At 46.1% G+C, this 144,179-nt stretch overlaps 1 protein-coding gene across 9 annotated transcripts; it reads left to right on the forward strand.

Moving 5' to 3' along the window:
- The first annotated feature begins 31,084 nt into the window (after positions 1–31,084).
- On the forward strand, positions 31,085–86,182 carry POLD3 (DNA polymerase delta 3, accessory subunit). Of its 9 annotated transcripts, none has more exons than XR_012157568.2 (13): positions 31,086–31,273; positions 34,080–34,135; positions 35,776–35,878; positions 38,623–38,662; positions 40,260–40,392; positions 43,398–43,662; positions 48,923–48,995; positions 51,186–51,348; positions 52,705–52,814; positions 61,838–61,932; positions 62,169–62,247; positions 78,436–85,180; positions 85,837–86,182. XR_012157568.2 is itself a non-coding variant. In XM_073334118.2 (13 exons), exons 1-12 carry the CDS (start codon positions 31,214–31,216, stop codon positions 75,575–75,577), a joined length of 1,191 nt encoding a protein of 396 aa, XP_073190219.1. In that variant the 5' UTR covers positions 31,087–31,213; the 3' UTR covers positions 75,578–75,620; positions 78,436–78,508. The 9 variants fall into 9 exon arrangements, 8 of the variants coding, with proteins under 8 accessions (XP_073190237.1, XP_073190203.2, XP_073190219.1 ...); XM_073334118.2 differs by lacking the exon at positions 85,837–86,182 and adding an exon at positions 75,564–75,620 and having other exon boundaries at positions 31,087–31,273; positions 78,436–78,508; XM_073334108.2 differs by lacking the exons at positions 78,436–85,180; positions 85,837–86,182 and adding exons at positions 75,564–75,620; positions 78,240–78,327 and having other exon boundaries at positions 31,087–31,273.
- Positions 86,183–144,179: the final 57,997 nt, after the last annotated feature.

Below are 144,179 nucleotides of genomic sequence, written 5' to 3' on the forward strand. Positions count from 1 at the left end.
TCATACACTGTGGTGCATTTCCTGTCTCCAAACTCAGGAACTGGTCACAGTGTGATGGCCTGTGAAGTCTCAGCATAATGGCACTTCAGAATGGTTAAGGACCCCATCTCCATTCATGGAGAGACTGAAGATGCTGACCACTAGTTCCAAACACTGCATGGAAAATTCATATTTTTCTCTATAGATTTAGGCCCAGCTCCACAAAGGTTAAATACCTCTGTGGATTAGTGCTTAGCAAATATTTAACTACCTACGGCAATTAGAAATAACCATCTGGACTGAAAGCATAGAACACCTTAAGGATCCTGGTGAGTTGTGATTAGAGCCAAAACCATTCTTGCTCCCCCTGTACAGTATATTCATTGACCCAAAAATACATTCCTGAGGCTGAGGGAAGCAAAGAAACACAAGGAAATCCACATTTAAGGCTGACCTCCAGTCCACACGCACAGCAGGGTGTATTAAGGAAGTAGTTAAGGAAATTCCCTGCTGTGGCTGGGGATTGGAAGTCAGCCTGTGGAGTGAATTTCCTTATTTTTCTCTGCTGCCGTCATCACCACCACAGCAGACTTTTGATTCAATTAGGGCCAAATCCAGCAAGCTGCTGAGCTGCCTTAAATCACTTTAATGTCAATGGGGTCTGAGGACAGTCAGCATCTGACAGGCACAGGCTTTTTGTGAATTTCATTCCGTGCAGGCGTAAGGTTCACTGCCTTGGAGACTGAAGCATCCGATGAAGTGAGCTGTAGCTCACGAAAGCTCATGCTCAAATAAATTGGTTAGTCTCTAAGGTGCCACAAGTCCTCCTTTTCTTTTTGCGAATACAGACTAACACGGCTGTTACTCTGAAACCTGTCATTATGCAAGGCGCTGCATTTAGCCGTATGGAGTGGAAATCTATCAACTGCATGAAAAAACTTGTACAGATACAGACAGACAGGCATCCGATGAAGTGAGCTGTAGCTCACGAAAGCTCATGCTCAAATAAATTGGTTAGTCTCTAAGGTGCCACAAGTACTCCTTTTCTTTTTGCGAATACAGACTAACACGGCTGCTATTCTGAAACCTGAAGTAATCTCTTTATTCACCAAACAGACGGATGAACTTCAAAGAGTAAGCCCCCCTCCCCCTCCAGCCCTGTTAATGTGCCTCAACAATGACCAAGAGTCACCTGCTGTGGGGTCAGAGGAGACTTCACTCTCCATATCCAAAAGCCGTCCAGGGTACTGATTAATGCTAACTGTGGTGGTGTTTTTGTGATAGGTGCACCTGTCTGCATGGAACTAGGGTGAGACGCACCAAACTAATTTCCCGTGTGCCACACTACAGACCAGAGTGAGGTTCAGATCCAGCACCTGGAGGTGAAAGGCTCTGTATCCCATTACCAATTCCCTGAGCTTTCCCTTCCCACACACATTTGCACTATATGACATGTAGCGTAGCTTTTAAAAATGACTTTTCCCAATGTAATTAACTAGGTCTATTCCGGTCTTTGGGCTGGGGGTTTGTTATTTTTACTCAATGTTTTTATATAGCACCATAACTGGGGATAGTGCTTTATAAAGAGACTAAATATCTCCCCCATATTTCTCTGCACTTACAATCTAAGATCCTGATGCTTCCAAAGCAATGCCCATTGGAAAACATAATCCCAACTATACTTACAAAATGATAGGGTCTAAATGAGCTGTTACCACTCAAGAAAGAGATCTTGGAGTCATTGTGGAGAGTTCTCTGAAAACATCCACTCAGTGTGCAGCGAACAGAATGTTAGGAACCATTAGAAAAGGGATAGATAATAAGTCAGAAAATATCATAATGCTACCATATAAATCTATGGTATGCCCATACCTTGAATACTGCATGCAGTTTTGGTTGCCACTTCTCAAAAAAGATATATTAGAATTGGAAAAGGTACAGAGAAGGGCAACAAAAATGATTAAGGGTATGACAGTTTCCACATGAGGAGAGATTTAAAAGACCGGGACTGTCCAGCTTGGAAAAGAGACAACTCGGGGGATATGATAGAGGTCTATAAAATCATGAATGTTGTGAAGAAAGTGAATAGGGAAGTGTTATTTACCCCTTCACATAACACATAAACTAGGGGCCACCACTAACACGGCTGCTACTCTGAAACCAGTGAAATTAAGAGGCAGCAGGTTTAAAACAGACAAAAGGGAGTACTTCTTGACACAACGCACAGCGCAGCTGTGGAACTTGTTGCCAGGGGATGTTGTGAAGCCCAAAAGCATAGCTGGGTTCAAAAAAGAATTAGATAAGTTCCTGGAGGATAGGTCCATCAATGGCTGTTAATCAAGATGGTCAGGGATGCAACCTCATGCTCTGGGTGTCCCTAAACTTCTGACTGCCAGAGGCTGGAACTGGATGACAGGGAGTGGATCACTCAGTAAATTGCCCTGTTTTGTTCACTCCCTCTAAAGCATCTGGCACCGTCCATTGTCAGAAGACAGGATGCTGGGCTAGATGGACCATAGGTTTGACCCAGTATGGCCATTCTTATGTCCCCCCCCCACCCCGCCATTGACTGTAATGCAGTCCAGTTGCAAGATCAGGTCTTAAAAGTGCAAGTATCTTCTCTGCACTGTGGAGGCTGTTAGTCTAGAGCTGGTGGTCTCCCTCCAAAGACAGACCCCTGTGTAGGTATTTCAGTTGTTCCCTTTCACTCAGTGCTCATTAAGTGGAATTCAGATAAGGAGCGGTTCAAACTAGGCAGGTGTTCACTTACCTCTGCTTTAGATGCAGAATGACTACAGAGTATCAGCTGTAGCAGGCAGATATCATTGTGAGCTGGATCCAAAGCCCATTGGAGTCACAGATGCATCAAGTTTAAGGCCACAGGGGACCATTGTCAATGGGAGTCTCAATGGACTATAGATCTAGCCTTACTTTACCCTCTAGTACCGATAACCTTTCTCTGTCACAGCAGGTAACTTGTATCTTGGCCACCTGACTTGAATATCTCAGTAGAATCAGACTTCTCTGAGCCAAGCTGCAAACTATTCTCAAATTATAAATCTCCAATGTACTTTTCCCATGACCGCAGACTCAAGAGAGACAAGCACAGAAGGATTTGAGACAAGTTATTCAGCTAAGTGCTTACGTAACTCTAACATCCTGAATTAAGACTTGCCCATAACTAGGGAGGGTTCCTTACAGACTCCTCTTTTTGGGCAACTGCCCCAAAGTTTTGGTGACTTTTTTCTGTGCCTTTCAGATCCCAGAGGAGTTGGCAGTTTGACTGGTAAATGGAGCCAATTTGATCTGAAGTTTGGACTCTGTACAGTTAGGAATAGAAGGGTGGAAAGAGCACATGTGCCATACTAATAATACTTAGGATTTTCATCAGCAGATCTCAAAGTGCTTTACAATGGAGGTCAGTGTCATTATCCCCATTTTCAGATGGGGAAACTGAGGCAAGAGGAGGGAAGTGCCTTGTCCAAAGTCACCCAGCAGCCCATGGGTAGAGCCAGGAATAGAACTCCACTCTCTTGTCTAGTGCTCCATCCAGCAGGCCACACTACTCTCCTGATCACAGTGCAGAGGCTCACGTCTTACATTTTTATTAGGGTGTCAGTAGGATTATTGACATGAGTAAGGCTTGCTAGGGCTGGGTGCTACTGTCACGATCATGTAAATGTGCATGTAAGTGACTTTACTTACATGAGTAGTGCCATGATAATCAGTGAGATGAGTTCCATGAGTAAAGTTACGCACATGTGCATTTATAGGACCCATATAGCTATTATGTACATATCTATTTTCTATCCATTATTATTTGTACTTATTATTTTATTTATCATTTGTATTACAGTAGGTCCAAAGAGCCCCAGCCATGGATCGGGACTCCGTTGCACTAAGTGCTGTATAAACCCACAACAAAAAGACAGTCCCTGCCCCAAGGAGCTGAAAATTTAAGTATAAGACAAACCAACAGATGGATACAGACAGGTGGGAGAGAACAAGGAAACGATGCAACAATATTGATCAGTATGATAGGCAGTGGTATCTAATCCATATTACTCATCGAATTATGTGTCTGAAGTGTCTGTCACTGCGTTGTGTAAGCCCTCGATCCTATATTGAGATCCATGTGAGAGGACTCTTGTGCCTCCCTGGAGTCAGTCCCATTGACAAGTGTATCCCTATGCAGGACTGGAGCCCAAGCCGTGGCATGCACCAAGCTGGTTACTGCATGCACGGAGGGTGAAATGTCCCCAGCCCTATCCTTGAAGTAGGTTGACATGGTGCATAAGCTTTGTGCTGGCCCGCTGCATGAGGGTGAATGTCACCCACTGTGCAGTTCATGTGCCTAGCTGCCTGTTTGTAGACAGGAAGCTGTCTGCTTGAATGTGCAAATCTGAAAATGTAAAGTCCATGTCATTGATCCCAGCGCTCCTCTTGCATGAGAACTTCCACTTGCACATTACTGTTATGGGCATGGACTGGACCAGTCACCCAAACATGACTGACGTACAGACTGTTTACCATGGGGCAGCAAAGTAAGCAATGGGGTCCTGTTGGAGGCACTGTTGTAAATTTCTTAGTTTCAGGATGATCACACAGTCCGGCGATCCTCACTCCATGGACTGTATCACTTCTAATCGTCCTGTCAAAGCACAAGCCAGGATAGATTAGAGCTGTGCAAATTTTGGACCTAGTCCTGCAGTGTGCTGAGAACCGCTGGGCTGTGAGTCAGGGAACCAGGGCTTTAGTTTTGGGCCTGCCACTGAATCCTTGTGTGGCTTTAGCAAGTCATTTAACTTTTTGTGCTGCAGTTTCCCCATCTGTGAAGCGGGGATAATTCTGCCTGCCTTCTTTTGTGAAGTGCTTTGAGATCCTTAGATGAAAAGTGCCTTAGAAATGCTAATTGTGGGGCACTTGGTACCTTGTAAGATCAGGTCCTTGTCCTAAATCCACTTCAAGAATTCCCACCCACCCCTTTTTAACCTCACTAGAGACTTTATTCTTCTTTCATTCACACTGGTACAAATCAGAGGTAACTTCACTGGAGTCACTGGAGCTATCCCAATGTAAAAGTGGTGTAATTGGGCCCTGTTCCTGCGTCTACTCCTTTCCTGATCGTTTTGTAAAAGAAGTGTTCAGCAAAATGACTTTAAACAAGTTCGTTCCTGCCTTGAAAATCATTTGCAAAACCAAGAAAAACACTGCACAATGCATTAGGTGTAGAAGCAGCTTTGCACCTACCAGGTCAGGAAATCATCCACGAGGCCCAGAACAGGCCATTTAAAGGAGGAAAAAACAATGAAAAAAGAGGCCATAAAAAAACGATGAGCAACACGTTAAGATCCGAGGATTCCTTCCGTAAACCAAGCTCCTGCATCAAGCCAAGAGCAACATTTCTTGATGCAAGAATAACTCCAATATGGTATATAAAAAAAAAAAGAGCAAGAGCAAGAGAAAGGCAGTGGTAGGAAGAGGATGTATACAATTTTATTACCAGCAAAACAAGCATGATGCACAGCTAAGTAATGCAATTGCTGTGACCACCAAAAAGAAGAAACATTCTCCAGCATACCATGGGGTCATGTGCGTCATGTGAGTTTATTTTTAAATCCGGCCAAACTTCTGTAATTTCCTTCCCTGCCTCACTAGGTAAAAAAAATGACGCATTCATGCTAGAGCTCCGCATCCTCTTTGAATTCTCATGGAGTGACATTCACCCCTGTGCAGAGTGCATCACATCTGAATATGGCCTGGTTGCCGGTCAGGTTTCCTTTATGAGTCCTCTCCTGACATTTTTAATCTTTTTAAGCTTTGCTTGTTTTAGAGTTATGCAAAATAATCAGTGAAGTGTGGGGGCAACTCACCAAGGACAATGACTATCTGCTCCTTTTCGAAAGAGCGGGGGGGGGGGGGAACTAACAGCATCTAGACAGGTTTCAGAGGGGAAGCCATGTCAGTCTGTATCAGCAAAAACAACAAGGAGTCCTTGTAGCACCTTAAAGACTAACAAATTTATTTGGGCATAAGCTTTCGTGGGCTAGAACCCACTTCATCAGATGCATGGAGTGGAAAATACAGGAGCAGGTATAAATATACAGCACATGAAAAGATGGGACTTGCCTTACCAAGTGGGAGGTCAGTCTAATGAGACAATTAAATTAACAGTAGTACACCAAGGGAGGAAAAATTTCTTTTGTAGTGGTAATGAGAGTGGCCCATTTCAAACAGTTGACAAGAAGGTGTGAGTAATGGTAGGGGTAAATTAGGTTTTGTAATGACCCAACCACCCCAAAACAGACTCCAACGTGAAACTGCAGAACTGGAATTAATTTGCAAACTGGACACCATCAAATTAGGCCTGAATAAAGATCTTCTTCCAAAGGAGCATCGAGTCTGGGGTTGAGTGCCTTACGTCACGGATTCACAGGGTTTCGTCTAGGTCCCAGCCTGCTTGGGAGTGACTCCTTAGTGTGCCAGACCCCAAGAGTCCACAGTTCCACCGGGACAGGGCCGCAGGCTCCATGACTCCGAACCTGGGCCTTTTGGTGCCAGGTATCCCTGTCTCTCTGGGTCCCTGCAACGAATCCAACCTGAGTCAGACTCGGGCTGGAGGCTCTCAGTAACCATTTGCAGTGAGACTATGCAGTCTTTTCAAGACAAGGTAACAATTTATTAGTCACCTGGCCTGCAGAATCTGCAAGGCCTTCAGTTAGCACAGAAAGTAAAGGTTAATACAGGTTCAGACTGGCGAGAGCCATGGCTGTCTCTGCCCCATTTAGACAGACAAGGTGGGGGAGGTAATATCTTTTATTGACCAACTTCCATTCATGAGAGAGACAAGCTCTCGAGCTCCACAGAGCTCTTCTTCAGGTCTGGGAAAGGTCCTCAGAGTGTCACAGATTGTTTAGCATAAGTAGCTACCTTGTATTCTAAGGGACCATTCCAGGAGAAGTGGCCCGTTAACACCCCTGCAGTCATAGGACAAAAAAGGGGGGTTAGTGGGTTACAAATTGTTGTAATAAGCCATAAATCCAGTGTCCTTATTAAGACCATGATTTTAAGTGTCTAGCAGAGTTATGAATTTAAACTCCCAGGCTTGCCTTGGTGTTGTGCAGGTTTTCTTTGAGGATGAGGACTGAGAGGGTCAGCTATGGAGTGATCGTTTTGTGAAAAGTCTTCTATCCTTTTTGTCTGCCAGTCCCAGGGAGAGCCCTGTGTCTCTGAGCTCTGAACACAGCCACCTGACACCTCTTGTCTGTTCTCCTCCCACAGCCAGGCTGCGCCCATATCTTCAGCTGCCTCTGCAGCTAGGTGTTAATCTTCGTCCTTGGGGTTCCCAGTGTCTCTGTAGAGCAGTGGTCCCCAAACTGTGGGGCATGCCCCCCTACGGGGGTGCAGAGGAAGGTCTGGAGGAGCGTAGTCGTGCTCGGGTAGGGAGGGAGCGCCACCTAGCTCCACTCTGACCCCAGTTCCGCTCCGGCCACACTCCCGGCCGCTGCTCCCAGTCTCCAGCACCCACTCTCGGCAGCCAAGTCCCCCTCTTGGCCCCCGGCCCCTGTTCTTGGTTCCCGGCCATGGCTCCATTCCCAGTCCGTGGTCAGGCCACAACTCCGCTTCCAGTGGGGTGTGTGTGTAGACACATTGCGTTATTGGTAAGGGGGGGTCACGGGAGGAAAAGTTTGAGCACCACTGCTGTAGTGTCTTCCATTCCAATGGGCTGCTTCCATTCCAGCCCAGATACTCCTCCAGTATGTCTGCATTACAATTAGACACCCGCGGCTGGCACATGCCAGCTGACTCAGGCTTGTGGGGCTTGGGCGAAGGGGCCATTTAACTGCAGCGTAGACAGTTTGGGCTTGGGCTGCAGCCTGAACTTTGGGACGCCCCCACCTCCCCGGGTCCTAGAGCCCGGGCTCCAGCCTGAGCCTGAATCTCTCCACCATGGTTAAACAGCCCCTGCTAACCAGGACACAGTGATAGGTGCAGAGTCATGCAGATAGCTCGTAAAACCATTACCGAAAAAGAAAAGGAGGACTTGTGGCACCTTAGAGACTAACCAATTTATTTGAGCATAAGCTTTTGTGAGCTACAGCTCACTTCATCGGATGCATACGGTGGAAAGTGTAGAAGATCTTTTATACACACAAAGCATGAAAAAATACCTCCCCCCACCCCACTCTCCTGCTGGCAATAGCTTATCTAAAGTGACCACTCTCCTTACAATGTGTATGATAATCAAGGTGGTCCATTTCCAGCACAAATCCAGGGTTTAACAAGAACGTCTGAGGGGGGATCCACATTGGTGGATGTGCAGGTGAACGAGCCTCTGATAATGTGGCTAGCCGTCACCTTCAGCCCCCAACTAAAACCCCTCCAATGCATTATTAAGGATCTACAGCCTATCCTGAAGGATGACCCAACACTCTCACAAATCCTGGGAGACAGGCCAGTCCTTGCCTACAGACAGCCCCCCAACCTGAAGCAAATACTCACCAGCAACCACATACCACACAACAGAACCACTAACCCAGGAACCTATCCTTGCAACAAAGCCCGTTGCCAACTGTGCCCACATATCTATTCAGGGGACACCATCATAGGGCCTAATCACATCAGCCACACTATCAGAGGCTCGTTCACCTGCACACCCACCAATGTGACATATGCCATCATGTGCCAGCAATGCCCCTCTGCCATGTACATTGGTCAAACTGGACAGTATCTACTTAAAAGAATAAATGGACACAAATCAGATGTCAAGAATTATAACATTCATAAACCAGTCGGAGAACACTTCAATCTCTCTGGTCACGCGATTACAGACATGAAAGTTGCAATTCTTCAACAGAAAAACTTCAAATCCAGACTCCAGCGAGAAACTGTTGAATTGGAATTCATTTGCAAATTGGATACAATTAACTTAGGCTTGAATAGAGACTGGGAGAGGCTAAGTCATTATGCAAGGTAACCTGTTTCCCCTTGTTTTTTCCTAACCCCCACCCCTCCCCCAGACGTTCTTGTTAAACTCTGGATTTGTGCTGGAAATGGCCCACCTTGGTTATCATACACATTGTAAGGAGAGTTTTCAGAGTAGCAGCCGTGTTAGTCTGTATTTGCAAAAAGAAAAGGAGGACTTGTGGCACCTTAGAGACTAACCAATTTATTAGAGCATAAGCTTTCGTGAGCTAATGCATCCGATGAAGTGAGCTGTAGCTCAGGAAAGCTTATGCTCAAATAAATTGGTTAGTCTCTAAGGTGCCACAAGTACTCCTTTTCTTTTTGCAAATACAGACTAACACGGCTGGTACTCTGAAACCTGTCATTACAGAAAATTCCTTCATTCGTCTCACCTCAGGCCCCTTTGAAATCCCAGCCCTACACAGGACTAGCTAAAGATGATGTTTATATAACACCTTTCTTCCTGGAAGATCTCAGAGGAGAGGCAACCGGCCTACTACTGAAATGCAGCCACTTCTGCGGAGCAACAAAGTGGTCATTTAACAGCCTGCGAGTTTGAAGTGAAGCAGGACAACAATGATCTCCCCTGCTATTACAATAAGTGGCCGCAGCCTTTTAGCAACCACAGGTATAACTGGCAGGCAGGCAGCACAGTATTATATACTGCCACCTGCTGACCGTGAGAGGTATTACATTAGAGCCTGATATTTTGGTGGGGAGATGGCCAGAACGGACTGCCATGTCTTCCGCAGCGTTACTGGTTCTTGTTGCCATTGGCCCTGTGTGATTGGGTTCTTTCCCCCACAGAGCTATGAATCTGCTGTTTCCCAGGTTGGATCTCAGTAGGAGCTAAATTCTGGCGGCTTGTGATGCCTGTCCACACAAGGGTGTAAGCGAAAGAGCCCCTGCTTGGGCTACCCAGACCTAGGGTCTAGGTGCGCCAGAGAGAGTACATATCATTTGCCCACTATTCCCTTCCCCAGCCAGAGCAAGGAGTAGCTGGAGCCTTGCTTCTGTCCCCCTGCACACACAATGGAGTTGATGGGGAGGAAGTTGGAATTTGCTGCTGATACAGTATAGGCCAGCGGCAAACTGCTATCCCCCCAGAACAAGGAGGAAACAGGGAGGGAATTGTGCTTCTCCAAGGCATGACTCCTTCCCTGCAATGCTCCTGGGATAGCATAGCTATAGCTGCCCTGATTCTGCTTTCCCAAGGATTTCCTTCCCTTTATCAATAGTTATTTTTATGAGCTTTTCATTAATTCAAAGTTGTTCAAACTTCTTTTCTTTATTTTTCTTGTTGGAGCTAGATTTTAGAATGGAGTTCAGGATCTTTGACTTATTGTTGATTCCACCTTCTACTAGCCTTGCTCCTGGTGTGTGGTCCCACTAATTCCAACAGGACTCCTTGTGGAGTAAGGTTCTGCTCCCGTTTGGTACTTTGCCTCTTCCAGCTCTTGTTTAAAAGCTTGTCTCCCCAGGGAAATTAACCAGAATAACAATTGTGGAACGAGCCATTTTTACCTTTTTATAAGCTATTCATTAATTATAATAATGCAGTTATAATTATATTATAATTGCAAGTAGAATCATAAAAATGTAGGAGTGGAAGTGACCTCGATAGGTCATCTAATTCAGTCCCCTGTGCTGAGGCAGGACTAAATATTATCTGGACCCTCCCTAACAGGTGTTTGTCTAACCCGCTGTTCAAAATCTCCAATGATGGAGATTCCACAAGCTCCCTAGGCAATTTATTCCAGAGCGTAACCACTCTGACCATTAGGAATTTTTTCGTAATGTCCAAGCTAAATCTCCCTTGCTGCAATTTCAGCCCATTGCTTCTTGTCCTGTCCTCAGAGGTTAATGAGAACAATTTTTCACCCGCTTTATAACAACCTTTTACATACTTGAAAACTGTTATCATGTCCTATCCCCTCAGTCTTCTCGTCTCCAGACTAAAACCCAATTTTTTCAATCTTCTGTCATGGGTCATGTTTTTTAGACCTTTAATCATTTTTGTTGCTCTTCTCTGGACTTTCTCCAATTTGTCCCCATCTTTCCTGACACGTGGTGCCCAGAACTGGACACTACTCCTCCAGCTGAGGCCTTATCAGTGCTGTGTAGAGTAGAAGAATTACTTCTCATGTCTTGCTTACAACACTCTTGCTAATACATCTCAGAATATAACCCCCAGATCCTTTTCTGCAGCAGTCCTTCCTAGGCAGTCATTTCCCATTTGTATTTGTGCAAATATTATTCCTTCCTAAGTGGATTTGCATTTGTCCATATTGAATTTCATCCTATTTCCTTCAGACCTTTTCTCCAGTTTGTCAAGTTCATTTGGAATTCTAACACTGTCCTTTAATGCACTTGAAACCCCTCCCAGTGTGGCATCATCCACAGACTTTATAAGTGTATCTCTATGTCATTATACAAATCATTTATGAAGACATTGAATAGAATTATTGAAGTAATATAAATGTTATTTATACTTATTTATAATTAACATATACTTAATCCTCCCTCAGTGTGGAGGGGTGGACTAGATGACCTCTTGAGGTCCCTTCCAGCCCTAGCTATTTTGGAAGCACACTGATTAATCTGGAATAGAGTGATTTTTATACTGGCATAGTGGCTCTATGTGGGGAGTTATTGCAAAATAGCTCATTCCACAATAGTTATTCTGTTCAGTTTCCCCATGAAGACAAGCCCTAAGGCCATGTTCAAAATGTAGCAGACGTCTGTTCTGATTCGGTCTGTTGCAAACCGGGAGGCATATCAATTTCTGTGGTGTAAGTAAAAGTGACTGATGGTAACGCCTCCAGCTTGTTTGTTGCTCATTCTGTGCATTTGGGAGGAAGGAGGCTAAGGACCTGATTCATAGAATCATAGAATCATAGAATATCAGGGTTGGAAGGGACCCCAGAAGGTCATCTAGTCCAACCCCCTGCTCAAAGCAGGACCAATTCCCAGTTAAATCATCCCAGCCAGGGCTTTGTCAAGCCTGACCTTAAAAACCTCTAAGGAAGGAGATTCTACCACCTCCCTAGGTAACGCATTCCAGTGTTTCACCACCCTCTTAGTGAAAAAGTTTTTCCTAATATCCAATCTAAACCTCCCCCACTGCAACTTGAGACCATTACTCCTCGTTCTGTCATCTGCTACCATTGAGAACAGTCTAGAGCCATCCTCTTTGGAACCCCCTTTCAGGTAGTTGAAAGCAGCTATCAAATCCCCCCTCATTCTTCTCTTCTGCAGGCTAAACAATCCCAGCTCCCTCAGCCTCTCCTCATAACTCATGTGTTCCAGTCCCCTAATCATTTTTGTTGCCCTTCGCTGGACTCTCTCCAATTTATCCACATCCTTCTTGAAGTGTGGGGCCCAAAACTGGACACAGTACTCCAGATGAGGCCTCACCAATGTCGAATAGAGGGGAACGATCACGTCCCTCGATCTGCTCGCTATGCCCCTACTTATACATCCCAAAATGCCATTGGCCTTCTTGGCAACAAGGGCACACTGCTGACTCATATCCAGCTTCTCGTCCACTGTCACCCCTAGGTCCTTTTCTGCAGAACTGCTGCCTAGCCATTCGGTCCCTAGTCTGTAGCTGTGCATTGGGTTCTTCCGTCCTAAGTGCAGGACCCTGCACTTATCCTTATTGAACCTCATCAGATTCCTTTTGGCCCAATCTTCCAATTGGTCTAGGTCCTTCTGTAGCCTATCCCTCCCCTCCAGCGTATCTACCACTCCTCCCAGTTTAGTATCATCCGCAAATTTGCTGAGAGTGCAATCCACACCATCCTCCAGATCATTTATGAAGATATTGAATAAAACCGGCCCCAGGACCGACCCCTGGGGCACTCCACTTGATACCGGCTGCCAACTAGACATGGAGCCATTGATCACTACCCGTTGAGCCCGACAATTTAGCCAGCTTTCTACCCACCTTATGGTGCATTCATCCAGCCCATACTTCCTTAACTTGCTGACAAGAATACTATGGGAGACCGTGTCAAAAGCTTTGCTAAAGTCAAGAAACAATACATCCACTGCTTTCCCTTCATCCACAGAACCAGTAATCTCATCATAGAAGGTGATTAGATTAGTCAGGCATGACCTTTCCTTGGTGAATCCATGCTGACTGTTCCTGATCACTTTCCTCTTGTGTAAGTGCTTCAGGATTGATTCCTTGAGGACCTGCTCCATGATTTTTCCGGGGACTGAGGTGAGGCTGACTGGCCTGTAGTTCCCAGGATCCTCCTTCTTCCCTTTTTTAAAGATGGCACTACATTAGCCTTTTTCCAGTCATCCGGGACTTCCCCGGTTCGCCACGAGTTTTCAAAGATAATGGCCAGTGGCTCTGCAATCACAGCCGCCAATTCCTTCAGCACTCTCGGATGCAACTCGTCCGGCCCCATGGACTTGTGCACGTCCAGCTTTTCTAAATAGTCCCTAACCGCCTCTATCTCCACAGAGGGCTGGCCATCTCTTCCGCATTTCTTATTTCTTATTCTTATTTCACTTACACGAAACCAGTGTTAAACCAGTATGAAACCAATACTGGAAGGTCTCCATTTACCTCCATGGAATTTCTCCTGATTTACACTGGCATAGGTGGGAGGAGAATCAGGCCCGGTGTCTCTATTTGTACATCAATCCTGTGAGTTTCATTTGGTAATTGAAATCCATGCCTGTTAGTCAGGTGGAACATATTTCCCCCAGAACACTGGTTCTCTTCAGCAGCCTCTAATAGATGTCTCATGATAAGGTCCAGGAAGAGGCGATTCTTCAGTACCAATAATTAGATCAGCTCTGGGCAGATTTAATTAGCTGGGCTTTGAAACTGGGGTGTCTCCTCCCATGCCCTTCCTTCATTCTGCCCAGACACTGCTAAATGTCTTAGGAAATCTCACAATGGAATATTAATCAGAACGTTAATAGAACCCAGCTAAATAGACTCCTCCCCAGGGTGCTCTTTTCCAGCTGCTGTATATAACAAGGCTCCACTTTGCTAATCTTCAGGGAAGTATCCATGACATGGCTGTCACCATGATGAGTCCTCGGGTTTTGCTTCTGCTGATGGCTCTGAGCATCTGTAAGTACCGTGTTATCATGACTTTATAGGTGACGATTGGAAGAAAATTGTCTAGTGATTAGAGCAAAGGCTGGGGCTTCCTCAGTCTCTCCCGTGGAAGCTGTTCCACTCTGCATAAACATTTAAATCCTCATTGGGCACGAGAGTGAGACGGACTCGGTAGTCCAGTGGTGAGGGCACCCACTTGGGACACACAGTCCGCATGCTTCAATTGCTCTTTCAATAGTTATCCAGAGGGGCACAGCTTCAATGGGCAAGACTGAGAGTGCTCAGCATCAGAATATGCCATAGCTCAGTGGTTATAGCATACTCTGGGAGGTGGGAAACCCCTGTTCAAATCTCTTTTCCCCTTGCAGCAGAGCTGGGACTGAACCTTGGTGTCCCACATCCCAGATGAGTGCGCTGATCCCGAGGCTAAAAATTACAAGCTGAGCTGCAGCACCTCTGCCTCTGGCTGCTTTTCTGTGGAGCGAGGTAGATGCCTAACTCACTCCTGCAAGAGGCAGTGTAGGTGCCTAAGCCCCCTGGCTGCAGGAGATGGGTTCCCATTCCCGTATTGCAAAGTGTGTGTCTCTGCTTGTGAGCCACAAATGGGAACCCATCCCCTGGAGTCAGGCAGTTTAGACGTCTATAGCCTGGTTTAGGTGATCCCCCACTGAGCATGCTGGCTTTTGTGGATTACACTGTAAGGTGCCTATCACTCCCCATTCGTTGTATAGCAGCCTAGGTGCCTAACTCAGGCTTTGTGGATCACAGCGTGTTCCTGTGATTTTTCTAAGGGCCTAAAAGTTATGGGCTGTGGTGCTGAGCATTGCACTGCCTAAGGCCTTTTCTACATGAACATTTAGTTGGCAGGAAGCTGGGGTCTGAGTCTACCTTGCACTAGCCTGCTGCCAACTAACGGCCCAGGTGGACTCTGCTGATGCACAGTAACAGTTTGTTAATGTGCTTTGATCTAGTCCTCTTGGAAACAGGACAGTTAACCTGCCTCAGCAAGGTCCATGTCGACAGTTCAGCCTGATCTACACTAGGAAATTAGGTTAGTTATAACTACGTTGCTCAGGGGTGTGAAAAAACAACCTAACCCCCTGTGTAGAAAGCACTAGGTTGATGGGAGAATTTTCCTGTTAATCTAGGTACTGCCTCTTGGGGAGATGGATTACCTACACCCATCGGAGAACCTCTCCCGTTGGCGTAGGTAGCATCCTCACTGATGCGCTGCAGCATTTTAAGTGTAGACAAGCCCTTTGTCCATGGCAGGCTAATGCAGCATCGACTCATGCCCCAGCTTGCTGCAAGCTAAATGTTCATGTAGACAAGCCCTAAGTCCCTTTGTGGAGCCAGATCTTCATGCCTCAGTTAACTCATCCATAAAATAGGGATAATACTCATGTGTTTCTCAGGGCTTTTGTGTCAAGTGGTTAGCTAACATTTGTAAAGTGTTCTCCCATTCTTAAAGTATCACAGCAAAACCTGCACAAGAGACCACCCTCCTGGGCAACTGAAGAGAACGCCCCCCCCTTCCCAAATGTATACTCTGAATTTGCCAGGAAACAACTCTGTTATACCACCAATTGTTGTCAGTCCCTTGAGTGGTCTCTTAAGACTGGTTTTACTGTATCCATGTGAGCTCATCGCTTTTTCTCCTCACTGGATGTGGCTTACCTCTGAGAAAGATTTTTAACAATTTGAGTTCTCATTCAGAGAAAATATTGGGGATTATTGTGGGAGCCTGTGATATGCTTGCTCCTAGGGCGCCTCCTCCTGGCTGCTCTGGGGATTAGCTCCATCCAGGAACAACGCCTCCTTCTGTCACCCACTCATTCGCCCTGCTGCCTCTCTCTGCAACTCAGGGTGCTCTCTCTTCATGGCTTGGCCCTCTGGCCAGGTCACTATAGTCCTCCCCTTCCAGGGTAGCAAAATCCTATCAGACAAAGTCCCGGGCAGCCTCCTGCTCCACTCTCCACTTCCCCAGTGGCTGGCAGGGAACCCGGGCCCACTCTCTACTTTGCGTTCCAGTCCAGGGATCCTAGGCCTGCTTTCTCCCAGACCCTGTTGCTCTTTCCCCAGATGCCTTCCTACATCTTCTGGCTCCCCCCTCTCTGGGTTTTCCAGCCCAAACTCCCTGACTACTTAACTCCATAGCCCCAAACATACCTCCCTGCTCCTAGGGAATGACTACAGACTTCCCCCCTGCAACCCCTTTGTGCTGCTGACTTCCTGTCTTTATACCAGCCCCACCCATTCTTTCTCTGCTGGGCTCAGTCTTCAATCAACCTTTCAAACCCTGGCTCTCCCCCAGGTGCAGCCTATCAGGTTAATTAACCTAATTTAACTTGCTCTGCACTGTGTGGGATGAACACCCCATCACAGAGCCGTATAGGAAACATGATTTTTTCCATCATCAATCACATCAGGTATAGATAGGCATCTCATTTCAAATGATTGTGGGACGGTACTATCACTATGTGGGGATGTGTAATCTAGTAGTTAGCACAGAGGCCTAGGACCTAGGACTCCTGGGTTCTGTTCCTGGTTCTGCTATTGACTTTCTTCTATGAGCTTTGGCAAGTCATTTAACCTCACTTTGCCGCAATTTCCCTATATGAAAAGTGGGGACAAAAGCACTGACTTCACAGGGATGTTGTCATACTTAAATAGTACAGGATTAAAAAAAGAATTAGATCAGTTCCTGGAGGATAGGTCCATCAATGGCTTTTAGCCAAGATGGTCAGGGACGCGAGCCCATGCTCTGGGTGTCCCTAGCCTCCGATTGCCAGAAGCTGGATGAGTGGATGATGGGATGGATCACTTGCTTATTGCCTATTCTGTTCATTCCCTCTGAAGCATCTGATCCTGTATGGCCATTCGTATGTTTATGGTCTTAACTGATATTTGTGAAGTTGCCTTATATAGTGGAAATAACCCAAAAGTGTGCATTCCCCATAGAGCGCTTTGGAGACCAGAGCTGCCAAATCCTTAGTCCCGTGCTAAATTTACAGTGGGACAGATGAAGAAATGTGACAAATCCTCCCCCCTCACACACTCTCGTCAATGTTAACTTCTGCTCTTGCTTCATCCTGCAAGGTGATGGATTCTGCGCTATAAGACTCTGGCCTCATGCATGGGACATTTTTATGCAAGAGTAGAATGTAGGCATGGTGATAGGATGGTGGAGTGGTATTTTTTGCACGCAACCCCACAATGTGATCACCTCAGCCCATCTCTAATAGATTCTGTATTGTCTCTTTGAGGACCAGACCTGCCATTGAAGTCAATGCTCAAACTCCCCTCAATTTCAGTGGAGCAGAAGCAGGTCAATGAAGCTATGCTGATTTACACCGGTGTATAAAAGATTCCCCCCCACAGGCCCAATGTTGCACTATTTACTCCCACGAAAAGCCCCACTGAAATTAATGAACCCATTGCAACAGGATCTCACCAGGCCCAGTGGGACTAACCTATGAATAAGGGTTGCCACCTCAGACCCTAAAATAGCAAGTAGATTTATGAGGGGATGGTTTGTATTTTTGTGTCAGTTGCAAGGAAATGGTTAAATGCCTGTTTTTTATTTTTCCAGGTCTGGGTGTCAGCACTGGAAACTGGGGCTGTGCCAATTACCAGGGTTACTGCCGGGCTGCCTGCTTTCCCCAGGAGAATTCTCTGGGCCCCAAGGACTGTGCTGAAGGGTTTGTGTACGTCCCCATTGATACAGCTCTCACCTCTGTACCCTTCTTGTTCCGGACTTCCACAGAAATGGAGAGCCTAAAATGTTGAGGGTAGGCCAGGGTCCCCACAAACACTGGCAATGCACTGAGTCCTGAGGCTATATCTGATTATGATCAAATGCAGCAGATTGCCACTAACCTCAATTTTAACATTATTGGTAACTGGACCCCTGAAGCTCCGCCCCCCTGCTCCACCTCTTCCCCCAAGGCTCTGCTTCTGTGCCACATCTTCTCTGGAGGCCCCACCCCCTCCACCTCTTCTCAGAGGCCACGCCCCTTCTCCACCTATTCCCCTAAGGCCCCCCCATTGCTTGCTCCTCTGCTGCCCTCCCCCTATCACTCCACCTCCCTCTTCCCGAAAGTGGGGCTCCCTCTGCTCCAGGGCTGGGACGGGAGCTGCTGCAGCCTGACAAGGAGCCTGCCTGAGGTAGGAGGTGGCCCCGGCTGAGCAGGGACTGGCGTGGGTTAGGGTTAATGACCAGGCACCTCCCTCCACCCACAGTAACCAGACTTTTGGTGTCAGTACATCTGACGGGACACTGCCAGGTCCCCTTTTCGACCAGACTTTCCGGGGAAAAACCGGGCATCTGGGAACCCTCAGTGGCACCTGGACACAGAAGCCAAAACCCGGAGGGGCGGCAACGTATGTTATGGGCTGTGATAGTTTTAGGGTCAGCCACTTATGGGAAACATGATGAGACACAGTAATCCAATGCATTACATACTCCTCTGTGAGAAAAGCTTATCCGGAGGCTATGTCTACACTCCGACAGCACAACTGTGGCGACATAGACACATAGTGGTGTAGACACTTCCCACAGGGTTGGAATGGGTTTTTCTGTCACTGCAGGAACGCCACTTACCCGAGAGACGGTAGCTAGGTCAGTGGAAGCATTCTTCCACTGACCTACCTGCGTCTACATGAGGGGTTAGGTCATCATAATTATGAATTTTTTACATCCCTGAGTGCCATAACTATGTACAGCTTTTATGTTTGAGTATCTGAGATCCACAGGTGTTGAAGTCCCACTTAGGATGCCATTTTGTAACAAGCCCTGCTGATGACTATACCATTTGTGTGGGAGCCAGTGTGGCCCGGAGACTAGCACTCAGGGCCAGGCATCAAGAGACCTTGGCTCTAGTCCTGACTTTGCTACTGACCTGCTGTATGACCTTGAGTAACTCACTTAAACTACTGATGCCTTATTTTCCCCATCTCTACACGGCTATACCAGAGGTCTCACTGGTGCTACCAGTAACTCGCTTTCACCATGTGTCTTGATTTTAGTCAGGCCGTTGGCACAATCCCCCAGGACATTCTCATGCGCACACTAGGGAAATGTCATTTGGATGGAATTATTATATGGTGGGTGCCCAACTGGTTGAAAGACCATATTCAAAAAGGAATTATCAATGGTTTGCTGTCAAACTGGGAGGCCGTATCTAGTGGGGTCCCACAGGATTCAGTCCTGGGTCCAATATTATTCAATATTTTCATTAATGATTTGTATAATGGAGTGGAGAGTATGTTTATAAAATATGCAGAAGACACCAAGAAGGGAGGAGTTGCAAGCGCTTTGGACGACAGGATTAGAATCCAAAATGACCTTGACAAACTGGAGAATTGGTCTGAAATCAACAGATGAAATTCAGTAAAGATAAGTGTGAAGTACTTCACTTAGGAAGGAAAAAGCAAACACACAACTACAAAATAGAGAATAACTGGCTAGGTGGTAGTCCTGAAAAGGATCTGGGGGTTATAATGGATCCCACAGTTATTGTGGATCACAAATTGAATATGAGTCAGCAATGTGATGCAGCTGAGAAAAAGGCTAATATCCTTCTGGAGTGTATTAACAGGAGTGCCATATGCAAGACAAAGGAGGTAACTGTCCTGCTCTACTGAGCACTGGTGAGGCTTTAGTATAAGTACTGTGTCCAGTTCTGTGTCCAGTCCAGTTTAGGAAAGACATGGACAAATTGGAGAGAGTCTGGAGGAAAGCAACAAAAATAATCAAAAGTTCAGAAAACCTGACCTGTGAGGAAAAGTTTTTTAAAAAGGGCACATTTAGAGTTCAGAAAAGAAGACTTGGGGGGGGACGACCTTCAAATATGTTAAAGGCTGTTATCAAGAGGACTTGGATCAATTGTTCTCCATATCCACTGAAGGTAGGACAAGAAGTAATGGGCTTAATCTGCAAAAGGGAGATTTAGGTTAGATATTAGGAAACCCTTGCTAACTATGGACCAGGCATTCCAGGGAAGTTGTGGAATCCCTGCCAATGGAGATTTTTTGGGAACAAGTTAGATAAACACTTCTCAGGGATGGCCTAGGTTTACTTGACCCTGCCTCAGCACAGGGCGCTGGACTAGATGAGCTCTCCATGTCCCTTCCAGCTCTACATGTCTATGATTCTATGATCAACCTTTCATTTTACTATATCTTCTAAAAGATTTAAAAGAAGGAAATTAGTAGCAAATCATTTCCTTTTCTTTTGGTTGCAAATTGTAATTTTTATTGATTTTTTTTTTTTTTAATCAGCTGCTGTGTGTCAAGTGCTTTTGGATAAGAGTGGCTTAGCCCGAGAAGTCGATGGTACATGAGATGAAGCCCCACGGGGACTTTGCTGGCATTGGGAAGAACACAAGATGCTAATGTCAATGCACAATAATTATCAGCAAGAACTGGAACCTGCACAAAACCTTCACTGTTTCATTACAATGAATAGGGTGTGGCTAATTTTGGTCTTGATCCTTCCCATTGAAATCAATGGGAAAATCCCTATTGACTTCAATGGGAGAAGGATGGGGCTGTTTCTCTGCCTTCTGTAATTACATTTATCCAGTGCAGCAGCATAAGTACCAGATTTGGCTTTATGATTTTGGGAACCTTCAGTCAGATTATAACCTGCAGGGGGCACACCCATCTCTGCTCTCTCTTCTCATTTCCTACCCGCAATCTATCCGTCCTCCCTTTTCTCTGCCAAATGGACACATAGGATATAGAGTACCGATCAATGTGCTCAAAGATGAAACAGACTCAAAGTCCCCAAGTTCGTTGTGGGTCTGGCACACTGGGATGGCCCGCAAGTTTCACATATTCCTAAAACCAACCCAGATGTTCTGTGACAGGCCATGTTTCTTTCGTTTAGGGATCGAGCCACTACAATGCTTGACTGATATTTCAGTGATCGCTACAGACCCTGCAACAGAGAGGCTCGTTTCTGAAAAATGAGGTTCATGGTTGTGCTTTAGATTTCTAACAAATCTCGTCAGGGTGGGCTGAGGGCTCATATACGGTGGTGATGGGTGCCCCTGTAAGAACACAGATAGCTAGATTAGATAGAGAAAGGTTTCTGCAAGGGATTAACTAAAAAATCAGCAAATATCTGATTTCAGGACATAATGCAAGAAAATGTTATTCTGCCTTTGACGATGCACCACATACAACTTGTTATTATGTGAGTTCAATACCATAGACCCACAATGACTGGCAGACTATATGGGATACAATCTTTCACCAGTTCAAATCCAACCCCGGGTCAATATAACCATATAAGGACTCTCCAGTACCTGATGTGAAATGCATTGGTGGGTCTCAGTACAGCTCTTATTGGAAAGGTATCTGGATCACAAATGCCTCCCAAACTGGCACAAACTTATTCCCTTCTCTGCAATATCAGCAAAAAGACCAAGGTTTGGACAATTAGTGAGACAAGGTGGGTGAGGTAATATATTTTATTGAACCAAATTCTGAAAGCTTGTCTCTCTCTCACCAACAAATAAACAATGTTACCTCACTCACCTTATCTCCCTAATATCCTGGGACCAGCACGGCCAAAAGTGCACAGCATACAAGGTTTCAGTAGACATGAAGACTGAAGTCACCCCTGGAAGTGGTCTTTCTGAACTCCCTTCTGACTCTTAGAAGTGTCTTCTCCAGCTCAGGGATGAGGCATATTTGAAAAGGAAACTCACACGGATGCTGCCGGGATAGCAGCAGATACCACACTGATAGGCACTGTATAAAAACCTGAATAGAACAGATTAGTTCCGTAGACTAACAGAAGTGTTCAGGGTCCAGGAACTCATTTCTCCTACCACTGCGTACAAGTAACTCCCAGTGAAATCAAGTCGTTATTTGTATCCAGTTGCAAAAGAATTGGGCTCCAACATTGTCAGTTTGTGGGCCCTTCACCAGTACTACATTTTCTTAGAGAAGAGCAGTCTATTCGCTCATCATGTCCATCTCTCTGGCTGATGCAGGATTGCTCTCCACAGTACCGTATATACTTGAGCACACAATCAATGAATGACCCAACTTGTAGGTGACACCTTTTCATTGGACTTACTGGAAGGCAAAAAAAAGTCAAGTGTGTGATTCTTGACAACTGCTGATTTATTATTTCTAGTTAAGACCATAGCTGGATATTGTTGGCTACAATAATGGGATGGGGAGAGGGAGTTATTTTTTGACAGTGTAATCAATTGTATTTGTTACAGAGCAGTAAAAACCTTGCTTGAGAATGTCTCTGCAGTGTTTCTGGTGGGTGCAGGTTAAAAATATCTGAAATAACATATCTCTTCTCTTCTCAGATTAATTGAATTGCATTGTATTGTTCAGGACAAATAAAGGTTGTTTAACTGGAAACTGGCACCATATATCACTGAAGTGTTCGTGTAAGAGCAAAAAGAAAAGGAGTACTTGTGGCACCTTAGAGACTAACCAATTTATTTGAGCATAAGTTTTCGTGAGCTACAGCTCACTTCATCGGATGCATACTGTGGAAAGTGTAGAAGATCTTTTTATATACACACAAAGCATGAAAAAATACCTCCTCCCACCCCACTCTCCTGCTGGTAATAGCTTATCTAAAGTGATCACTCTCCTTACAATGTGTATGATAATCAAGTTGGGCCATTTCCAGCACAAATCCAGGTTTTCTCACCCCCCCCCCCCCTCTCCACACACATACAAACCCACACTCCTGCTGGTAATAGCTTATCTAAAGTGACCACTCTCCTTACAATGTGTATGATAATCAAGGTGGTCCATTTCCAGCACAAATCCAGGGTTTAACAAGAATGTCTGGGGTAGGAAAAAACAAGGGGAAATAGGTTACCTTGCATAATGATTTAGCCACTCCCAGTCTCTATTCAAGCCTAAGTTAATTGTATCCAATTTGCAAATGAATTCCAATTCAACAGTTTCTCTCTGGAGTCTGGATTTGAAGTTTTTTTGTTGTAATATCGCAACTTTCATGTCTGTAATCGCGTGACCAGAGAGATTGAAGTGTTCTCCGACTGGTTTATGAATATTATAATTCTTGACATCTGATTTGTGTCCATTTATTCTTTTACATAGAGACTGTCCAGTTTGACCAATGTACATGGCAGAGGGGCATTGCTGGCACATGATGGCATATATCGCATTGGTGGATGTGCAGGTGAACGAGCCTCTGATAGTGTGGCTGATGTTATTAGGCCTGTGATTGTGTCCCCTGAATAGATATGTGGGCACAGTTGGCAACGGGCTTTGTTGCAAGGATAGGTTCCTGGGTTAGTGGTTCTGTTGTGTGGTATGTGGTTGCTGGTGAGTATTTGCTTCAGGTTGGGGGGGCTGTCTGTAGGTAAGGACTGGCCTGTCTCCCAAGATTTGTGAGAGTGTTGGGTCATCCTTCAGGATAGGTTGTAGATCCTTAATAATGCGTTGGAGGGGTTTTAGTTGGGGGCTGAAGGTGACGGCTAGTGGCATTCTGTTATTTTCTTTGTTAGGCCTGTCCTGTAGTAGGTGACTTCTGGGAACTCTTCTGGCTCTATCAATCTGTTTCTTCACTTCCGCAGGTGGGTATTGTAGTTGTAAGAATGCTTGATAGAGATCTTGTAGGTGTTTGTCTCTGTCTGAGGAGTTGGAGCAAATGTGGTTGTATCGCAGAGCTCGGCTGTAGACGATGGATCGTGTGGTGTGGTCAGGGTGAAAGCTGGAGGCATATAGGTAGGAATAGCGGTAAGAGCAGTTCACCACTTAATTGCAGTGTTGGCTGGAGACATAACTCCTCTAGTTCATATCCAATTTAGGGTTAATCGTGTTAAAAATTGTTCTTTTCAAAACTGTACTTGTTTTGGATGTACTGGGGACATGATGATGTATCTTATGCTGAATGAACTGATCTACGAAACTGATGTGTCAGAATCAGACCTGTGTAACTGGATGATGGGTCTTTCTGCTTTAGCTCAAGTAGCAAAGATGTGGGCTTCTGGAGCAGGAAGATCTGCGTTCTCTCTCAGCTGTTGCTGTGTAGTTCCTAGGTGCAGGATCCCAACAACCGTGAAGTCCTAGATGGCCACAGTTTTGCTACAAATCCTTTCCTGCCACGCCAACCCATCATCCTTCTTGAATCTCTTCACTAGCTTCCTATTTCCTTCCGCATTACATTCAAATACCTTGTTTTCACTTTCAAGGATAGTCTTTGCTCTTGTCTAAATCGTTGGTTTCATCTCATCCTCCGTTCCCTCCAGCTAAGGCCAGTGACACACAACAAAGAAGAGCTTGTTCCATTCAGTACCTATACACACTAGCCAGTTCATTACAGTACCGGTAAAATGCCCCCAATCCTATTGTGATGACAGGAATGTTCTGAATGCATATTCACTTCCAAATCTTTGCTTTCTACTCTGCAACTTTACATCTGCTTATGAAAATTATGGATTACAATGGACCATCTGTCACTACTGATGAGAGTTAGAAGAGGCCAGAGCAGTTTAGTTCTAGGACTAAATAGATGGTGCTGTGAACAGTAGCCCACTACATTAAGCACACCAAAAATCAGAAAACACCAACAATAAACACTTCAGAATTGATATCATGTTGTAACTATTCATATGGCACCCTCAAGCATGTAAGGTGCTTTATAGACATGTTATCCCCTCTTCTTTCTTAATCTTATTGAGATTGCAGGAGCAGCTAAAGTCTCCAATCAGGGATCAGGGCCCTATGGTCCAATGCTCTGTAAAATGAGTAAAATAAAGACAGTTTCAGATTTGGGGCTCATAGGCCATTTTAGTCCATTGTAGTCAATAGGAGTTTTGCCCTTGATTTCAACAAGAACAGGGGTAGGATCCAGAGAACTTACGTTCTAGGATTATGACAAGCCACAACAGGGTGTTAGGCAAACAGGGGTGGGATGGAGGACAAGTAACAGTGCAGATGGGCATGTGAGTATACATTAATAGACTGAGTGCTCAAAGCAGTCACTGGTAGCCACCAGCCTAACCTTGTTTAATCCTATCTGATCTCTCTTCTATTACTAACCTTTTCCTGTTATCTAATGTTTCTGATCTTTCTTTGTTTTTTTTCTTTATTTTATTTTATTCAGACAGAATTGGTGTTCTGTGTTTCCCTGGTCATATTTTTTTTTTGTCGTTTTCAAATTTGCCTGTTTTGTACTTTTGCACCTCCATAACTTGCCATGCATAATGTCAACAAACCCAAATTGACAAAAGCATTGTTTTGAATGCGTTTAAACTTCCTAGAGTTTCTATGTTGCATGTATATCAGTCATTTTATAAACTTTAATATTTTGTTGTCTTCCAAGGGAAGAATTGTAGTTGTTAATTACTGTAGATGGTATGCTTCTTAGGGAAGAAACCAGGTTTCTTTGGAAATAGAGTTGAACACTCTAAGGTTAGTAAAAAAAACAACGCCCCAAAAGTCCATAGGCCTCAACTTTGAAGGAGCTTAAGTATGAAGTGACTGATGGCTAACAGAAGTATAAAATCTCCCATTAAAAACATCCACCATTCCAGAGGTTTGGAGGGCAGCAAATGTATCTATATTTAAAAAATGCTCTAGGACTGGTCTGGAAAATTATAAACCAGTAAACTTTACATCTGTTCCTGGTAAACTGGCTGAAATGATAAACAGCATAACCAAAAACCTGGAAGATCAGATGATGTGGTCTAACCAGCAAGGTTTCTGCAAAACAAAATTGTCGGTGTCTTATGTCTTAGAATTCTTTGACTGTGTCACTCACCTAAGGAATAAGGAACCGGTTGATATATTTAGATTTCCATAGGAGTTTTGACAAAGTCCTGCACAAGTGGGCTACTCATAGAGCTAAGTAGTCATGGCATGAAAGGAAAGTATTGGCTTGGATCCAAATCGGCAATGAGAGAGAAAGTAAAGGGTAGGATTAAATGGTCAATTTTCCTTAAGGAATAAGGTTAACAGCAGGCATCTCAAGGTTCTGTACTAAGTCCCATGTTGCTTAATAGATTTGTGAATGATCTGGAAAGGGGGTAAGGTGAGCAGTGAGGTAGCAAAATTTGCAGATGACACACTCAGTTATTTGCAAAAAGAAAAGGAGGGCTTGTGGCACCTTAGAGACTAACTAATTTATTTGAGCATAAGCTTTCGTGAGCTACAGCTCACTTCATCGGATGCATTTATTAGTCTCTAAGGTGCCACAAGTCCTCCTTTTCTTTCAGCGAATACAGATTAACACGGCTGCTACTCTGAAACAGTTAGTTATCTCAGTCAGGACCACATTGGTCAGCAAGGAACCTAAGAGAGACCTAAACAAGCTTGGTGACTAGGAAACACAAGGGCAAATTAAATCAGTGTAATCTACATTAGAGAGAAAAAAATTAAACTACTAATATATTTTACGGGGTTCTAAATTAACTGAATCAGATCATGAAACAGATCTGGGTCTCACTGTGGGCAGCTCAATGGGAACCTTGGCTCCGTGTGTGGGTGCGGTCAACAAAGCAAACAATGTTCTGATGCATATTGTGAATAATACAGAGAATATTCTAATGTCTTTATTTAAGTCAATGGTGCAGCTTCATTTGGATACTGTGTGCCGTACTGGTGACCCCTTCTCAAAAAGGACACTGCAGAGTTAGAAGGGGTTCAGAGGAAGGCGGTGAGAGTGATCCAAGGCCTGGAAACACTCTCCTACGAAGAGAAGTTGGAAACATTAGAATTGGTATGTTAGAAAGGAGACGAATAAAAGGGTCATGATACAAATATATACAATAATAAATGGTTTAGAGAAGGGAGATGGGGAATTTCTGTTCTGTCTCATAGTACCTGTCTGTGACATTCAAAGACATTAAAATGTGGGAAATTCAAAACTGCCAAAGGGAAAAACTTTTTCACACATCTAATTAGGTTGTGGAACCCATTGCCACAGGAAGGTTAACAATATTTAAAAGGGAATTGGACATTTATATAGATATCCAGTTATCATAACTAACAATAACAAAATGTTGGGAAGGGCAATTAAACCTCATGCCTCCTGGTGGGTGGAATGGGGTTGGGCAGGGAGGAGAGGGGCTGGGATCATGAGGGTTAGGTGGGTGGATTTGGGGGAGGTTAGGGGGCTCGGGACTGGGATCACTAGGGATACTGCCATGGTGGTTTACAGGCCTTGCAAGAGGCTGGGTTGGGGGGGCTGAAGGCAGCGGGGGGTGCTCAGAGCTGGGATAACTGTAGGTAGGCAGGGGGATGTTTGGGGCTAGGATCACTGGGGGTATTGCTATGGTGGCTTGGGGCCCTGCAAGATGCCATGGCTGGGAGTCTTTAGGGGGGCAAGGCTCAGGAAGGGGGTGCTGGGATAATTGGGGTTAGGAAGGTGCGGGGACTGGGATCGTTGGGGGTGGGTGTGCTGGGGGCTCTGAGCAGGGCGACTCGGGGTGGGGGCCTCAGAGCTGGGGTCACTGGGGGGTTTGGGGTGGGGGTCACTGGGGGACTTGGACCAGGGGGCTCAGGACAGGGGTCACTGGGGGGCTTGGGATGGGCGTCACTCAGGGGCTCAGACCAGGAGGCTCAGGACTGTGGTCACTGGGGGCTCGGGGCAGGGGTCACTGGGGGGCTCAAACTGAGAGGCTCAGGGCGAGGGTCATTGGGGAGCTCGGGGGGGGGGCAGCGGGAGCTCAGAGCTGGGGTCATTGGGGGGCTCGGGGTGGAAGGCTCAGGTTGGGGGGCTCAGAGCTGGGGTCACCGGGGGCTTGGGGCGGGGGTCAGCGGGGGCTCAGGGCAGGGGGCTCAGAGCTGGGGTCATTGGGGGGCTCAGGGCGGGGCTGAGAGCTGGGGTCACTGGGAGGCTTGGGGTGGGAGGCTCAGAGCTGGGGTCAGCAAGGGGCTCGGGGTGGGAGGCTAGAGGCGGGGGTCACTGGGGGCTCAGGGCGGGGGGCTCAGAACTGGGGTCACTGGGATGCTCGGGGTGGGGGTCAGAGTGGGGGGCTCAGGTCACTGGGGGCTCGGGGTGGGGGTCAGCGGGGGGCTCTGGGAGGGAGGCTCGGGGCGGGGTTCAGCAGGGGGCTCGAGGCGGGGGGCTCAGAGCGGGGGTTGTCGGGGGGCTCAGAGGTGGGGTCACTGGGGGCTCGGGGCGGGGGTCAGAGCGGGGGGCTCGGGGCGTGGGTCACTGGGGGGCTCGGGCCGGGGGTCACTGGGGGCTCTGGGCGGGAGGCTCAGGCCTGCGGTCACTGCGGGGCTCGGGTCAGAGCGGGGGGCTCGGGGCTGGGGTCACTGGAGGCTCGGGGTGGGGGTCAGCGGGGGGCTCGGGGCGGGGGTCAGAGCGGGGGGCTCGGGGCGTGGGTCACTGGGGGGCTCGGGGCAGGGGTCAGAGCGGGGGACTCGGGGCGGGGGTCACTGGGGGCTCTGGGCGGGGGTCAGAGCGGGGGGCTCGGGGCGCAGGTCACTGGGGGCTCTGGGCAGGAGGCTCAGGCCTGCGGTCACTGCGGGGCTCGGGGCGGGGGTCAGAGCGGGGGGCTCGGGGCGTGGGTCACTGGGGGGCTCGGGTCAGAGCGGGGGACTCGGGGCGGGGGTCACTGGGGGCTCTGGGCGGGGGTCAGAGCGGGGGGCTCGGGGCGCAGGTCACTGGGGGCTCTGGGCGGGAGGCTCAGGCCTGCGGTCACTGCGGGGCTCGGGGCGGGGGTCAGAGCGGGGGGCTCGGGGCGTGGGTCACTGGGGGGCTCGGGGCAGGGGTCAGAACGGGGGACTCGGGGCGGGGGTCACTGGGGGCTCTGGGCGGGGGTCAGAGCGGGGGGCTCGGGGCGCAGGTCACTGGGGGCTCTGGGCGGGAGGCTCAGGCCTGCGGTCACTGCGGGGCTCGGGGCGGGGGTCAGAGCGGGGGGCTCGGGGCGCAGGTCACTGGGGGCTCTGGGCGGGGGTCAGAGCGGGGGGCTCGGGGCGCAGGTCACTGGGGGCTCTGGGCGGGAGGCTCAGGCCTGCGGTCACTGCGGGGCTCGGGGCGGGGGTCAGAGCGGGGGACTCGGGGCGGGGGTCACTGGGGGCTCTGGGCGGGGGTCAGAGCGGGGGGCTCGGGGCGCAGGTCACTGGGGGCTCTGGGCGGGAGGCTCAGGCCTGCGGTCACTGCGGGGCTCGGGGCGGGGGTCAGAGCGGGGGGCTCGGGGCGTGGGTCACTGGGGGGCTCGGGGCGGGGGTCAGAGCGGGGGACTCGGGGCGGGGGTCACTGGGGGCTCTGGGCGGGGGTCAGAGCGGGGGGCTCGGGGCGCAGGTCACTGGGGGCTCTGGGCGGGAGGCTCAGGCCTGCGGTCACTGCGGGGCTCGGGGCTGGGGTCACTGGGGGCTCGGGGCGGGGGTCAGAGCGGGGGGCTCGGGGTGGGGGTCAGCGGGGGGCTCGGGGCGTGGGTCACTGGGGGGCTCGGGGCGGGGGTCAGAGCGGGGGACTCGGGGCGGGGGTCACTGGGGGCTCTGGGCGGGGGTCAGAGCGGGAGGCTCGGGGCGGGGGTCACTGGGGGGCTCGAGGCGGGGGGCTCAGAGCGGGGGTTGTCGGGGGGCTCGGGTCACTGGGGGCTCGGGGCGGGGGTCAGAGCGGGGGGCTCGGGTCACTGGGGGCTCGGGGCGGGGGTCAGAGCGGGGGACTCGGGGCGGGGGTCACTGGGGGCTCTGGGCGGGGGTCAGAGCGGGGGGCTCGGGGCGCAGGTCACTGGGGGCTCTGGGCGGGAGGCTCAGGCCTGCGGTCACTGCGGGGCTCGGGGCGGGGGTCAGAGCGGGGGGCTCGGGGCGTGGGTCACTGGGGGGCTCGGGGCGGGGGTCAGAGCGGGGGACTCGGGGCGGGGGTCACTGGGGGCTCTGGGCGGGGGTCAGAGCGGGGGGCTCGGGGCGCAGGTCACTGGGGGCTCTGGGCGGGAGGCTCAGGCCTGCGGTCACTGCGGGGCTCGGGGCTGGGGTCACTGGGGGCTCGGGTCAGAGCGGGGGGCTCGGGGTGGGGGTCAGCGGGGGGCTCGGGGCGTGGGTCACTGGGGGGCTCGGGGCGGGGGTCACTGGGGGGCTCGGGGCGGGGGTCAGAGCGGGGGACTCGGGGCGGGGGTCACTGGGGGCTCTGGGCGGGGGTCAGAGCGGGAGGCTCGGGGCGGGGGTCACTGGGGGGCTCGAGGCGGGGGGCTCAGAGCGGGGGTTGTCGGGGGGCTCGGGTCACTGGGGGCTCGGGGCGGGGGTCAGAGCGGGGGGCTCGGGTCACTGGGGGCTCGGGGCGGGGGTCAGAGCGGGGGACTCGGGGCGGGGGTCACTGGGGGCTCTGGGCGGGGGTCAGAGCGGGGGGCTCGGGGCGCAGGTCACTGGGGGCTCTGGGCGGGAGGCTCAGGCCTGCGGTCACTGCGGGGCTCGGGGTGGGGGTCAGAGCGGGGGGCTCGGGGCGTGGGTCACTGGGGGCTCGGGGTGGGGGTCAGCGGGGGGCTCGGGGCGTGGGTCACTGGGGGGCTCGGGGCGGGGGTCAGAGCGGGGGACTCGGGGCGGGGGTCACTGGGGGCTCTGGGCGGGGGTCAGAGCGGGGGGCTCGGGGCGGGGGTCACTGGGGGGCTCGAGGCGGGGGGCTCAGAGCGGGGGTTGTCGGGGGGCTCGGGTCACTGGGGGCTCTGGGCGGGGGTCAGAGCGGGGGGCTCGGGGCGCAGGTCACTGGGGGCTCTGGGCGGGAGGCTCAGGCCTGCGGTCACTGCGGGGCTCGGGGCGGGGGTCAGAGCGGGGGGCTCGGGTCACTGGGGGCTCTGGGCGGGAGGCTCAGGCCTGCGGTCACTGCGGGGCTCGGGGCGGGGGTCAGAGCGGGGGGCTCGGGTCACTGGGGGCTCTGGGCGGGAGGCTCAGGCCTGCGGTCACTGCGGGGCTCGGGGCGGGGATCAGCGGGGGGCTCGGGGCGTGAGGCTCGGGAGGGGGGGGGGGTCACTGGTTCCCGGCCCCGCGCACGAGCAGACAGCGGAGCGGAAAGGGCCGCGCGGCCGCCGTAAAAAACGGGCGGGCCGGAAGGCAGGGGGCGGGTCCAGCGCGTGTGACGTCAGCCTCACGACACTAGCACGGCGAATTCTGTCCCTGCGCGGCCGCCGTAGCACGCCCCGGAGGTTGCTATGGCGGCGGCGGGGCCTTGCTTTGCCTGGCGCTGATCCGCGCGGGAAGCGGCGCGGCTGGCGCCTCGGCACCATGGAGGACGAGCTCTACCTGGAGAACATCGACGAGTTCGTCACCGACCAGAACCGCATCGTGAGAGACGGGGCGGGGCTGGGGCTGGGATTCAGGAAGCTGGGGTAGGAGGAGGAACTGGGAGGCGTTGAGGGGATGAGCATGGTGCGGGAGGGGAGTTGGGGGATGGGGACACGGGGATGGGGACACGGGCGGGGGAATGGGAAGGGTGAGACGGGGTGGGGATGGGCAGGGGGGGTGCGGGAGGGGAGTTGGGGGATGGGGACACGGGCGGGGGATGGGGGCGGGGGAAGGGGAAGGGTGAGACGGGGTGGGGATGGGCAGGGGGGGTGCGGGAGGGGAGTTGGGGGATGGGGACACGGGGATGGGGACACGGGCGGGGGAATGGGAAGGGTGAGACGGGGTGGGGATGGGCAGGGGGTGGTGGGGGAGGGGAGTTGGGGAATGGGGATGGGGGCGGGGGAAGGGGAAGGGTGAGACGGGGTGGGGATGGGCAGGGGGGGTGGGGGAGGGGAGTTGGGGGATGGGGACACGGGCGGGGGGTGGCGGGGGATGGGGGCGGGGGAAGGGTGAGACGGGGTGGGGATGGGCAGGGGGTGGTGGGGGAGGGGAGTTGGGGGATGGGGACACGGGCGGGGGATGGGGCGGGGGAAGGGGAAGGGTGAGACGGGGTGGGGATGGGCAGGGGGGTTGGGGGAGGGGAGTTGGGGGATGGGGACACGGGGATGGGGACACGGGCGGGGGGTGGCGGGGGATGGGGGCGGGGGAAGGGTGAGACGGGGTGGGGATGGGCAGGGGGTGGTGGGGGAGGGGAGTTGGGGGATGGGGACACGGGATGGGGGTGGGGGAAGGGGAAGGGTGAGACGGGGTGGGGATGGGCAGGGGGGTTGGGGGAGGGGAGTTGGGGGATGGGGACACGGGCGGGGGGTGGCGGGGGATGGGGGCGGGGGAAGGGTGAGATGGGGTGGGGATGGGCAGGGGGTGGTGGGGGAGGGGAGTTGAGGGGTGGGGGAGGCACTGGAGGGGGGCGGGGAGGAGGTGGCAGTGCAGCGGGCGGGATTCCATGACTCCTAGAAGCAGCAGCGCTGGGCTCGAGAGCCCCGTTAGGACAAGCTCATAGCACCCAGGCTCTCCCCCACGCCACCTCCCCGTGTTAGACCAGCTCTGTGGCAAGCTCCATCTCTGTCATATTTAGGAAGGAACAGCACAACTGCAACCTAGCGGTATGGGAATGTAGGTGGGGCAGGACTCTGACTGACCCTGCGTCCCTTTTGAACATGGGGAACATTTTACCTGCTGAACAGCATTTCCTGCAGCGCTTGCATGACCCCCGCATAATGCAGAAACCTTGGACAGGGCAGGGCATTCCTTGGCGCTACAACCTTGGTGTCATCTTAGATAAAAATATACTGCCGCTTGTGCAGCACTTAACTTTCAAGGCACACAACTCGGTCAAATCAATACCAGTTTTATTGGAATAATTAAAAGAGGGCACTTCTTCGGGAGAGCTACCGTCATGCAGTTTTCTAGTCAACTATTTTGACTGTAGAGAACTGTTGTAACATTAATTTTGTTATAAAGTATTTTTTCCAATTTTTCTTGTCCTCCCCAGTAGATGAACTGTTTTTGCTAAAATCATGTTCCTAAAATCACCATAGGTCAGAGACAAATGAGGAAAAACTTCAATCCAAAAGGTGAAAGTTACAAGTGACTGAAATCAGATTTAGAATGGAAACAGTTATACAACCTTAACTCGTACTCCAACTAGTCCTACAGCTGATGAGTATGGCTATTATAATTTCCTTGTATTACAAAAATACTTAAGCCCTATTATGGTTGGCACTGTACAGAAACGCAGTAAGGACTTGTCTACACACAGATTTTGTACCAATTTAACTATATTGTTTTAGAAATAGATGTAGTTAAACTGGTGCATCCCCATAGTGTGGACACAGTTATACTGTTATGAAGGTGCTTATATAATTTACAGCTTATTTCAGTAAACTTAAGCATCTAAACTGATACTTAAATTAAACCTGTATAAAAACAGATGTACACCAGCCCCCAATGTCAGGCCCTGCCCTGAGTACATTAGTCTTAATAGACAGGAGGGAGGGAAAACAGACACAAGCAGATGATTTATCCGGGGTCACATAACAGTTCAGTGGTAGAGCCAGTGAGCAGAAGCCATGAAGTTGCCATGCTATGCCGCAGCACCTGTAACATAACTGGAGTTTGTCCTGTGCATGAGACCCAAAGAGAGCCATGGCAATCTTTGCCATAGATTCCAAGGCCAGAAGGGACCACTGTGATCATCCAGTCTGACCTGTATAACCCAGGCCCTGGAATACCCCATCCCTACCCCCCCATAATTGCTGTTTGAACTAGAGCTTATGTTTTGTTTTGTTTTTTTTTTTAAGTCCCAGTCTTGATTTAATGTGCCAGTTATGGTGAATCCATCACACCCTTGGAGTGTCCTTGATAGCAGTGTTGCGTGAACAGCAGCCACTTTTCACAGTTATATATTGGGGTTTGTTTTATTTTCTTCTCTCCTTTGGAAACGTCAACTCAGCAATGTCCATGTGTTGCTTTCTGAACGTCATTGGCTATATCACTGCCATTCTTAGAGGTTTCAAAACAACATTCACAAATATGCACCATTTAGGTAGAGGTAGCTTCTTAAATATTTTTTAAGCACTACTAGTGTGCTCAGCATGGTACAACACACTTAGGCAAATTGCTTCCTCTCTCCATTTCTTAGTCTCCTCAAAGGCTGGTGGGATTTAGTGCGTCACTGAATGGGGTTTTGTGTGCGTCATGAATTCAGATTGAAAGCCACTGACCTGTGCAATTTTTTTTGTTACAGGTTACATACAAATGGCTGAGCTTCACCCTGGGGGTTCATGTCAACCAGGCTAAGCAGTGAGTATCTGTGTATACCACAAGCCTTTTATTCAGTGGCAATGCCTAATTAGTTGGTGGTTTTGATTAAAAAATTAAATCCAATCTTTTCCAGAAAGATGTAAAGTCCTGTGTTTTCTTTCAGATACTTATTTAGGATTGTATTTAACATGCCTTATTCATGCCTCACTTAAGCAAGTATTGCTTTAGAAAGAGATCTTAAGTAGGCCCTTTTTATAGCTTTATATAATAGGTGTGAATGTTATGTAGGAAATGATAATCTTAGAATTGTATTAGTGTAGGAATGTGTATAGGTCCTCTCTTGCTGAAAGGTCTCAAAGCGTTTTACAAGCTATGGCCCAGTCCTGCAATTGGATCTGTGCAGATGTAAGAGGCTGCCTCTGCATATCTAATCTCAGGATTGTGGTCCCCTGTATTATGCAGCATTAAGGTGGAAATATAAAATACAGTCAGGAAATACAAAAAGTCACTGACAGCAACTATAACTGACCCATTCTACAAATAAATATTTGCAATCACTATCCGGGGGGTTAAATGCACACTTCACTGTATACTTACACGTAACAGCCTAGATATAACCAAAGCTAAATATTTGCAATATGGACAAGTTAACTTTACTATCAGAACCTTTTGGCATTTCCAGACTTCACTGTAAATTTTCAGCCTTAACATTGTAGTAACATAGCTCTTTGTACTTCATTTTCTAGGAGTGTGAAAATAACTTACATTCCTTGAAGTACATAATTGTCCATTAAAGTCATTGGTGTGGTACTTACAGGAGCCATATGATTCCTCTAGGAAGTTTGTTGGGAAGTGGTCTGTACATCGACTTCTCAGGGTAGGCTATAAGTGGCCAGTGAGAGTCCTAGGTTCCTGCTTCCCACCATGGAGGGGGAGGGCCAAGGAATGGCCCAGAGACCCATTCCTAATCTTGGATGAATACGGTCTTGAGGATGGACAGAGGACCCCATTTGAGTATTTAGATGTTCTGGGGGCTGGGCTGTGTTCTACGGTGAATGAAAAAAGTACTCCTTGGGATGAGATAGGAAGATTAAGGTGAAGAGGAGCTAGTTAGATAAAACATAAATGGGAGATGTTTCGATTCCATCTTATATGGATTCCATCACTTTGGTATCCATAAGTATCCCAATAAATACAAATACACACAGAGCAATTCACTGTATGTATGTATATATATATAATATAAAAATCAGACAGACGCACACACACACAAATTTGTCTAAACCCGGTTTTGTGACGTGAGGTGAGGGCATACAAAACAGGAACTGGTAGTTCAGTATGTGTATTATGTGAACAGAGCCTTTAATATCCTAATGATAGGCAAGGTATAAATGCCTAGATAGAACTATGGAGTGTTGTAGCTGTGTCAGTCCCAGGATATTAGGGAGACAGTGCGGGTGAGGTAATGTCTTTTATTGGACCAACTTCTGTTGGTGAGAGAGACAAGTTTTTGAGCTACACAGAGCTCTTCAGAAGAAGTAAACATGTTTAGTGAGTTCAGAACATTTTACTGTTATCAATCCCATGAATATCACATAAATCAGTGGGAATTGGTAGATGATAGGGTGAAGAGTTCTTTTCCTTCCAGGTGGTTAACATTCGTTTCTCTTGTTGTACAGGATGCTGTATGACTATGTAGAAAGGAAGCGAAAGGAGAATTCAGGAGCTCAACTGCATGTCACCTATTTAGTGGCAGGAAATCTCATTCAAAATGGACACATTGTGAGTACTCAACTCCCTCAATTGTGTGTGCCTTGTTTCTCTGTGTCCTGCCTTGTTCTGTAATCTTTGGCGCAACAACTCTATTACTGCTTTTACTGTTGTTTATTTCTGGTGGTGCCCACAATGTGCTAGATTTATATGACCATAAAAGAAGGTGCAGTCTCTGTCCAATGAGCTTGCAATCTGACAGACAAAACGACAGACTGGGGAAGGAATTATATTGACCATGTTTTGATAATACCTTGATAACAAAACAGGGTTTTATTCTGTTGATATTACACTGTCAATTAAAATGCACAAAACCAGTGTTTTCTTTTTCCTTTTTTTAAACTGGTTATATAAAATTACCTTAAATGTGCTGGATACATAAGGTGGAAAAAAATAAGCTTAACGAGACATGTTTTGCATTTAAAACTCACTAATATTTATTAAACAAAGGAATTATTAACTGTAGTTAGTGAATTGCAGAGTTGTCTGGTCACGCTGGGCCAGATTTGCAAAAGTAAGCACCTAAAGATGCAGACAGTGACTCCCACGAGGCACCTAAGTAGGTTAAGTGCCTATCTCCCATTGAAACTAATGGGGGTTAGGAGCCTAAATTGCTTAGTTGCTTTTGAAAATCCCACTTTAGATGCCTAAATACATTTGAAAATCTGATCCCATGTCCTTCATGTTTTTAAAATTAGTAGATCTCGTCCTCACCCCACAGGTTTATCCATAGATTAGAAGAGGGAAAAAAAGCTTTGCTGCTTTTTGAACTTCTAACCAGTTCCTCAACTTTGAACGAGCTCGACCAAATGAAGAAAATATTAGTTCTGTGCCTGCTCGCTAAACTGAAACCCAAAGTAATTCGGGCCAAAGCTTTTCTGTGCAGCAAAAATTGAAACTACTTGCATTTGAAAAAAAAGTAATACCAGGATTTGTTCTATTGTAAAGACTAAATACTACAGATATTTACTAATGCTGTACGTAACCTTTTGACATAGTTATAAAGCTTAAGATGACCTTGGAAGTTAAAGATAGGTTTTCCCCGTGTCTGTATATAACGAATAAAACAGAATACGTTAATTCATAAATTTGGGGAGGGCTCATTGATGCAGCATTTTTTTTATTCATTTACGTGATTTGAATAGATTACAGTAAATGTACATCTTACCATAGATTGTAGGCTGTCATAATGTCAAATTTAGTTTTAAACAAGTTTATTTTTTAAAATTAAAATGTATTTAATTTAAATATAGAACATCCATTTATAATTTAAAAAAATATTTTTATCCATTCTGGGAAATATTATAACATGCAATTAGAGTGACACGCAAAGAAGATAATACTTAGGAGCAGCATTTTGTAAGTGCTGCACGGGGGGGAAAATAACAAGTTTTGAGAGAAGCCCAGAGAGGAGCTGTAGGAATTTAAAGAGAAGGCCTGGTCTTGGAAGAAATGATAGGTTTTGGAATAGATGAGGCTTTATCTGACACAAGGTTATTTAATGTGGAGGAGACTAATGAGCTTGTGTCATGGCATTTTACATTAAACATTGTTTCTTAATTTGAGAGTTCCTGATGATCTTGCAATACTGACTCCTCTCAGGAGGGGCTGCTGCAGGGCTGTAGATTTAACACTGCAAGAATTACTTGAGTGGAGAGATGGAAATTGAATACCTCATAGATCTCTCTTCATAGTATCCTATTTTATTCACTACATGCTCCTTTTACTGTTATCACACTGCTCACTACCTTTTCCAACCCTCAAGGGATGGCTCAGACTGCTGCTTTTCTATCCTTGGCTCTTAGACTGTTCCCAGATTTCTCTTTCCTCCCACTTCGACTGTCTGTTTGTGGGTATTGAATGAACACACAATTGGTTAATGTTGTCCGACCCATGAATTCTGATATTCTTTGCATGGATTGCAATCATCTTTACATGGTAATCCAGCTGTACACAATAATAATACTTGGCTCTTACACAGAGTTTTTCATCAGTGGATCTCAAATCAGGAATTACATGCACATTGTGGAATACGTTTCCCTGGATCTGTGTCTCTGGCTGTTGGATGAATGCTCAATTTCTCATTGTATAAGACCTTGTCTGCGCTAACCATGTTAACTGTAATGTGTCCATCATCTTAAATGTTTACAACTAACATGGGTCAATGCATCAGATTTGTTCCTGGCACAGCCATATGTCTGCTACCTTAGCTTGTGCACACGTACCGTGCTGCACAATTGTTCTTTAATGCATTTGGGCAGCTGTTCCGTTACTGCTTCATCTGCTGCCGCCAGAGATGGAGGATTGGGTGTTTCTCCAATGTTGTAGTGATTTGGGGGATATTGCCCCAGGAAAGTAGGCCTACAAGGCCCCAAAAGACTATTATGACAGAGCCACGATCAAGTTTTGTGCTACTATAAAGCCGCATTGAATATCCATTGACCATGTATTTTGTTTTCTTTAAATTTCAAGACCTTGGTTCCTCATTGTGATAAATTATCATTTCTTTACAAAAAGAAAAGGAGTGCTTGTGGCACCTTAGAGACTAACCAATTTATTTGAGCATAAGCTTTCGTGAGCTACAGCTCACTTCATCGGATGCATACTGTGGGTGCATCCGATGAAGTGAGCTGTAGCTCACGAAAGCTTATGCTCAAATAAATTGGTTAGTCTCTAAGGTGCCACAAGTACTCCTTTTCTTTTTGTGAATACAGACTAACACGGCTGTTACTCTGAAACCTGTCATTTCTTTACAGTGCCACAAGGTTGCAGTAGTGAGAGAGGATAAACTGGAAGGTAGGTGATTTCGGGAATTATGATTTTTATAACTTTTTTTTTCTCTGAAGGAATAATGTCAACAAAAACATTGCCCATCTGTACACGCTGTCTTCGGGTATTTTAATCAAATTATTGGATTCAGGTGTATTCGCTTTTTCCCAGAACCTTTAGAATCTGAGCCCATATCAGCACAACTTCTCAAACTTGTAGCTTAGTAACTGATTTTTAGGTAGCACTTCTTTTATGGAGCAAGGGATCACTTCACCTGTCACTGAGGCAGCTGCCACTAGGCTGGAATGTAGCAGTACTGGAACTGTGCACAGCAACACCTCACAACATGTTAGGATGGCAAGGGAAGAATACTGAATCTGACTGTGAAACTATAAGGGGAGCTTAGGCCGAATCAGAACACTGGGGCCAACAGCCCTACTTTCTGGGAAGTGCAGTGGGGATCTTCATTAGCCACAAGTGTCTTAATGTCCCATAACCCCATGCAGGGAAGTTTGATTCAGTGCTGAATGGGAAGTGCTACTTACTAAACTGCTAACATCGCTTTCTGAAGCAGCTATAGTAATTTGCTGACAGTTTTTCATCCAACTGTCTGAACCTAACCCTGCCTGTGAGATCTGATGAATCTCAGCCTAAATGCTTAGGACTACAGGCCATTATTAATTTCCATCTGATGACTTTGGCATCAGATAATATACCACTATTTTCATTGTTCAGTTGAGTCTGCAAATGCCTCAGTACTAACATTCCAGCTTCACTAGTCAGGCTTTTGTCATTTCACTGTTGAAAACCAAAACTTAACAAGTCTAACATGGGATTTTTCATAACTATGCCATTCTTGTAATCTGAACGCCTTCTAGTAGTACATTGCCACTTGTTTTGTTCTCTCATCCTCTCTCCAGGGAGAGAGTTGTGTGTATGGTGGAGCGTGTTGTTTTGATAGGGTTTTTTCTGTAGTTGTTGTCTTTATGTGCATGTTGCTATGCATTTATATTAGACTTCAAAGCCAGATGGGACCATCGTGATCATGCAGTCTGACCTCCTGCACATCCCAGGCCACAGAATCTCGCACATATGCTCCTAAAATAGACCCATGTTAAAGAAGGCAGATCAAAAATATGCGTTGAACTTGGAGTGGAAGGTGTTGAGGTTTATGATGGTCCATAATTCTAATGAGAGTTCATTTCACAGCCCGGGAATAGCCTCCATGACAGCTCTGTCTCCCACTCAGATAAACTTTACCCTTAAGATAGAAAGTTCCATTGTGCAAGAGGAGAGTTGTCAACCACAGCCTTCAGCCCAGCGCTTTAGGCAGTCTCTTAGATATCCTGGATCCAGGCCACGGAGCACCTGGAAGATTAGGATGGAGACTTTGGAATTTACTTAGTATTCCGTGAGAAGCCACTGTAGAGTGGAGAACAGGTTTGATGTGCTTGTGGAAGCCTGAATTCTGAGTCAGTGGGTAGGTTAAAAATGGGTGGTACTAAGATCCAAGAATGCTTTCTCAAAGTTAGAACCGGGTATCAAACACACCGCTCTTCAGCTTTTCTGTCATCTTCGATTGAGGCTGGCTGTGCTAATGAAGGGCTTTCCTGTTGATTTTCAGCAATGAAGTCTAAGCTAGCCATGATTGCTAGTGTGCATGTCTACAGCATTCAGAAAGCCATGCTGAAGGACAGCGGGCCCCTCTACAATACAGACTATGATATCGTCAAGACAAACCTGCAGAACTGCAGCAAGTGAGTTAAGCAGTGCTATCATATGAACATTCTTCTTGGACCCCCTTTTCCTTTTAAAATTGTTTGAATGTGGGGCTGATGAGTTGCATTTATATAGCACTCTTCATCAGTAGAACTCAGTGTTTTACAAAAACGAGTCTGCGTTGTTACTCTGTCTGTCAGAAAGGCAAATTGAAACTGATGTCCAGAAACGTGCAGTGACGTGCCTATTAGGTTGCCTATTAAGTCAAGGGCAAAGTCTCAGATAGAACCCAGGTCTCTTGACTCCCACTCCTGTGCTCTGTCGTCTGGAGCATGCTGCCTCCTAAAAAGGTGCCCTGGAAAATGATGTCCTTTTGTACAGAACAGATAGTCTGGGCAAAGGCAGTGCAAGCCTTCCCCATACCTGATTGGGAAAGGGATCACCCCTGAATTTAAGGGGAATTCTGTCTCCATGGCTGGTTAATCCTTTTTCCTTTCTGAGATTGATAGCAGGGGGCCAAGTAATGCCAGTTGTGAAGGTGATTTCTGTCAGGTCGGCAAGGGACTGGATTGAGGCCACCAAAGTAACTTTAAATAGGCCTCCAGACAGCTATTAGATAATGACTCCACATTTGAGCCTCTTGTGGAATTACTATCTCCGTTGTATTTATGCACCTCTGTTTTACAAACACCTGTTGTATACTTTTTTCTTTGTACACCTGGGCAAATTAGAGTGAATTTAGTTTCCATAGTGATAGCTGATCGTGCCATGAAATCCACTAGGGACTTTCCTATGGCCAATCTATTTCATGTGGAAGGCACTCCGCTACCAAAGTGATGGGCAGCAGTACAAATCCTAAAATAGATAGGCATTTGCAAAGCAGCTACCTACAAGAGAATGTTTACTATCCCAGCCAATGTTCTGTAGCTCAGGGGGGCGCAGGCAGAGTTGTTTTTCCTGAGTAGATGATAGCAAGCACCATAGTAAATGATAGAAAATTATGGTCCAATTAAAATGTACAAAGTTTGGCCATAGTTGCCATACTTTGATATTAATGTATCCTCGGGCAGTGCTACTCAAAGTGGTGGTCCGGTCCGCGAGCCATCGGCTGCTGGTCTGTGCGCACATTGGGGGGAAAAAAATCGCCGGTCCCCCACATCAGATAGCTTGAGAAGCACTGTCCTAGGGCACCCTCTGCAGTGAAATCTGTATCTTGGTGTAAATCCATGTTTCTGACTTAAAAATTGCTAAGGTTTAGGCCATATAGAACTTTAAAATAACTCTCTCTAAAACTTGTTTTTAAATCCATGCGGTGTCTTGGTGCTGAATTTTCTAGCTGAATTTAAAACACGTAGCCTGTAATTCAGAGATGACTTACACTGCAGGCAATACTTGTTGTTATGAGCTGAACTGGTTGGGCATAGCAGAGGAATAAGATATTCTTCTCCATTTTATCATTGTAGCTTGTTAATTTGTGAGCTAATTAGAATAAATTTAGACTGATGTGTTTCCTCTTTCTGAAAATTGTATTAATGTAGTAGTCAGCTATTAGGTTTTAACGCACACACAAAAAGCAAAAAAATCTTACAGCTGGTTTTCAACATGAAAACAGTCCTGTGGACTTTGGGCCTGATCCAAAGGCCATTGAAGTCAGTGGGTAATGGGTTTTAATTTGGGGTAATCGCACTGCTCCTCATTAAGGTGTAGTGCAGATGCAAAACCTTAACAGTGACCTCTGCAGTGTTAAGGCAGATTAACTTCCCAAATATATGGAATTTGTGATGGTCAGATATGCTGACCCATTGATATAATTGATGTAAGTGAATGAGAGTTGACTGTTAAAGTTTTGCATTTTGCTGTGAAATTGATGAAGTTGGGGTATGTATTACTTATGGGTGTCTGGAGATGGCATCTAAAGTGAAAGCTTTATGGGGTGTTGGAGTGTGTTATTGTTAGTTTTGAAGGCAAATGAAGGTGGAAAGGAATGCACACATCTTTTCCCTTCTTATTTCAATGCTTGTAAGGTTTTGGGTGGACTGGGTATGTCCTCTCGCAACCTTAAACTAGGTTAGTGACTATGTTGTTTGTTAGTGTATGTTAGTTTCTACTTAATGTGAAATTAATTATGAGCTGTGCTTATACAGTGCTAAGTCACAGTAGTGGAATGGTATGAGATTGTTTGTTTTTTTATTTCTTATGTAAATAAAAATACTCCATGATGAGTTAATTGGATAAATCAGAAAGTGCAGTTCTTATCAGCTCCCATAGTGCTTTGGTGTTTCAAAACAAAATCAGGCTGGGAGTTGATCTGGTGGTTCACAAAGGGGATAAGGATTCAGGACCTGTCAGTGAATTGCTTTGTAACCTTGAGCAAATATTTACCTTCTGCGCCTCAGTGTCCCCTGTCAACCAAATTTCAGATCATATAAGGATGTGTTCCTTATATCCAAAATGTGCATAGAAATAACTTTTGTGTACTGAGTCTCCAAATGCTTTGGATGTCCTCTGAGCCACTTGGATAGTATGGCTCAATCTATAATACTTAGCTATTTCACAGGGTGGTTCGTGAAGCTTGGCTACTACTGTGAGGGGTGCATTAGAAATTCTGAAAATAAGATCATTCGTGTTGTAGACTGTCAGATGAAATATATTTACAAAATATTATTACATTTATATGGAAAGCTTTAGCAAGTGATTCACTGGTAATACAAATGTAACCAATTTAGGAATAAAATTGCTGCTTTCCCTCCCCTTTTCCCACTGTGTAATGACAAGTGTTTTTCCTCAATGAAATTTGATCAGCTTGTTTTGTATTTTAATGCTTCAACCCCTGCTGACATGTTCAAATGATCATTTCAGTGTGATCTCTCCCACTCTTAACTCTCTGCTAGCTTTTCTTTGTAGTCCATGCCTGAATTAAATTGCTCCTTTTCCCCATAACAGTATAATATAAAACCAGGAAAGTAAGACACTACTAGAGAGGAAAGTGAGGTGGAAAATAAGACGTTAAAGTGCTAATTAAATTTTTCACTTCATCACCCAGGTTTAGTGCCATTCAGTGTGCCGCTGCAGTCCCCAGGACGTCAGCTGAAGTTCCTCAAGTTCAGACGTCTGCACAGGCTGATTCCCAGACACCAAATGACACACATGCTGTCAATGTGCCTACAGTCAATGGTCATGTCTCATCAACTGCTAAACAGCCCTCCCCTCAGCCCAAAGGGATCATGGGAATGTTTGCTACAAAATCAGCTTCCAAATCCCAAGACACAAATAAAGAAACTAAACCAGAGTCCAAAGAGACAACAATTGTAAGTTACCTCAACATCCTTTGGCAATTTGTTTGGATAATAGCCTTACTGACTTCTCTTTTACTCTTCAATCTAAATAAAATTTTTTCAGTGGCAACCCCCTCCCATTGCTTCGAATTCTAGCCTCATTGTCGCCCAAGAATACTGTGCTTGTGTTAACACACAATAAACCACTATCTTGGGAAGGTGACTTTGTTCAGATTTTTTTTTTTTTACGAAGGCCAGGTCTACACTACAAACTGATATTGGTATAGCTACGTCTCTCAGGGGTGTGAAAAATCCACATCTCTGAGTGACGTAGTTGTACCTATTTAACCTCCGGTGTAGACAGCGCTATGTTGACGGGAAAGCTTCTCTTGTCGACATAGCTACCACTTCTCGGGGAGATGGATTAACTGTGCCGACAGGAGAAGCTCTCTTGTTGCCTTAGGTAGTGTCTTGACTAAAGTGTTACAGTGGTGCAGCTGCAATTACTGTATGTAAAGACAAGCCCAAAATTCCTCAAAATAGAGCCTCCCTTGTGCCAGTTTTTTATCAACTCCAGTGTTGCTAACACAAGAGAGGAAGTACAATCCAAAGCTAAAGTATGAGGCAGTTTGGTCAGTTACTTACATCCAGTTCATTAAGGTCTCCTTCCCAATGACTCTATCATAGTCAATCCTTTTAACTCACATCCCCACAAATTGTATTAGCCCTAGGATCTGATTAATACTCCTAACTACCCAGCATAAACTCCTACATTTATAACAAACTGTATACACTGAGTGCACTTTAAGAGGCTTACATACTTGATCTCATTTTATGTCTGTGTACACTTAGAACTCAAAAGGCAGTATGAAACTTAACTGTGGTAGATGTGTACACCGTTTTACAATCTTGGTTAACAACTGTAATTTGTTTAGTTTCAAAGATACTTTACAACAAAGCTGATTGGAACCTTTTACAAAACAAGGACACACACTGTAACTGTGACACTCAACACTCTTTAACGCTCATGCCCAACCATGAATACTTCCTTACTAATTTGTATCCAATTTCAGTAATCAGTCAACTAAGAAGAACTGTATTACTTATCAGACTTTTCCTCAGCTGTCAGCTTTCAGCTCACTGTTCACTGTTGACACTGCAAATGCAGGTGGAGGAAAGAACAGACAAGTCTTCCCAGTGCTCTAACAGGCAACCTGAATTGCTGCAAAATAGAAAATGACATGGAAAGGTTCCTATACAAGATAGTATTTGATGTCACCCCCAGGACCCCAGTCTTCTACCTTCCTGATGTCTTTGGCTTTCAGAAAGTGATGTGATGCAGGAGACAGGTCGTTTTATCCCATTTCTACTGGGTGGTCCTGCTTGACTCCTGGTTTTGGAGGTGCTGGTGTGGACCAATGAGATGCTGACCATACTTCTGCCAAAGATTCAAAATGTCCAATCAAAAATGAGAGTTGTTCTCTCTCACCATCTGATCAGGAAGTGAGACATCACCTTTGAGTTTTCACAAGTGGGGCTGGAATTTTGCAGGGTTTTAGAACATAAGAACGGCCATACTGGGTCAGACCAAAGGTCCAGCTAGCCTAATATCCGATCTTCCCACAGTGGCCAATACCAGGTGCTCCAGAGGGAATGAACAGAACAGGTAATCATCAAGTGATCCATCCCCTGTCGCTCATTCCCAGCTTCTGGCAAACAGGGGCTAGGGACAGCATCCCTGCCCATTCTGGTTAACAGCCGTTGATGGACCTATCCTCCATAAACTTATCTAGTTCTTTTTTGAACCCTGTTATAGTCTTGGCCTTCACAACATCCTCTGGCAAAGAGTTCCACAGGTTGACTGTGCCTTGTGTGAAGAAATACTTCCTTTTGTTTGTTTTAAACCTGCTGCCTATTAATTTCATTTGGTGACCCCTAGTTCTCATGTGATGAGAAGGTGTAAATAACACTTTCTTTTTTACTTTCTACACACCAGTCATGATTTTATAGCTCTCTGTCTTATTCCCCTTTATTCGTCTCTTTTCCAAGCTGAAAAGTCCCAATTTTATTAATCCCTCCTCATACGGAAGCCATTCCACTCCCCTGATCATTTTTGTTGCCCTTTTCTGACCCTTTTTCAATTCCAGTATATCTTTTTTGAGATGGGGTGACCACATCTGCACTCAGTATTCAAGATGTGGGCATATTTTGGATTTATATAGGGGCAGTATATTTTCTGTTGTCTTATCTATTCCTTTCTTAATGGTTCCCAATGTTCTGTTCACTTTTTTGATTGCCGCTACACACTGAGTGGATGTTTTCAGAGAACTATCCGCGATTACTCCCAAGATCTTTCTTGAGTGGTAACAGCTAAATTTAGAACCCAGCATTTTATATGTATAGTTAGGATTATGTTTTCCAATGTGCATTACTTTGCATTTATCAACATTGAATTTCATCTGCCATTTTGTTGCCCAGTCACCCAGTTTTGTGAGATCTTTTTGCAGCTATTCTCAGTCTGCTTGGGACTTAGCTAACTTGAGTAGTTTTGTATCATCTGCAAAGTTGCCACGTCACTGTTTATCCCTTTTTCCAGATCATTTTTTAATATGTTGAACAGGACTGGTCCCAGTACAGACTCCTGGGGGACACCACTGTTTACATCTCTCCATTCTGAAAACCGACCATTTATTCCTACCCTTTGTTTCCTATCTTTTAACCAGTTACTAATCCATGAGAGGACCTTCGTTCTTATCCCATGACAGTTTACTTTGCTTAAGAGCTTTTGGTGAGGAACCTTGTCAAAAGCTTTTTGAAAATATAAGTACACTATATCCACTGGATCCCCCTTGTCTACGTGCTTGTTGACCCCCGCAAAGAGTTCTAGAGGATTGGTGAGGCATGATTTCCCTTTACAAAAACCATGTTGACTCTTCCTCCAACATTATGTTCATCTATGTGTCTGAGAATTCTGTTCTTTACTGTAGTTTCAACCAGTTTGTCTGATACTGAAGTCAGGCTTATTGGCCTGTAATTTCTGGGATCACCTCTGGAGCCCTTTTTAAAAATTGGCGTCACATTAGCTATCCTCCAGTCATTTGGTACACAATAACTCTTTGTGCAAAACATCTTGTCATAGCAGCTTGCGTAAGACAAGTTGGTCATAGCTGTTGGTACAATCACCTTGGGACATACATTAAACACTGGATGGTTTGTTCTGGTCAGCAACTTACCTCCATAACTTACCTCACTTTCCATGGGCCCCTCTGTGGTGCCTCCCTTGGCCAGCTTTGCTGTTATGCTTGCTCAGGTTGCACTGTCTCCATCAATGCTTTGCTAGCTGCTGAAATGTCCAGTTCTAAGTTCCTATTGCTAATACAAAGTCCCTCGGCATTCTTTAAACTTGTTTTAACAGTCCATTATACAATTCAAAGTCACTTAAAGAACAGTTGCTCCCTAGCAGGCTGGTACAGCTGTATAAATCTTCCACTTCTTATTTTAACAGTGGTGGGACCTTTGTAAATATGGCTCAGCTGAGTCTGTGCTTCATTGATCCGTACAGTTCTGATTATTCTACTTTGCGATCAAATGTCTTCATAACATACTACTTCCGTCTTTTTTTATTTACTGCCTCTTTCAACACAGAAGTATTTCACTAACTTGATAGCATAAGCATGTTTGATTGCAAATATTAGCCTTGCTTCTTCACTTTTCACTAAACTACAAGAAATCAATATGAATGCAACCCCCTTTCTCTAACAGATTTTCCCCTGAGTTAAACCGTGTCATTAAAGTTTTCTACATTTTGACCAAAGTTGTATCATTTATAGTTGACTTCCGTTTTACATAGATAACTTCATTTAATTGCAGTTGTTGATGCAGGCTGGTTCTCTGTTTTTCATTTGACTTCCATCTGGCAACACAATGTAGTATCTTAATATTTAGTATCCATTTTTAGTTCATTCATTCACAGACGGAAAAAGGGAAGTCTCTTCGGCTGCACCAATAGTACACTCTGGTGAAAGGCTGAAGAAACTCAGTCTATGTGGAAAGTTTGACGAAACCTTGCTGTTAGACTTTGAGGTTTTTTTATTCTCTCAGCCCTCTGTCCTATCTTTTCTGAAAAGTCTTGATGTCAGGGCAATACTTAAATAGTGATGACTAAGGCCCCCAAATTTTAAGTTATTATGCCCAGTAGAACGATGCCAATTTATGCCAGCTGAAGTTCCTGCCCTTTGTAGTGCCTAGCAGTTAGTGGAATGTGAACCTAAAGAGTATCCATGAGCTCTCCCTAGATGATAACTTATGTTAGGGTCATTAAAGTTTGGACTCTGAGAGAGGCATTTGCAGCTGGCTTTTCACGTGCCCAAAATACTCTTATCCCCTGTTTCTTCTGAGAAAGGTAGGATACTCATAGTATTGAGACATTTAAAAAAATAAATAAAAAAAAGAGGAATAGCAGGAAGATTAGACCTTAATTTAGAGTAGTGTTGATAGATTTTTAAAACACTATGACAGATAAATGGATATTTTTTTTAAAAAATGGTTATCGTAGCTTCACAATGTCTATGTTTTCATAATTTAACATACATTGGTTCAAAGTGAATTTAGGGATGGTGAAATACGCTAGCTTGATGATCTTGGAGACTAAGGGAGTTGGGCATTGAAAGTCAATGAGACTCGGGCATCTAATGCCCATTGGCACTTTTAAAACTCTTACCCTGCAGATTGGGTATGTTTACAGAACAGGTATAGCATGAGTAGTGGAAGTGCAAGCTCCTTTACACTGTTCTGCCAGTGTGTCAGTGAAATGGGGTAGCCTAGTCTCCACGCCCCTTTCAGTCTTTGGGTGGTCTTTTGTCAATCAATGCAAATTGAGGTAGTGGTGTTTTACGATATGAACATTTGTTCACTGGGAATTGGTCTGAACCCCAACAACTTATTTAGTAAATGATGCTGAACAGCCATCAGATGGGAATGACTTTGCGATCTGGGTTGACCTTGAACCAGTGACCTAAGAGTGAAAAGTTCCATGCTCCTTTAACAGTTCCCTGAAACATTAAGTCTCTGCAATGGAGAAATTCAGTCTTTGTTTTCCCATAAACATGCTGTTGAAAAGAAAAAAATTAGTATGTTGTTTTAGTGAGTTTTATGTATCTAGAGACTGCAGTACTATGTATTTTGAAGGCTGCATGTGCCAGGTTTGGTGGAGGTCTTGTGAAAATTCTAGTAAACACAAGAATTAAAATAGTGTATGAAAAACTCTTACAGTTTCTCTTACCTTTACTTCCAGGCAACTACAGTAAGCAGCAAAACTTCACCCAAAGGGAATGCAATGAGCAACTTCTTTGGAAAAGCTGCCATGAGTAAGCATGATATTATATGCATCTGTCTCCGGAAATCATTGTGGTAATGGGTGGGCTAATTGTAGTAAGGAACTACTTTGGAACATTAGGAAATCATTGTTTACGTAAAGTATTGAAGCAGTTAAAATATGGATGATAACAAGTGTGTATTCTTTGCTATATAGGAGAGTTGTAAGTGGAATATTCCTATACTAAAAACTTACTAGGTGGAGATCAATTGGGCTGACACTTGTCATACAGATTTTTAACACAGGAGGAATTTTTATTGCATAAAATTTTTGATTTAAAATGAGCATATTTGGGCAGGAGAACTGACTCCTTGAAAATAGTTCCTGAAAACTGCTATACACAGTGTGTGTTAGTGGTAGTGATTTGAGGAAAAAAAGCAAAGGAGGAAGAGGTAGCTGGTCTTGGAATTCAGATCATTTGTGGGATAATAAAGAGCGGACAATTGGAATGGATGAATGAGGGAGATTTTTCTAAGTGAAATTGTGAAGATTCTGAAAGGAAAGGGTTTGGGGAACAAACGTGTCAGACTTTCTTCAAATGTAGCAAGGAAAGTAGGAGGAGCCAAGGAGGTGTTTCTGGAACAAAGCTGGGGGTGATATTGGTAGTGTTGCTATGAAACACATCTCCTGGATTTTGCACAGTGCAGGATCTGGCACGGAGCATTTAATAAATGATATTAGAGTAGTGTCTGATCATAGCGATAGAGATCCGCTTAAGGTTCCATTGTAAGTCTTTGTTTTGTTAAGTATGACAGTGTAAGGTGAGGAGATTGTCATCATAAACTTTAAAATTATATGAACAGTTATTACCATGAATCCAATTAAATACTTAATATCTACAAAGAGCCCAAGATCAGAAGAACACGTTCTAAAAAGTGGAGAAGCTGACATAAAATGGAAAGGTAACTAATTTGGAATAAATGACTTTCTTCCTCTACTTTGTTGCCATGTGTGGTGTGCTATTACTACCCTGGTACTGAGCTCCTGCGAATACACCCCTTCAATGACCTTTGTCTGGTGACTGAAAGGATGGAGCAGCATTGCCAGGAACAAGGGGGCTGAGAGAAACTTGGCTCTTGGGAACTAATATCTGTCTTCCCTAGCCTCAGAAACTTTATCTCAAGTCTCTGGCAGTGACAAACAATGATTGGGTCCTCTGACTTTTGCTGCTCAACATGCGGATAGACATTTTGTGTCATAGGTGAGATGCATTACCTAGCTAGGATCACTGAAATTTTGCTAGATGAAGCAGCTGGCACATTTTTGATGGACCTTCATCCAACTGACGGCTTGATTCAGCATGAGCCAAAGGATGGGTGCCAGAAAGATGCTGATGGCAATTTTATTAGACTGTCAGCAGTCTCTGATCCCATTGATCGTGAGGTTTTGTTGACTCAGTTGTTGAATATTTACTCTTACTCCTTGAAGTATCTAAGATGTGGGTTTTAGCTTGTCATCTCTCCTATTCAGTATACATTTAAGGCTGCTGAGTGAAATCAAGGCATTGTGGTTAGACTGCTGGTGTATAAGACCACTGCCTATCATTCTGACCAATATTGTCTCACTTGTTCTTTGTATTCCCCTGTCTGTCTGTGTCCACCTGTTGTCTCTTGTCTTGTACTTAGATTGTAATCTCTTTGGGGCAGGGACCATCTCTTTAGTCTGTGATTGTACAGTGCCTAGCACAGCTGGGTCCTAAGTTATAACTATGGCTCCTCGGTGCTGTGGTAATACAAGTAATAATCGTGGGCTACAGTGTCATGACCATAGAGGCTAAACACAGCTCTATCTGCACTTCATCAGTCCTGGATTTTGCTGTTTCTCTGCTTCTCGTACCTGTCTAATATTTGGACTTGGGTAGGAGTGAAGTGGCTGAGCTGAACCCAGAAGATGGAAATTATGTTGTGTTGAGGGATTCATCTAGAGCAGTAGAGGGGATCATGCCTGCCCTTTCATGTGGAAGTGTAGTGGTTCCCTTTTTCTGGTATGGCTTGCAGTTGTAAGGTCATATAGGATCCCTTGATGCTTCTGGATTTGGTCTGTAGTGACTTCTTCCATCTGTGGCTGACTGAGACTACAACCTTTCCTTTTGCGTGCAGACTCTGTTTATTAATTCCTTTGTCATTTCCAGTCCATGTCGAATAACCAGTGTGCGCTCTTACTTTGTTTGTATTATTCACAGATAAGCTTAAAGTCAACTCTGAGTGTGAACAGCCAAAGGAAGAAAAAACAGTAGCCAAGCCCTCAGTTTCAGTAGTGGAACCAAAATCACCCCCCAGTGCAGCAGTGGAGAAACCTGGGAAGAAAATGGAGCCCATGAAAATTCAGCAGAAGGACAAAAGAAGGTACAGCAGTGGTTTTCAGACTCTGATCTATAGGACCGCTTGCTGATGGTCTGCAGAGAGCTGCCTGGTCACATGGTGCTGGCTCAAATCCTTGTTTCCAGCAACATAAATTGCATTAAAGACAGCTAAAAATATATTAAAAAATTTTCCTGCTATTTCTTTTCCATGTAAGCAATAGCTGTAGCTACAATAGGGACATTATGCAATTGCAAATGGTAGGGCGGTAGTCCAGGTAATCACCAGTGGGCGGGGGAGGTGTTCTACGAGACAATCTCTTTATGAAGTTGCGGCCCAAACTGAACAAACTTGGTAACCTTTGAGAGCAATATGGGGAGCTGGCAAGAGCACCTGTATTGCAGGGTGGATTTATATTCCCAAGTTTGTGTACAGACAGCTTTCATCATGTGAAGTTCTGCTTGATGGTTGAAGTAACTGATGTACTGCTGCATTTTAAGACACTGAATTACCTTGGGTGATGTTCCAAGTAAAATTAAGTGCAGTCCTGTGTTTTTAATCCAACCCAAGCTGACAGACCAAAAATCATCACAGCCTCATGGCTGTTTGGTGGCCTGGGTATAATTAATTGGTGGTCTCATTCCATTTCCTGCTGCATAGGTATACACATCACCCAGCTCACTGTCACAGCTGCTGCTAATTGGCTTCCTTGTAGATCGTCTCATTTGAGAAGCCAAGGGCCTGGAAACTGCACGTTGGCAGTGCAGTGTAGGGAAGGCTACTTGGGTTTACCTGTTCTATGAATATGCAGAGGCCTTCAGCCTCCAGGGCTTTTAGTCTGGCATGTCGTGCCAGCTCTAAAAGAAGAAAGAAGCTGTTCTACTTTTCCAGTAGCAAAATGCGATTACATTAAAAAAGTCTTTAAAAAATGGCTCCAGAAATCTGAGACACTACCTCATAGTCAGTGGCAAGGAGTCTATCAAAATAACTTCTGAGTGGGTCTGTTAGGACACTAGTTCTTAGAAGGCTGAGCTGTGGTGACGAGGTCAGTAATGCACTCCTGCCAGGCTACCTTGGTCAAGCGAGATGAGGTTCTAGACAAACCTCTCTGCATGCTGCACTGGAGGGGTGCTAGAGAAACTTTTGCCATATGAAGAGCTGGGACTGGGTGAGAAGGATGGTCCTTAAAAAAAAAAAAAAAAAAAAAAAAAGTCCATACATGTGTGTGCGTGTGTGTCCACTTACGTACTTAGTTGTGCATTTTGGAGATGTCTGCAAGGTACTTGCTTTCCTTGTGATCTGAAGATTGTAATGATGAAGATTGTAGTTGCCTAAATCTGTCTTTTTTTTTATAAGCACACCAGAGGGGTGAAGCATGTTCAATTTGTTCCTTTGTGCCAGTAGAGCGAAGAGGGTGGATATGTCAGATAATGAGGGGAAAGAGGATGAAAATCTGAAGAAAAAGAGGAGGCGAATCAAGCGACCTCAGTCTGACAGCAGTGAAGATGAAGGTAAAAAGATGTGATTACAAGAAACTAACCAAGGAAACCTGGGGCAGGGGTTCTTGTTTTGACCATATTACTAAGTGATACCACCACCCAAAGCTATTAAAGTCAACAGTTGAGGGAATAATTTGGAAGACCCAAGAAGTATTTGTGGGCCCAGTATCCATGCAAGTGGCTGCAGTCTGAGTTTTTTTCAATATTTTTGCCACAAGCCACCTCAGTGTACATTCTGGAGGCCCCAAGTAATTTGGTCTTACCGTAGCTGAGCTCAGACCTGGCTCTGTCCTCGGCGAGTATGTTACCAGTTGCACAATCTTGTGCAAAGTGGTTTCTTTGATATCCTGTGAAAGGTATAGCGCCGCCTCAGTGTCATAACCAGTTCATTTAGTAAATTGTAAGTAGGGTGCCTCAGGAGTTAGTTTTTAGGATCTTGAGTGTTCATAATGTTTATAGAAATGGTTTGGATGACAATACTAAAAGTGAGACTTTCAAGAATACAGATAATAGAGAAACAGGATGCAAAACAATACAGCCTGACCCAGCAACATGCTGAGTGTTTTTGATGCTCATTGACTTTTTGATAGAAGCTGAATGCACAGAACTTTGCAAGATAGAGGCCTGTAACAAGGAACAGCACAGCCAGATTCCAAAGGATTTGGGTATTGGAGGTCACAGATGCCGTTCAATGTAGATAATTGGGAACCAAACTGGGGAATGCGTGTTAAATGAAACAATCGTTCAACAAGCTGATCAGGAAAAGAATTCGGAGGTTGTTGAAAAATGAATGAAACCATCATTCAGTGCACAACAAGAAAAGGTACAACAGATGCTAGGTTGTATTGGAAAAGGATTGGAATACAGAATGAGAATTTGCTTTATGAGAAATACTGTGCAGTATTCGAGAAACATTCCTAAAATGAATAGAGGTTGTCATAGAAGTTAAACATGGGAAAGACCTCTTAGATTATTTTGTCAATCTCCCTGCTAATGCAGAATTGCTTTCTTTGTTCACGTTTTGTCCAATCTAGTTTTAGATGTCCCACATGATTTGGACTTCTACCACTTCCCTTGTGAAGCTGTTCCTCAGGCTGATTAAATCTCTCAGGGACTTTTCCCTGATGTTCCATCTTAATTTTCCCTTTCTTAATTTAGTCACATTATTCCTAAATACAACTCCTTGTACACTGTTTTAAAAAACACAAAAAAACCCTGCTCACCCTCCTTGGTATTTACATCTTCATGTTATCTGGCCTTTCCCTTTAGTTCCCAAGCTCTTATGAGGGAAGAATAAAATCAGCCTGTCTAGCCACCTGATCACTTTCATTGCTCTTCTGTGATTTTCTTCCAATTTGTCAATATCATTCTGGTAAGAAAGTGACCCGAAGTGAATGCATTATTTCAGTTTTCCAGCAGAGCCAAAGAAAGAGACTATTCCCAATGTTCCATTGGCCTCTTTTTTTGCTGCTGTATTGCATTGCAAGTGCATCGTATTTGCTGTTCACCAACACTTCTGTCTCTCTTCTGCATTAGAATATCTGCTCTGGATTATTATATTTTGGGTAGTTAAGTCTTCTGGGTACACTATCTTGTCACTTTCCTCAAAATTTGATCCAGGGGTATATGTGTTCTCTTCTTCCTGTCTGGGTGTGTCTAGCACAGGGCAGGCAAACTTTTTGGCTCGAGGGTCACATCAGGGAATAGAAATTGTATGGCGGGCCATGAGTGCTCACAAAATTGGGAGGAGAGTGAGGGCTCTGGTTGGGGGTGCGGGCTCTGGGGTGGGGCTGGGAATGAGGAGTTTGGGGTGTAGGAGGGTGCTCTGGGCTGGGACTGAGGGGTTTGGAGGGTGGGAGGGGGATCAGGGCAGGGGTGGGGAAGGGGTGCAGGTTCCCACTGGAGGTGTGGGCTCTGGGGTGGGGCTGAGGATGAGAGGTTTGGGGTGCTGGGGGGTGCTCCGGGCTGGGATTGAAGGGTTTGGAGAGCAGGAGGGAGATCAGGGCTGGGGCAAGGAGTTGGGGTGTGGGGAGAGGCTCAGGGGTGCAGGCTCCGAGCGGTGCTTACCTCAAACGGCTCCCGGAAGCAGGGGCATGTCCCTTCTCCAGCTCCAACGCGGAGGCGTGGCAGCTCTGCACGCTACCCCATCCGCAGGCGCTGCCCCTGCAGCTCCCATTGAAGTGCTGGAGGGGGCCATTGGAGCACAGAGGAGCCGGAGTGGGGCCATGCCGCAGCTTCCGGGAGCCGCGTGGTGCAGCCCCTGACCCAGCACCCCTGCTGGAGCAGGGCCGAGCCACGTGGTGCAGTTCCCGACCCAGCGCCCTGGCCAGAGCTTGCGGGCCATAGATTACCCACCCCTGCTCTAGTAAATTACCTCAATTGTCCTTCCTTTGTTTTCAGTTTTCTGTTCATTGTCTCTTTACTCTAAGAATGTCACCATCAGACTCTTAATTAAATTAGAAATATAGGAACTGCCACACAGGATCACACCAGTGGTTCATCTGGCCCAGTATCCTGTCTCTGAATATGTAGCTCATAGGTGTTGTAAATAGTTTTGGCATAGTGCTACCTCTCTTCCCCTTTTGCCCCAGTTCACTTAAATTGATTGTAGCCAACCCGAGTCAGTTTTGAATCCAGAAGACTGGTACCTCTATTGCTTAGGCAAAGACCATCTCAATCAAATCTGATTTAAAAACAAGGAGGGGCTGGAATTCATTGGAGTACTCAGACAAGAGCAGTGTGTCATCAGCAGAAATGCATAACATTCAGTGTGTGTGTGTAATATAAGAACAAGAATATAATCGATTCCAGTGCTTCGTGAATCCAAGCGCCCGCCTTGTTCGTATCCTGTTTGTTTTAGAAGATTTTCACTTGAGCGATGTAGTTATCAATTTGTCAAATTAGGTGTTGTCTAGGCTAGAAAGTGTTTGCTGCTTTGATTTTATCGGTATAGTTAGTGTCAAAACCCTTGCAAGGGTGGATGCAGTTATACCTGTATAGCTTACTGCAGTTCAGGAAGTGCATTACACTGTATTGGTGTAAGGCACCTTTATACTGGTATAACTATCAGGAAACAGATCACATCCCTAACCAAATTTAGGCATCAAGGTAAGAGATTGAAGTCCAGGACCTCCATGGGAGCATTCTCTGCAATGCTTCCAGTTCCATGCGCAGGGCCAGTTAGACAAGCAAACCTGCAGGTCTGAATGCGTGGATGAGACAATGGTATAGGGAGGAGGGGTTTAGATTTATTAGGAACTGGGGAAACTTTTTGGGAAATGGGGAGCCTATACAGGAACCATGAGCTCTACCTAAACCAAAATGGAATCAGTTTGCTGGCACTAAACGCTAATAAGGTCATACAGCAGTTTTGAAATTAATAGCTGGGGGAAAGCCGACAGGTGTGGAGGAGCACATACATGGTTCAGACAGAGACATCCCTTAGGGGAGGATCTATTAATAGAGATTCTCTGTGTCCTAGTAAGGAGTAGAGGATGGAAGATGATAAAATACAGGTAGGATCTGATGAGAAACAGTCAAATGAAAAAGAATCCTATTCAATGACATCATGTAATGGCAGACAGCTAAAAAGTGACAATTTTTTAAAGTGCTTATATACAAATGCTAGAAGTCTAAATAATAAGATGGGTGAACTAGAGTTCCTTGTATATGACGATATCAATATAATAGGCTGTGACAAGTTGGATCACAGAAACCCCCTTGGGGACTGCCACCTGTTAAGACTACCTCTGAGCCCGTTTTCCCCCTGGGACTTCAGAACCTTGCCTTGTTTGAGCCAGACACGCTTGCCTGCTGCAAACATAGACTCAAGTCTGAACCGTGTCCCCTAAAAGCTTCAGGCTTAACTGAAAACAGCTTAAGTGTTCCTATCTCCAACACTCAGATGCCCAGCTCTCAATGGGGTCCAAACCCCAAATAAATCCGTTTTACCTGCATAAAGCTTATACAGGGTAAACTCATAAATTGTTCACCCTCTATAACACTGATAGAGAGATATGTACAGCTGTTTTTCCCCTCTCCCTCTCCCTCTCCCCCCCGGTATTAATACATACTCTGGGTTAATTAATAAGTAAAAAGTGATTTTATTAAATACAAGTGGATTCAAGTGGTTCCAAGTAATAACAAACAGAACAAAGTGAATTATCAAGCAAAATAAAATAAAACATGCAAGTCTAAGCCTAATACAGTAAGAAAACTGAATACAGATAAAATCTCACCCTCAGAGATGTTTCAATAAGCTTCTATCACAGACTGGATGCCTTCCTAGTCTGAGCACAATCCTGTCCCCTGGTACAGCCCTTGTTCCAGCTTAGGTGGTAGCTTGGGGATTTCTCATGACTGCCGCCCCCTTTGTTCTGTTCCACCCCCTTATATAGTTTTGGCACAACGCAGGAATCTTTTTGTCTCTCTGCGTCCCCACCCCTCCTTCTAAATGGAAAAGCACCAGGTTTAAGACGGATTTCAGTACCAGGTGACATGGTCACATGTCCTGTGAGATCCCAAGCCTTCATTCCTCCCAGCCTGACTCACAGGAAGGCCTGCCTGCAAATAGCACCATCCACAGTCAATTGTCCTGGTTGATGGGAGCCATCAAGATTTCAAACCATCATTAATGGCCCACACTTTGCATAACTACAATAGACCCTTAGAGTTATATTTCATATTTCTAGTTTCAGGCACAAGAATGATACGTACATACAAATAGGATGACCACACTCAGTAGATTATAAGATTTTTAATGATACCTTACAAGAGACCTTTTGCATGAAGCATATTCCAGTTACATTACATTCACACTCATTAGCATATTTTCATAAAATCATGTAGAGTGCAACGTCACATAGGCATCACAGAAACTTGGTGGAATGAGGATTATCAATGGGACACAGTAATACCAGAATACAAAATATATCGAAAGGACAGAACAGGTTGTGCTGGTGGGGCAGTGGCACTATATGTGAAAGAAAGCATAGAATCAAGACACCATAATAGAGGCTCAACTTAAATATATACCCCAAATTAAAAAACATACTAAGAGAACCAAAAAAGTGCCACCATGGCTAAACAACAAAGTAAAAGAAGCAGTGAGAGGCAACAAGGCATCCTTTTAAAAAGTGGAAGTTAAATCCTAGTGAGGAAAATAGAAAGCAGCATAAATTCTGGCAAGTGAAGTGTAAAAATATAATTTGGAAGGCCAAAAAAGAATTTGAAGAACAGTCAAAGACTCAAAAAGTAATAGCAAAACAATTTTAAAGTACATCAGAAGCAGGAAGCCTGCTAAACAACCAGTGGGGCCATTGAACAATTGAGATGCTAAAGGAGTACTCAAGGATGATAAGGCCATTGCGGAGAAACTAAATGAATTCTTTGCTTCGGTCTTCACAGCTGAGGATGTGAGGGAGATTCCCAAACCTGAGCCATTCTTTTTAGGTGACAGATCTGAGGAACTGTCCCAGATTGAGGTGTCATTAGAAGAGGCTTTGGAACAAATTGATCAATTAAACAGGTAATAAAATACTAGGACCAGATGATATTCACACATGAGTTCTGAAGCAACTCAAATGTGAAATTGCAGAACTACCAACTGTGGCTTGTAACCCATCATTTAAATTCGCTTCTGTACCAGATGACTGGAGGATAGCTAATGAGAAGCCAATTTTTAAAAAGGGCTCCAGAGGTGATCCTGGCAATTAGAGGCTAGTAAGCCTGAGTTCAGTACTGGGCACACTGGTTGAAACTATAGTAAAGAACAGAATCGTTAGGCATATACTGAACGTAATTTGTCGGGGAAGAGTCAACATGGTTTTTGTAAAGGGAAATCATGCCTCACCAATCTACTAGAATTCTTTGAGAGGGTCAACAAGCATGTGGACAAGGGGGATCCAGTGGATATAGTGTACTTACATTTTCAGAGAGCCTGTGACAATGTTCCTCACCACAGGTTCTTAAGCAAAGTAAGCTGTTATGGGATAAGAGGGAAGTTCCTCTCATGGATTGGTAACTGGTTAAAAGATAGGAAACAAACGGTAGGAATAAATGGTCAGTTTTCAGAATGGAGAGAGGTAAATAGTGGTGTCCCCCGGGGGTCTGTACTGGGACCAGTGCTATTCAACATATTCATAAATGATCTGGAAAAAGGGGTAAAGAGTGACATGGCAAAATTTGCAGATGATACAAAACTACTCAAGATAAATCCAAAGCAGACTGGGAAGAGCTACAAAGGGATCTCTCAAAACTGGGTGACTGGGCAAGAAAATGGCAGATGAAACTCACTGTTGATAAATGCGAAGTAATGCACATTGGAAAACATAATCCCAACTATACATATAAAACGCTGGGGTCTAAATCAGCTGAAAACATTCACTCAATGTGTAGCAGCAATCAAAAAAGCTAACAATGTTGGGAATCCTTAAGAAAGGGATAGATAAGATGACAGAAAATATCATACTGCCACTATATAAATCCATGGTGGGCCCACATCTTGAATACTGTGTGCAGATGTGGTCGCCCTATCTCAAAAAAGATATATTGGAATTGGAAAAGGTTCAGAAAAGGACAACAAAAATAATTAGGGGTATGGAATGGCTTCCGTATGAGGAGATATTAATAAGACTGGGACTTTTAGGCTTGGAAAAGGGATGACTAAGGGGGGATATGATTGAAGTCTATAAAATCATGACTGGTGTGAAGAAAGTAAATAAGGAAGTGTTATTTACTCCTTCTCATCACATAAGAACTAGGGTCACCAAATGAAATTAATAGGCAGCAGGTTTAAAATAAACAAAAGGAAGTATTTCTTCACACAACGCACAGTTAACCTGTAGAACTCTTTGCCAGAGGATGAAGGCCAAGACTATAATAGGGTTCAAAAAAGAGCTAGATAATTTCCTGGAGGTTAGGTCCATCAATGGTGTCCCTAGCCTCTGTTTGCCAGAAGCTGGGAATGGGCGACAGGGGATGGATCACTTGATGATTACCTGTTCTGTTCATTCCCTATGGGGCACCCTACATTGGGCATTGTGGGAAGACAGGATACTGAGCTAGATGGACCTTTGGTCTGACCCAATATGGTTGTTCTTATGCTAGCAGGTTTAGTCCTCTGGCTAGCCTTCAGTGAATGTTTCAAGCCTTGCAAAGGAGTTTTCCAGACCGTAGTTACTTTCAGAATAATTGCAAATGAGGAGAATTTGAAACTGTCTGCAACTTTTCACCTGGGAAAGGCTAGTAGCGAGCTTTGTCTATCTCAGCAGGTAGCACCTGCAGAAAAGATCAGTGATTAGGTGTCACGGGTGAAGAGGCTTGGTGCTCTGGAACCGCTCTGAATGAAGTTCAGACAGAACCCTCCTGTAGGGTGGCACCCCGCAGGGCACACACTCACAAGGGCGAGCCTGCTTGGCTTCATTGCCTCCTGGGTCTGACCTCAGAGTGTTCAGCATGCATTTCATGCCATGAGTTCCCCACAGTGACTCCACCTGAATAGGACACCTGGGAAAGCCTTACGTGCCCCCTTAAGCGACCATGCACCCCCAGCTTCCCAGTCAGCAGTGACTCTCAGCCAGTGCTGTAAAACAGAAGGGTTTATTAGTCATCTGGAATACAGCATAAGCAGCTCTTGTTAGTAGAGAAAGTGGGAAGGTTCAGCAAAGTCCATCGGGGGGGCGGGGCAGGAGGGAGAGGCAGGGCTCTGGATCCCCCTGAGTCCCAAACCAGAAGACTGCCCAACTTCCAGCAGCCTTCCCTCAGTCATGCCGTTACCCATCCTCCGTCTCTTTCCTGGGCACCTCTCTTTGGTCTCCAACTCCTTCGGCTGGCTCCTTGCAGAAGATGGACCCTGGTCATCAGTTGCCAGGATACAGTGTGTCTGGGTGTTGACTGGGCCCAGGGAACTATGTGGCAGTCAGACCTGTCCTCGAGGGGTCTCTGCCACAATCACCCACCCTTGTCCCATCACCTAGATACTTGTGCAACACAGAGGGGGAAACTGGGGCACTCATACTGTTCATGGAAAACATTAAGAGAGTTCCCACTTCATCACATTAGGTTCTAGTGTTTGCATGACACCTGCCACATATCGACTGTTTGCAGCAAGGTGAAATACCGAGTCATGTGATCCTGCTCACTGTTTGTGTTTCTGTGTCTCGGATTGAGTCCTGGTTTGAAGAACGTAATTTATTATTTAGTATTGGCAGCCAACTGTTTCACTTGAGCCCTGCTTAGCCTATGAAGGTCAGCTGGCCACACGCCTGGCACAGTCAGAACTCTTAACGCTGACCTAATCGGTTGGGATAGTTACAGATCCAGAATTCATGTTACACCTACAGTATGCACGCTGCTCTACAGCCAGCCGAGGCAGGGAGGAGGTGGAGCCCAGCAGGAACTGTGTCCCCCCTGCCAACACTTTCATTGTTCTTATTAAGCAATAGGTTGGAGGAGGAAGTTTTCCCCCCACTACTGCCTCTCCCCAGGTTTGAAGCCTCACATGGTAGCAACTTTCACTTGGGCTGAAGAGGACTCTTCTTATAGCCATGTAAGCTAGTCAGAACTGTGCCTCTGGAGTGATGCAAGGCACTTCTCCCCATTGCCCTGCGCTGAACTCACAACCCCCTCACATCTCTCTCCCTCTGCCGCACCCACATCTCTTACACGACTGCAAACCTTGTTGGCTTCTGTCTGGCAAAGGTATGGGAAGCGCCAATGCTGCAGCAGCTGCTCTCCACGGGCTCCAGAAGGTAGCACAGCATCAGGTTTTGTTCCATTTGCAATTTGAAGCCATTGAGAACTGGGAGTCTGCAGCACCTCTGACGATGTAGCCAGTCACTTGGGGCTTAAACCTGGACTTAGATGCCTGACTTTAGGCATGCAACTTGGAACATTTTGCCCTGACTTTAATAAGACAACAGCTTTACAGGCAAGGGCTAAATGTGCTTAACAAATGCCATGGGAAATGCTGCAAGCCAATATGGGGGCACTGTCCCAAATGCCATCACTATGTCCAGCTCTTTTTCTCTTGGCAGATGTCTCAGTATCTCCCACACCTCAAGAAGCTACCCCCCCCTTGCCTTCTCCAGAGCCTGCACTGAAGATTGAACTAGAACCAGAAACGACTGAGGTAATGGCACATTATGGTGACAACTTGCATTTATATGTGTTTTTGTCTTGATAAAATGAAGAAATCCAGGGTGTTTGCAGAAGCAGGGCTGTAGGGTGTGCTGGGGCGGGGCGAATAGTTGGTCAGACCTGACTTTGATAATGAGACGGACAACGTTTGGCTCTTGGTGATCATGCCCATAGAAGCTCTCTACACACACCCTGCCTTAACTCTTGGTCCCTTGTGATACCCTTCAGGCTTCGACAGGAGGGAAGAAGCGGAAACGGAAGCGCGTGCTGAAATCCAAAACATTTGTGGATGATGAAGGCTGCATGGGTAAGAATAGCTAGCGTTCTCCCGCACCCACACGTAGGGGCTCACTTTATTGAAGTCACTGGGGTTTTTTGCAAGTTTTACAGACTAAACCTATCCAGGGAAGGGCCCCACAGTATCACTTTATTCTTCTTTTCTTGAGCTCTGAGGATTCCAACTCCACTTTCCCGTATGTAACTGTCCCTCTGTCAGAGGAGGGTGGAGTGGAGTTGTCATTGACTGTCTCACGCTCAATCGAAAACTTTTTGAATATTTTCTTTTCTTCCCTCTTTCCTACCTTTATAACCAGCAGTAGCACTTTCCCTCCTTTTCAAAAATGCATACCTCTTTATTAAAAAAAAGAAAAAAAATCCTTGGATTCATTGGTGACACAAAGCAGATAGAATGGTCCAGAACAGCTGGGTTATACCAATGAATCTGGCCCTCAATATAATGTGGAATACCCCAAATAAACTGGGTAAGAGCAACAAGCAGCATGTTGGGGATTTGGGATTTAAAACTCTGAAAAGCAAGTCCTTTGTTCCTAGAAGTCCTGTGTTCTCTTGCCCTTGGGAGAGGCAGGTCTGAGCACAGATCTGGGAGCCAGGAATGTTTAAATTTTAACCCAGCTCTGATTCGTATGGTGATTTTGAACAAGGCACCTATTTCCCTACCTTGCAAGAGTGTTATAAGATTTAGGTAATGTTTATAAAGTTCTTTAAATTTGAAAAACTGGTGGAAGCATTATTTATACTAAGCACAATGTATGCCTGATCCTACAAGATACTGAGTGTCCTCAACTCCTCTTGATTTGAATGGAATCCAGGGAGCTTAGCTTATTCCAGGAGAGGGATCAGGTCCTGTGTTTTATATCTCCTTTAAAAAAGCTAAAGCTACCAGGAAAGTAACTGGCTTCAATAGTAGCTAAAGGCTCTAGTACTAGGTTTTTGTCAGAGGGAAACGGATTTGTTGAGAATTGCTTGTTGACATGATGGGGTGTTTTGGAAGGAAAATGAAAACCTTGCTCCACAGCTAGTGGTTTTAATAAGGTCTGCATCCAGACCTTGCCATAATGAACATTAAAGCTTTTATTTCCAGCAAAGAATTCTGCATTCCTTTTTCTATTCAGCCTTTTCCAAATGTGCCAGTACTGGGAAGCTTGCCTTTTTCCCCCACTGGACCATGGGTTTAAGTGGTCTCTTGTGAAATAGGCAGACCTTTGGTTTACAAATTAATATCCACTACAGTTTTATGAAGGGGAAAATAAGGCCCCTGTGGTGCACTTGGAAAAGGCTCAGAGTAGCAAGGACAGAGTCAGATGGGGCTATGATGCTGAAGAATTGGGTAAGAAGGAAATACTACTGTATGTACCAAAAATTTGCACCAGTCTGTGGTCCAGAACTTGCTGCGTCCCTATTTCATCCCGTCTCTCCCCCTGCCCCATGTGGGCCTGATAATCCTACGGTCTTGCAAAGCTCCTGGGCTGATATCAAATATTTGTATCATTTGAATTATGGGATTTTTCACCTTTTTAAAATGCGTTAAATCTGCCAAGATCAGAGCCAAGATATTGGATCTTCCAATCTCATTGTTCGGAATATCATCCTGCTATATACCCTCCCTTGAGTGTCTCCATGGTTTTAGTGCCACTTTCCCAAGAACTATACAACTAGAAACTGGTGATTGTAAAGCAAATCAAAAAACTAAGCACCTGCAGCACCTAGTTGAAGTCAGCGGGAATTGTGGGTGCTCACCATCTCCTAGGATCAGGTCCTTAATCTAAAGGCTCGTCTAATCACAAATGTTGTATAGTTTTTTAACCATGCTGACATAGCTGAAGTTCTACAACCTCCTCCCATCACCATTACCACCCCAGTGTGGATGCAGTTATACTGGTATAAAGGTACTTCTGCTCATATAGCTCAGGGCTTGTCTGCATGGGGAATGTTTTAACAGGTGCACAGCTGTAGTTCTATAGTTCTGATCACTCATGGGGACACTCTTACTCCAGTATAAGAGTGGCTTTATTTTAGGTTTAGCTTAAACACCTTTCCAAGTGACACAAGCTAAACTGAAAAAAGGCACTTTTATGCTGGAATAAGAATGTCTACATGGTGGGCTATTTTGGTATAACTATAGTGGTTTAAACTCACACCTTAAATTATACAAAAAAAAACTTTCCTGTGTATATGAGACCTGCATCCCTGAAAGGAAGGAGAGTCGCGCATACTGGTTTAAGGTACCTGGATACCGTTATAACTGTGTCCACACGGGGGGTTATTACTACTGTAACTTTCCGTTGTTAATTAATAATCACACCCCTAACCAAAAGAGTGTTACTGGTTCAAAAACTGTATGTGGACCAAGTCTTACTTAACTCTGCTTCTTATGAGATTGGTTGCTAATGTCACAGTGGGACACTTTTAGATTTAGTAAACTCCTCCAAGTATTGGGCCTGGTCCAGGCCTGTGAGAGTGTTTCAATCCCTGTTTACCATGGAAAAGCAGCACTTGAAATGTGCACTGGCTACTACAAAAACGCAAGACAACCTAGCAAAGAAAAACGTTCAGCTAAATGCTAGATTCTCTGTCCTACAGACAGTCTCTTACAACTTGGGCCTAATGGAAACCCTCAATAAATGATTGCACACAGATAGGATAGTTTAACCTCCGAGGATAATTCATGCTAAGAGCAAAGGTGGGGAGTGAGTTGGCCAGGAATATCGGCCTCTTAGGGCTGCTTGTTGAAAAGCTAATTGATTGTAAAGAGAAACTGGCTTATGTTTAGAGTCCCTGTTTGACTGACTAATCACACAGAGGAGCAGGGTTTAGTACCACAGGGACTGGTGCTAAATGGTTTCTCCTTACAGCCACGGATTGTGTAGAAGACCTCATTTGATTTAGCTGGTACAACTAAAAGCCAATTTTCCAGAAGTGAAGTTCAGACCCCTGCAAAAAAAGAGTAGAGTTGCTAAAGAAAAAATGGTTTACTAGAAACCTACCAGAACGCTGCATTGGAAGCTGGTGGATCAGTGTTTGCTTGTGGATGTTGATGGTTGCCATCAGTGGAGTTGGGTCCAGATCCATTTTAGTAAGCATTGTTTTATAGACCTAAAGACTCCATCATTAAACGCTATGACAGCACTGAAAGGGGGGAATCCCACTAAGTAATACTCATTCAATGATTGGTTGGTTACTAAATGAACCCTTTCCAGTACTGCTTTGAAATGCCAGCTATTTACTCTCTCTCTAGAAAAAATCAACCATCTAGGTTTAATTTGTGTCTCTCCCTAGCTTGTAAAAACTTTCAGAGAGGTGTTATGTAAAAAAAACGAGCTCATCATCTGAATTTCAGAAGCACCAAGCTCTCTCTATCTAGGTATACATATAACCATCATCACAACAGCATCCAAATCAAGTCAGTGGACCTTCAGGTGCTCAGTATGATGGGTTCCCCCTGGGGTGCCACCTGGAACTGGGGTACCACTGAGCCCCCCGACTCACCAGCATGGGCTCCCTCTTACACTGTACTGCTCTGACAAGCTGCAAAGCCCTCCAGGCTTCAGCCTGCACTCTCACCACATACATACAGGTAGGGCCACACCCAGTTGCAGTTACATGTAAGTGCTTTGACCAGGCCCTGCATACAAAGGCGACAGCTAGGGCAACAACCAGCTCCTCAGGCACATACCCCCTCTGGAGTATAAACCCAAAACTATACCGTATTGTGCACAGGGAAGTGTACAGCGTAAGCTCATAAAATTTACCCCCTCCCTCAGTGTGGAGAGGAATATGCAACAGCCTTCTGCCCCTAAGTTATGATTCCCACACACTGTTTTAGATAAAGCAAAAATAAGTTTAACTACAAAAGATAATTTTAAGTGATTATAAGTGATAGCAAACACCTCAAAGCAGATTGCCTAGCAAATAAACAAAAAACGCAAACTAAGCTTAAGATACTAAATAGATTGGATATGAATAGCAGATTCTCACCCTAAGAGATGATACAAACAGGCTGCAGATTCTTAAGGGGCAAGCTGCACTTGCTTTGCAGCTTGGAATCCACAGGTGTTCCATTCACAGGAGCACAGGCTAAAAATCCCTTTTGTCTGGGTCCAGCCCTTTCCCCAGTTCAATCTTTTTTCCTCAGGTGTTTCCAGGAGTCTTCTTGGTGGGTAGCGAAGAACACCAGATGATGTCACTCCCTGCCTTATATAACTTTTACATATGGCGGGAGCCCTTTGTTTCGTAGCTTAGCTCCCAGACCGGTCTGTGGAAAAACACTAACATCGCAAGATGGAGTCCAAAGACATGTATCAGAGTAACAGTCGTGTTAGTCTGTATTCACAAAAAGAAAAGGAGTACTTGTGGCACCTTAGAGACTAACCAGTTTATTTGAGCATGAGCTTTCGTGAGCTACAGCTCACTTCATCGGATGCATACCGTGGAAACTGCAGCAGACTTTATATATACACAGAGAATATGAAACAATACCTCCTCCCACCCCACTGTCCTGCTGGTAATAGCTTATCTAAAGTGATCATATGGCCCACCTGATGATCACTTTAGATAAGCTATTACCAGCAGGACAGTGGGGTGGGAGGAGGTATTGTTTCATATTCTCTGTGTATATATAAAGTCTGCTGCAGTTTCCACGGTATGCATCCGATGAAGTGAGCTGTAGCTCACGAAAGCTCATGCTCAAATAAATTGGTTAGTCTCTAAGGTGCCACAAGTACTCCTTTTCTTTTTGCAAAGACATGTAGTCACATCACATGTCTTTGTCGAGTCATAGCAGCCATTACTCGGAGGCTGTCTGTAGCATCCTCAGGAAGGCTTCCCAGGGGGAGATAAGCTTCTTCTAAGGCCTATTGTTTTCCTAATGGTCCATTACCCTGAATAGGCCCTTCCCCATTCACTGTCTAGAATGAAACCATCTTGTCTAGTGGGCGTTACCCAGGTGTAACTACATTGGAAATACGGATATATAGTCAATATTCATAACTTCAGATACAAAAATGATGCATGCATACAAACAGGATAATCATAGTCAGCAAATCATAACCTTTTCAATGACACCTCACATGCCTTGCATAAAATACATGATGATTATGTCATAATCTTATCATAATATCACTGTGAAGAATATGGGGTGCAATGTCATGCTCAAGAGCTTGGAAAATCAGACCATCTGTGTATCATGTTTTTTGTAAGCATTGGTGGAAAAGGTTGCCCTAGCAATGCTGTTGTGGGAGTGGATGGGATTCGGATTGGGCTGTTGAACCTTTCCGTACTTGGGTAACGACTCAGATTCAGTCCTGGTCAGTAGTTACTGAAAGCCGTTACTCTCTGATGGCTGCTGCGTGTTCTGTGAAAGGTGAATTGGTGTCTGCAATCTAGTCCCTAGTGGACAGTCGTCCTTGTTGCAAAAATCTTCAGTGTACTTGGCACCCTCCCTGTTGTAGGGTCTATGCAATGAGAAGATTTGGCAACTGAACTGCTGTCTCACCCAGGGAGGCAGTCCCACCCAACTGGGCTGAAGGGCTTGGGTGGGGAGCCTGCTGTCTGGCGGACTATGCACTCAGATACCAAGGAGATGGGCACTGCATAAGGCCCTAGGTAGAAGAAAGTACATAATCCTCCACAGCTGTTAATGTGCCATCTTTCACTACGTAATCTCACTCCATTCATCTTAAAAGTGATGGAGGCAGTCTAGCCCAGTCGATAAGAGCACTGGACTGGGACTCAGGAGCCCTGGGTTTTACTCCCAGCTCTGTGATCTGCTGAGCGACCTTGGACAAGTCATTCCACCTCTGGCCTCTGTTTCCCCATCAGTAAAATGGGGACAATGATACATGCTGCCTCTAAGTGCTTTGAGATCAGTGGGTGAAGAGCACTGCATAAGAGCTAGGTATTGTTACTGTGTCAGTGGGAGCTATCCCAGCTAGCTCTTTTGTTTTTGGCCTCTGCCTTGCTGACATTGTCGTAATTGACATCACGAATCTGGTTGAGTGCCCTCTGCTGGACACTCACCAGACTGCTGTGAGGGGATCCAAATGCTGAATTCCACGTGCCCTTAATTTGCTGGGGCTGGGTAGAGTGTAGCTTGGCTTTAGGCCTCTAGGCACGTGCTCCAGGAGCAAATCTTGTGCCTGACTCCCTTTTTGGCAGTGTGGACTCCAGGACCAAGGCGATTGGACTTTGAAGCCGGAGTCATCTCCCCCAAGCCTCCTCAGCAGCTCTTGCATGTTCCCCAGAATGCCACCAAAGGTGTGAGACTTCTAGTTTACCTCATAGAATATCAGAGTTGGAAGGGACCTCAGGAGGTCATCTAGTCCAACCCCCTGCTCAAAGCAGGACCGATCCCCGACTAAATCATCCCAGCCAGGGCTTTGTCAAGCCTGACCTTAAAAACTTCTAGGGAAGGAGATTCCACCACCTCCCTAGGTAACGCATTCCAGTGTTTCACCACCCTCATAGTGAAAAAGTTTTTCCTAATATCCAACCTAAATCTCCCCCACTGCAACTTGAGACCATTACTCCTTGTCCTGTCATCTGCTACCACTGAGAACAGTCTAGAGCCATCCTCTTTGGAACCCCCTTTCAGGTACTTGAAAGCAGCTGTCAAATCCCCCCTCATTCTTCTCTTCTGAAGACTAAACATCCCCAGTTCCCTCAGCCTCTCCTCATAAGTCATGTGTTCCAGTCCCCTAATCATTTTTGTTGCCCTCCGCTGGACTCATACACAGGACCTGTACAAAATAACAAATGCGCCTATATGCATTTTGCTGTGTCCGGCTCCTCCCCACTCCGGAGAGGTCTTTGGGCTTGGGCAGAATCCTCTGGGGTGTCCAGGATCCTTACTCTGCATCTTGTGACTTCTGTTCTGAATCACAGAGTCTTTCCAGCCCCACTGGCTTTCTCCGACCTTGGCTGGTCCCTGGTGAAAGTTGACTCTTCAAAAACCTACCTGCCTCCTCCGTTCTCCCTCCCAGACTCTCCTGTCCTTCTTCTGTTTCCTCCTGAGTCTGTCTTTTTTTTTTAACCCCTGTTTGTCACCTATCTCTGCCCTGTTTGGGTATTTCTCTCTGTAGACAAGTAGGAGAAGCTACTTCCACCTTTCCATGCCCTACTGTTTGGTCCAGAGCATGTGTTAATTTTAACTCCTCTTCATTGTCCCTGGTTTGGTAGGGGGGTACATATTGCCATCTGTATCAGCAACTGGTACATTCCGCATCCACATAGAGGCATTCCCTGATGCAGCAATTTTATAACAACTTTGTAGCATCAACAAGAATTCATACACTGAACCGAGGCAGAGTCTCCAAATTGTCCCACTTGCATACCTGAAAACTGCAGAGCCAGGATGCTATTAATTTTAACTGTCCTTGTGTTGTGTGCCTCTCATACATCCTCATCGATTCCCTGAATGTACTGCGTGGTTGGTTGCAACTGTTCTGAGCAAAGGCTTAACCACTCCTGCCACGTTCTCTTTCCAGTGACTGAAAAGGTTTATGAGAGCGAATCCTGTTCAGATAGTGAAGAGGAATTCATCAAGTCCAAGCTGCCAGCTGCACACAGTCAGTCCACGGCAGCTGTGAAGAAAGAACCCAAGGAGGATCGGAAGGGCCTGAAGAAAGGGGCAGCCACAGCCAGCAAAGCCAACAAACAAGTCTCCATCATGGGCTTCTTCCAGAAGAAATGAACTGAATCTCTCCCCACGATCCCTGGGCGGTTTGGAAATGTCACTCCTTTCAGTAGCTTTCGGCTTTGGAGGAGAACAACAGACGGGTTACCCTGGTGGGAAATATCTAGTTTACTGTGGAAGTAAGCTGTCTGCACCAGGTTTTGCATCAGAAAACTTAATTGTATCCATATCTTGTAATTCTCTTTCTATGCTAAGCCATATAGAAAGCAGTAGCTGAGAGCAAGCTCTAGAGGAACACTTAGAGATCCGTTAACTTGTTTACATGATGACATTTAAAATTTTTAAGCATGGCCTTTGACCTATCTGGTACTAAGGCCTGTTCCAGGAGTAGATGGACAAAATAAGAAGCTAATCCTTTTAGTGGAATCATTTGATTTTTTTTTTTGTCTTGTTTGTTTAAACGTTCAGGTTGGTTAAAAACTATAATGTAACAGGCACACACACAAATAGTGAACATCTGCTGCAGTTATAACTGGATGAAATGAATTTGATTTCTCCCCCAAGGCTGGTAAATAGTTTTCTCTCTGCCTTTATAATCTTTGTCCAACAAAGTACCACATATAAAATTCTCTCAACCATTTCTTCCTTAAGTATGTCCTCTGTAAAGTGCTTGGATGCCTAATTATAGACCATGGCACTGCTTGTGCTCCATCACTCTTTGCAAAAACATCATTAATGGCTTCCTACGCAGTTGGATACAGTGAACCTGGGACAAGGCCGAAGCCCAACCAGCCGCTGGGAAAGGAACTGTGTGCTCAGCTCTACGAGTGGGTGGGTTTTGACTCAAAGGTGGGCATGTGGGTGGGTTGTCCTGATGAAAGTGGCAGTGTACTTGCCTGCATCGTAGCCAGGGACAGAAAGAAGTATGCAGCTCCTCTTTTGTTGGCTTTTATTTATTTAAAGTCTAATGGGAATGTGCCATGTACAAATGTTTGTTTGTTTTTTTTTAAAGTCTAGTGTCTAAGGAAATGTGCCATAGCAAAATACTGGTTCCAAGGAACCAACAGCCTGTGAAGATGTGCAACACACTGGGGCCCAAATTGTCAAAAATGACTAGAGATTTCGGTTGTCTGAGCTCTCGTTTACAGCTAAAATTTAGATGGACCTCTCTATGTTGCTCAGGGGTGTGGAAAAATTCACACCCCGGGGCACCGTGGTTAAGATGACCTAATCCCCAGTGTAAACGCAGCTGTGTTGATGGGAGAATTCTTTAGTCGACCTAACTAGCACTGCTCAGGGTGGTGGATTCTGCACATGGACAGAAAACCCCCTTCTGTTGAGCTAGGCAACATCGACACTATGGTGCTACAGGTGAGTAAGGTTTGGCATGTTTCGGACATGTTTTAATGGAAGTAGAGGGCCACCATTGGAAAAGGATGGAAATCTTTACAATGAACTTTTGTATCTTTCCCAGAAAAATACCACTTCAATGTTTCTATTTTTCTTGGCATAGCTGGAAGTATATTCTAAGAGTAATGTTAAATAATAAAACCCTTTAAACACTTACCTTCTTTTGTTTGTGTTACTGATTGTTCTTGGAGAGTTGTGCTACTTTCTGATTTCCCATATAGCTTGTATAAATCTGAATAAAGCAGGTTCATGGCATTCAATTGCATGGCAAAACTTCCAGATATAAAAGCAATACAAGACTTTACAGAACAAAGGATACATATATTAAAAATACAGCTGGAACTATTAACCAGTCTGGTAACAATTTGGGAGTCCAGATGGGGTTTTGAGACAATGCTTTAAAATTCCAGTTATATCTATTTAATATGGTGCTGTGCTAGGAGACAAAGGTGCTGGTTTCTCCTGTCATTTATTAAGATTAAAAGGGCACATTCTGGCATAACTGTTATCATGATAGGTTCTGGCCCTTTGCTCTATCCATTGTTCTCAGATTCCTTGGTGGTCCAGAGGTTAAGGTGCTAGCCTAGGACATGGGGGAACCAGGGGTCAGTGGGCAAGTTCCCCATCTGTAAAAACTGGAATAGCACTTCTTACCTCCCAGGGGTGTAGAGGATAAATACATGAAAGGATTGTGAGGGGCTCAAATACTGAGATAATGGGAGCCATATAAATAAATATAAATGGGTAGTAAGCCATATAAATGGGTAGTAAGGTTTTCTTTGTTCTCCCGTGTTCAGATGGTTTGCCCTGGATGTAGCCCGCATGAACATTCTGTGTCTCTAGGTATAATAATACACAGCACTTGTGGGGCAGTGCTGCCCGCGGGAGCCAGCTGAGGTCACTCAGTTAGGGTGAACTGCAAACAGAACAGGGCAGACAAATCCAAGAAGCTGGTGGATATTCCAATACTTAGATTTACCAAGCCAGCCCACAACAACTTCTATAGCACCTCCCTGGTTACTCAGCAGTCCAAACAATGCAGTTCCCTTAGTACCCAACCTCAGGCCCCCTTCCAGACACACAAAGGATGATAAATTCTGAAAATCTTATTACATGATAGAAAAGGTTCTCCTGACCCCAAAGGACCAAGCCCCAGACCCAGGTCAAATGATAACTTAGATCTAACCCAAAATACACGCTTATAGTCAATTCTTATTAACTAAACTACAATTTATTAAAAAAAGAGAGCGTGTTGGTTAAAAGATCAATATACAGACAGACTTGAATTCAATTCCTGAGGTTCAGATACGTAGCAGAGCTGAGCTTGTAATTGCCAAACGTCCGTTTAGAAATAGTCCATAAGTTATAGTCCAATGTCCATATTCAGGGTGACTCCAGTCAGTGACTGGGGACCTAAATCCTTATGGCTTAAGGTTTCCTCCTCTTGAAGCCCAAAGCAAATCTGAGATGAAGAAGGATCATGTCCCAAGGTTTTTATACATTTCCAGCAGCCTTTCGGCCTGAGAAAACAATAGGCTTAACTTTCCTTCTCCTAAACATCATGGCTATTAGTACAGGGTAATTTATCCATTAAACGGTTCAGATACAGGTTGTCACCACCTTCAAAGAGACCTATTGACAATAATTCTATTTCACTGAAGCGTCTTCCTAAATGTTAATCTCCTTTTTTGATCTTTGAATCAAAGCTATAGCAATAGACAAGACTTGTTTGCTTACATCACAAGGCCTGAGCAAACATCTACCCTTCTATCTCTAACAATACAGGCTTGCATTTCAAAGCTCTATTCATTGACATATCTTTCTAACTAGTCTCTAAAGTTCAGCCATAGGTCAGGTCAGTTTGTGAGTTAATTAACTCTTTCTGGCCCTGTCACCTTTCAATGAGATATTGTGAAGTTATGAGTGTAATACAACTTGCATGATGCCTCTCTTCTGGGGATCTCTGAAAGCACTTTACAGATGTTGGTGTCACTGTCCTCATTTTAGAGATGAGGAAGTTGAGGCTCAGACGGAGTAAGTTACATGTTCTGACGTTGGGGAGTAAAAATCAAGAAGCTAAGTCTGCCAGGCTCCTGTTCTGACCCCTGGATCTTGTTGCCTCAAGGCGGAGGGTAGTTTAAAAACAATGCACACATGCTAAGTGATGGCTTGAAAAACTGCAGATTGTTTGAAAGGTGAAAATATACATCCTTTGCTTTGTAAGAGGTCTGGAAAGATAACTTGTAAACATGCCTCTGACAACTTCCCGCATCATTAAGCAGAGCAGATTCTGTTTGGAATGAATGTCAGCATTTTCACTCTATGCTGCCTTGGACTGGTTAAAAAGGTCCTTTGACTATAATTGCCATTGGAAAAAGAAAGCAATTTTGGGAGGGGCTGGGAAGCATTCTTATCAACTTGCACTGCTCTGTTCAAATAAATGTCTGCAGTGAAATCCATCAATGCTTGGCATGGAAGTCAGTCATTTCTAAGCCATCCCTCTCCACGCTGGGAGTGGTGTTAGCTCCCCTAAAAGAGCATGTGGAATTGTTTTGTTCTCTCTGTATCTTCATTCCTGGAATGCAATGCCAGCAGAACAATAGATATTGAACAGGAGAGTGCAGAGAACAGCAGGCCCATATAAGGAAATAAAATCACTCCACAAGGTCATGAGTGGATAACATGCATTTGCCAGCAATGTACTGTGCGTCAGTACTCCGTTTTCGTAGACTCCTCTTTTTCCTCCACTGTTAGGAGATCCTACAAAGTGTAATAGCAGTTTTAGTTGGAGCTCTTCTTAGTGTTCGTGTGCAATAGATTATGGGAGGTATGGCTTGGCCTTCAGGATGTCAGCTCACTGGATTCAGTTTTGTCCCATTGTCCAATCTGGGTCACATAAGAGCTTTAAATTCCACTGCTCTGCAGGTCCACTGTCCCTGTTCCTTCATTTGATAGCCAAGTCTCTCTAGTAGCCCTGTCCATGGGGGAGCAATTAGTATGTGCCACCTTGATTCTGCCAAAACCAGTAACTGTATCCCAAATATAACAAGTCCAGTTGTATCAAGGAAATGAATGTTCCCTCCCCATTCCGAAGTTCACTTGCATATCCAATTTAAGTTCTATGGTCCACTGATTTCCTGGTGATGGCACATCAGGCCCCTCAATGCTTAGCGCTATTACAGTGAGGAGCACTATAGATAGCAAAGGAGTGTTCCCTCAGAGAGATTTTGCTATGTACCTCTTGCCCTATTGCTTTTCCCTCCAGAGTCCTCAGGATGTTTTACCTAACGCATCTTCTCACCCTTCAGATAGACCGAACAGAATGGGTGCTTCTCCAGACTATTAGGCTGCTTTGTTCCAGCTACTGGTGAATTTCCTAGACCCACCCTTCCCTTAGTGCTGAAGACTATCCAGGATCAGCAAAGATTATGACTACTGTGGAATGGGCATTTGTTCCTAGCCTTCACATCTTTCATTACTAGCAAACCAGTGTATGGACTGGAACCTCAACTGATGTCCATCAGTGTAGTGCCATGGAAGTCAATGGCCCCATAACACTAACTACCATAGAATTTTGTCTCGACCCCATTTTGACACCTTTCTTGGCTGTTCTTGCTTTTATCCTTTTCTTGGAAATTTTTGTAAAGCTCAGACCAAGAAATTTGACAAACCAGCGTTTGCCCCCGGCGTGCTCAACAACACATGCTCTTGAATCGCTCTGTGTTTAGAATGAAGTAGGCTTGCAATGTTTTTTTTTTTTTTTTATGCCATTGACGTTTCAAATTGGATCTTTCAGTAAGTATTAATACTGTACTTATAAGGCGGAAAACCTCCACCGATGTCTATAATTATTATTATGGATATGTAAAGCTGGAGAGAGAACTTCTGACCATATGGAACAAGGGTGGAATTCGGTAGAAAGAATTTAACCTCTACTTTCTTTGTTCTGTGTGGCTTCCAGAGCCGATTCGCAGCTCAGCTTAATTCTTGCTGGATGCATGGTTACAGCTTTCCTCCTTACATCTAACAGAACAATACCTATTGAAATGCATAAACTCGTCCTATAATTGCAGGATCATTGTGAAGGAGTCAATAGATGGTCTGGTGCATAAGGACCCACATCCTAAGGAAACGGCTCATGCATTTGCCGTCAGTGGTCCCTTGGAGCATCAAATATCTATGAAAAATGCAAAGAACTCAACTGGAGCGTCCAAATTATTTTTGCCTAGAGCACGATTATGTGCGCATGGTGCATTAAAGACCTGACATGCTTCTGCTCTCAGGGGCTGAGGATTGAAGTTCGTCTCACAACTATAACAAGAGGTGAAGACAGACAAAAGGTAGCTTATCTAAGACAAACTTAAGTTACAATTGCTTGTATGAATAACTTTGCTGTATGTATTTTACTGGTGCCTTTTTGTTGTTTCTGGAGAGGATTAAGAGGATCTGCTGTGCTAATCCAGTTTTGTTGCTGCACAAGGAGCTTTGGCCTTATTGAACTGAGGGGAAGGGAAGTCATTCTAATGGAATCCTCACCCCATTTGCTACCTGAGATGGCTGGTGTAATGGAATTGGCCGCCAACAGATCATCACTGGACAGATTCTGTGCCTGCTCACATGGGCATGAGTTATGGGGTGTTTCTGAGCAGAGTTTTTAATAGATTGAGAGTGAAGTCTGACCTGTGATGCTGGTCTTCAAGTTATGCCCCTTGTGCCGGGATCCATTTATATCTTGTAAGCTAAGCAGGGTCACTATGTGGACAGGAGATATTCTGGGAACTCCTAGGTTCTATGGGGAGTTGTGATGGTTATGCATTAAGTGAAATTCCTTCCCTCTGAGCCATTGTTGAACCGATGCCCAACAGGGTATTGGAGGCAGGCGGGTCCACACTGCTAGAGATGCTGTCTTTCGAAGGAGACATAAAATCAAGTTCCTGACCAGTTATGGTCATTTAAACTCAAAATTCTTTCTACAGATCATTGTAATCTAGGCCTTTAATAATATAACGCTACTATGGAACTGCAGTCTGTACCTGTTACACGTTAACATGGATCTGGTCAGTTCTGGAGAGCAGCAGTTATTTACTATTGGATATTTACATGGAACCTTAAGCGTGTGTGCGTGCTGCTTTATGCAAATAAACCAGCCCCTGCCCCAGTGATCAATGGCTCCATGTTAGTGATCAATGGCTCCATGTCTAGTTGGCAGCCGGTATCAAGTGGAGTACCCCAAGGGTCGGTCCTGGGGCCGGTTTTATTCAATATCTTCATAAATGATCTGGAGGATGGTGTGGATTGCACTCTCAGCAAATTTGCGGATGATACTAAACTGGGAGGAGTGGTAGATACGCTGGAGGGGAGGGATAGGATACAGAAGGACCTAGACCAATTGGAAGATTGGGCCAAAAGGAATCTGATGAGGTTCAATAAGGATAAGTGCAGGGTCCTGCACTTAGGACGGAAAAACCCAATGCACAGCTACAGACTAGGGACCGAATGGCTAGGCAGCAGTTCTGCAGAAAAGGACCTAGGGGTGACAGTGGACGAGAAGCTGGATATGAGTCAGCAGTGTGCCCTTGTTGCCAAGAAGGCCAATGGCATTTTGGGATGTATAAGTAGGGGCATAGCGAGCAGATCGAGGGACGTGATCGTTCCCCTCTATTCGACATTGGTGAGGCCTCATCTGGAGTACTGTGTCCAGTTTTGGGCCCCACACTTCAAGAAGGATGTGGATAAATTGGAGAGAGTCCAGCGAAGGGCAACAAAAATGATTAGGGGACTGGAACACATGAGTTATGAGGAGAGGCTGAGGGAGCTGGGATTGTTTAGCCTGCAGAAGAGAAGAATGAGGGGGGATTTGATAGCTGCTTTCAACTACCTGAAAGGGGGTTCCAAAGAGGATGGCTCTAGACTGTTCTCAATGGTAGCAGATGACAGAACGAGGAGTAATGGTCTCAAGTTGCAGTGGGGGAGGTTTAGATTGGATATTAGGAAAAACTTTTTCACTAAGAGGGTGGTGAAACACTGGAATGCGTTACCTAGGGAGGTGGTAGAATCTCCTTCCTTAGAGGTTTTTAAGGTCAGGCTTGACAAAGCCCTGGCTGGGATGATTTAACTGGGAATTGGTCCTGCTTTGAGCAGGGGGTTGGACTAGATGACCTTCTGGGGTCCCTTCCAACCCTGATATTCTATGATTCTATGATTCTATGATCTTTGCAGCAGATTGGGGTCCCCTCTTGGTGAACCAGGGAATGTGTATGTAAAAACATCCTAAGGAATGAAACTATCACTGACTGTATCTGTCTATCACTGTAAGGACCTATCTGCATCATCAACAAGCAGCAAAGCTTGTTTTTGGACATGGAGTCTGGACACTGAAGGATGGTAGAAAGGGGCAGTGTTTCAGGGACCTGGCAGAAGCTGTTGACTCACCTTCCATTGAAGGTATCAGACCTCTGACTGCCAAGATGGGTGTGTGGTCATGGATCCATTTGGACCCACTGCTGTTCCTGGACAATCATATATCAGTGGCCAGAAATGGCTTTTTCTTTGTTAGGCTAGTTAGGAGACTTCACTGTGGTCCTTCATGGTGGTCCACGCAACTTCATCTCCAGGCTTGTCTACTGCAACACGTTCTGCTACCGTGGTGTCCGCAAACAGAAAATCTGGTCTCGCTAGTCTGTTAGAATTCTTTGAATGTTGCTAAAGTAGTGGGTAAAGGAGAACTCATTGATGATTTATTTAGCACAAGGTCCCTTGCAAGAGTCTGCTAAAGAAACTAAATAGTCCACACATCCAACCTTGAGTTTATGAAAGGTTCAAGCATGTCAGTATAAGATATGGCCTCCTCCCACCTCCCTTTCCCAGGAACCGATACCTGCCTTAAAACACAAATAAGCAACTTGAAAGACAATCTTCTTTGCCATACACTTTCACTGTTTCTTTGCTTTTACCCCTAGATACGTATCTGTTGGACAATCAAAGGAGCTACTTCATTCCTATGGACCCCAAATTGAATTCAACATATATTCTATATTAATACATTTATTAAAGTACTAATTAAATGCTAAATGTTAATTTAGACCATTGAGACCATGGGCGGAGACATTATGTAACCTCTTTGACCATTGGCTACTGTGCTTTCATGTCTTGCAGCTAAACCTATCCGGGGGTGTGGGACTGCCAACCCCGTCACTTTCCCCACCCATAGAAAATCCATATATTCGACTGTAATCAATTGACAGTGTCCCTGAGCCGAATAAGCGAGGTGACACTCCGTCAGCGCTGTACGTAATAAACTCCTATGCTTGACCTCTACACGGTGTGGATTTATGTCCTTCAGTTTGGGGGCTCATCCGGGACACAGGCTTGTGAGCTAATTGAGGATCTGAGACTAAAATCCAAAAAGGAGGTGAGTATGTTTACTTTACCACCTCATTAGGGCAGGGATAGAAGTCTCTCATCCCCTTTCAGACGCATCTTGTTTCCACTTTTTAAATTTAAGTGTGAAGGAACCTAGACACGTGAAGTCCAAGCAGAGGGGTTAAATAAGGGTACCAATTGGGAGGGAAGACTAGTGCAAGAGGGTCATGTACTGTTTAAATTAAGGGGGTGTTACGGAGGACTTGGGTAAACCACCAGCAAGCGATTGGCCATGAGTTAAGCCCAGGACTGGCTGGGTACGCAAGCGGTAGGCAGTGCAAACTGATGGTCCCATTTCCTCATTGCACGTAACATTGCAAGTCCTAGGGGAGTGCCCCTCCCCCCAGCCATGTGACGTACATGCTTTCGAATTGCACAAAGTCTCCAACCAATAAGGCCGGCAGCTGTGTGTAACGTAAGACCGCACGGTAGTTAAAAAGAGGGGGGAGACGTCCTCATAAAAGGCTGTGGAAATTGAGACCATAGCATAAAAAGTGGGAAAGGTAAATCCCCATCAAGGCTGTGGAAATTCAGACCATGGCATAAAAAGGGGGAAAGGTAAATCCCCATCAAGGCTGTAGAGATTGAGACTACGACATTTAGAGGGGAAAACGTAAGTTCCCAAAAACAAGGTCAGCAGCCGGGGCAAGTAAAAGCCCATGGCATCAAAAGGAGAGGCAATCATCAGCCCACAAGAGTATTTGGAATATAAACATGTCAAAACTCGACAGACAGCGCTAAAAAAACAAACTACTCTGCAGCCGGACCAGAGGCGAATCTGGTTACTTGGTGAAATAATCAGAAAAGTGACAAAACAGACAAGACAGTAATAGTGTTATTACATATACTCAACCTAAAAGAAAGAGAAATTGCAACTTTAAAGTCTGAGAATCAGGCTCTAAAGGATAAGAGCTTGTGCTTTAAACCATGTAATTGTCAGGAAATTGGAAAAGATCCCAGAACAAAAGAACTACATTGACCATGCCTGGAACACGTGCCCAGAGCAGGAGGGGGAGAGTCCGCTCCCGGCATTTGTCAGCCAACTGCACCACTGGTTAACTATCTGGGGGAAAACTCAGCAGCACAAGGCAAAGGGGAGGAATCGGAACCCCCTCCATACATTTCTTTGTGTGAAAGGCCAAATTTGGGCACCCCCAGAGACAATAAAGGGGCGTCACAAGGATTAATTGCCCCAGGGGAGCAAGTACAGCGTATGGCTCCAATCAAAACGCAGTTAAGGAGGTTCAGAAATGTTAATGCGGAGGGTGAACCAGTAAGGGGACTCAGGTCAGAAACAACTGAAATCTACCATCCCTTTGCCCCCCAGGAAAAACAGGCGTTACTGTCTGATTTACCCAAACTCAAACGAGATAACAAGAACGCTGAGTTCTGGGACAAGCTGGATGGCCTGGCTGAAATACACGGCCTCCATAGGAAGGATGTTCACACCCTGGTCAAGTGTAAATGCCCCAGGGATGTGTGGGACAGCCTAGAAGATAAATGGAAGATGGGGCACTGGGCTGAAGATCATAACACCAACCCTGCGGGCGGGGATCAAGCTGGAGAACCCGCAGGAACGCCAAACCAAGAGGCAGGCAGTGTAACTGAATTCAGAACTGCACTATCTGCTGCTCTAGGAGCCCAGACCTCTAACTGGGGGGCTCTGCAATCAGTGGTTCAGCAGAAGGGGGAGTCTGCCACGTCTTATGCTGAAAAGAAATGGAATGCATTTCGAGCTTATTCAGGTCTGGAGAATATAGCATCCCCAGACCATGATGTATTCCTCCAAATCCGAAAGGAAGGGCTGTCTGCAGACCACCAAGCAGTCCTGGCATTAGGCATCTCAGTGGGAGAGACATACTCAGCAGTAATGAAATGGGCCACAGAAGTAGAAAACAGGAAAAAGAGGAAGGTAGCAGCAACCACCCCATCTGAGGAAATTACAGCAGTTCATAGAATCAAAACCACTACCTGCTTCACGTGCAATAAGCCCGGACATCTGGCACGTAACTGTAAAAATAGAAATAAAACCAAAACATGCAGCAATTGTAAAAGGAGCGGCCACATAAAGGAAGACTGCTTCCACCCCAAGGGGTGGGGTGGGGTAAGGAGGCCAGTGGCCAAACAAACAGAATAAAACTGATACAACTAGTACCCAAGAACAAGAAAAAGATAAACAAATCCAGGAGTTGCTCAAACTCCTGGCTAGCAAATAGGTATTAGCGGCCTCTGTGGCTGGAACCAAAGGTGTCCCCAGGATGTTTCTTAATGCACGAGTGGGGGGCCGACCGTGCAACATGTTAATAGACACAGGAGCCTCAGTATCAATAACCAGCCAAGAGCTCCCCCTCACCTGTCGAACCATATGGATTGAAAGTGGGGGGGGAGATTAAAAGCAACCCTAAGCCAGCCAGTAGAAATAGAATTTGAAGATATGGTCACAGTCAGTCAAATCTGAGTTTGCCCCAAGCAGGGAGACACAATTTGCAGCATAGATCTCCTTAAGGAGCTCGGGGGAGTAATCAACCCCAGAGCTAGCTGTATTGAATGGGCCAGAAGGTCCAAACAGGAGAGATTATCTCAAAATATAGCCATGATTGCCAGTAGTAAAGCAATAATACCGGGGGGGGGAGGGTCCAGTAGAAAACTAAATGGGTTAGTCTCTAAGGTGCCACAAGTCCTCCTTTTCTTTTTGCGAATACAGACTAACACGGCTGCTGCTCTGAAACCTGCCATATATTTCGGAGTACTCAGAGATGGTGGAACCAATTCAAAGCCTCACTAGAGGAGGAAAGCCTGCAAATGAGTTAGTAATATGGGGCACAGAACAACAAAAGGCATGTATAAAAATAAAACAGGCTTTAGCCTCTGCCCCCAGCCTGGGTTTACCCGATATGGGAAAGCCGTTCCACCTTTACTGCAGCCATAGTGAAACTCAATACTCAGCTGTATGGACACAACTTCAGGGAGATAAGCAGCATCCAGTAGCATACCTATCTACCTTAAGACCCCCTGTATCCCAGGGACTACCGGAGTGGGAGTGCGTGGGGAGTAGCTCTAGATTGCACTATGTGGTCAGTAAACGCTTGTAAATCATACACTCTCACGGGGAAATTAGTGTTACATATACCCCATACACTTATTGATCTCCTTAATACCGGGCGGCTAAGATCTGTAACAGATGCCTGCAGGAGTCAGTGGGAATCAACATTGTGCTCGCAAAACCCCAACTTCTCTATAGTAAGGGACAAAGGAATAAATGTAGCTGAATGTCTGACCATAGAGGGAGAGGTACACGCATGTCTTATAGATAGGGAAGAGGAAGTGTTGGGGAGAGTTAAAGAAGAGCCATTAAAGAATTCAGATATAATTTTGTATGTAGGTGGATCAAGAAAGTATGCAAATGGACTGCCACACACTGGATGGGCAGTGGTACTCAGTGATGGGACAATGATAGCGTCAGGTCAGATGGAAGGATCAAAATCAGCATAAGAAGCGGAGCTAACAGCCCTCACTGAAGCTTTGAGAGTGGGGGAAGGCAAGAAGCTCACTGTATACACAGACAGCAGATATGCATTCAGAATAGTACATGACTACATGAACGTGTGGTCACGCAGGGGTTTTATAACAACAATTGGCAAGCCAATTAATAATATGGAGGCAGTTCAAAGACTAACGGAAGCTGCCAAACTACCATCAGAACTGGCAGTAGTAAAGATAAAAGCACATACTAAAATCTCAAGCGAGGAACAAAACGGAAATTACTAGGCACATAAATGGGCCAAAGAAATTGCACAAGCAAGTCCTATTAAGATTTGTGTAGCTGTAGTGCCCGAAGAGGAAGTAAATTTAAAAAAACTATATGCAACCATAAGCCCAGAAGAAAAATGTAAATTGGAAGAACAAGGCTGTGTATATAAGAATCACCTCTGGTATGGGCCAGGGAGGAGGAGCTGGTAGCCCCGGAGTGCATAGGGGCTCTGCTGCTCCATGCCATCCAGTCTCCAGCTCATCTGGGGTGGAGACAAATGAAAGCCACCCTGAAACACAGGTGGTGGCCCTCTATGGAAAAAGATGCTTTACTATTTTAAATCAGCATCTGTCAATACTAACCATGTTTCCACAAGTGTCTCCACAGGTAAACAAGAGAAGGTGGAGGACCAAGGACTGAAGGGTGACCAGGACAACCAGAGCGACCGTGGGGAGGCTCCTGCTGTGGCTGTCCCTGTGGTGCATGAGGAAGGACGCAAGTAGTGTGCCATGTGCAGGGTGACACCTTTAGACGATGCTGTGGCCCTCTTCGAGGGACAGTGTCTGTACTTAATGCAACCAGTGTCCGGATTACCTTTAAAGGGAGACAGCTGCATACTACTAGTGAAGGGGACTACAAGGTCCTGGGTTACCCCTCATTTGAACACAATTACAAGGCATATTGCCATGATGGCTTGGGAGGAAACACACAGGAAACACTTTGATTATCATACACATTGTAAGGAGAGTGATCACTTTAGATAAGCTATTACCAACAGGAGAGTCGGTTTGTGGGGGGGGGGAGAAAACCTGGATTTGTGCTGGAAATGGCCCAACTTGATTATCATACACATTGTAAGGAGAGTGATCACTTTAGATAAGCTATTACCAGCTGGAGAGTGGGGTGGGGGGAGAGAAAACCTTTTGTAGTGGTAAACACCCATTTTTTCATGGTCTGTATGTATAAGAACATCTTCTGTATTTTCCACAGTATGCATCCGATGAAGTGAGCTGTAGCTCACGAAAGCTTATGCTCAAATAAATTGGTTAGTCTCTAAGGTGCCACAAGTACTCCTTTTCCTTTTGCAAATACAGACTAACACGGCTGTTACTCTGAAACCACACAGACCTCGATACTGGAATTTGTGTAGGATTTTGTGAGAAAGAAACCAAACACTCATGGAAGACCATGTGCCAATTATACTGACATGGTACCTGTGGAGGCTGGGCCTGTTAATTCAGGATGGGGCTTACCACTTAAAGCTCAGACAGAGGTATCCCCAAAGGCATGGCATAAATTTGTTAAAAAATGGCCCAAATTAGAATGCCCACGACTGGTAACAATTAATCAAGTTATCAGAGACAGAGTGGAACCACCTGACTGTGTGTCATGCCCTGAACAAATCCCTGTTCCAGAATCAGGATTGGTAATGATTGGTAATGATAATGGACCAGCACTACCGTTCCTCACCTCGGTGGTGTTCTACTCTTACAGGGTTGAGGTGCGTGTTCCATTAGAGGAAGTGAACAGGCAGTGTGCAAAGATCAGGCCTCGAATTAGTAGAAATATTACTAGCCTAACAAACCAAATTGGTGAGCGCTTAACCAGATAGAAGAGGGGATTACTAGATACCCTTGCAGGATGGTTTGGTGCAGGTAATTCTGTTGGCAACACCTATACCATAGCATGCCAAGCTGAGAGAAGGGACCGACTTGAATCAAGGCTTGCAGACGCTGTAATCTCTAATGCTTGGGGAGGATTGGATACTAATAGGGCCAGCCAATTGATCCTAGACAGCTTGAAGGATCTGTCAACCTCTGTATCCACCTCATTAAATATAACAAAATACCTGGGTCAAGAAGTCACCAGCCTGCTAATAAATGGTACTAAAATAAAGGCACTGGAGGAGAGTTGTTGGAGAGCAGGACAAACTTTGGCCATCACCACACAGGGAATTGTAACTGATCTCCTTGATGGCCGGGTCCACCCAGCCCTTATGGAAGTAGTGGAATCCTATCTCCCCAGTACCCCTCCATGGGCATGGGGAAACAGAGAATCAATAAGAGTCCAAAGACCAGTTTGGACAGGTCACAGTATATTCTTTAACCTTTTGGTACCTCTGGGCATCCCTCATTTACAGCGAGCCAGGATGGTGACCTCCCTGCAAGTATGGAGGAGGGGTCATGCTATTAAGATAGAAGCCGTTGCATACTCTGAGGTCGCTGGGAGAGCACTGGATCCTAGTGAATGTTGCACCCACTCTGATAAGGAAATTCTGTGTACATGCCCATATAATATTCTAACGAATCTGTCTAGGTTCGAAGTGGCCATCACTGAGAAACTGGCGCACACGGAGCTGGTCCAGATGAACGGTACCTACTGGTGTGTGACTGCCCAGAACCACTCCATCGAGCTAAATGGAAAGCCCTGCCCCTCGAGGCATCCATCCGTGTGCATGATGGTTCCCCAAAGGGCAACCCTGACTGTTGACGGGACGCGGCTCCACCGTACTCCGCCAATGATGGGTAACCTAACATGGGATCCGGAATGGCACTCCGGAAGTAAATATCTAGAGGAGATTCTAAAGGCCCTGCAGGCGAAGATCGAGGCATTGGTGGCCAAGGCCCAGAGGCATATTGGGGAAGGCCGTCTGAGGTACACCCTGATAGGGAAAACCGTGGACCAGGCTGATGTGAAGTATCGAAGGCGCAGAACCAGGCAGTGGAGGTAAAAGCGATGATCATGGACAATGCCATCTCAGGTGATAAGGTCCCCTGGGGATGGATCTGGGTGCTATTTTGTCAAGTTATGTGGGGAGTGTCTATACTGACATTCCTGATGGTATTGGTGTTTTACTGGCAACTACGAAATAGACTGGGTACATTAAAATTGGTATATTTGACCTGGCGGGTTAGGGAACCCTAGGGTCATGAGGAGGGACTTGAAGGGTTAAAATCCATTGCTGATGTAATAACCTGGTATATGGATTTGTGTACAGGCCCAAAGTCCAGAGTTTGGTCAAGAGGTAGAGGCCTAGCAATAGCTAAGAGAAAGCAGAATAACCAAAGATAACCTTACTTTTGCTAAGATGTGCCTGGTCAGCAAAACACCAGATGTTGGGGGCAATAATTGTGTCTTATTCAAAGTTGCAAATAGAACAAAGAAGCCCTGTTTCTGTTGTGTTAGTTTCTTCTGTAAGGAGATGTTCTTCCCATACATACAACCTTGAGTTTATGAAAGGTTCACGCATGTCAGTATAAGATATGGCCTCCTCCCACCTCCCTTTCCCAGGAACCGATGCCTGCCTTAAAACACAAATAAGCAACTTGAAAGACAATCTTCTTTGCCATATACTTTCACTGTTTCTTTGCTTTTATCCCTAGATACGTATCTGTTGGACAATCAAAGGAGCTACTTCATTCCTATGGACCCCAAATTGAATCCAACATATATTCTATACTAGTATATTTATTAAAGTACTAATTAAATGCTAAATGTTAATTTAGACCATTGAGACCATGGGCGGAGACATTATGTAACCCCATTGGCTACTGTGCTATCATGCCTTGCAGCTAAACCTATCCGGGGGTGTGGGACTGCCTACCCCGTCACTTTCCCCACCGATAGAAAATCCATATATTCCATTGTAATCAATTGATTGACAGTGTCCCTGAGCCGAATAAGCGAGGTGATACTCCGTCAGTGCTGTACGTAATAAACTCCTATGCTTGACCTCTACACGGTGTGGATTTATGTGCTTCAGTGGGCATGCCGTAAAGTATTGTTGTCATGGATCAAAAACTGGCTAGGAACAGAAAACAAGAAATAGGACTAAATGGTCCATTTTCATCATGGCAAAAGGTTAACAGTGGGTGCCTCAAGGTCCCATACTAAATCCACTGGTGTTTAACATTTTTATTTATGATCTGGAAGGGGCGGGGTGAGTAGTGTGGTAGAAAAACTAGCAGATGATACAAGTTGGGAGCAGAGAGGATTGTGAAGACCTTCAGAGAGACCTAAACAAACCAGGTGAATGGGCAACATGATGGTAAATAAAATTAGCTGTTGATAAATATAAAGTAAAGCATGTTGGAGGGAGAAATTAGATTACTCATACACCTTGCAGGGTTCTAAATTAACTGTATCAGTGTGGGAAGGGAATCTGGGCACTGCTGTGGACAGCTCAATGAAGACCTTGGCTCAATGTCAAAAAAGCAAACCAGATGCTGGAATGTCTCTGGAATAGGATGGTGAATGATACAAAGAAAATTATAATGCCTTTCATTAAATCAGTGTTGTGGCCTCATCTGGATACTTTGTGCAGTCCTGTCACGCCATCTCAAAAGGATATTGTAGAGCTAGAGAAGTTCAGAGAAGTGGAAACAAGGAATGAACATAGGTCTGGAAAAACTCTCTCATGAAGAGAGTGAAAACACTGGGATTGTAACTGATAAAAGGAAATGCTTTTTCATACAACATATAATTAGACTGGGGAATTCATTGCCACAGGATGTAATTGGAGCCAAGAATATAGCAAATCTAAAAAGGGATTGGACATTTATCTGGTAACATGCATATCCAGAATTATTATCATAGTTAATGCTTTCCAAAAAAATGGGAAGGGATCTTAACCCTCATGCTTCAGAGTTTCAACAAATCTCTGGCTATTGAAGACAAGGATTAAATCTAAACTGGGTGACAGGTTATCCCACATCCACCAGCCGTGAGGTCCTTGCCCCTTGCTCTGAAACAGCTGGTTCTAGTGACTGTTGGAGCTAGATGGACCTTGTGTATTGCGGAATTGCTGTTCCCATGCACCTGGGACTGACTGTGAGGGACCCATGGTACCATTAGCTGTTCTACCCTACAGCACCCATTTATTGGGTCATACAGCCCAAGGGCAACACAGCACTGTTTTCTACACTGGTTCCCTATCCAGTACCAACCTCCCCCCCACCCCCCCAAGGCTGTGGTGCTAACATTTGATGAACTAGGGCCTGGAGACTACTACTCTCTCAGGAATGGGGGATGCAGTGGCTGACAGAGCCTGAGGTGAGACTGCCATGAGCCATAACTAAGCATGCTGGGTGGCAAGCTCTCTACTATGGAACTCCCTGCTGCTGGGCGTCAGGATGAGCCCGATCTGGCTAGTTTTAGGGTGCAATGCAAGATTCATCTGTGTGCCATGACAACTACTAATATAAACTGAATTGTCGTCAGTGCCTTCTTTTGAAGGAAACCAGGAGCAACCCTCCTTAGCAAGTGGCAAAACCTATGGAGAGCATGAGCATTTTGTTTACTGGTGAATTGTGTGCATGGGGCATCTAGACACACTATTTCTGTGGTATTCGATATGGCTACAGGTAAGTGAAGAAGCAGCACAGGGTGGGTCACGTTGCTGAAGGATCAAGAAAGGGCTCAAGCTTTCCCCCTTTTGGTAACCTCTGCAGGGAGCCTGGCCACGCAGGCGTGGCCGTGCTATCCGGCAAAGCGTCTCTGATGACTGGGTCTGAAGGCAGATCAGCAGGTTTGAAGCCTTTCTCACACAGATTAGTAGAATTCCAGTACTTCTGAAATTTGAGAAGCACATCTCATGCCAAGGGGGAAAGTGAGTGTAACCTGAGCAGGTTTCAATCTTCCATTGCCAGGCCCCGATCTGAAAAGAACTAGATTCGCTTTTGATGAGTTACAAGTATTTCTCCTTAGCGGCTGATTAATATCCTCGTGGTAGTTTGAAGTATTTTAAGAAAGGTTGCGGGCAATTCTTCCTTTGGTTGTGTCACCCGGGTGGAATGCGTCTAAGATACCAAATTACAGTAACACTTTTATTTGTGTTGCTTGATGCCATCACTTGTCATTTTCAAATCATGTTGTACCATAAGCAAAGCAAGGCTTGCAAACAACAAATGGCCTTTTATGGAAGCTTATAAATCCAGATACTTTAAGGAGACAAAGATCAGAAGTATAACCACCCTTACTCCAGGGGAATGTTGAGGTTGAATGAGGAGATAAAGTGGTTAGCTAAGATTTTATGAATAATGTTGTTGGTGTTTTTACATGTTGGGAATCCTGGAAGGACAGGTTGTTGGAGATTATGCTTTACAGGATTAGCCTTCTAAAAACAAGAATTGAAGCATTATAGCAGTGTGGCTTAGTGGATAAGGCGTTGGACTAGGAATCTAGAGAACTGGGTTTTGTCCCAGTCCCTGTCACTGACTACATCTGTGATCCTGGGGAGTCACTTGCCCTCGCTGTGCCTCTGTTTCCTCATCTTTAAAATGGGGGCAATGATACTGACCTCTGTTGTGAAGTGCTTTGAGATCTTGAGCTCCTTGTTAGCTGCTGTGTGTGAGGAGCCACTGGGTAGTTTTCTTTCTTGTGGGGGTTTTTGCAAACATATTTTCCTCCTCTTATTAACCCTCTTCTTCTCCATGGCTCACAGGAAGGGAATTCACCATGTCAAAACTCAATGTTCTCCCTACCTCTGGGTTTCCCAGAGTGAACTGTTTACTATGGGCCAGATCCTCAATACACGTGTCTCTTTTACACACACACACACACACACACACACACACACTCACACTCTTTTCAAGGCCTTTGTGTCATTTCTGTTTTCCCCTTCATTGGTTGTAATAGTGCCTTGGAGCTGCAGAAATAACATTTGATCTTTTTGCCCATCCTGTCCTCTCTCACTGGGCAGCTGCTGCTTGTTTTGCAGAGCTGGAAATGGATGTGAAATTGGCTGAGCTGCTGCGTATTTTAACAACAACTTCCACTTAGATCGCCCTGATGCCAGAACAACATTCATCTTTGTCCACTAAAATTGGCCAGCACAGCTTCTGTTGTTAGACTTCTCGCTGCTGCCAGGCCGGCAGGGGGAGCACAGAACATTTGAAACAAAGGTGTTTTAATTTTTACAATTTCTGGATGAGGGTAAAGAATTTTAGTAGCAGCAGAAATGGTCAAAGCCCAGCCAAAAGGCCTGATCCAAAGCCCATTGAAACCATCAGGAATCCTTCTATTGACCTGAACAGGTGTTAGATCAGGTCCAAAGAAAGTTCACTCAAGATGTGCACATGTGGCAACGGGTGGCAAAAAGGGGCAGACTTTAAGGTACAAATTGATCCAAAGCATCTTCCTTTTATTTATTTCAAGCATCCATCCATTGCACTGGGCATGTTTGCAAAAATTAAAACACACAGTACAATCATTGGAAGGGATATAAACTCTCATGCTTCAGGACATGAGCCAACCTCTAACTATGGGGGTCAGGAAGAAACTTTCCTGGTAGGCAGCTTACTCCGTAATTGCTGTTGGGTTACATGTACTTTCTCTGAAGTGGCTAGTCCTGGCTACTCTTGGATACAGGATACCTGATGAGATGGACCGTTGGTCTGACCAGTAACAGCAAGCTCCTCTTCTAAGAGCCTTTACATCTCCTTTCCTTTATCCTTGTGAAAAAAAAATCTAATGTAATGCACTAGTAGGGGGAAGAGAAACTGGGCATTCATGGGTGGGGAATTCAAAAGGCTAAGTGGCTTAATTTTGATTTGACATACTCCTGATTTGCACTGGGGTAACTCATTTGAAAACAATGGATTTACTCCAGTGGATGCTGGTGAAAGTGAGATCAGAAGGAGACCCAAGGTTTCTAATTCAGTTTTTGTGCACATTGCATATTCATAGCAGTTTCTGTGGAGGATCTCTCAATGTATATGGATGTGAAGTACACCTGAGTTAATCTTGTGTAGGAGATTCTATGTTCTTGAATGTCCTGCCTAGCTGTGCAGTGGGATTGAGAAATTAACATTAGATTTTGCATGTGAGGATACATTTTACTTTGCACAGAGTCTTACAAGCCGGGTGCTGTTTAGTTTACTGCGCTATACAGGTCAGACTACATCATCTGATGATCCTGTCTGGCTTTAAACTCTATGGGTGCATCTACACAGCACAAAGAGACCCCTGGCAGCGTGACCTAGCGAGCGGGGAAGGATTGAACATCTACAGCTGCTATTTTTAGCCTCTCGGCGAGAGCCCAGCGCTGGGAAACTCAAGGCCACAGGGTTTTGTTTTTTGGGGTGTGTTTTGGTTTTGTTTTGTTTTTGCTGTGTTGTACAATGATCAGTAAAATTAGAAAGCGAAATTATAAGCAGGTATCAGTAGCTCCTATGGGGACAATCAAGATTAATTGCCAAATATTCAGTGAGAGAAACAAATATTCTGCCACAAATCCAAGATCGTTATTTACTATGAGGAACATTTTAAAAAAATTATGAAACAAGAAGTCAGTATTTGCGTCATGTCCTTTTTTATTGTCAGAGTCGGTCAAACAGCCAGACTAGAATTCCATCTAAGTACATAAATCACCAGCAGGTATTTTTCTTTAAAACTAACGTGCTAAAGGGGACAGAATGTTGTGCAGGTCAGTATTATTACCCCCATTTTACAGGTGGGGAAACTGAGGCCCACAGTGATTAAGTGACTTGTCTAAACCGGTACAGGAAGTTAGTGACAAAGCCACACCTCTGTTGCCATAAACGTCACTTACCAAAACTAAGAGGGCAGTAGCTATGCATTACGCTATGGACTCCTTGCACCAGCCTGGGGTATGGGGAGAAGGAAGGCAGCCTACGTGTCATTACATATAGCATTAGAGGAAGATGCAAGAACTCCCTTTGTGGACAATTATGGAATAACATGCCAGTGGGGAAGCTTCTTCCTAACACCCAGCAGTTAGTTATTGGCTTCTGATATATGAAGCTTCATAGTTCTTTTATCCTTTCTATTATTCCTGTGATGTTTTCATTCATATGAATGCCAGATCTTGGTTTTTTTATCCTATTAGGCTCTTGCCCTCTGTGTTATCACATGGCAGTGAGTTCTCCAGGTTAGCTTGTCTCCTCTCCATACAAAAAAGTCCCAGTCTGTTTCAATCACTCCTTTTTAAGGAAGTCTCTCTATGCCTCTGAATGTTTTTATCAACCATATCTGGCTCCCCACTCACCCTCACCCCTTACCATATGGAGTGACAAGTACTGAACACAACTTTCCAGATGAGGTTCTACCAGTAATTTCCAGAATGACAGTTTAGTACTTTTAGTATTTTCCATCTTGTTCTTTGGAGAGCCTAACACTTGCTTTTCTGATTACCATGGCGCACTGAGCAGAAGGTGAGCTGCTCGCAGGTTGCCCCAGCCCCTTTTCCTAGGCCAGACAAACAGAGACACCATTCCTGTCCCGACGAGTTTAGGCCTCAATCCATGAAAGTACATAAATGCCCAAACCCCAAACACAGGTTCCTAAAACTGAGGTTTAGGGACATAAGTGTAACCCTTCTGCCAGGCCAAGTTGATAGCAGCAAGGGCCGGGTTCAGTACACAGGGGTTCCCTCTCATCAAAGCAAATGCAAAACTGGCTCAAGCCCCCACCCAGTGACCTGGGAAAATCTTACACACACCCCTGGGCGCCTCAAAGAGGCATTACTTCCCCTCTCGCAAGCACAGAGTCTCGGTGTAGCAGAGAATCTTTAATAATATGAGGTAAACGACATCAGCATTAAATTGGGGAAACACCACAACTAGTGTTCATTAACCAAACCATGAGCAAAGACCCACCCCAGCAAATTGGGCCACATCCTTTCCCTCGGGTTCTTGAGTCCCACAACCCAAACGTCTCTGCCACATCCTTTCCCTCGGGTTCTTGAGTCCCACAACCCAAACGTCTCTTGAGTCCAGCAATCCACAAATCACCCAAAGTTCAAAAAGTCCAGCCCCAGAGTTCAAAAGTTTCATCTGCAGAGTGTTGCTCCCCAGCCTGGGGGGGGGGGGGGGAAAGAGGTAAGGGGCACCTTACATGTCCTGAAGCTGACTGCCCCACAAGGCTCCACTCTGCACAGCTCGCCTCGCCGTCTCACGAACACTCCGCCAGCCTATCCACAAACAGCACCACTGCACTCTAGATCTTCCGGCTCCCCACTACTTAACACAGTGCTCAGTGATTCCAGCTCTCAGTGATTTCAGCTCATAGTAGTGGGAGCCTTAGTGCTGGTGCACCACAAGGCCAAAGTGAATTCAGCACAGTACCTGTAGCAAGACTCTTAATAGACCCAAAATTAGCTCTGACATTCCACAGTGGAGAGAGACAGAGGTGCAACTGGTGTTTCAGGCCCTCACAAAGGGACCCACATCACCAGGTACAAATACCTCTCTCAAACCTCTTTCAATTCACAGAGTTTTGGAACCCATGTCCCTTGCTAGCGAGTGCTACTTAGTTGATGGTGAGTCCCTCCATCATAACAAAAGGCCAAGTACAGTTCCAAGCACAGTTCCCATAATCAGGGTAATAACAATTTATTCTTCCTGCCCCAATAACAGAGACACTGGGGATCCTACAACATCCAAAGTGACCATTTGGGCAGGTGGGTGGGGCGGGTGTGCCTATGCAAATGAGATCAGCCCCTGAAGTTCTTTTCCACAACTTGCCACACCTCACCACCAGATGTCAGGGTGGAGCTCATCCTGACTCTGCTTACATAAGTACCAGTTGTAGGCTCCGCTCCGATTCACAAAATTCCCACCGACCGCTGTGGGCACCTAAACTCGCTCTGCACCTAAGGACTTGTGTAAAAACTTCTCTGGGTGCCTGTTTCTCTGCCTCTGGGCATGCGCCCTGCTGCCTCCTTCTAGGTGTCTGGACGCCTGTCTCCCACCTAAACCCCAGAGCAAGTCACGAACCGGGGGAAGATAGGTGGATGAAGGCCTGTCTCATGTGTGGGGCCTGATCAGGAAGGCGTGCTCAGAGGCTGCCTACTGCACTGAGTCCCCTTCCAAATCTGGCAGGAGGAGAAGGGAGGCTATTGTGAATAAATTCTTCACTAGTCACTGGGCCAGAGAGCGTGAAAGTGATGCTGTAGCCTGGTGCTTAAGTTACACCCAAGTGGGAGGTGGGAGACCCAGGGCCTGGCTCCCTACTCCAATCCCTCTTTATCCACAGTGGAACTGCTTCAGCCACATCAGAATCTCCCATAGTTCAGTGATTAGAGCTCACTTTCTCCTGAGAGATGCTTGTTCAAATCCTTGCTCCCCTCAGGCAGAGGGAGGAATTGAACCGGGCCCTCCAACATTGCAAGTGAGAGCACTGGGCTAAGAGCTATGAGGGGGGTGGTTCCTCTCCCAGCTGTAGGTTGAGTGAACCAGGTGCCTAATGCATTCCCCCAAGAAAATATGTCGATGCCTAGTTCCGTGAGAAGGGCAGAGCTTAGGACACACCTCTGTCCTCAGCGTCTCCCACCATATGGCTTAGATGGCTCCCTGCCTAGTGTGCAGGCTTTTGTGGATCATATTCTAAGGCACCTGTGTCTCCCCATTCACTGGGTGCCTCCCTCAGGCTCTATGGATTGCAAGGTTGCTCCTGCAGTTTTCTAGGTGCTGCAACACCTAAATCCCTCTGTGGATCTGGGCCTTACAGTCTAAATAGACACAACAGACAAAGCGTAGGTAGGAATTGACTTGCCAAAGATCATATGGAGGCAGAACTGGATCTAGAACCCATGTCTCAGTGTAGTGCCCTATCCACTGGACAATGCTGCCTCTAGCCTTCATTTTTAATTCATTCATTGTCTCCCATCTGGAAGCATTTCTCTGCCATACTCTGTACTGTTGAATTGCAGCTCACTGGCATTACAAATACCTCGAACTCGGCCCCGTTTTCTTACTCCTATACACACGTTACCCATTTAGATCGATATTCCAGCGGGGGGAATCATGCCACCAGATTCCAGTTATGCCCAGTGGATCATAATCACCATCATTTGATAACGCTTCTTCTTCTGGCTTGTTTCTCTTGCCCCTGAAATTCGGGCACAGATACTTTCCGTACATCTCCCTCGGTATCTAGTGTGGGAGGCTCCGTTTATCTCACAAAACTGCCGCCAGGGAGGGGCACCTTTCAGTCAATACCAGCAGGTCTGGATTTGAAGCAGGGAGTTACTGTATAAGGTGTGCAACAGTTGTGTGCGGACTGAAAGCTGTTCGGTGGGGGGGGTGCAGCCTGGGACAGCGCGCACCGGGGTCAGGGCACTGGGCTGAGACCTTGGAGACCTATCTTTTTCAAAAGGTAAACAAGATGACCCAGGCAATTACCGGTCTGGCAGCCTGACACTGATCCCAGTAAGAAATGTAGCAGCTGATACGGGACTCAGTTAATAAAAAGTTAAAGGAGGGGAATGTAATGACTGCAAATCAACGTGGGTTTATGAAGAATAGATCCTTTCAAACTAACTTGGTATCTTTTTTTTTTTATGGGATTACAAGTGTGGTTGATAAAGATAATAGTGCTGACGTGACATATGTAGATTTCTGTAAGATGTTTGACTTGGTACCAAGTGACATTTTGATTAAAAAACTAGCATGATGTGAAATTAACCTGGCTCACATTCAATGGGCTTAAAAATAGACGAATAGATCTCAAAATGTATTTGCAAACGGAGAATCGTCAGCGAGCAGGTGTGTTTCCAGGGCGGTCTTGCCTTCTGCTATTCAAAATTTTTATCAATAAGCTGGAAGAAAACATAAAATCACCACTGATAAAGGCTGCAGATGACACACAACTTGGGGAGTGTAAATAATGAAGAGGAAAGTCACTGATTCAGAGAGGTCTGGATCGCTTGGTAAACCAGGCACAGTGGCTGCAGGGAGGTGGGGGGCCTCTGTGCTCCAGTGGGGGGAGGGGCATAAGGGGCGGGACCTTGGGCAGAAGGGGCAGGGCTGGGGGCTATCCTCCCTAGCTAGTGGTTCACGAACCACCCATGGAGAAGAGCCACAAGAGCAATTAAAGGATTAGAAAACATGCTTACAGTGATAGACGCAAAGAGCTATTTAGCATAACAAAGAGAAGGTTAAGGGGTGACTTGATCACAGTCTATAAGTATCTATGTGGGGAACGAATTTTTAATAATGGGCTCTTCAATCTAGCAGAAAACAGTATAACATGATCCAATGGCTGGAAGCTGAACCTAGTCAAATTCAGATTGGGAATAAGGTGTAAATTTTTGACAGTGAGAGTAATTAACCATTGGAACAACTTACCAAGGGTCGTGGTGGATTCTCCATCAGTGGCCATTTTTAAAACAAGATTGGATGTTTTTCTAAAAGCTCCGCTCTAGGAATTATTTTGGGGCAGCTCTATGGTCTGTGTGATACAGCAGGTCAGACTAGATGATCACAATGGTCCCTTCTGGCCATCTAGGATTCTATTTCTGGGTTGGTCACTGACCTGCTGCAGACCTTGGGCAAGTCACTTCACCTCTCTGTGCCTCCATCTCCCCTCTCTGCCTTCTCAATTTCACTTGCAAGCTTCTGTCTCTCTTCTCTGTTTCCACTGTAAGCTCTTCAGGGGGAACGGATGGTCTCACTGTGTGTTTGGAGGGTGCTTGGCACAACAGGGCCTTTATCTCCTTTGTGGGGTCCAGGCCCTACTAGGAGCAGTACCAACAATAAACAAAGCAGTGTGTAAATCTGACACTCTCAATGATTTTCAGTGCTGATAATGAATGTCACCAGCTTTCATCTGGTTCCAAGTCCATGTACAACCACTTCCTCTTCAAGACAGAAGATGATATTCCCTAGAGGATGCGCAGTCACAAAAAAGAAAACTACCGTGTCTGGAAAACCTGCGTTACCGTGAGAGACGTAAGCAACTCAATCTATTTAGCTGAGCCCAGAAAAGGTTAAGAGGTGACGTAATCGCAGTCTGTACCTACACGAGGAGAGGATTTCTGAGGTATGCAGCTCTTTAATCTAGCAGGCAAAGGCAGAATGCAGTGCAGTGGCTGGACTCTGTAGTTAGACACATTCAGACTAGAAATAGTAAAGTGAATACTTTTAACAGGGTAATTTACCATAGGTGCTGATTTCCCATCTTTCCTGTGGGTGCTCGACACCCCTGCTGCCCCCGTCCCCGTCCCCACTCCACCCCTTCCATGAGGCCACACCTCTTCCCACCCCTTCCCTGCCCCCATTCCAACCCCTTTCCCAAAGCCCCAACTCTGCCCCCTCCCTGCCAATATTCCAACTCCTTCCCCAAATCCCCACCTCTTCCCTGCCTCCGCCCCTCAGTGCGCCACGTTCCCACTCCTTACGCCCCACCCCGGAGCAAACAAATGCTGCCAAACAGCTGTTTGGCGGAGGCTGGGCAGGAAACACTGGGAGATAGGCGGAAGAGCGGAGATGCGGTGCCCTTGGGGGAGGAGAAGGAGGTGGAGTGGGGGATGGGGGGAGCTTGGCTGCTGGTGGGTGCAGAGCACTCACTAATTTTTCCCCGTGGGTGCTCCAGCACCAGAGCACCCACGGAGTCGGCGCCTATGTAATTTACCATTGGAACTACATACCTAGCGATGTGCTGGAATCTCCATGAGGTTAGACTAGATGATCATGATGGTCCCATCTGGCCTTGGAATCTACAAAAACTCCCACTGAAGAGCTAAGGGTAGTTGTATGGCTAAAGGCCTGGATTCAAGATCTACCTTATAGCCACAGTACAGCTGTAAAATGAAGGTGGAAGGTAATGATGCTGTGTGCTGAGAAAGCTCTCTTGATGTGTTTTCACTGCTTCTCTGAGTTTCCAAATGCTTTTTGGTAGCTGACAAGGGGTGTGTTCAGGGGCTGGGTGTCTCCTCTCACCCGTCTGGTCTCTGTTATTTTTCCCATAGAAAGGAGCATTGTGCAGTTCAAAGCAGGTTAGCTCAGTGCATTAATCACTGGTTTGTCACAGCCAGAACCCCAGCTTGATTCTAGTGCTGAGCATAGTGACAGAAATTTTATACAAATCAGACGGCAGCAAAGGGTCCCCAGTGGAATGAATTTCATGATCTCATGTCGGCTCAAATTCTGGTGGGCTGCAGTCCACAGCACACATCACACTCCCAGCTCAAAGCTGGCACATCTGGTGATGCTTCTGTGAAAGACTCTTTTGGGGAAGAGGGGAAACAGCAAACCTCCATTCCCTCCAGTAGAGGACAGGCTCTTCAGCTGAAGGGTCAGGTAGCTCACAGTTGCATTGTGGCTGGAAAGCATATTGGGACAGATTATATTATAAACACAGGGAATGTTTTTGTTCTTCACTTCCCCAGAGATGTCTTCATCACAGAGTTCACGTACATTTCAGCTTCAGCCCTGAGATTAAAGCGTTTGATTGGTTTAGTGAATGTAATACATATATCATCCTGCTATGAAGCTTCCATCTCTGTCTTATCATAGTATCTAAGCGCTGCACAATCATTCATGTATCTAGTAGTACTAACCTGGAGAAGTCCTGTTCTTCATTTTGCTGGTGGAGAACAGAGACGCGCAGGCCCAGATCCATAAAGGCTTGATTTCAGTGGCAGGCAGGAGCCTAAATACGTTTGTGGATCTGGGCCCAATGGGCTAACTGACTTGCCCAAGGTCATGCAGGAAGCCTGTAGCAGCACTGGGTAGTGAATCCAGGTCTTGAAAGTCAAGGGTTACCACCCTAACCGCTGCACCACCCTTCCTCTTAGCACACTGCTCATTCTAATGAGTTCAGCTTCCAGACACCCTGTAAGGTACTTAAATATCATTGCCCCTGTTTACAACCAGGGAAATGGAGGCACAGAGAGGGAAGGCCCAGATCCTCGGTATTTAGGTTCCTAATATCTATCAAATGACATACCACTGAGGACCCAGGCCCATGTGAATTTTCCAAGGTGCCTCAACAGGCCAGGGTGGGGGGAACTGAATCTGAAGACTTTAACTAAAGTCATACACAGAGTTTAAGGTTAGAAGGAACCATCAGATCATCTAGCCTGACCTCCTCCTGTCTATCCCAGGCCACTGCATTTTACCCAGTTACCCTGGCATTGAGCTGAATCACGTGTGTTGAACTAAAGCATCTCTTCCAGAAAGATGTCCTGATGTGAAGACATCAAGAGACGGAGGATCCACCCCTTCCCTTTGTAGTTGGTTCCAATGGTTCATCCCCCACACTGTTAAAAAAAAAAAGTGCCTTATTTCTAACTTGAATTTGTCTGGCTTCAGCATCCAGCCACTGGGTCTCCTTATACCTTCCTCCATTAGATTAAAGAGCCCCTTAGTACCCAGTACTAAGAAAACCCCTCATCAGGGAAGAGGCTCCCCCATGTCGGAAAGAAAGAGAAGGATTGGCAAGTAAGGAGAAACAAAACAAGGAGAGAAGGAAGGAAAGAGGCCCACCTTCCAGGGAGGAAATGCTGGTGAAGTATGGCCCTGAGGACAAGCCTCATTCACAAGCTGGATGCTACATCTAAAGCTTTCTCCAGGCAGAGGACAACCAGCTAGAACCAATTCTAGTTACTCCTATCCCACCTCAGCTCTTTCAGCTCTTCCAGTTCCTTCACACCGGGGCAGGCTCACCTCAGGCACCTGAGTGATTTCCATGGTCTGGGAGGGGTTTGTCCTAGAATTCTGTCCCTTCCTACCTCTCTCCTTTCCTAGATTCCAATGGCAGAAGGGACCATTCTGATCGTCTAGTCTGACCTCCTGTATAACACAGACCAGAGAACTACCCTCAGAATAATTCAATCCACCATGACCCTTGGTACATTGTTCCAATGGTTAAGTACCCTCACTTGACTTCTTATTTTCAGTCTGAATTTGTCTAGCTTCAACTTGCAGCCATTGGATCGGGTTAGACCTGTCTCTGCTAGATTGAAGAGCCCATTAGTAAATATTTGTTCCTCACGTTGGTTCTTATAGACTGTAATCAAGTCATCCTTTAATCTTCTCTTTGTTAGACTAAATACATTAAGCTCCTTGCGTATATCACTTTAAGGCTTGCTTTCTAATCCTTTAATCTTTCTCGTGGCTCTTCTCTGAACCCTCCCCAATTTATCAACGTCCATCTTGAACTGTGAACATGAGGTCTGGACACAAGATTCCAGTAGCGGATGCACCAGAAGCCAATACAGAGGTAAAATAACCTCTGCTCCTACTCGAGATTTGCCGGTTTATGCATCCAAGGATCCTTCACCCCTCTCCTCCAGCGCCCCCAGAAAAGAGGTCTAAACCAGGTACTTTGTAGTCCAGGGATACTAGGGAGGGTTGAAGCCTGTGTGGAGCAGCTGTCATTCCTCCATTTGGGAAGGCAGGGACAGGGAGCACCCTGTGGCTGGCTGCAGCATACAGCAGGCCCTGAGTGCTGTGTTATGTATTGCTTAAATCAGAAGAGTTTAGTTGCTCAATACAAGCTCTCAGTGCCTTGCTAAGAAGAAGGCCACAATACTGACCTTCCAGATGGAGCCTGTACTCAATACTAGCAGCCACAGATCAGGCTATGGCCCCCTGTGACCCGAGGTGAGTGGGGTAGCCTTCACTGAAAATGCTACGGTCAGGGAAGGCTGCAAAAAAGAGAACAAAGTTTCCCAAACACTGGTGGTTAACACTGAAGTAAACTCACCAACCGGTCACAAACTGTGCTTCTGATCCCTCCGACTGGTTATCAAGAAGAAAAAAAAAAAGAAAAAAAAGCATGCAGCCCCCTTTATTGCATTCCAACTCTCTGGCTCCCAGTCAGAGGTCCAGTACAGTGAGAGTTATTTAAAAATTCTGCTCACATATGCAAAATGTTCTTCTGAACCAGTCCCTCTGGAACACATCCCCAGCTTGGATGGGTCATTCAGTCCTTTGTTCAGAGCTTCAGTTTGTAGCAAAGTTCTTCCAGAGGGAAGAAGCAGTAATGAAAACAAAATGGAGATGATGCAGCTGCCCTTTATATTCTTTTGCCATGTGGTTTGTACTTCCTGTGTCCCAAACACAAGCGTCACAGCACATGGCATGGAAAAGCCTTAGAGTTCTATCGGTAGACATGCCCCAACATGTCTTGCTGACTTCTAAGATGTAGTTCCTTGTCTTTCAATGGGTTCACTGTACAGCTGATGACCCTTGATGGGCCATCGAACAGGCTAGGCCGTGCTGATGCCAATCTGTCTGGGGGTGTCACCCAGAAACACAGCACAAGTTTGGAAATACAGATATACCTTACATATCTATAACTCATAATACAAAGGTGATACAAACATATAAACAAGATTATCGTATTTGGCAAATCATAACATTTTCACAGATACCTCACAGGGCATATCTGGTAAGATTCCTTGTAATTTTATAACTGGTATCAACAATATCATAAAGTGTCTCACACATTCCATACAGCATCACGCCGTCCCCCCCTCCCACCACCATCACAGTATTATCTCAGAACCTCACACCCATTCAAGATTTGAATCTCCTCACATTCCCCCGGGGTAGATCAGTATTTTTATCCCTACCTTACACACGGGGAGCCAAGCCACAAGAAGGTGATGGGCCTGTTTTGCTGGGATCCTGCACACCCACCACTCTCTGACTACCTTTGCAGTCATTAAGTGCTCAGCATTTCTGAGAATGAGGTCCTATGTAGGATGACCATATTTCCCAAAGGGAAAACAGGACACCCCCTCCCACCCTGCGTGGGTTGGCCTGAGCCGCTCTTCCGAGCCCCCTCCCCACGCGGGGCTGGCATCACCGCTTCCCCCCTCCCACATTCCTCCTCACCGCACCCCACTGTTTTGACAGAAGTGGGGATTTGTCCCATTTGCTCTTGCCAATTGATCAAGTCAGCAAGAGCAAACAGGACAAATGCCCACTTTTGCCAAAAAAGTCAGGACAGCCGGGACAGGGCTTAAAAAGGCGACTGTCCTAACCAAAACAGGACGTATGGTCATCCTAGTCCTATGGGACTTGCCCCCCATCACATAGGGAATACAATTCAGACCCAGCCCAGTCCATTAATAAGGCCAACGAGTTTCTTAGAATCATAGACTGGAAGGGACCTCAATAAGTCACCTTGTCCAGTCCCCTGCACTCAAGGTCGACAGGTGACAGGGGATGGATCACTGGTGATTACCTGTTCTGTTCATTCCCTCTTGGGCATAAGCCATTGGCCACTGTCAGAAGACAGAACACTGGGCTACATAGACCTTTGGTCTGACCCATTATAGCCGCTCTTATGTTCTTATGACTAAGTAATAACTAGACCTTTTTCTATTGTCAGTGGTGGTTATTGTTGGGACAGAGATCTCTAGTTCATTTTGGGAAAATGCAAAACTGGGCCATCGGGGGTGGAGGAGGAGAAAGGGGGATGCACCAAAATATAGATTCCCCCCAGCACACAAGGCAAACAGGCCGAAAGTCTGACTCCCCCTGGGAGGTGCTTTGTGACTCTGCTGTGCATTGAGGATAATAAAAAAAATATCCCCCGGGGAGGCAAAAGCTAAGGGTGAAGGCTAAAAAGCTTTTAGCTGCATGTGGGGCTTATTAACAAGCACCTGCCACCCCAGCCCATCCAGCAGCTCATCTTCTAGGACATGACTGCAGATGAAGGAGCTATTGCTCGTGGTATTCGGGAGAGACACTTAGCCCCCCAGGGTTTCATCTGGGAATGTACGTGTGGGATGGGAGGATGAGCTTGGGAAAGAGACGGTATCACGGAAGCGCCATTGTTGAAATCTGCCAAGAAGGACCATATTTTTGGAGTTTAATGTAACCACCCCACCAGTACCAACATCGTATAGCGTTTGAAAGCGTATTTTATGTATGTTTAGATGAGATATGATGTGGAGCAATGAAATCGTGCCATTAGCCTGTAGGTGAAGTGAAACAATGGGACCCAAAATGAGAAAGTGTCATTTTTTTGCACAGTCCCAGAAACACTGCAAGATGAAATGACTACAGTTTTTACTGTTTAATTTCAGCACCTTAATGTGTGGAGTCCTGCAAATCCACAGATATCTGCTTTATATCTGCCGATACCCACATCTGACCATTTTTGCAGATCACGGATGGATGCGGATCCAAATATTGTATCCATACAGGGCTCTATTAATGTGGTGTTTATTGGTCAAAGCTACCAAGGGGGCCATTTAGGGATGTGGGGCAAAAATTGGGGATTGGTCCTGCTTTGAGCAGGGGGTTGGACTACATGATCTCCTGAGGTCTCTTCCAACCCTGATATTCTATGATTCTATGATTCTAGATGACAATGTATTACAAGATTTGTATTGGTTTTGCATGGGCAAGTATTTCTTTTCCCCAGAAATGATGAAGCTGTTTACCGTATGGCAAAAATGGTAAATATCAACCTTTTGCAATATACTAACATGAAATGTTTTCACATCGCATTTTCTTAATTATCACAGTATCTCACAAATTATAATAATAATTTTCTATATTTTCAATTGAAATTTGCTCACCAGATCAGCCTCACACTGAAGGACGTGCACCAGGAGCAGTAGATGGTGTGCCCACAGTTTGTACAGCATAGCGGGTAATGCGTCTCCATTTGTAAGCTTTCTGTATACACAGTGTAGCATGTAGATTGCCCGGTAGAAGGTTTTAATTTGTAACTGCCTATACATGCAGTACTAGCCTTTGAAATAGTCTAGACACTAGTTTTTTCATTCCCCTTTGACCCTAAATCACATCCAAAAATGTTTTATCGACATATCTGCTGGACTGCATGTGACATCAGATGTACACAAGTTTCTACTGAAAATAGCAGATGCTGATGAAGAACAAATGGAGAGATTTGTGAGAGGTGCTGTACTCAAGAGGAAGCGGACACAAGGATGCTTCTTCATGCCATATATGCCAGTATGGCGCTTGAGTCTCTTGGTGTCAAAGAAACCCATAGTAACTAGTGTTGTATTTCTGGAGCCAGCGGAGAAGGGGATAAACACACAGAGGCAGAGAGAGCTGATGGATACACAGCTGTTTCCTATGGTAGCTTTTTTGTTCTGGCTGCAAAACTGGAACTAACAGGAAAGTGAGGCTTTGCATCAGAGAGTGCAGAGTCCCCTGAACATTTAAAGAGACAGGACATCACCCTACTTTAAAAAGCTTTCCAAACACATATACATTATCGGTTACATGGCTAACATGAAACACTGTGTAACCTAACTAACATTTGCAGGTGGTCTACTGCAGACTCTTAAATTGCAAGGGATTATTCTTCCCTGGGATAGCAATTCACTAACCAAAACAAAGTATAAGCTCAGGCACACAATTGGTTTTCTCACTCTCTTGGGATACGTGGTGATGGTGTGAGGCAGTGTCCTGAACAGCAGGAACAGTTGGAGGTAAGGAATTAACTGGATCTGGCACGTAATCAGCTGGATCTGGTACCAAAGTTTTTCCCACCAAGTCATCAAAATTAGGAATCGTAGAAGAAGGAGGTTTGATCGGAGGAACAGAAAGTCCTACTGAAGCATCCCCGGATTCTGGTACTAGTTGAGGCTGAACTGGTCCATATGTCATTTCCATAAAATACCATCTGAAAGTTTTACCATGAATGAAACAGGTCCCAGGCATTTAACAAGTTCTCCAGGGACCCCTTTCTTTCCAGAACTGTAGTTGCGAGGCCACATGAAGTCTCCAACTTGAAAAGAATAATGACAAATCTCACATAGTCGATCAACTTGCATACCTTGGGATTTGGCTACACGTGAGGCAATATCAGGACATAGCAGGTCCCAACAGATCTGCAACGATCACTTCGAGAAATCATTGCGGGTAACTCCTGGGTAATAGCATGTGGCGTGTTCCTGTAGAGAAGCAAGAAATTGTCCAGTTTCTGCATGTCTTGGAATAGACTTGTTAGCTTTTAAGCTATGCTTAAGTGTTTGTACAAAGCATTCCACCCGTCCATTTGTAGCAGGATGGTGAGGAGCTGAGTGTACGTGCTGAACTCCATTTGAAGATTAGGAACCTCTGAAATTCTTCAGAACAGAATTGAGGTCCATTGTCACTCACCAACGTAACAGTAAACCAAACTGGCTAAACAAGGTATAAAGATGTCCAACGGTCTTGGTAGCTGTAGTAGAAGTGAATCCGAAAACTTCTGGCCATTTTCAATGGGCTTCAACTACAACCAAAAATATATAACCTTCTAAAGGCCCAGCTAATATGTGTCCAAGGAGTCTGAGACCATGACCAAGGGTGAAGAACTTATACTGGAGAAAAGTTAGCCCCAAAAGCGATTCTCCAGGTGAAAGTCTTCAAAACTGTGGAGGTTTCTTCCAGGAGAACTTGTTGCAAAGTGATAGGCAGATGCAGAAATCAGTGAAACTGCAGCTCCAGTATCAAACTCCATTCTTGTAGGAACTCTTTTCATCAATGGTGTGACCCAGATGCCATCTCTGACTCCGGCTTCCAATAACACATGTTGTGCTAGGTTTTGTCTTTTTCCACATTATGAAGTCTCAACTTAGATTCTTTCTTAGATTCAGTATTTATAGGTGTCTGCTTGGATGTACAGTTACTCTGCACTTTCTGCAGGAGTACTGTGGAAAGGGATCTGGGGGTCATAGTGGATCACAGACTAAATATTAGTCAACAGTGTAATACTGTTGCAAAAAAAGCAAACATCATTCTGGGATGTATAAGCCAGGAGTGTTGTCAGCCAGACACGAGAAGTAATTCTTCTACTCTACTCCACGCTGATTAGGCCTCAACTGGAGTATTGTGTCCAGTTCTGGGTGCCACATTTCAGGAAAGATGTGGACAAATTGGAGAAAGTCCAGAGAAGAGCAACAAAAATTATTAAAGGTCTAGAAAACATGACCTATGAGGGAAGATTGAAAACATGGGGTTTGTTTAATCTGGAGAAGAGAAGATTGAGAGGGGACATAACAGTTTTCAAGTACATAAAAGGTTGTTACATGGAGGAGAAAAATTGTTTTTCTTAACCTCTGAGGATAGGACAAGAAGCAATGGGCTTAAATTGCAGCAAGGGCAGTTTAGGTTGGACATTAGGAAAAATTTCCTAACTGTCTGAGTGGTTAAGCACTGGAATCAATTGGCTAGGGAGGTGGTGGACGCTCCATCATTGCGAATTTTTAAGAGCAGGTTGGACAAACCCCTCTCAGGGATGGTCTAGAGAGGTGGGTGAAATTCTGTGGCCTGCGTTGTGCAGGAGGTCAGACTAGATGATCATAATGGTCCCTTCTGACCTAAATATCTATGAATCTAGATAATACTTAGTCCTGCCTTGAGTGCAGGGGACTGGACTAGATGATCTCTCGAGGTCCCTTCCAGTTCTATGATTCTATGATTCTGTGTTGCTGGTGGTTGAATTGTGTGGTAGGTCACGGAGATGTGTCTTTTCTTCTGGCACTTTCTGCAAACAACCTGATGTGCCCAGCAGTCCTCCTTAGCATGTGTCATTTGTTCACGATGGCCACACGGAAATTCCTTACATTCCCATAGTCTTCTGTCTTGCCGATGCAGGAGGAGAACTTCTCGGTTCACACTAAATTCCAAAGAATCCTTCTCTGTGCTCTCCATTGCAACTGCTACTCCAACGGCCTTCTTGAATGTAAGCGCTGATACAGTCAGTAACTTTTTCCGGACCTGGTCATTGCGTAACACAGAGACTCACTGGCCATACAGGGCACCACTTAACGTTTGCCTGAACTGACAATGCTCTGACACCTTCCTTGAAGCAGCAACAAACTGTGCTACTCAATCTCCACTTCCTTGATGTCCCCGGTGAAACTGACATCGGTCTGCTATCACCGATGGGGTAGGAGGAAAACGGTCCTGCATTGCTGCAGAGCTTGTGGCATGCCTGGCAGCTCCAGGCACAGTTGGTGACAACAGGTCACACAAACAATCCGTACGCCTTCCGACCTGTCACTGTCCGCAAGGTTGAAACTCGTTGTCCATCTGGAATGCAGCTGCAGGTAACAAATTGCTCAAAATGTTTGCAGTACCCCACCCATGATTTGCAGTTTTTATCGAACTCGCCAGCGTTGCCCACAAAAGGTGCCATTTCTCTGCTGTCCTGTGGGACTTCAGGCTTCCTGGACATCTTTTCCTCAGGGAAGTCCTTTTTTTCCCTTTCTTTTGAACTGTGGAATATCTGCACTCGACCACCCTCTGCTGGCTGTGTGCTTACACACTCCTTTGGCTGTACTTGGGCTCCCTCTACTGGCTACAGAGCCTCAGTGTAGTAGGCTAAGTTCTGTTTCTCGGCCACCTTGCACGAGTCCAGTCAAGATGGCTGCTTGTTCCCCCTCACTGCTTCTTTATTTGAACAGTCCTGGCAGTAATTGCAAGTACTCTTATCCTGTGTTCTGCCTTTATTTGCCTACTTCCCCCTCTCTAGCTGGCTGACTCTTCTTGTTCAGGCATTGGGAGCACTGGACACTCATGGGATATAAATTCCATCTGGCCAAATGTGGTATTTCTGGAGCCAGCAGAGAAAGAGACAGACAGACAGATACAGAGGGAGCTGACGGATACACACTAGTCTGCTGTGGTAGCTTTATTGTTCTGGCTGCAAAACAGAAACTAACACAAAAGTGATGCTTTTAATTGGGGTGGGGAGAGTACTGAGCCCCCATGACATTTAAAGGGACAGGACATCAGACTAGGTGACCTGATACAGATGTTTTGGTCCTTGCTGTACAGGCCCCATTACCAGCACAAGTGACAAGCTTCGCTTCATATCTGTGCACGCAATTTGTGATGCATTCCCTCCTGACTTCTGCAACTTACTTCCTGCTGTGCCCACGTTAGCAGGATGTGACTCTCTGTCATCTCTATTTGGTCTTGGGGCGGGGTGGGGAGGAAATCTGTGTTTAATCTTGTCAAAACAAAAGTAACTTACCGCTTCCGAGATCTTGCCAAATTGGGAGAGAGTGACGGACCAACGGCCATTTCTGCAGCAAGGAAGTTGGTAGCAGTGCTGCATGGCCAGAGTGGGAAAGAAAAGGAGACCCACAGAGACCTGAATTACTTGTGCCTCAGTCTAGCCCTCACAAAGGACAAGTCACTGAACAAATTCCCACCATGGGAGGACAGTTTTGAAGAATGTGTCAGAATAGCATCTTGGCAAACAAGGATTTAGATGTCTTCGCACATAAGTAAACCAGATATTGGATCACCATTGCAACGTGGATGGACACATGAGGATGATGAACTACTTCCAGGTCCCAGTGGCAGCTGAACTCCTACAAGGCCTTTTTTGTGCCTGTACCAGTAGGGGTCGCTGCACAGTCAACTGTGTAGTCAGAACAATCTTCCCTGCGCAGAACTGCCTACACGCCAAGGTAATGAACACAGTGATAACCCACACACTCTTCACAGAGATCATATGTTTCATGGTGTCTGGAGTGGCTCACAACTGTGCGTGCCAATCTCAGGTCAGACTGTCAGAAAAACTGGTGGTGTGTTCTATAATTAGATTTCACCAGGCCAGTAACAAATGTGCACTTTTGGATCACTATGCCAGTCTCACCATGGAGTCACGGACAGTCCCCTTAGACCCTCCAGCCTGTCTCGCCACCCAGATAAACTGAACTTAGTGATAAAAGGGTATTAAAACCAAAAACGGTGCCACTTCAGGTTACTCCCAACCCCAAAGGGTCAGTCACTTACCCCAGGTCAATGGATACTCTGGATCTCACACCAAAGACAACACTGACAGCCAATTTCTCTAGTAAACTAGTTTATTAGCTAAGAAAAAGAAATGAGAGTTATTGAGAGGTGAAAGCAGGTAAACTACATTAACAGGTGAGTCTAAGTCCAAAATGATAGCAGAGATGTCGTAATCTGCTAGTTTTCCATAAGTCTCTCGGGGTTACCCAGAATAACATGGGGGATCTCTGGCTTGCATCTGGAAAGCTTCCCTGTGACTGCCCAAATAGTTCAGAGATACAGGATCGTTCCCTGGATCCACTCTTAGAGCTCCTTTCCACTGAGAGCAATCTGGCAAGTGTTGTCATTCACAGCATGGGCTTTTCCTTTGTTGATTGACTGCAGACTGCGTCTGTGAATTTCCATTGTCGAACACAATGACGCATGCTTTGAAGTTAGCAACCTTCTTCATTTAGATTTCCAAGGTTCCAGTCGTGTTTGATGGGTAAATGTAATTACAGAGATATACTAGATGCCAATTGTAATGTAATGGCACCCAATAATCCTTCATTAGTTTTCATGAAGTTTACACATCAAGTACATTCTTATCTTAACACACCTTTGATCTAGGGTTATTTAATTACTGGGTATACATAATGTAAATGTAATTACAGGGGTATATGCAATGCAAATGTAATGTAGTAACAGACAACCAGTTACAGATCAGTGAATACAATAACATTAGCATCTGTTTTGATCTCTATTAGCATAGGAGTGAATTAGTCTGTATTAAGAAAAGGAGTACTTGTGGCACCTTAGAGACTAACCAATTTATTTGAGCTTGAGCTTTCGTGAGCTACAGCTCACTTCATCAGATGCATATCGTGGAAACTGCAGCAGACTTTATATACACACAGAGATCATGAAACAATACCTCCTCCCACCCCATTGTCCTGCTGGTAATAGCTTATCTAAAGTGATCATCAAGTTGGGCCATTTCCAGCACAAATCCAGGTTTTCTCACCCTCCACCCCCCACCCCACACAAACTCACTCTCCTGCTGGTAATAGCCCATCCAAAGTGACAACTCTCTACACAATGTGTATGATAATCAAGGTGGGACATTTCCTGCACAAATCCAGGTTCTCTCACCCCCTCACCCCCCACCAAAAAACACACACACAAACTCACTCTCCTGCTGGTAATAGCTCATCCAAAGTGACCACTCTCCCTACAATGTGCATGGTAATCAAGGCTTTCTCACCCCCCCCTTTCCCGGGGACACACACACACAAACTCACATACTAATACTTAACACTTCTTTGATATTTATACACAATTGAATTGACCTATTGGGCCATGAGCTGGCCCATCAGCGTCATGAACAAGATAATGATGTTGACTAGGAATGTCACCAGCACTGTTACATTTCAGTGGTACTCGTACAAATTTATTATTAGGTTTAGTTTTACTCTCCAGATTGTTGTCCCAGAGAAATCTAATTTTATATCTTGAAATAACACGTGTCATTAAACTAATAGAAACAGAGTGGTGCCAGGTCCCATGAGTCTTGAATCATAGACTATCAGGGTTGGAAGGGACCTCAGGAGGTCATCTAGTCCAACCCCTGCTCAAAGCAGGACCAACCCCAACTAAATCATCCCAGCCAGGGCTTTGTCAAGCCTGACCTTAAAAACTTCTAAGGAAGGACATTCTACCACCTCCCTAGGTAACGCATTCCAGTGTTTCACCACCCTCCTAGTGAAAAAGTTTTTCCTAATATCCAACCTAAACCTCCCCCACTGCAACTTGAGACCATTACTCCTTGTTCTGTCATCAGCTACCACTGAGAATAGTCTAGATCCATCCTCTTTGGAACCCCCTTTCAGGTAGTTGAAAGCAGCTATCAAATCCCCCCTCATTCTTCTCTTCCGCAGACTAAACAATCCCAGTTCCCTCAGCCTCTCCTCATAAGTCATGTGTTCCAGTCCCCTAATCATTTTTGTTGCCCTCTGCTGGACATTATCCAATTTTTCCACATCCTTCTTGTAGTGTGGGGCCCAAAACTGGACACAGTACTCCAGATGAGGCCTCACCAATGTCGAATAGAGGGGAACGATCACGTCCCTCGATCTGCTGGCAATGCCCCTACGTATATATCCCAAAATGCCATTGGCCTTCTTGGCAACAAGGGCACACTGTTGACTCATATCCAGCTTCTCGTCCACTGTAACCCCTAGGTCCTTTTCTGCCGAACTGCTGCCGAGCCATTCGGTCCCTAGTCTGTAGCGGTGCATGGGATTCTTCCGTCCTAAGTGCAGGACCCTGCACTTATCCTTATTGAACCTCATCAGATTTCTTTTGGCCCAATCCTCTAATTTGTTTAGGTCCCTCTGTATCCTATCCCTACCCTGCAGCATATCTATCTCTCCTCCCAGTTTCGTGTCATCTGCAAACTTGCTGAGGGTGCAATCCACACCATCCTCCAGATCATTTATGAAGATATTGAACAAAACCGGCCCCAGGACCAACCCTTGGGGCACTCCACTTGATACCAGCTGCCAACTAGACATGGAGCCATTGATCACTACCCGTTGAGCCCGACAAACTAGCTAACTTTCTATCCACCTTATAGTCCATTTATCCAGCCCATACTTCTTTAACTTGCTGGCAAGAATACTGTGGGAGACCATGTCAAAAGCTTTGCTAAAGTCAAGGAACAACATGTCCACTGCTTTCCCCTCATCCACAGAGCCAGTTATCTCGTCATAGAAGGCAATTAGATTAGTCAGGCATGACTTGCCCTTGGTGAATCCATGCTGACTGTTCCTGATCACTTTCCTCTCCTCTAAGTGCTTCAGAATTGATTCCTTGAGGACCTGCTCCATGATTTTTCCAGAGACTGAGGTGAGGCTGACTGGCCTGTAGTTCCCAGGATCCTCCTTCTTCCCTTTTTTAAAGATGGGCACTACATACCTCCCAAAGAACCCTCCAGACCCCTTATCGTCCCACCACCCCGTTCTCCAGCAACCCACCTCGCCCCAGTGACCCGTGAGCTGGACGATGTTTTAAATGTAACGAGCTGGGGCATGTAAAGGCCAACTGCCCCAAGAACCCCAACAGATTACAGTTCATTGCACCGGAATCACACCAGAGGTCCACAGGCCCAGATACCTGCCAGATACCCTTGGAGCGGAGGGAAACTGTGAGTGTGGGCGGGAAGAAGGTCACCGCGTGGAGGGACACCAGAGCACAAGTGTCAGCTATCCATGCTTCCTTAGTGGACCCCAATTTAATCAACCCAGAGATCCAAGTGACGATTCAACCCTTCAAGTCCAACTCTTTCAATTTGCCTACAGCCAAGTTGCCTGTCCAGTACAAGGGCTGGTCAGGAATGTGGACTTTTGCAGTCTATGATGATTATCCCATCCCCATGCTGTTGGGGGAAGACTTGGCCAATCATGTGAAGCAGGCCAAGAGGGTGGGAACGGTCACCCACAGCCAGGCTAAACAAGCCGTGAGGCCTAGCTCTGTTCCGGAAACTTCTATCAGGACCCAGTCAGAGGTGATGGACCCGGACCCCAGGCCAATGTCTGCAACAGCAGTAGTGGATCCAGTCCCAGAGACTCAGACGGAACCAGTCCCAGAACCGGAACCAGCCAAACAACCAACACCAGACCCTGTGCCAGCACTGAATCCAGTACTTGCAACCTCAACACCAGAGGGCCCCACTGAACCTGAACTGGCAGCAGCTGATAACCCTACACAAGAGGCTCAGCCGGAGCCTGAATCCCAACATAGTGCACCAGCGGAGAGCGGTTCACAGTCAACAGAAACAGCTCCATCCCCTATATCGCTTCCAGAGGGACCAAGCCTAGGTCCACAATCCCATGAGGAACTGATGTCTCCAGCATCAAGGGAACAGTTCCAGACTGAACAGGAAGCAGATGAAAGCCTCCAGAGAGCTTGGACGGCGGCACGGAGCAACCCACCGCCTCTCAGCTCTTCTAATCGATCCAGGTTTGTTGTAGAAAGAGGACTTTTATACAAGGAAACTCTTTCTGGTGGACACCAGGAAGACTGGCATCCTCAGAGACAGTTGGTAGTTCCAACTAAATACCGGGCCAAGCTCTTGAGCTTAGCCCATGATCACCCTAGTGGCCATGCTGGGGTGAACAGTACCAAAGACCGTTTGGGGGGGTCATTCCACTGGGAGGGAATGGGCAAGGATGTTTCTACCTATGTCCAGTCTTGTGAGGTGTGCCAAAGAGTGGGAAAACCCCAAGACCAGGTCAAAGCCCCTCTCCAGCCACTCCCCATCATTGAAGTTCCATTTCAGCGAGTAGCTGTGGATATTCTGGGTCCTTTTCCGAAAAAGACACCCAGAGGAAAGCAGTACATACTGACTTTCATGGATTTTGCTACCCGATGGCCGGAAGCAGTAGCTCTAAGCAACACCAGGGCTAAAAGTGTGTGCCAGGCACTAGCAGACATTTTTGCCAGGGTAGGTTGGCCCTCCGAAATCCTCACAGATGCAGGGACTAATTTCCTGGCAGGAACTATGAAAAACCTTTGGGAAGCTCATGGGGTAAATCACTTGGTTGCCACTCCTTACCATCATCAAACAAATGGCATGGTGGAGAAGTTTAATGGAACTTTGGGGGCCATGATACGTAAATTTGTAAATGAGCACTCCAATGATTGGGACCTAGTGTTGCAGCAGTTGCTCTTTGCCTACAGAGCTGTACCACATCCCAGTTTAGGGTTTTCCCCATTTGAACTTGTATATGGCCGTGAGGTTAAGGGGCCATTGCAGTTGGTGAAGCAGCAATGGGAGGGATTTACACCTTCTCCAGGAACTAATATTCTGGACTTTGTAACCAACCTACAAAACACCCTCCGAACCTCTTTAGCCCTTGCTAAAGAAAACTTACAGGATGCTCAAAAAGAGCAAAAAGCCTGGTATGATAAACATGCCAGAGAGCGTTCCTTCAAAGTGGGGGACCAGGTCATGGTCTTAAAGGCGCTCCAGGCCCATAAAATGGAAGCATCGTGGGAAGGGCCATTCATGGTCCAGGAGCGCCTGGGAGCTGTTAATTATCTCATAGCATTCCCCACCTCCAACCGAAAGCCTAAGGTGTACCATATTAATTCTCTAAAGCCCTTTTATTCCAGAGAATTAAAGGTTTGTCAGTTTACAGCCCAGGGAGGAGACGACGCTGAGTGACCTGATGCTGTTTACTACGAAGGGAAATGTGCTGGTGGTGTGGAAGAGGTGAACCTCTCCATGACCCTTGGGCGTATGCAGCGACAGCAGATCCAGGAACTGTGCACTAGCTACGCGCCAACGTTCTCAGCCACCCCAGGACTGACTGAACGGGCATACCACTCCATTGACACAGGTAATGCTCACCCAATTAGGGTCCAACCTTACCGGGTGTCTCCTCAAGCTAAAACTGCTATAGAACGGGAGATCCAGGATATGTTACAGATGGGTGTAATCCGCCCCTCTGAAAGTGCATGGGCATCTCCAGTGGTTCTAGTTCCCAAACCAGATGGGGAAATACGTTTTTGCGTGGACTACCGTAAGCTAAATGCTGTAACTCGCCCAGACAACTATCCAATGCCACGCACAGATGAACTATTAGAGAAACTGGGATGGGCCCAGTTCATCTCTACCTTGGACTTAACCAAGGGGTACTGGCAGGTACCGCTAGATGAATCTGCCAAGGAAAGGTCAGCCTTCATCACACATCTCGGGCTGTATGAATTTAATGTACTCCCTTTCGGGCTGCGAAATGCACCCGCCACTTTCCAAAGACTTGTAGATGGTCTCCTAGCGGGATTAGGAGAATATGCAGTCGCCTACCTTGACGATGTGGCCATATTTTCGGATTCCTGGGCAGACCACCTGGAACATCTACAAAAAGTCCTTGAGCGCATAAGGGAGGCAGGACTAACTGTTAAGGCTAAGAAGTGTCAAATAGGCCTAAACAGAGTGACCTACCTTGGACACCAGGTGGGTCAAGGAACTATCAGCCCCCTACAGGCCAAAGTGGATGCTATCCAAAAGTGGCCTGTCCCAAAGTCAAAGAAACAGGTTCAATCCTTCTTAGGCTTGGCTGGTTATTACAGACGATTTGTACCGCACTACAGCCAAATCGCTGCCCCACTGACAGACCTAACCAAAAAGAAACAGCCAAATGCTGTTCAGTGGACCGGAAAGTGTCAGAAGGCCTTTAACAAGCTTAAAGCGACACTCATGTCTGACCCTGTACTAAGGGCCCCAGACTTTGACAAACCGTTCCTAGTAACCACAGATGCGTCCGAGCGTGGTGTGGGAGCAGTTTTAATGCAGAAAGGACCTGATCAAGAATTCCACCCTGTAGTGTTTCTCAGCAAAAAACTGTCTGAGAGGGAAAGCAACTGGTCAGTCACTGAAAAAGAATGTTACGCCATTGTCTATGCTCTGGAAAAGCTACGCCCATATGTTTGGGGACGGCGTTTCCACCTGCAAACCGACCATGCTGCACTGAAGTGGCTTCACACCGTCAAGGAAACTAACAAAAAACTTCTTCGGTGGAGTTTAGCTCTCCAAGATTTTGATTTTGACATCCAACACATCTCAGGAGCTTCTAACAAAGTGGCTGATGCACTCTCCCGTGAAAGTTTCCCAGAATCAACTGGTTAAAATCGTCCTTGAGATGTGGAAAATATTGTTAGTCTTTATGTACTTGGTAGTATATTTAGAGATGCATGTGTCTTATTAACTCTGTTTTTCCTAGAGCTCCAGGAAGAAATCCCAGCCAGTGTTTCACCCTAGCTGAGATTTGGGGGGCGTGTCATAAATATAAAGGGAAGGGTAAACCCCTTTGAAATCCCTCCTGGCCAGGGGAAAGCTCCTCTCACCTGTAAAGGGTTAAGAAGCTAAAGGTAACCTCGCTGGCACCTGACCAAAATGACCAATGAGGAGACAAGATACTTTCAAAAGCTGGGAGGAGGGAGAGAAACAAAGGGTCTGTGTCTGTCTATATGCTGGTCTTTACCGGGGATAGACCAGGAATGGAGCCTTAGAACTTTTAATAAGTAATCTAGCTAGGTATGTGTTAGATTATGATTTCTTTAAATGGCTGAGAAAAGAATTGTGCTGAATAGAATAACTATTTCTGTCTGTGTATCTTTTTTGTAACTTAAGGTTTTGCCTAGAGGGGTTCTCTATGTTTTTGAATCTAATTACCCTGTAAGATATCTACCATCCTGATTTTACAGGGGGGATTTCTTTATTTCTATTTCCTTCTATTTTTATTAAAAGTCGTCTTGTAAGAAAACTGAATGCTTTTTCATTGTTCTCAGATCCAAGGGTTTGGGTCTGTGGTCACCTATGCAAATTGGTGAGGCTTTTTATCCAACATTTCCCAGGAAAGGGGGGGTGCAAGTGTTGGGAGGATTGTTCATTGTTCTTAAGATCCAAGGGTCTGGGTCTGTAGTCACCTAGGCAAATTGGTGAGGCTTTTTACCAAACCTTGTCCAGGAAGTGGGGTGCAAGGTTTTGGGAAGTATTTTGGGGGGAAGGACGCGTCCAAACAGCTCTTCCCCAGTAACCAGTATTAGTTTGGTGGTGGTAGCGGCCAGTCCAAGGACAACGGGTGGAATATTTTGTACCTTGGGGAAGTTTTGACCTAAGCTGGTAAAGATAAGCTTAGGAGGTTTTTCATGCAGGTCCCCACATCTGTACCCTAGAGTTCAGAGTGGGGGAGGAACCTTGACAGCTGGTCACCTCCTCCCCATGCTGTGCTGCCAAGTGCAGTAGTCTGGGAGCTGTGCTTGTTCGTGAAGACAGAGGCAAAAAAAGCATTGAATACATTAGCTTTTTCCACATCCTCTGTCACTAGGTTGTCTCCATCATTCAGTAAGGGGCCCACACTTCCCTTGACTTTCTTCTTGTTGCTAACATACCTGAAGAAACCCTTCTTGTTACTCTTAACATCTCTTGCTAGCTGCAACTCCAGTGTGATTTGGCCTTCCTGATTTCACTCCTGCATCCCCGAGCAATATTTTTATACTCTTCACTGGTCATTTGTCCAATCTTCCACTTCTTGTAAGCTTCTTTTTTGTGTTCAAGATCAGCAAGGATTTCACTGTTAAGCCAAGCTGTTCGCCTGCCATATTTACTATTCTTTCTACACATTGGGATGGTTTGTCCCTGTAACCTCAATAAGGATTCTTTAAAATACAGCCAGCTCTCCTGGACTCCTTTCCCCCTCATGTTATTCTCCCAGGGGATCCTGCCCATCAGTTCCCTGAGGGAGTCAAAGTCTGCTTTTCTGAAGTCCAGGGTCCGTATTCTGCTGCTCTCCTTTCTTCCCTGTGTCAGGATCCTGAACTCAACCATCTCATGGTCACTGCCTCCCAGGTTTCCATCCACTTTCCCTACTAATTCTTCCCGGTTTGTGAGCAGCAGGTCAAGAAGAGCTCTGCCCCTAGTTGGTTCCTCCAGCACTTGCACCAGGAAATTGTCCCTTACCCTTTCCAAAAACGTCTTGGATTGTCTGTGCACCGCTGTATTGCTCTCCCAGCAGATATCAGGGTGATTGAAGTCTCCCATGAGAACCAGGGCCCGCGATCTAGTAACTTCCGTGAGTTGCCGGAAGAAAGCCTCATCCACTTCATCCCCCTGGCCCGGTGGTCTATAGAAGACTCCCACCACGACATCACCCTTGTTGCTCACACTTCTAAACTTAATCCAGAGACACTCAGGTTTTTCTGCAGTTTCATACTTGAGCTCTGAGCAGTCATACTGCTCCCTTACATACAGTGAAACTCCCCCACCTTTTCTGCCCTGCCTGTCCTTCCTGAACAGTTTATATCCATCCATGACAGTACTCCAGTCATGTGAGTTATCCCACCAAGTCTCTGTTATTCCAATCACATCATAATTCCTTGACTGTGCCAGGACTTCCAGTTCTCCCTGCTTGTTTCCCAGGCTTCTTGCATTTATGTATAGGCACTTGAGATAACTCGCTGATCATCCCTCTTTCTCAGTATGAGGCAGGAGCCCTGCCCTCTTGCGCGCTCCTGCTTCCTCCCGGTATCCCGCTTCCCCACTTACCTGAGGGCTTTGGTCTCCTTCCCCCGGTGAACCTAGTTTAAAGCCCTCCTCACTAGGTTAGCCAGCCTGCTCGCGAAGATGCTCTTCTCTCTCTTCGTTAGGTGGAGCCCGTCTCTGCCCAGCACTCCTCCTTCTTGGAACACCATCCCATGGTCGAAGAATCCAAAGCCTTCTCTCCGACACCACCTGCGTAGCCATTCGTTGACTTCCACAATTCGATGATCCCTACCCCGGCCTTTTCCTTCCATGGGGAGGATGGACGAGAACACCACTTGTGCCTCAAACTCCCTTATCCTTCTTCCCAGAGCCACGTAGTCCGCAGTGATCCGCTCAAGGTCATTCTTGGCAGTATCATTGGTGCCCACATGGAGAACCTGGGTCTGTAGGGTTCTGGGAAGGCAGCACACTCCAATCCTCCAGCAGCCCACAAACAGCACCTGGGATTGGGGTCCATGAAGTCCAATTAGGGCACAAGCCCCACCCCCATACTCTCATTGGGAGATTTCCAGGGCTCCTGATTGGGCCACAGCCCCTATTTGAGCCAGAGGAGGAAACAGGAAGTTTTCTGAACAGTTGAGCTGCATCCCACTGTGGATAGTTTGCTAGGTGTTTACCTGTTCCTGCCTTCTGATCCTGAGCTCCTGCTAACTGCCGCCTGGCTTCTGTCCTCTGGTTCTGTTGGCTGGTCTTGACCTCCTTGTATTCTGACTTGGCCTGGTAACTGGCTCTTGATCCTTGTCCTATGGTTTGTCTTTTGATTCTGATCTCCTGGCCTTCCAACCTGACCCAATTCCTGGTTATTGGCTCCTGGTCCTGGATCCTCAGCCTGTGCTGATGCTAACCCCTAGGCAAGACTGCTCATGGCCTGGGCCGGAAGTGTGTGTCTGTGTGTTCCCTTCATCTAACATTTCCCCTCTAGTTCAATAATAATTTGGTCTAGAGAAAGAGAGATGCTGATGTCATCTCACCCAGCAGGGCAGAAAAAGCTCTGATGTTTCTAATTGGGAAGTCATTAAATGTCATTAGATTTAATGATGTTAAAGCATTCCCTACAACAATGGACATTAATTATGTCTCTCTGTGAGGAGCCAGTCAGACAGGGGCACCAGGCTTCCAGCTGGGTGGCGTGTCCAATTGTACTTATGTACTGAAGGTTTGTTAATGTAGCTAAAGTGATCAGACCAATTGGGTTCAGATAAATAAGGTTCTTTATATAAAAAACACAGAGGTTCCCCTGACGAACACGGGAGATGTGATTCAATTAGCAGTCAGGCAAACTAAGCCAGCAGTACCATAGCCTTCAACTAGAGCCCTGAAATGTACAGTGGTCAGCTCTCCCTAGCTATGTAGCAGTAAGTTAAGCTAATATGTGGATGGGGAACCTCTAAGGAAGATTTAGGTGTTGTGGAAAGCGGTGACTCAGCAGGTGGGGTTCCTGATGGTGCTGAGATACTGTGGCAAGGGCTCCATATAAATATTGAGCAGGAAAGATTGTAAATCAGTGTCCTAGTAAGGCAGGCAGTGATTGCTGTGTTGCTTGAGGAAGCTTTCTCTCGGGGCAGGTTTGGGTTCTTGCATCTCCCTTAGAAGCAGCTGGTCCTGGCCATTGTTGGAGATGGGACGCTGGGCTAGATGGACCTTGGGTCTGATCCAGCATGGTCATTCCTACGGTTCTGGTGCTTGGCTGGCTGCTTTCCCTTTGGTTCCCAGTTTGCTGTTATTCCCTGCCAGGCCATTCAGTGTGCTCTAACCTGCAGTGGTGTTGGGCTGCTCCGTGCTTCCTCGCAGCCTGTGATGCAGGCCCTGCAGTGTAGCTCAGAGCACGGTGGCTGGGCAGGCTCCATCCCAGAGGAAACAGGTCTGACATCAAAGGAAGGAAGAAAATATTACAGTGATGGGGGCAGTGGGGAAAGGAGACCCAATCTGTCTAGCACTGCAGGTAAAGTTAGCAGACAACCTCCTGGTGGCATAGAACTGCCTTGGACTTTATACTGTTATCATTCATTATCTGTATTACAGTAGGGTTTCAGGGTGCCAGCTGAGATCAGAGCCCAATGGTGCCAAACACTGTATAAACACAGCATACATCCACAATACCTCTCCTAGAGTTATCAGTAACTCAGAACCACAGGATCTCGAATGCTTTGGATCTCTGTGCTATTAACAAAGCCCAGGAGGGGGTACTGGTGAGGGTCTGTTACAACCCACGGACACAAACCAGAGAACAGGATGAATGACTCATTACATTCCTGTCTGTAATGCGTGGAAAGAAAAACTGCGTTATGGGGAACTCTCGTTTGCGGGAGACATGCTGGAGGTCTCCAGCAATAAAACATCATTGGAGTGTCTAAAAATTATAGATGACAATTTTCTAACACAATGTGTTGCACCCAAAGTCTTGCATTCATCATAGAATCATAGAATCATAGAATATCAGGGTTGGAAGGGACCTCAGGAGGTCATCTAGTCCAACCCCCTGCTCAAAAGCAGAACCCATACCCAATTAAATCATCCCAGCCAGGGCTTTGTCAAGCCTGACCTTAAAAACTTCTAAGGAAGGAGATTCCACCACCTCCCTAGGCAACGCATTCCAGTGTTTCACCATCCTCCTAGTGAAAAAGTTTTTCCTAATATCCAACCTAAACCTCCCGCACTGCAACTTGAGACCATTACTCCTTGTCCTGTCCTCTTCTACCACTGAGAATAGTCTAGAACCATCCTCTCTGGAACTACCTCTCAGGTAGTTGAAAGCAGCTATCATATCCCCCCTCATGCTTCTCTTCTACAGACTAAACAATCCCAGTTCCCTCAGCCTCTCCTCATAAGTCATGTGTTCCAGACCCCTAATCATTTTTGTTGCCCTTCGCTGGACTCTCTCCAATTTATTCACATCCTTCTTGTAGTGTGGGGCCCAAAACTGGACACAGTACTCCAGATGAGGCCTCACCAATGTCAAATAGAGGGGAACGATCACGTCCCTCGATCTGCTCGCTATGCCCCTACTTATACATCCCAAAATGCCATTGGCCTTCTTGGCAACAAGAGCACACTGCTGACTCATATCCAGCTTCTCGTCCACTGTCACCCCTAGGTCCTTTTCCGCAGAACTGCTGCCTAGCCATTCGGTCCCTAGTCTGTAGCTGTGCATTGCGTTCTTCCGTCCTAAGTGCAGGACCCTGCACTTATCCTTATTGAACCTCATCAGATTTCTTTTGGCCCAATCCTCCAATTTGTCTAGGTCCCTCTGTATCCTATCCCTGCCCTCCAGCGTATCTACCACTCCTCCCAGTTTAGTATCATCCGCAAATTTGCTGAGAGTGCAATCCACACCATCCTCCAGATCATTTATGAAGATATTGAACAAAACCGGCCCCAGGACCGACCCCTGGGGCACTCCACTTGACACCGGCTGCCAACTAGACATGGAGCCATTGATCACTACCCGTTGAGCCCGACAATCTAGCCAACTTTCTACCCACCTTATAGTGCATTCATCCAGCCCATACTTCCTTAAAGTGCTGACAAGAATACTGTGGGAGACCGTGTCAAAAGCTTTGCTAAAGTCAAGATACAATACATCCACTGCTTTCCCTTCATCCACAGAACCAGTAATCTCATCATAGAAGGCGATTAGATTAGTCAGGCATGACCTTCCCTTGGTGAATCCATGCTGACTGTTCCTGATCACTTTCCTCTCCTCTAAGTGCTTCAGAATTGATTCCTTGAGGACCTGCTCCATGATTTTTCCGGGGACTGAAGTGAGGTTTACTGGCCTGTAGTTCCCAGGATCCTCCTTCTTCCCTTTTTTAAAGATTGGCACTACATTAGCCTTTTTCCAGTCATCCGGGACTTCCCCTGTTCGCCACGAGTTTTCAAAAATAATGGCCAATGGCTCTGCAATCACAGCTGCCAGTTCCTTTAGCACTCTCGGATGCAACTCATCCGGCCCCATGGACTTGTGCACGTCCAGTTTTTCTAAATAGTCCCTAACCACCTCTTTCTCCACAGAGGGCTGGCCATCTGTTCCCCATGTTGTGATGCCCAGCACAGCAGTCTGGGAGCTGACCTTGTTCGTGAAGACAGAGGCAAAAAAAGCATTGAGTACATAAAGAGTAGTGGACCTCTTTATGATGGATAAAAGGTTGCCTCGGGATCAATGATCATGACCCAATTGCATTCACTGTGGGCAAACAGAGAACAGTCCCAACCAATAATACATATATTTGATGCTTAGAAATGGCTGACTTCCAAAAGCTGAGGAAAACTATGAACAAAATTGACTGGGAGTGAAAATGTAGACAGAAAAATGTCAATGAAAATTGGGAGGTCTTTAAGAAGAGTTTACAAGATGGGCAAAAAGCCATGATTCCTCAATCAAGAAACAAGACACCTTTGGCTCAAAACCCATCCTGATTCAGTGACAAAGTGAAAGCAGAAATTAGAAATAAAAATACTACATAAAAAGGGGAACTAGCAATCAACATAAATTAGAAGTTATGAAGTGCAGAAAATTGATAAGGGAAGCTAAAGACATCAGACAAAACTCTGTTGATTGCAGGGCTACGAACAATAAGGAGTTTTAAAAATGTATTAGGAACAAATGAAATCCTAGCAATGGTATAGACCCATTACTCATGGAGATGGCCAAATTGTTAACAGTGATGCAGAAAAGGCAGAAGTATTCTGTAAATATTTCTGTTCTGTATTTGGAAAGAACACAGATGATGTACTCGTATCATATGAGAGTGACAAAATATATTCCAGTTCTTTAGCAGCTGAGAAGATTTTTGTCTAACATCCTTCAAGGGAATAAACATTTTTAAATCACAAGCCAGATAACTTGTACCCAAGAGTCCTAAAAAAAAGTATTGATGAGGAGACCTCTGGCCTGATGATGTTAAATTGTAATAAATCTTGGAATTCTGGGGAAATTCCAGAAGACTGGAAGAGTGCTAATGTGCCAATATTCAGAAAAGACAAGTGGGATGACCCTGGTAATTATAGCTCAGTTAGCCTGACATCAACTTTGGGCAAAATAATGGAAAAGCTGATACAGGATTCCACAGAAATAAATAAAGGATAGGAATACAATTAATGACAGTCAACATGGTTTTATAGAAAATGGGTCTTGTCACACAAATCTGATTTCATTCTTCGAGATTCCAAGTTTAGTTGAAAAAAGGTAACTGCATAGGTGAATACATCCGATGAAGTGAGCTGTAGCTCACGAAAGCTTATGCTACAAATAAACTTGTTAGTCTCTAAGGTGCCACAAGTCCTCCTTTTCTTTTTGCATAGGTGTAACGTACGTAAGCTTTTGTAAGGTGTTTGACACACTATTCTAATTAACAATTAGTACTATACAATATCAATAGAGCACACACGAAATGGATCAAGAACTGGCTATGTGACAGATCTCAAGAAGCAGTTGTCAATGGGGAATCATCACTGAACAGGGGTGTTTCTGGGAGGGTTGTGCAGGGATTGATGCTAGACCGGATGCTGTTCAACTCTTTCATCAACAATCGAAAAGTAAATGTAAACCCACTGGTAATAAAATCTGCAGATGACACAAAGATGGGTGGAGTGGTGAATAACGTTGAGGCCAGAGCAGTCAGGATCGCTTGGTAAGCTGGGCCCCTTCAAACAACATGCGTTTTCATACAGCCAAAGTTACACTTGGAGGAACAAGGGGAATGCCGGCTCTCCCTACAGAATGGGGTCTGTATAATGGAAGCCTGTGACTTTGACTAGGATATAGGGATCCTAGTGGATGAGCAACGTGAGTAGCGAGTAGGTGCAGGGAGGTGCTGCACCTCGGTAAACCGCATTGGTGAGACCGATGCGGGAATGCGACACATTGTTGTGGGTCCACGTTTTCAAAAGGAAGTTGAGACACTGGAGAGGGGGCAGAAAAGAGCCACAAAAATGATTGGAACATTGGGGGGAAATGCCTTGCAGGGAGAAACTCCAAGAGATCCAGCTGTTCAGCTTATCCAGAAGAAAAGGTAGAGGTGACTTGATTAGTGGATAAGCACCTTCATGGGGAGAAAATACCTGGGAGCAAGGGCTCTTTAATTGAGCACAGAAAAGGAGAACATACGAATGGCCAGATTGGGTCAGATCAAAGGTCCATTTAGCCCAGTATCCTGTCTTCTGACAGTGGCCAAGAACAAGAATCAATGTCTGAAAGTTGAAGCCAGACAAATTCAAACTGGAAATAAGGCGCGCATTTTTTAATCCTGAGGGGGATCAAGCATTGGAACAAACTAGCAAAGAAACAGATGGATTCTCCACTCTGGATGGTTTCAGATCAGGACTGGCTGCCTTTCTGCAGGAGATGCTTTAGTCAAACACAAGTTATTTGGCTTAATTCTGGGGTAACTGAATGAAATTCAATGGCCTGTAATATATAGGAAGTCAGGCAAGATGCTCTAATGGTCCCTTCTGGCCTCATACTCCATGAATCAGAGACAATCCCCACCTTCAGGAGCTTACACTCGATGGAGACAAAGTAGAGAGAGGTGAACTCACTTGCCCAAGGAGGATCACACAGTAGGTCATTGGTGGAGCTGGGAATAGAACCTATGGTGCGAGGACATTCACACAAAGAGCCTTAAGCAGCAGGTAGTTAACTCCATGACTGGGAGGTTCCTACATTTATAAAGCTCCCCCTGCAACACCTCCTGGTTTTCTCTTGTTCTTTACAATAAAAGATTAAATCTGAAATTATAAGCCAATGTATAAACACACAACCATTCAAAATAAACTCTGTACATCACTATGTCCCCTTAGCAATTTCATTTAAAGAGCCTCTTTGAGAGGCTCTGATCAGCCCTCCAGGCCGTGTTCTCATGTCTGTTAGGTTTGTGGGTGGAGTTCCCTGTGGAAGGGGCTGACTTCCTGGCAGAGTACCCGCCGGTCTCAGATCCTCTCTTGGTGGCGTTCAGAAGCACTGAACCCAGTTCCTCCAGAGAAGTCCTTGTGGATGTAAGCAGTGTCAGGATGAGCTCCACCCTGACATCTGGTGGTGAGGTGTGGCAAGTTGTGGAAAAGAACTTCAGGGGCTGATCTCATTTGCATAGGCACACCCACCACGCCTAGAATGAGACCATAGCTGCCCAAATGGTCACTTTGGCTGCTGTGGGATCCCCAGTGTCTCTGTTATTGGGGCAGGAAGAATAAATTGTTATTACCCTGATTATGGGAACTGTGCTTGGAACTGTACGTGGCCTTTTGTTATGATGGAGGGATTCACCATCAACTAAGTAGCACTCGCTAGGCAAGGGTCATGGGTTCCAAAACTGTGTGAAGGGAGAGAGGCTGGGGACAAATATTAATACTTGGTGGCATGGGCCCCTTGGTGAGGGCCTTACATGCTGATTGCACTTCCTCCTTTCTCCACTGTGGAATATCAGAGCTAATTTTGATTTCATTAGAAGTCTAGTTATAGGCTGCTGAGCTCACTTTGGGCTGACAGTGCACCAGCACTGGGGCTCCCCTACTATAAGCTGAATTCACCTAAGAGCTGAAATCACTGAGTGTTGTGTTAAGTAGTGGGGGAGCCTGAAGATATATTGTGGAGCAGTTTGCGGGACGGCTGGTGAAGCAGTTTGACGCGGAGCAGTGTGTGGATGGCAGGAGCTGCTTGTGGGCCGTGGAGCTGAGTGAAGGAGTTCGTGGGGCGGCTGGCGGAGCGGAGCGCAGCTGAGCGAAGGAGTTCGTGGGGCGGCTGGCGGAGCGGAGCACAGCTGAGCGAAGGAGTTCGTGGGGCGGCTGGCGGAGCGGAGCGCAGCTGAACGAAGGAGTTCGTGGGGCGGCTGGCGGAGCGGAGCGCAGCTGAACGAAGGAGTTCGTGGGGCGGCTGGTGGAGCGGAGCGCAGCTGAGCGAAGGAGTTCGTGGGGCGGCTGGCGGAGCGGAGCACAGCTGAGCGAAGGAGTTTGTGGGGCGGCTGGTGGAGCGGAGCGCAGCTGAGCGAAGGAGTTCATGGGGCGGCTGGTGGAGCGGAGCGCAGCTGAGCGAAGGAGTTCATGGGGCGGCTGGTGGAGCGGAGTGCAGCTGAGCGAAGGAGTTCGTGGGGCGGCTGGTGGAGCGGAGCGTAGCTGAGCGAAGGAGTTTGTGGGGCGGCTGGCGGAGTGGAGCGCCGCTATGGAGCTATGGGGCGGTCAGCTTCAGATCACGTAAGGTGCCTCTTACCCCCGTCCCATTTCCACCCAGGTTGGGAGGTAAAGCTCCGCAGATAAACTTTCGAACTCTGGGGCTGCCCTGACCAGGGACAGAGACTTTTGGGGCATTGGACTTTTGGGACTTTGGGTGATTTGGGGTTGCTGGACTCAAGAACCAAAGGGAAAAGGGCATGCCCCAATTTGCTTGGGGTGGTTTTTTTGCTCATGGGTTGTGTTATGAATCCGGTTGGTGGTGTTTCCCCAACATAATGCCACATTGTTTCTCTCTGTTATTAAAAGACTTTTGCTACACTCAGACTAGGTGCTTGCGAGAGGGGAAGTATTGCCTCTTGGAGGCGCCCAGCGGGGGTGGTATATATTTGTCCCAGGTCACTGGGTGGGGGCTCGAGCCGGTTTACATTGTGTTATTGGAATGGATCCCCTAGATATTGAACCCGGCCCTTGTTGCTGCCAACTCTGACGGGCAGAAGGGTTACATGGAGTATCCACTAGATAAGAGCTGGATGTTTCTGGTGAGTTCAGAACCGTTCCAACTGTCTGGGAGTTTTTGAGCAAACTTTGTTCCCTGGTCTCAGTTCAGGTGGTGCCTTTGCTCCGTGTCGATGTCACAGATCCGAGTGAGTGCTCCTTCCTGGCCACCCACTGGGACTATTGTGACGGGAATCCAAGCTTCTGTTCGGGGTCCCAAGGATGTTCCAAGTACCTGGTGCCTGAACAGACTCAAGCCACCGCCGCAGTCTCAGGGTGCCTTGGCACACACTCAGGGCATAGACCTTCTACCTGGCACCCCCCTTTCAAGTGTTGGAACCAGCCGTCTAGCCCCCCTGGGCGCAGTGCTGACCTTTCATCTCCCTGGAACTTAAATACCCGCCTCGCACAGAACTCCACCCACCAGGTGGGACGCTTCCGGTTACGGTTTACCTCTCGCAGGGGGCATGCAGCGGTTGTAAAGCAGTCAGCACACACAGTTTGCATCATGCAACAGCTTTTTATATTTAATCGTGTAAACACAGGAGAGCTCAGATCATGCAAACCAGTGACGCACCCTAACCGCCATGTTCCGCACTAACTCACCCGTCCCTCGGGTGTTCCATGGGGCAGGCAGGGTCCTCTGCCCCCCTTGCCTATCCTGCCCTTGCAGCAGCTCCCTCATGCTAAGCTTGGGGGTTAGACTAGCTCAGGGTTTCTCAGTCAATGGGACGGGACCCAAAATAGGGTCACCAGAGTGTTTCAAAGGGTTGCATGGCAGCTCCTGCCTCCCGAGGCTGGCTGGATTCGCCTCCCTGCTCCAGGCATTGCAACCTCTGGAGTCCCAGTGCCACTCAGCCCAGCTGTCCTGATGACGGGAGTCCGGGTAGGCCAAATGTGGGTGAGTGGCCCTGCAACCCCATGCACCAGGTCGCAACTCCACTCGCACAGATTTGGTCCAGTCGGGAGGGCGGGGCCAAACCTGAGTGGTGCTGCAACCCCAGAGGTTGCAACACCCGGAGCGGAGAGCCACGCCCAGCCAGCCCCACAGCACAGACGCTGCAGGAGCCACCACTGTGGGGCGAGTGCCGGGCAGGACCCAACCCTCCAGGGGGCAGGATCCAACTGAAACCACCACAGGGCCTCCACCCCCCGGCTATTTACTGGGTCCTGACAAATGGGTCCTGAAAGCAAAAAGGTTGAGAACCATGGGCTAGATGACCCTGCTCTCTCCACCACCCTGTTGCTCTGGGGTACTGTGGACCGCTAGTACAATGGTCAAAATCAAAGCCCCATGCAAACGCTAGAAATCTTTCAGAGGGAAATTGAGGCCCTTTCATATACAGCATTCTGTCTGCCTTGGAATGAGCGTCAAAAGCCTCCTTCACTTTGGTGTATCCTCATCAGAGAGGTGTAGGGCAAATAGGATAGCAGCACCAACCATGGAAATTAGCATGGCATTTAACTGGCGCCTTTTCTGTTAAACCAGAAGCTATCTGCGATCACTCAAATCTTTGGATCCAGCAAGGCCAGCTGCCTGCGTTGCCAAAATCAAACTTCTCTAGCAGAGCCAGCTTGCTCTGACCTCCATTGCTGTGCTGAGATAGGACTATGCCTCCTTCCTGTTGCAACTTCCACAGGTGTCCTCCCTGATTTGCCACTTTCCTCCTCTGGCAGGCTAGGGTCTCTTTTCTTTCCTCTTCCTTTAGCAAGAGCGATTCACTCACTGCAGACACCAGGTAGCATGAGGACACAAACACAAAGAGCCATGCCTTAAACAGCAACTAGAGACCTCCCGGAGTGGGAGGTTCCCCTGTTTATTAATCATCCCGCTGCAACACACCCTGGTCCTTTCTGGTAACTACAACTCTGCAGAAACCAGGTGTCTTCTGGATGCCTAACATGGTTCCTAGGGGCCACTGAAACAACGTATGCGAAACGTCAGGATAAAAGACCATGCTTTCGGTTAAGGGGTTCTGGTTTCCATGAAAGGTGCAGCAAGGAAAGGAGAAGGACAAGGGAGACGCAGACAGAGCCTTACTACAGTACAGCTGAGGGTAGCCCGGGACCCCTGCTGTCCCATCCCCAAACACGGCCCTGGAAGGCACTCTGGAGAGCACTGTGGCCGGTGGAATAAGCAGGCTAGAAAGCGCAGCAGCCCCTCTTTGTACAGTCAGCCTCATTCCTTTGCGCTGGTTAATTACATTTTCCATCAGGAAATACAAGCTGGGACCGGCAGACGATGTGCTCCCATATTGATGTGTTCCCTTGAGTCCCTGGGCTGCTGCCAGAATCTACCACCCACGGGTAAGAAATGGCTTCTCCCCAACTTGGCCCGTCACATTGAGGAGAAGGAGTCTGTCAGGCTGCAGCAGGAGCCTTTCGGTTCAGCATCTCGCAGGCTGACAGAGTCTAACCAAACAGCTTCTGTCTAGGACTTAATTGCAGCTCCATGCTTGGCAGGGGGATCGCTGTTCTATCTACATCTCTATCTGTCTGGAGGGCCCAGCTGCAATGTGTTTATGCCCAAGACCAGGCTTCAGATCCCCGAGTGGGTGGAGGCTGGGAGTGCTGTGGGGCATCATATTCATCCAGCACTGCCAGCCCTACATGTTCAAATGTCATGAGTCAGGCCTCAAAAACTCATGAGACTTGCTTAAGAGCCTGGCGGGTTTTTTTTCCCTCTTTTTAAATCCCTCTGGGGTTTTTGTTTTGCTTTCTGGTTTCTGAGTCTTTAGGTTCCGCTCGAGTCATGTTCGCACAATTTCCGACTGCAGCCTTGAGAACTAGACACGTTCCGTGTTTCTAAAACAATGAAAGTGAAAATCCTCATGTAACCACTGGACCCCTTGAGCTGGGGCTTTAAGAACACCACTAAATATCGCAAGATTGTGGGCAACATGGTTCATCTTCAGCAAAAGCAGGGCAAGATCTTTAGACAGTGAGCTCCTTGAGGTAGTGGACGTGGCTTCCTCTGATTTGCCCAGCACTGAGCACTTTGTTGGTGCTTAATGTAGAATAATCAATAGGTTTCTTACGGTGCATACACTCTAGTTTTCTGCCTCGGCTCTCAGAACCCATTTAGGGGCAGCCAGGACACTTACTCTCAGTTCCTAGCATCAGCCAGCAGCAGGCCAGGGAAGGCCTTCTTGGTTAACAGCCCTTGCTAGTGGAGGACATGCCAAGAGGTGACATGTAGGATGCCACGCTGCCCAGAACAGAACTTTATCACATATGCTGAGGCTCTAGTGTTTGATGAGTCTGACCCTGTATTATGTTGGTGAACCCCTGGTGCCACACCAAACTACATCTCTCCTGAAACCTAACCCTCATTCCTCCAGTTCCACTCATCATCTGACATGTCTGCACAAGACCCTGCCTCATCATGGGCCCTTCCTTTTTGCTCGTTGTGTTGTATTAAGGACCCGTTCCTGCATTTGTACTGGTGGGGTGGGGGCTGTCCATTATGCTTCCCCAGCTGCTCAATAACCCTTTGGTGTATCAGGCAGCGTACTAGAGCTAGCAGGCACATGGGTTTTTATTATACCACATGTAGCTGTTCTGTGAGCACTGCCTTCCGAATGGGTTACATAAATAAGAGCTCAGTGTGCTACTGATGCGGACAATAATATCTACGCCTGTGCTAACCTACTGAATGAAGGAACTATTAATAAATGAAAACTGATTCCACTCTGTCTAATCCGTGAGCTGAAACTGTCAGCACAGTGGGTCAGGGTGAAGGTGCCTTCTCTACCACAGAAAATATGGGGAAATTTTTAGTCACAGATGTTTATTACTCCAGCAGAAACACAAAGCTACAAAGAATCCAGTCCCACAAAGGTGCTTAATGACATTTTGATTAAAAAACCAGAATGATATAAAATTAACCTGGCACACATAAAATGGATTCAAAACTGGCCAACTGATAGATCTCAAAATGTAGCTGTAAATGAGGAATCATCAAGCAGGTGGGTTTCCAGTGGGGTCCCACAGGGATTGGTCTTGGCCCTACATGATATAACATTTTTATCAATGACATGAAAGAAAACATAAAATCATTACTTATAAAGTTTGCAGATGAACCAAAAATTGGTGGAGTGCTGAATAATGAAGGGGACTGGTCACTGATACAGAGCAATCTGAATTTCTTGATAAACCGGGTGCAAGCAAACAATATGTATTTTTAATATGGCTAAATGTAAACCTATATGTCTAGGAACAAAGAATGCAGGCTACACTTACAGGATAGGGACTCTATCCTGGGCAGCAGTGACTCTGAAAAAGATTTGGGAGTCATGATGGATAATCAGCTGAACATGAGCTCCCAATGTGTCACTGTGGCCGGAAGAGCTAATATGATCCTGGGATGCATAAACGGGAATATCGAGTAGGAGCAGAGAAATTATTTTACCTCTGTATTTGACACTGGTGCGACCCCTATTGGAATACTGTCTAGTGCTGTTGCCCACAATTCAAGAACAATGTTGATAAATTGAAAAGAGTTCAGAGAAGAGGTACCAGAATGATTAAAGGATTAGTAAACAGGTCTTTATTGATAGACTTAAGGATCTCAATCTATTTAGTTTCCCAAAAGAGAAGATTAAGGGGTGACTTGATTACAGTCTATAAATATCTACATGGGGAACAAATATTTAATAATGGGCTCTTCAATCTAGCAGAGAGAGGCGTAACACGATCCAATGTCTGGAAGTTGAGGTTAGACAAGTTCAGACTGGAAATAAGGTGGATTTTCCATCACTGACAACTTTTAAATCAAGATTGAATGTCTTTCTAAAAGATCTGCTCTAGCAATAGTTTTGAGAAAGTTCTCTGGCCTGTTTTATACAGGAGGTCAGATTAGATTGTCACAATGGTCCCTTGCAGCCTTGGAATCTATGAATCAAAATATTATTGGCTCCCCTAAAAAAGCCAGAAAGTCTTTTTTCCAAATAGAAAAGCCCCTATGTATTGGTCTTCAGCAGGTTCCACCATCCCCGGGCATATCACCACACTATCTCTGCTGCTTTCTCTAGTACTACCCAGCAGGTAGAAAAATTTGTATTGTATAGGGCCCTTGGCTCCTCCCATTCCCAGCATTCCTTGCTAAAAGGAACTCACTAGGCAGACTTTCCTTTCGCCATGTTTCAATGGGAGTAGCCTGCTTTATGTCATGCTCCGAGTCTATTGCTGAACCGATGATAAACTTCAGGATCTATTTCCTGTTTTTTCCTGAAAGGTAACACTAAGGAAAAAGGAGTCCTGACCTCCTTCTCCCAGGGGTCCAACCACAGGGCTTTAATAATATGATTAGGGAGAATAAGTCCAGCTTCTTAAAGAGCATGGACTCCTCTTCTGATAGGCCCTTCCTTTTCCTCATGACAGCTCACTCTCTCACAAGCTGGGTACTGGATGGTAGCTGTGGCTGGCATGTCTGGATCCCTGCGCAATCTGCACAAGGTCCTGCTTGGTTTGAAAAGTCACCGCAAGTCCAAATCCATCTTGAAAATGTGCAGATTGAACAATGTGAGCAGAAACACCTAGCATGTAGCCTGCAAAATCTACCAACGCAGGTTTCACCCTCTTATTTGCTGGTGTAAGTCCTTCACCCTCAAGGTTTGAACTCCTTACCTTCAGCCCCAAAACATAGACCTCGTTCACTTGAACTGAAGGAGTCACTCTATTAGCTGGAAGCAGTAGTCGGCTGTTATCTACATGGAATAGCTGCTAGAAGCAACACACACTTTACAAGTGCATGACACTGGCTGGTTGGTATTTCAAGGAGTGGGGGAGAGGCTGAAGAAATCTCCCTTTATAAGCAACGGGATCAATAGGTTTGTAATTAAAAGGCATTTGAGCTGCAAAATTCAGGCCTGGATCTAGATTTCAAACTCTCCAGGGCTGCAGGAGCCATTTGGATCCAAAGTTCAGTTCAGCCCGTGAGAGAGCCCAAGCCCAAACTTTGTATCCTGATCCCAGTTCGGAAAACCATCTGCAGCCCACTTTCAGATGTGTTTGGATTGGCTGTGTTGGAATCCATGTGGATAACCAAAAGCATCAAAAATGTCCTGAAAGCTCCTCTTACCCATTAGCAGAATGAAGCCTTGACACGCTGCCACGGCTCCAGGACCAGCTTGACAACATTTCTATGGTCCATTTGTACTGGTCGGAAGAGGTTGAAATGGGAGCCCGTTCCCCACACGCCTTGGAAAATCTCAAAGAATCAAGGCTCTGTAGCTGGGCAATGATTCAGTAGTGTGGCCAAATCCAGGCCTGGCACTATTGTGAAGAGTTATTTTTAGCAGAATGTTATTTAGCATTTCATGTTAATATACCTGGCACGTCTTTGCTTTCTGACTCTCATCGAGGGCTGTGGCTCCTTCCCCTGTGAATCAGTAGAGTCCTTTCTACTCTAAATCTCCATCCTAAATATTGCCAGTAGTGTGCTTCACAGTGTTGCTCTCCACCCACAAAGAGAAACCCTCAGCTTTCAGTAGGAATGGAGTTGAATTTTGATTCAATAATGAGAAAGGACAAACACAAAGTCTCCGTGAGTGAGAACTCCGAGTGTGTGTGTCGGGACGGCGTGAGGGGGCTCTTTAAGGTGCAAGTGACGAGGATTGGTGGTGGGTATATAACCCACTGGCGGGCAGGTGTTATGAGTCTCCCTCATGCTTCAGGGTGTCAGATCTTCACCTGCATGGTCAGGAAGGAATTTTCCCATGTGTGCGGCACACTGTGTCCACAAACTGGACAGGCAGACTTCTTGGGCGTGTAAAGAGACAGAAAATAAGGTCCTAACAGCTACATGACGGTGGCTAAATGCAGGCCCCATTCACATCGAGTCAGCAGGATTAAAACTGTGTAAAAGGGTCCATCTAAGATGGTTAAAAGATAAGACTAGATAAGGTCTAAGGACCCTGATTATGAAGGACTTTGAGTTTTTGAGTGTGTAGCTGATCCAGATCTGCACCGGTTGAATTTCATGTGATGCTGTAGCTGACAGTGACTGTATTAATACTATGTGGAAGCATTGTTACTAGGGGTGTGGGGGGGAGGGGGGAGGGGAGAAAGGCAAGCTCTCTTTTCAAAGGAAAGCTGTTGATGACCGGAAATGTTAATACTACTGGTTTGCAGATTGCACTCAGTGGAGGACATGCACCCAAAAGCAAGGACTTGTGTACACATGGAGTTGCACCTGGTTAACTCCTTGAGTTCCTGTTTAACTTGACCCAGTGGAACAAGGAGCTACATGCCGGAATAAATGTGTCCACACATGGCGTTAATCAGGAACAACTTCATGTGCAGACAAGCCTGAAACCATCCTGTGTTTATATAGCATGTTCCATCTCAATGGCTTCCAGGCTTCTCCATGCACTATGTGATTATTCAGACCTCTCCCCTGACATTCAGCCTGCAGTGGGATAGGACTTAGCGTCTGTGGCCAGCACACAGCAGTTGTATGGAACAGCTGAGGACAGGAAGTGACAAAGGATGCCCTGTCTAGTTTAAATTGCAAGGGGATTTTAGGTAGGTAGGTAGACAGAATGATCTTATATTGTTTCCCTTACACTGTAAGCTGTTTGGAGCAGGGGCTGTTGAGGTCTGTGCTTTGGGCAGGGCTCAGCACCATGACGGGTTAAACAAATAATTTCTGTTAATAAGAAGTTAATTCTTGATCTGGAACCTGGCCAGCGCAGTGGGTTCTGCCACTCCTGCTCTTCTGAAAAACACCATGAGATCTCTGGGGTCAATAAAGTGCAGAGAGTTACAGCCCTGCTCCTAAAGACAGCACCTCTGGTGCCCTTAGCACCACTCTGGGGCATTGCCGCAGCGGGGAGAATGGCACAATGTCCTAGCGAGTGAGTGGTTTTTCAGTGCGTGGCAGGGACGATTGTGCAGGCGTGGTTTGTTTCAGCGATGCTCCTGGGCAGGGGTTGGGACAGCCCAATAAGAAAAAACATAACGAAAGCGCCAAGATTTCCCCATTAGATAAAGCCTAGACTGTACTAAAGAGCAAAATGACACTGATATGAGACTGCTCTGTCCATTTAGAGGCCTTCTGCTTCCCAGAGATCAAGGGTAGAGGCCCAGGCAGAGACATATGCATCCGGGAGGTGAATGCCTGGCTGTGAAGACAGTGTCACCAGGAGGACTTTATTCCTTGACCATGGGATGCTGTTCCAGGAAGGAAGTCTGCTAAACAGAAGTGGGGTCCACCTATCGAGGAAAGGGAAGAACATATCTGGATACAGACTGGCTAAGCTAGTGAGGAGAGATTTAAACTAGGTTCAACAGGGGCAGGTGACAAAAGCCCACAGGTAAGTCAAAAACATCGAGACCTGGGAGAAGGGTCGGAATCTGCGGGGAGCACGGGCCATTACAGTAGGGCAAAGGGAGAGACAGAGAGAACATAGGTGGGAAATCAAATCAGTATCTTAGATATCTGTATACTAATGCGAGAAGTATGGGGAACAAGCAGGAAGAACTTGAAATGCTAGTTAATAAACAGAACTATGACATAGTTGGCATTACATGGTGGGATATTGCTCATGACTGGAATATTGGTATAGAAGGGTACAGCTTGCTCAGGAAGGATAGACAGGGAAAAATATGGAGGAGGTGTTGCTTTATATAAAAAATGTATACACTTGGACTGAGCAGGTGTAGATGGAAACAGGAGACAGACTTATAGAAAGTCTCTGGGTAAGGATAAAAGGAGTAAAAAACAAGGGTGATGTCATGGTAGGGGTCTCCTACAGACCACGTAACCAGGAAGAAGAGGTGATGATGTTTTTTTGAAAAACTAACAGAATCATCGAAAGCACAGGACTTGGTGGTGATGGGCGACTTCAATTACCCAGACGTGTTGGGAAAATAAGACAGCAGGGCACAGATTATCCAATAAGTTCTTGGAATGCATTGGAGACAATATTTTTTTTCAGACGGTGGAGAAAGCTACTGGGGAGAGGCTGTTCAAATTTGATTTTGACAAATAGGAAGGAACTGGTTGAGACTTTGAAAGTGGAAGGCAGCTTGGGTGAAAGTGATCATTAAATGGTAGAGTTCATGATTCTAAGGAATGGTAGGAGGGAAAATAGCACAATCAAGATAATGGATTCCAAGAAGGCAGACTTTAGAAAACCCAGGTAGTTGGTAGATAAGATCCCATGGGAAGAAAGTTTAAGGGGAAAAACAACTGAAGACAGTTGGCAGTTTTTCAAAGAGACATTATTAAGGTCACAAGAGCAAACTATCCCACTGTGTAGGAAAGATAGGAAGTCTGGCAAGAGACCACTCTGGCTTAACCAGGAGATCTTCAATGATCTAAAACTCAAAAAAGAGGAAGTGGAAACTAGGTCAAATTATAAAGGATGAATATAAACAAATAACACAAGTATGTAGGGACAAAATTAGAAAAACTCAGGCACAAAATGAGATTAAACTTAGCTAGAGACATAAAGGATGACAATAAAACAGTCTATAAATACATTAGAAGCAAGAGGAAGACCAAGGACAGGGTAGACCCATTACTCAATGGCCGGGGGGCGGGGGCGCGAAAATAATAACAGAAAATGTGGAAATGGCAGAGGTGCTTATTGACTTTTTTGTTTCAGTTTTCACCAGAAAGGTTAGTAGCAATTGGATTTCTAACTTAGTGAATGCCAGTGAAAATGAGGTAGGATCAGAAGAGGCTAAAATAGAGAAAGAACAAGTTAAAATTATTTGGACAACTTAGATGTCTTAAAAGTCACCAGGGCCTGCCAAAACACATCCTAGAATACTCAAGGAGCTGACTGAAGAGACATCTGAGCCATTAGTGATTATCTTCAAAAAGTCATGGAAGATGGGAGAGATTCCAGAGGACTGGAAAAGAGCAAATATAGTGCCTATCTATAAAGAGGGGAATAAGGACAACCCAGGGAATTACAGACCAGTCAGCTTAACTTCAGTACCCAGAAAGATAATGGAGCAAATAATTAAGCAATCAATTTGCAAACATCTAGAAGATAATGAGGTGATAAGTAACAGTCAGCATGTATTTGTCAAGAACAAATCGTGTCAAACCAACCTGATAGCTTTCTTTGACAGGGTAACAAGCCTTGTGGATGGAGGGAAGCGGTGGATGTGGTATATCTTGACTTTAGTAAGGCTTTTATATTGTCTCGCATGACCTCATAAACAAACTAGGGAAATACAACCTAGATGGAGCTACTCTAAGGTGGGTGCATAACTGGCTGGAAAACCATTCCCAGAGAGCAGTTATCAGTGGTCCACAGTCAAGCTGGAAGGGCATAGCGCGTGGGGTCCCACAGATATCGGTCCTGGGTCCGGTTCTGTTCAATATCTTCATAAATGATTTAGATAATGGCATAGAGAGGACACTTATAAAATTTGTGGACGATATCAAGCTAGGAGGGGCTGCAAGTGCTTTGGAGGCTAGGATTAAAATTCAAAATGATCTGGACAAACTGGAGAAAGGGTCGGAAGTAAATAGGCTGAAATTCAATAAGGAAAAATGAAAAGTATTCCACTTAGGAAGGAACAATCAATTGCAGACATACAAAATGGGAAATGACTGCCTAGGAAGGAGTACTGCGGAAAGGGATCTGGGGGTTATAGTGGATCACAAGCTTAATATGAGCCAACAATGTAACACTGTTGCAAAAAAAGCAAACATCATTCTGGGCTGCATTAGCAGGAGTGTTGTCAGGAAGACATGAGAAGTAATTCTTCCGCTCTACTCCGCACTGATTAGGCCTCAGCTGGAGTATTGTGCTCAGTTCTGGGCGCCACATTTCAGGAAAGATGTGGACAAATTGGAGAAACTCGAGAAAAGAGCTACAAATATGATTAAAGATCTAGAAAACATGACCTACAATGAAAGACAGAAAAAGTGGGGTTGTTTAGTCTGGAGAAGAGAAGACTGAGGGGGGACATGATAACAGTTTTCAAGTACATAAAAGGTTGTTACAAGGAAGAGGGAGAAAAATTGTTCGCGTTGACCTCTGAGGATCAGAGAAGAAGCAATGGGCTTAAATTGCAGCAAGAGAGGTTTAGGTTGGACGTTAGGAAAAGCTTCCTAACTGTCAGCGTGGTTAAGCACTGGAATAAATTGTGTAGGGAGGTTGTGGAATCTCCATCATTGGAGATTTTTAAGAGCAGGCTGGACAAACACCTGTCAGGGATGGTCTAGATAATACTTAGTCCTGCCATGGGTGCAGGGGACTGGATTAGATGACCTCTCGAGGTCCCTTCTAGGCCTATGATTCTAATGCCTTATAATTGATGGTTTGGAAATGCATAAGTTAGAACTAGTTGATCCACCTGAAGCTGAGAGGGGCTGGAAGGCAAAGCCACAAAACACAGGGAGTAACATTGTGAAAAGTGACCTAGGCAGTGAAGAGACTAAGTTCCATGGACTCCAGTGAATCTGCCAAAGTCCCTTTTGAAAATGGAACTTAAGCTTCTAAAACACTTAGATACTTTTGAAAATTTTACTCAAATATATTTAATCATGGGTTTCTATGAGTCAGCTCTAAACCATGCTTGGCAATCTAGCTGCCAGTCCCCAGCCTTATAAGACCAATGAGTCAAATCCAAAGCTGTGTAAGCACACACATATTCACTAAACCACCAGCATCTTATATTTATTTGTATGCCTCATGGCCCTGACTGAGGTCAAGCCCCAGTGTGCCAGGTGCTGTACATACACATAGCAGGAGACAGTCCCTTCTGCTGAGCATTTACAGCCTAAGCAGACATAGGGAGGGAAGGGCAACAGAGGCCAAATGACTTGGCCAAGGTCACACAGAAGATCAGTGGCAGAGCTGTGATTAGAACACAGATATCTGGATTCCCAGGGCAACACTCTGTCCATTAGTCTACAATACTGCCCAGGCGCATGACAATTTGGGGAATCTAGCAGTATAATTTATGAAGTCTGTGTGAGCCAATGAACTCTCTGTCTGTATCTTTACCAAGTTACAAACTCCATTTTGAATGTGCGTCCCCTTGGCTTTCTCTGCTGTCTGGTTGCCTCCATGTTACACTGAAATTCCAAGGGCTGGTGGCAAAAGAACAACAAGTGGGTTGTTGACTTAAAGTGCTTTCCTGTTGAAATGGAATTGCTCTCAACAATAGAATAGCTCCCAATCAGGAGAACCAGTTCAACAGGGCAGAGCTTGCCTTGGCAATGAAGTCACATGGTAGCACGCTGTGGTCATCTATTGAGCCTGACCAGGGAGTCACCTGACTCAGGGACTGGAAAGTAATAAAAAGGCAGAAACTTGTTATTTGCTGTTGGTCTTTGGCCATTTTCAGCAGCTCCTACTGATGAGAGCTGCAAGAGGAGCCGGATGAAGCAGGGGTGGGGACGCTGCCTGCCTGATCCCAGATGGACCCTTGGGCAGGGTGAGCTAGAGGCATTGCCGTTAAGGTGACTTGTTTTCTACATGAGATGTGCTCTCTGTTTTATCTGTTAAGTAAAAGAGCGGTGGAGTTAGAATTCTCAGCCAAATGGTAGAGTGTGAAGGGTGAGAACTGAGCCTAGGGACTAGGCAGCTGGATGGTGGGTTCCAGCTTCCAAGAGAGGATGCCAGAGAAAAAGTCTGCACCTTATGAGCTTGCCTAGGGATCCCAAAGACTGGGGCAGTGGTTGCATTCCGATTGGGCTCTGGAGGCTTAAAACACCTGGGGAGCCAGTGGCTGGGTTTTTTCACAATAGTCTTGGGAGCAGCCACAAGGCAGTGATGGACTGGGACCAGTGTCAATGTAAAGCAAGAGACAGCCCCTACCCCAAAAGTGCTGGCAACTGAAGTAGCCCAGGGAAACAAAGAGTAGGAGAAATACAGTAGCATTATCCCTATTTTACAGATGGCAAACTGAGGCCCAGATCCACAAAGATATCTAGGCTCCTAAGTTCCACTGAAGTCAGTGGCGCTGAGGATCTGGGCCAGAGAGATTAAGTGATTTGTCCAAGGCTACATGGTGAATCTGTGGTACAGCCAGGAACTGAGCTCTGATCTCTAGAGTCCTAGTCCAGTGCACCAAACACAAGAGCAGCCTTCCTCATCCTGCCTGTTTGTCCTGAGATTTGGCTTTGGCCCATTATGTGGAGTAGAAGATGCATTAGATATCAGTGGGCTTGTGTGGTTAGGCTGTGTGTGCTTGTAAAGAGAACATCTCCCGCCTGCTTCCTTTTAACAGGCTTGGCCCATTTTGAGTTTACTTTTCATTGACCCCCAGGTGGGGATGCCACCTCTGGAGTACAAAAAGATGGGCCAGCTAGGAGGAATCTGAGCTCATCAGACTGGACAGCTGGCAGTGTGTATGGAGCACCCGGACAGACTTCCCAGGACAGCTACCTCAGAAACAAGGGACAATCCTGGGAAACCCTGGGCAGGGGCAGCCCTACCCTGTGAGAGAAGCACAGCTCTCCCCATCTCCTTCCTCCAGTGCTTTCTGGGGCGCAGCAGAGAAGAGACACAACTTGGCTCTAACAGATTGAGAGTCGATTCTGTACTGAGGCTGCTGGACATAGACTCTGCCGGTCTCCCTAGCTCCCAGTCTGACTGATGCTGGACACAGCCCCTGCTCATCATACGGGGTCTCTCAACATCCTGAGATTGCCACCTGCACTACTAGGTCATGCTGGGCATGTGTGCGAAGTGCCTTCTCTCCTCCATAGGAATTGCTGAACCTGGTCAGATCCACGGTCCATCTAGTCCTGTATCCTGTCTCCGACCGTGGTACAGAAGAAGGTACGAGAAGACTTGCAGTGTTGCAAGTGCTCGATGTGTGAGCGGCTTGCTGTGATATAGACGACCCTTGTGCCCGTCTCCGGGGATGGATCCGGAAGGACCGCTAGTGCAGGGCAGTCAGGGCGCTTTCTGCTTCTGGATGAACCTCTTCAGCTTTGCACAGAAGGTTCCTTCCTGGATTTACTGGGCTGCTGGAATCACAGGTGGGCAAATCAGAGGTTGCTGGGAGAACAATCCTGGTAAAAGCCGCTCCTAATTGGTGTGTAAGACAGTGCGAGGAAACCTGGTGGCATATGGATCTTGTCCAGGATATCATGAAGCTACTGTCTCATCCCCCTCAAAAAAGGCAACTTTCTCAGTAATAGCAGCATGAAGGTCTTTTGCTTTTTAGCCGTCTGGGAATTGCTCCAGATTCTCCCCAGATTACCCTCTGTGTGCAATAGCAACGTGGATAACAACAGTAAACACAAGTTACAAAAGAATTACAGGTCTGCAACTGCTAAACCCCGGGGCGGAGCTAGCAGGGGGCTGGTGCAGGTCAGCACTGATGTACATTGACAAAAGCTACATGGGGCCTGCAGCCGGGCTAGCAGAGGTTGTTGCAGGTCAGGATGGAGGTGCATTGCCAAAACAGTGTGGGGTCCTGCCCTGGAACAGCAGGGGGTGGTCACAGGTCAGGAATCAGGTGTAATGGCAGAGGTGTGCGGAGTCCAGGACAGGAATGGCGGGGGGCTGTCACAGGTCAGCACTGACGTACGTTGGCAGAGCTCTGTGGGGCCCGGGCCAGGAAGAGGAGGAAGTTTGCAGAGCGGGATGGGGATGCGTTGGCAGAGGAGTGTGGAGCCCAGCCCGGGAGGAGCCCACAGCACTGAAGTTCAGGTTAAGATGCCTTAGCAGGGTTCGTGTGGGGCCCGAAACGGGAACAGCGGCAGATGCGGCTTGGCGAGATGAAGGCGCGTTAGCAGAGCTGCACGAGGACCGGAATTGGAGTCGTGGGGAGGTCTGACGGTCACAGCGGAGATGAAATGAGGCCCAGAACTGGAATTCCAAGAGGAGCTGCCGGTCAAGACTGAGTGACTGTCTAGACCACAGCAGCTAGGGAGCTACAGCTGTGCCACTGTAGCGTAGATGCTTCTGGCATCGATAGAAGGGGTTTTTCCATTGACGTAGTTAATTCACCTCCCCGAGAGGAGACAGCTAGGCGGACGTAAGAATTTTTCCATCGACCTTCACTGCATCTACGCAGGCGGTTAGGTCGACCTAGTTATGTCGTGCAGGGTGCAGACTTTTCACAGCCTGAGCAGCATCGCGAGGTCGATCTGATTTTGAAGTGTCGACATGGCCTCAGGTGCTTCGGCAGAGCTGTGAAGGGAGTGGGAGGCCCAGAACTGGGACAGCAGGAATGCGGCATGTCAGGGCTGAAGGGCATTGTCCGAGCTGCGCAGGGAACCTTCACAGCCCCTCTCTGCACTATACCTCGCTTATTATCACCCCTCTTGAGTCATTCATGACTGCAACAAAGAACAAGCAGAAGCTCTGGATGCGGGGCCCCTCCCTATGGCATGTGAGCGATGCAGCTGACAATTACAATAAAGCTACAATTTCCACAGCTCATTTCTGGATGACATTAGAATTTTCCCTTTCAGCGCGTCTCTCTCACATCTTTTCACTGGATTCTGATCTCCAGTACCCTGGTGTAAGTGAGGTCAATGGAGTGACTCCAGATTTACACCAGGGTAGCTGAGCTCAGAATCAAACTCACTGGCCAAGATTTGCAAAAGTCACTAGTGATTTTAGGGGGCCTCCGTTTTCCAGTGCCCCACTTGAAACACCTTAAAGGGCCTTATTTTCAGCAGGCAGATGTCACGGCTCAGGCAATCGTATTTCCCTCTAGTGGTCCAGTAAGGGCACTCACTCTTTACGGCTGGCACCCCAGACCCTGCCTTTCTTGGGTGGAGAAAATGCATCTCTCTCCCTCCTGCCTGGAGTACTTCCAGGCTGCGTAGTCTCCTGCCTACACTAACCCTAGCAAGCCAGACAGCCTCTCTGGCCAGTAGCTACACTTTGTTTTCTCTCCAGAGGCACTATGCAGTGTAACTGCTCCGTTATAAGTGACTACACAGCCCTTGCTAAGCAAGCCCATATATTCTTAAGGTGAAAGCAAGAAAGAGAAAACATATTTCAACAATAAAAGAATCTACACACTTGCTAATAAGCTTACCTGAGATCACTCCAGCTCCAGCAAGGACTCTGGGAGGTAATCAGTCCTTCAAACTCCTCCCCAGGATTATTCTATGGGTGTAAATTTCTAACAGCTGTTGCTCAGAACAAGAACAACTATGAATAAGTCAGTTTCTCCGTTACACCATTTGGGCCTCTGATCTTCTAATTCCAGCAGCAGGTAATCGGTAGGCAACGGTTCTCTCCTCAGGGTGCAGCTTCAAAGGGCTGGATCCAGAGGTGGGAGTTTGCAGTCACCTCTCCCTGGGGACTTCCTAGGAATCCCACTTAACTTTGCACCAAAAGTTTCCTGTTGTCTGGCACATTGTTGAAAATAATCCTTTGAAGCTCATGTCGCGTCCCAAGGTTTACACTGGCCACATCTCCACCTCCTGAGAAGTTACATACAGTCCCATAATAATACATACACTTTGCATTTAATACAATGGACTCTAAAGATTAAGCTCACTCCAATGAGGTTTTCAAGGCTTTTGAAGGAAACTGCCCTATCTGCCACAGCAGGTGCTCAGCACTTTCTGAAAATCAGGCTCCTTTATGGCCTTTCTACCACGAGTCTTGGTTTTCAATTTCTGCTGGCGACATCTCTAAAAGGATTGAGCCAAACCTCCCCAGATCCAGATCACTCCAAACCTCAGGAATGCTTGGAGCTGGAGCTAGGTCTGAAAGTTGCCAGTTTCATGTCATTCTAAAAATCATATAATAAAAACGTTGGCCTTACCTGTGTGAATAATGACAACCCGCATGATTCAAAAGTGAAAAGTATGTAAAAAGCTTATTTATTTTTTTACTATTTATGTTGTTTCTGTACATTCTTACATTCTCCTTCTCTTGGACCACAGAAACGAGAAACTAGTGTCTAGTTTCGCTTCCTAGTTCTTGTTCACTAACCTGATCCTGCAATGTTTGGGTTGCAGACTCTGCAGGAGAATGTTTAAATCCAAATACTCAATACCACGGTGGTGGATGTGGCATAAGAATACAAAAAAAGAATCGAGGCAAAAATGTATTACTTGACATTTTAAAAAATCATAAAAGCATTTTTATTATTATTTGATGACACCACCACCAAGAGGTCTTCATTGAGATCAGGGCGCCATTGTGCTAGGTGATGTACAAACACATACTGAACTAGGTAGAGAAGACAGGGAAAGAGAAAGAATCTTACAGATGGGGAACTGAGATGTCGTGTTAAGTGACACATGTAGGGTTACAAAGGAGCACTGGCAGAATGGTGATTTGAATCTAGCTCCCCGAAGTTACAGCCTCACCCACCAGAACACTCTTCCTCTCGGTACAGTTTTTTTAAAAAAAGCTATTTGCTTTCACCAAAGTAAATTCCCACCAAATTCTGGACATCAGCTACTGAGAGTCCCATTGCCAGGAATACCATAAAGAAAGAAATCAAGAGGGAAAAGAGAAGAAACTCTTACAGTAATGGCTCATCTTTTCACCCAAGCTCCGATGGAGACTTTGGAAGCCAGGCTAAGGCTTAAGATTTCAAAGCTTGTTTCATCCATAAGAATAGCCGTACTGGGTCAGACCGATGGCTCATTTAGCCACGTATCCTATTGGGACACCTTGCTCCACTCACCCACAACTGTGAGCCACCGTGTTCTCGCTCTGCTGCATCAGGAGTGAGCTTTGCTGCTGCTAAGCCCTGACGTACCAGCTTGTCTGCCTTGCTAGCAAACTCCTCAGGACTCTGCCAGTCCAAACCTTGCCTCGCAGGTACCAAGCCGTGAACCCCAATTCCTGCGTGCCTCAGAGACATCGCCTTGCAGCGTCCAGTCCCTGCCACTGGACCCTCACAGAAGTTAAGCTGCCTCCCAACAGACAGGGCACACACCAGCATGTGAATTTGGCTGAGGATTTTACCCTTCGCTTTAGTCCACATCACTGAGATGGTTTTGTAATAAAACAAGGTGTTTACTAACAAAGGACAGGGATGTAAGTGATAAGCAGTCAGAACAGAAGACACAGATCTGGTTATAAATAAAACTAGACATGTTTTCTAGTGACTAGAACGTACCTTCAGCAAGTTACAATCTTTGTCTAAGCAGGTTTCTCGTCTGTAATCAGTTCCCAGAGACTTCAGCCCCCTTGGTTGAAGGATCCAACTGTCTTGGATTACAAGAGCCCTGGCCCCTTGTGCCCGTCCACTGATGGGTAAGCAAATGGCCTTTTGCATCTGCTTCTAACTTGACCCCATTTCAAGAGGCAGGAAGGCTTCCTGGGGATGCAGTCTCCACCCCCCGTTGACATCGTTAAATGGTCGTCTTCCCCGCCACTAGTTCACCTGATGGGTTTGTTTGCCTGACATATAAATGTGCTTTTCACTGTCTTTGGTCTCACCTTGCTTAATTTACATTGGCGCCCCAGTGACGCTGGTGAAACAATATTCCTTTGTCTAGGACCGGCTGGCCTTGGGTACATATTTTTAGCAACATATTTCCAGCACACACTTACAATTCTTTGTACATCCCCCATATATACATTGTGCACTAATATTA

The sequence above is a fragment of the Lepidochelys kempii genome, chromosome 1, assembly GCF_965140285.1.
Source record: "Lepidochelys kempii isolate rLepKem1 chromosome 1, rLepKem1.hap1, whole genome shotgun sequence".
Classification (NCBI taxonomy): domain Eukaryota; kingdom Metazoa; phylum Chordata; order Testudines; family Cheloniidae; genus Lepidochelys; species Lepidochelys kempii.

Coding starts and splice junctions, on each gene's coding strand:
- POLD3 (XM_073334073.2), top strand. CDS start 31,214: ATGGAGGACGAGCTCTACCTGGAGAACATCGACGAGTTCGTCACCGAC. Junction 35,879..38,622: donor TCATTCAAAATGGACACATT/GTGAGTACTCAA, acceptor ATTTCTTTACAG/TGCCACAAGGTTGCAGTAGT. Junction 43,663..48,922: donor AGTCCAAAGAGACAACAATT/GTAAGTTACCTC, acceptor CTTTACTTCCAG/GCAACTACAGTAAGCAGCAA.